Raw genomic sequence first — 121896 nt, forward strand, 5'->3', positions numbered from 1 at the left:
GTTAGTGGGATTACTTTTGTATTTGTCTCTTGAGCCTTAAAAGCAACAATGCCTTAATGCTAATAGTAGTTTTAGATCCAGGATAACCTTGCTGAGTCCCATTAGAAAATATCCTTCTCTCACAGCCCAGGAGCTATCTGGGTTCTCGAATGAAAGACATGCACACATGCATGCGTGCACGCCAGTTAATTTTAATATGCCTTGACTTGCTCAAAGGCTGGGCAGGTCTAATCTTTCACCAGGCTAGCATACATTTCCCTTCAGTACTCTAAGTTCAACACCTTCTAAATCTATGTTTTATCTTTGCTGACCTATTATTTTCTAGGCACCCCCCTATCTTTGCTGCCAAAGATGCTTCTGGGCAGCCCTTCTAGGGGCCACACTCCTTCTCACCTACATTTTGGATGAGTTTCCTTCTGCAGCTCTAAATCTAATCTGTCTCCCTCTGAATCATGGCAATTCTTCCCTCCTTCCTTCCAGTTCCTAGCCCGCGCAAATCCAAAGGTCCTGCCTCAGTCTATCTGCCCAGCATTGGCCATTGGTTCTTTATTGATCTAGAAAACCAATTGAAGACAAGGACCTTCAGTGTTTGGACATGCAGATTCCCAATTTTGGGGGCCAAATTAACTCAAGGCATTAGAAAAGGACTGCTGATCCAACATAACCTAGAGCTGCAGCTGGACATTCTCAAGTGGGTCTTTGAGGACTATGGTTTGAGTGTCAAACTTATTTCCTTGTCTTTGGTTCCCAGAAGGGTGTGTTAAGACACAGAGCCACCCATCAGTCTTTGGTTGATATAGTCTATACATATATAGTGAGATATACTGCATTCCAGAATAACCCATTCTATTTCTGCTGGGTAATCTTCCTGAGATGATGCCACAGTAGGGCAGCTCCAGGTGATCTGGCATAGATTAGAACAAATGCCTTCCATGATGGTCTGTCAGATAAGATCTCATCTTCACCAAAAGGTAGGCCCATTGATTTGCATTACACAGGGGACCGCTGACTGACAAACTGGAAATTCTGTAAACCTTGGCAAAGTAAGAGCCACAGCTCAGATGTGGTGTCAGGAATAGCACTGGGAGCTGAGAAAGAAAAACCACATTCAGACAAAGTAGATGTCAGTTAAGATAAAGATGAATTCCTGATTCCTCCAGTGTAGTCAGTTTCAACAGAGCCCCCTTGTTATTATCAAGTAATCACATGATTAATCATCTATGCTCTCGCGGTCAACTGGTTCCCTCACCATAGTTTGATATAGCAAATTCTCAGTGTCAGTCTCTGCAGTGGCCAACAAGGGTATTTGTGAATGACAGTAATTAGTGGAGTCTCAAAGATAGGAATCCCACTGGCAAGCCCATCCATGCTGTGATAGCCACTTACAAGCCCATTGCTCAAGTACCACAGTGGCTGAGGGGAAGAGCTGGCTTCTTTCCACAGAATAATTTATCCTGCTGAACTGGTTCAGTGTTTTTCCCAAGATGTGGGAAGGTTGCTCTCATTTCCACATGACTCTCAAACTCCCTTCACTCTGGCCTTCTAATTGCTTTAATCCTAGTATACTTTCCAGACAAATCTTGACTTCTCTCTGACCAGTGTGCAGGTGTACCTCAGGCTGTTTCTCACTTTATATAAACAGAGTCTTTGTGAATGTGAAGAGTATTCTGTAGCAGGGTCTTTGGGGTAGCTCTGAGTAGTGCCAGGAAATGACCCAGGTACATATCAGTGTCATCCATCTGTGAAGCAGAGTAAGATTGTCTCTCTTGTCAGATGATTACAGGGAGATCAGTAAGAGCTAATAGGTGACAGCCAGGAACAAGGAATCCCTGAAACATAGTGAGTGAGTCTTGCACCATCACCCCAAGTGATGGTCAGTTCTTTGTTGTATATGGCATGACCTCCATTCTAAATCCCGGTGTCTGCTTTAAACCTATTGAACCTTGGCAGATGCTCTACAAAGTATTTCTATCTACAAGTCAACAAGAAGGAAATCATGTCTGGTATTTTGCCACTCCCACTCCAGTGGTAACTGCGTGACAGGCCCAAAAGCTTGGACACAGCTCTGAGGCAAAAAGTTCCACGGAAACTTAGTCTCCTGGAGCCTTGGCATCCTGTAGCACGAATCCTCCAAACTTGTCCTTCTTTTAGTCAGTGAATGGATCTGTGTGCTTTCCTTCAATATTGTTTTATTATAAGTGCCTCTAAGGAATGATTTTTGACATATAGCTAAGCTAGATTAGCCTCCACCAGTGTTCCAATATCCTAGGAAATCGTTGAGCCAACCTTGGGCTTTGATTCTTGTACGAATGCTACTCATTCAGATGAAAAGCCTTCAGTGTTGACAGAGAGACAGTGAAAGAAATCAGGCATTATAATTTACTGGAATAGAGCTAGAAATCTCAGGGCTAGTCTACTATACTTAGCCCTGAGTATAGTATACTTAGAACAACAGCCAAGTCAATCCCATGCACAGGAATTTACAATGGCCTAAGGGGAAGGTGGATTATACAATAGACCAGAATTGGAACTATGGCAAGGGCATGAAGCCCCTGGCTTCTAAGAATAAACTGACCTTCGGTGGGGCTGCTTTTGATCCCAGTTGTTAACACTGATTTTTATCCCAGTTGTAAATACTGCCTGGTTTCTGTTACCTTTTATGTATGCATTCCTCTGTTTTGTATAAAAGTCATTTTGCATCGGGTAACCTCAGTGTACTTTGGATGACCTTAATGTATCACTTAACTTCCTTGTCTCCTTCTGTAATATAAGTCTGACACTCGCTTTGAGAAATTACATTCAGATCAATACTCCCCTGTGTTCGCATCTGTCACTCTGCCAACTCCTTGCTCACCTGAATACTGGGACCCTGATTCTCCACGGGTTGAGGGACCCACTGAGTCCAGTCCTCGGCAGTATTGAAAACTTTGCCAATTACTTACAGCTAGTGAAGTCCTAGATCTTGGAGGAGAACCTACAACTGTCACTCTACTAAACCCATATAACCCCTTACAACAACCTAAATATTTATCTTCTGCCCACAGATAAATGTAGTGCTTGCCCCCCAGATTAAGGAAACTTCTCTTCACAACAGACAAAGATCATTACAGAAAACCACAACTAATAAAATGCAGAACTGTAGAGCCCAGTTCCATAGGATATATGTAGAAAACAATTCCTACACCTTAGGATCAGGGAACACTTCAGGACAGAAAGCAAAAAGATTGTCAGATCCAGAGGATTGGGAGTTTTCTGTGAGATTGTGTCTCCTAGGAATATCAGAATACTCCCGTAAGGTCTCACATACATGGCTGCCTCAACACAAGATGAACAAGGACAACAACAAGAGAGATTCTAACACGGATGGGAAAAACCCCACGAGGACTCAAACCCTACACAAAGAACTATAGTCAACTAATGAATGCAGAGAATAGGAGAAATAGTCTTTCCCCAGGGAAGAAAATACCAACCAGTCATCCAATACCAAATGGCCAGCTCTGAAAATCCACATTAGTAACATTATACAGACTGGGCAGGTTGTATTAATGTATTTAGAAACGTATATGTATGTGTATGTAACAACAGTTAATGAAAACAGAGGCCATGAGTTTGAAAAGAAAAAGGACAGATATATGGAAGGATTTGAAATAAGGAAAGGGAAGGGAGAAATGATTATATAATAACCTCCAAAAATAAAGGATGCTAAAGAAACACACTAAATTTTAAAGTGAGAAAGAGCAGAACTGATAGAAAGTCACAGTGTACTGAGAAAGACAAATATGTGGACAGATGCATGCTGTGTTTAGACTTAAAAGTTCAGAGAAATCGATTTCCCAATTAAAGCAAAACAAAAAAAATTGGGGGCAAATGATATCTGGACTATGAGTAGACCCCATTCGTCGCCCCCCCCCCCCAGAAATGAGTCTCTACCTTAGTGAAATCCCCACTGACAGAAAATGCAGAGAATTGTTCTTGTTGTGATATCAAAAACAGGGGCAGAGTTACTGGGTTATAAAGTCCTTTCATATTTCTGGAATCCTGAAAGGACTCTCAACCTTCTGAAACTCCATGTCCTGAACTGTAACCAAGAACTAAATTAATCTGCATGCTTTTCTCAATCTTAAATCTTAAGAGTTGAGAAAATGGAATGTGCCAATGTTTTATAAGTGAAAGAAACAAATAAATATAGTAAATGTTATATAAATAAGTGGTATTTGGAAATCCCTCTCAGCTTGCAATTAGAAACAGAATTTAGATTTTAACCAAAGATGATCTTTTCAATCTCTCCAAACATTTACAATTTACTCTTTGGCTCTCTGCTTATATTCCATTATAGATCAAGCCAAATGCATTCTGGCCTGATATAAATAAAAGGGAAACTGAATACCTTAAGCAGGTAAGTAAACCCATAAAACTGGACAGGCTAGCAAAGACATCACTACAGGACAATACAGGACTCCAAGGACATGTAAATAAAGCGGAGGGTGTCTTCATGTATGAAAATGACCATAAAACTAAAGCCACACTTGCTGGCTTTAAGGTCAATGTGGTGGTTTTGAATATGTGTGGCCCACAGAAAGTAGCACTATTAGGAGGTGTGGCCTTGTTGTAATAGGTGTGAATTTATTGGAGGAAGTGTGTCATTGTAGTGGGGTAGGCTTTGAAGTCCTATGCTCAAGCTCCACCCAGTGTGAAAGGGACCCTCCTCCTGACTTTCTGCAGAAAAGTATCTCTCCTTTTTGCTGCCTTCAGATCAAGGATCAAGAGATAGAACTCTCAGCTCCTCTGGCACTAATTGTGCCAGCATGATGCCATGCTTCTTGCTATCATGATGATTAACGGAGTTAACCTCTGAAACTGTAAGCCATCCTCACTTAAATATTGTCCTTTATAGTTGCCTTGATTATGGTGTCTCATCACAGGAATAAAACCTAACTAACTAAGACAGTCTCCCAGGACCCAAGCAGGCAGGGCAGCAGGCACCATGAGGGGAAGGGGTCTGGCACAGTCCTTCTGCCAGTTACCCAGGCACATAGTCTCTTATCACCACTTCCCACCACATATCCCTTGTGATGAGGGGCTGTGGGTCCTGATGGACAAACAGGAAAAGATCTGCCAAATGGTGCAGAAATCCCAGGGAAGCTTTGTGAGAATAACACCAAGTCTTTGGGTTTAGTTGTATGTGGCTCTGCTTTTAAATGGAGTTTACTGTCTTGGTTATGGGCTTCCATGTGGGTTCTGGGAATTGAATCCAGGACCTCTGCAAGAGAGGCCAATGTTCTTAACCACTGATCCATCTCCCTAGCTCCAGTGGCCTGTTGCTTTCCTGCTGTAGAAATGTTGGAAGCTCTGGCTCCATCCCTCTTCAGATCTGTATCCTTGACTATGAAACTTAATCTTTCCAAACTATTCCCCTTAGAAGACCTGCATCATTTGCTGCTTTTTTATGTTTATATGTGTTCTCATCTCACCTGTACTGTGTTTCTCACCTTCATACTGTGTCCCATAGTGTCCTCCAAGGTGAGCACAGTGGTAGGCTATGTGTAGGAAGCTACACTCAACAAAGTCTCACATGACTGTCCAAGCATGAGCTGGACAAGGGCAAGGCCAATAGGTATGCCAGAGTGGCTGGGGAAAGCCCACAAGGCCTCACTCAACCTTACCCAAAGAACTACAGGGAACTAAGGAATACTGAGAGCAAGTCCTCCCCAGGGAAGGGAACATCAACCAGTTATCCAATACCAAATGGTCAGCCCTGAAACATACATACAAGCAACATTACATGGATTGAGCAAGTTATATTTAAGAATATATATGTAAATACATATATGCATGCAATAACAATTAATGGGGAAAAAAAAGAGGCCATGATCTTAAAAGAAAGCAAGTGGGATGTAAAGGAAGCTACGAGGGAGGAACAGGAAGGGAGAAGTATTGTAATTATATTCTAATCTCAAAAAATTTAAATGTCACTCTTTTCTCAATTTTTGCAAAAATATTACTAATTCATTGAAGGCCTACTCTGGGCAAGACGGTTCTAGTTACTGTGACTCAGTAAAGGAAGGGCAGGTAAGGAGTAGGCCTTTCCTTGAAGAAGGTTCAAGCCAGTGTGAGGCCAGACAAGGTAGACAAGCGGCGTACTCACCTGCCTCAGGTCTTTTCTCTCTGTGTGACTGTAGAGAACCATTTTGGGAATAGAAACTTTGGGACTGATGGGCGCAGAAGCGCTTTCTGGGCTGACAATCCTGCCTCCTAGTGGTCAGGTCACATGCGCCTTTTCTTAGAAAAAGTACTGGATATCAAGAAGCTATGTGGCCTCACTAATAAATGGATATTTGCCCAGAAACTCAGAATACTCAAGATTTGCAAAACACATGAAATTCAAGAAGAAGGAAGACCAAAGTGTGGATACTTCGATCCTTCTTAGAAGGGGGACAAAATACCCATGGAAGGAGTTACAGAGACCGTTTCAACCAGAGGCTGAAGGCATGACCAGCCAGAGACTGCCCCACCTGGGGATCCATCCCATAAACCACCACCAAACCCAGACACTATTGCAAATGCCAACAAGATTTCGCTGACAGGAGCCTGATACAGCGTTCTCCTGTGAGGCTCTGCCAATGCTTGGCAAATACAGAAATGGATGCTCACAGTCATCCAATGGACGGAGCACAGGGTCCCCAATGAAGGAGCTAGAGAAAGTACCCAAGGAGCTGAAGGGGTTTGCAGCCCCATAGGAGGAACAACAGTGTGAACTAACCAGTACCACCAGAGCTACCTGGGACGAAACCACCATTCAAAAAAACAAAAACAAAAACCCACATGGTGGGACTCTAGCTGCATATACAGCAGAGGATGGCCTAGTTGGCCATCAGTGGGAGGAGAGGCCCTTGGTTTTACAAAGATTCTATGCCATTATAGGGGAATGCCAGGGCCAGGAAGTGGGAGTGGGGAGGTTGGGGAGGTGTGAGGGAGGTGGGGATAGGGGATTTTCTGAGAGGGAACTAGGAAAGCAGATAGCACTTGAAATGTAAATAAAGAAAATATCTAATAAAAAAAGATGAACTGTATTTCAACACAAATTCATTTAATAAAAGATTCCATACTGAGAGAAAAAAGAAAGAAAGAAAGAAAGAAAGAAAGAAAGAAAGAAAGAAAGAAAGAAAGAAAGAAAGGAAGGAAGGAAGGAAGGAAGGAAGGAAGGAAGGAAGGAAGGAAGGAAGGAAGGAAGGAAAAAGAGCTATGTGGCTCTTTCCCAGACGACTCAATAACAGGAAGCAGTCAGGGGAAGATGAAGAGGGGTGCTATTCTGCCCCCTCCTGGTTCCTTGAACCCCTTTAAAGGATTATGCCCTCACATGCGCACCCTTCTTCCTCCCTCTTGTTTCTCAAGCCAGATCCTGCCAATAGTCCAGGCCTTATGAATGGACTGGAGCAAGCAGAGATCCGAGTCAGCCAATGAGCACAGAGGATGCAGAGAGCTAAGAAGGTGGTGGGAGCGGAAGTGGAGACAGATTTCCATTGGCTAGACAGAGGGTTAGCCTTTGCTGGTTAACACCCACAGCATGCAGGCTGGGCAGAGCAGAGCTTTGGTCCCGTTTCATGGGAAACATTAATTTCTGGCCCTATCTATAGTTCTGCCCCTCACCATTCAGTTACTGTGACATTTCCTGCTGATAAACGAGAATGATGGACGCCACCATCCCTGGTTTTTCCCCCTTCCCAGCCAGGTGAAAGAGTATAGATTGAACAGTCTCATAATAAATGCTAATGGTGATCCCTGCAGGATCTTCCCAGAGGTGTTCACAAAGGTGTTGGTCCTTGGGAAACCGTGGAAGGCATGAGCAAACATCTGAGGTCAGGGTGGTGCTGCCACCTTCTCCGTGAATTTTAAAGAAAGCTCTCCAGGTAATCTTATGTACACACTGGGTGTACAGTGCATATCCAGTGTAATAGCTTTATTTCTACTGCTCCTTGTGTTTGTAGACTGTGAATGAGTTGGTAGTATAGACAGTGTCCCATCACCACCAGCAGCAGGGAACAGACAACCTAACTCCACCCCAGACATCAACCCAGGCACACGATGTTTTCTGTTAAAACAATCCTTGCCTTCATTGTAATATTCAGTAGGCTCCTCGCCCCTCTCTCCTCTAAGCTGTCCCAGTTACACTATGAAGTCAGCCTATGATTGATGAAGCAGGATATGTACAAAGACAAATAAAAGGCAGATTGTCTTCCAGGCTTGCAACAGGAGGGGCAGGGAGCTCTAACTTCCATTGACACATCTCCAGCTGCACCAAGTGAATGGCTCTGCTGTAACTATGGAGGGAGGGACAGTTCAACAACAGTAGCTAGCTAAAGAGAAAGCCCAGCATGTCTGCCAGCTGCCACATAGCTGCAATCTGCCTGTTCCTACTTGAGCAGACAGATGATTCTACTCTCAGAACTTGAAGCCATAAGATATTTGAATCATATACATAACTCCCTTTGTTCTGACCACATACATTCTCACCAAGTAACTGGCAAATTGCTGTTAGACTTCCACATGCATTTATCAATGGCCCATATTGTGATTAAAAGGCTATAAGTGCCTTATAAAAACATATCTGCTCAGCCTAAACGATGTAAGAGAGTGGAAAGGGATGGGAAGGATTTTGGGGTTTGCCTGACTCAAAACCACTTCATGCTTATGTTACATCTCTGGGGGAAGCTACCAGCACTTCAGGTGGAAGTGTACCATCACCTCACACGTATTTCTAGAGGAGGATGGCACCCATATTAGATGATTCTGGGGATCTCTTGCATCTGTTTACAGAAGCTTAGCCAAACCACTCACCGAGAATCACCTTGGGAAATTTGTCTAAATTCTGGGATAAAAGAAGTCTTACAGTGGAGTTGCTGTCTTCAGACGGCACCAGCCTGTGCTACCAGTTCCCTGTCAGAGAGCGGAGACCAGGGGGCAAGAATGGAGCAAGGATTTGTGGGAGGAGACCTGGAACTCCCCAACTGCCTCGATTAGACTATAAGAAAGCCCTAAGTATCCTCTCTCTCCCCCTCACACAGACTTACAGGCATGTACCACCTTGTCCAGGTTTTTTACATGTGTGCCAGAGGTCTGGACTCAGACCTAAAACCCAGCCATCGTTCACCTGAGCCATCCCTAGTTCCCTGGGATCACTTCGTTGATCCACTGATTCCAAGTCATCTGTCTGCACCTCTCAGGCCATGTCTTCTGCCACCTTCTTCAGGGGTTTGGTGAACCTGTTGCTGACCACAGGAAGTCTATCTCATTGTTGTGCTTTGAAATAAAACTAGCACAGGATAGATGAAAAAAAAATTACCATTAGTCGTCTAAGTTGTCAACATGAGCTTCGACCTCCAGGTTAACTCGCTTTTAACCATGGAATTCATTGATCACAGGTAAGATCCATGCCATGAAAGATAGTCAAGCTCTCCGGGTTTGCCTTGAACACCCATAGCAAATAGCTGGGATTCTGCAAATGCACTGTACAGAAGCATTCTGCAGATCTCCAAGGCTCACTTGAACAACAAGACGCCCCCAAGACCATCAAGTACAACTGAGCATAGCAAGTGATTTCACAGCCCCCTGACTTTCTTACAAAACAGATAAATATGACGTGTCTCTTGGTCTTTACCGGTTTTTCAAAGCATGAACTGATAACAAAATGGTTAAGGCTTCACGTGACCTTATTAAAGCTTGCAGAGTTCAAACGATATTACAGAGACATAGTAACAAAACAGTATGATACTGTACCAAGCCAGACATATAGGCAAATAGAATAGGACCCAGAAATAAGTCCATCCAGCCACAGCCACCTGATCTTCGACGGGGATCTTAGATACACACAATGTGCAGAGAACCTTTTCAGATGGTGCTTGGAAACCTGGATTTTCCCATGTGAGAGAAAGAAACTCGGTATCTCTCAGCAAAATTCAATCCTCAATGAATCATAGCCCTCAATGTAAGCCAGAAGACTATCAAACTTCTGGGGAAAATCACAGCAGAGTCCTTGAAGACATAAGCTAAGGTAAGGACTGTTTGAGAGAGGCTCCAATAAGCTCAGAAAGTACTCTAAGAGTTGGAATACAGGCTTGTGTGACATTTAAGAGCTTACGAATCACAGAGGAAGCAATCACCAGGGTGAAGAGATAGCTTTTAGAATGGGGGAAAACCTACCAGCTCTACATCGGACAGGATTAATGCCTATTAGAGCTGCAAAAGAAGGCACAAAATAACAAAACATTCAATCAGTAAATAGGCTGGTGAACTGCACAGACAATTCTCCAAAGAAGAGATACAGATTTAAAATACATACCTGAGGACATGTTTATCCTCCCCAGTCATGAATGGAATATGGATTTCAACTGCATTTACATTGACATTCTTCTTTGGCCTAGTCAAAATGGCTGCCATCAAGAAAATAACAACAGCTTAGAAGTACACATGCACCCTTGATCCTAGAGGCAGAGGCAGAGGCAGAGGCAGAGGCAGAGGCAGAGGCAGAGGCAGAGGCAGAGGCAGAGGCAGAGGCAGAGGCAGAGGCAGAGGCAGAGGCAGAGGCAGAGGCAGAGGCAGAGGCAGAGGCAGAGGCAGAGGCAGAGGCAGAGGCAGAGGCAGAGGCAGAGGCAGAGGCAGAGGCAGAGGCAGAGGCAGAGGCAGGCGGTGGTGGCGCACGCCTTTAATCCCAGCACTTGGGAGGCAGAGGCAGGTGGATTTCTTAGTTCGAGGCCAGCCTGGTCTACAAAGTGAGTTCCAGGACAGCCAGAGCTTCACAGAGAAACCCTGTCTCGAAAAAATAAAAAACAAAAACAAAAACAAACAAACAAAAAAAAAGTTGGTGAAAATATAGAGAAAGAACATTTATATATAGAGAAAGAACATTTATATCCTAGTATGAAAATGTATGAATGTGTGGCCATTGTAGAATTTAGTGTGTAGGTTCCTCAAAAACAAAAACAAAAACAAAACAAAACAAAACTATTGGGCTGGTCTGTCCCAGCCCTCAGTATATACCCAAAGGACCCTAAGCTCTTATACCATAGAGATACTTGCATATTCATGCTTATTGGTGCATTGATCACAAAAACAAAGAGGTAGAAGCTACCTAGGAGTCCATTTTGTCAGTGGATGAATAAAGAAAACTTGGTACTTATATTCAATGGCAATTTATTGAACTGTAAAGAAGAATGAAGACTTGACATTTGCAAGAAAGTGTTTGGAACTGGAGATCATTACACTAAGCAAACTAAGTCAGATGCAGAGATCAAAGCCATGTTTTCTCTTAACTGTGTACTTTAAATGTAATTTTATATACTTGCATGTGCCAGGAAAGTAGACATGGAACCATGAGAGAAGAGGAAGAGATCTAAGGAGGTCGATGATAAATTATGAAAATGGAATTGCTTAACCAGGTCTGTGTATATTTTAACATGGAAGAATCTGAACTTAAGTGTACTGGACAGTATGGCGTGACGGCTTAGTGGGCAAAGTACTTCACCACCAAGCATGAGGACTGCAGTGATTTGAGTAGGTTTGATCTCTATAGATTTATGTGCTTGGCCTATGGGGAGTGGCACTATTAGGAGGTATGGTCTTTTTAGGGGAAGTGCATCACTGTGTGGGTGGTCTTTGAAGTCTCTGTGGTCAAGCTCTGCCTAGTGTGGAATCAAGAGGCTCCTTCCAGCTACCTTCAGATCAAGATGTAAAACTCTTAGCTTCTTCTCCAGCACCGTATCTGTCTACACTTCTGGCATGATTCCCACCATGACGATAATGGACTAAATCTCTGAAACTAAGCCAGCCCCAACTAAATGCTTGCCTTCATTGGAGTTGCCCCGGTCATGTTGTCCCTTCACGACAATTAAATCCTAACTAGGACAAAGACCCAAGTTTGCATCCTCAGTATGCATAAAATCAGGGTACAGTGGGACACTTCTGCGGTTTTTTTTTTTTTTTTTGACCCTTCATTAGTGATTTCTGTAAAGGCTGGACTAGTCTACATTCTCACAAACAGGGGACAGCTTCTCTTTCCATGCACCCTAATCAGCATTTGTCGTTTTTCCCTTGCTGATAGACATTCTAGGGTGAAATGTAGTTTCCGTGAGGTTTTGATTTTCATCTCCTTGTAGCTAAGGATGCTGAGTGTGCCTTTATGTGCTCATTGGCTGTTAGTACTCCATCTTTCAAAAGTTGTCTGCTCATTTTGTTAGTTCATTTATTGTTTGGGGTGTTTGAGATTCAGATTATTAATTTTTTTAAACATGTGTATATCTATTCACATGCTAGGATGTACATGTGAGGTAAGAGGACAACTCGTGGGAGTCATTCTCTCCTTCTTCTGTGTGAGCCCCAGGGATTAAACTCAGGTTCTCAGGTTTGACAGCCGTGCCCTTCCCCACTGAGCCATCACACTCCCTGTGGGGAGCCGCCCTCACATTCGCCGTTGCAAGATGGCGCTGACATCCTGTGTTCTAAGTGGTAAACAAATAATCTGCGCATGTGCCAAGGGTAGTTCTCCACTCCATGTGCTCTGCCTTCCCCGTGACGACAACTCGGCCGATGGGCTGCAGCCAATCAGGGAGTGACACGTCCTAGGCGGAGGATAATTCTCCTTAAAAGGGACGGGGTTTCGCCATTCTCTCTCTTGCTCCTGAAGATGTAAGCAATAAAGCTTTTGCCGCAGAAGATTCCGGTTTGTTGCGTTCTTCCTGGCCGGTCACACGAACGTGTGTAAGAACTCCCCATTGGGTTTTTATATAGTTTAGATATTAATCTTCTGCCAGATGTATCACTAGCAAACCTTCTTCCTGTTCTCTAGGTTCCTTGATGATTTCTTAACTGCATAGAAGCTCTCTAACACTATGCAATCTCACTAATCAATTCCTGGTCTTAATCCCAAGCTTTTGGAGTCTTCTCAGTAAGTCCTTGTCTACTTCTAAATCTTGAAGCGTTTTTGCCCAAGTTCTCTTCCAAATACTCTCGAATTCCAAGTCTTATATTAAGATTTTGGACCAACTTTGAATTTATTTTTATAAGAGAAGAGCTTTAACTGTAGTTTTAATTTTTCTTTAGATGTAGATATGAAGTTTTCCCAACACCATTTGCTGAAGAGGCTATGTTTGTATTTAGCATCTTTGTCAAATCGTGCTGTATCTGGGTCCTTTATTGTAGGTCATGCTCTGCATCTGCTTCCATGTTCATACCATGCTGCTTTTATCATTACGGCTCTACAGTGTGACTTGAAATGAGGGATTGTGAAACCTCCAACATTATCCCCCCCCACCACCTGCCCGCCCCATCTTCCTTTGACTATCTGGGTTTTTTTATGCTTCTATATGAATTTTAGAATTTTTTCTATCTCTTCAAAGAATAACACTGGAGTTTTTATGGGTACTACATTGAATCTATAGATTTTTTTAAATATAGCTATTGTGTGATGTTAATTCTTTCAGCCCATAGAAGAATTTTCTAACATACTCTTCAATTACTTTCTTTGGTGTTTCAAATTTTTCATGTTAGAGGTCTTTCAGTTTCTTGCTTAGTTATTCCCAGGCATTAAGAATGATTTATTTTAATATTTTAAATGATGTGCATATGCGTATGTTCCTGTTGGGAGTGTCCACGAGTACTGGTGCTCTAGGTGGCTAGAGGAATCGGACCTCAAAGAAGCTGGAATTACAGGCAATTGTGAACCATCAGATGTGGGTTGTGGGACTCAAACTTGGGTCCTCTGCAAGAGAAGTGCACACTCTTAGCCACTGAGCCATCTCATCTCTCTAATACACCTAGGGAGTTTTTTGTTTGTTTGTTTGTTTGTTTTAAAGATATTGTGAATGTGATTGTTTTCTGATATCTTCGCTATACATCGCAATAATTTGATATAACTGGTTGTCCATTCTAAGAGTCATTTTTAAAGTATAGGATCATGTTTTCTCTAACCAACTAGGGATATTTCACTTCCTCTTCCCCATGTGTGTTTTAGTTCTTTCTTCTGCACTATGGCTCTAGCTAAGAATTTGAATTCCATATTGAAAACTAACAGAGAGTTCCCACCCGTTTCATTCCAGATTTTAGAAGGAATGCTTTCCATCTTCCCTGTTTTATATAGTATTAGGTACAGTCTGTCATATGCAGTCCAAAAAAAAGTCCCTTCCATTTCTGGTTTTCTTGGGTCTGTTATTATAATGGGATCTTGGACTTTGTCAAAACTCCCTTTTTTCCTGCATTTATTATGATGATCATGTGATTTCTGTCCTTGAGTATTTAGGTGACACATTACATTTATGGATTTACCTATATGGAACTACCCTTGCATCTCTGGAATGAAGCCACTTAGTCATGGTGAATATTACCTTCTATGTGCTAATTAATTTTCCAAGAATTTTATGAAAAAATTGCATCAGAGAGGTTGGCATTGTGTGTGTGTATGTGTGTGTGTGTGTGTGTGTGTGTGTGTCCTTACCTGGTTTGGGTATCAAGCTTTGAGAAATTAATTTGTTAGAATTCCTTCTGCTTTTATTTATGTGCTTCTGCTGAGCATTGGCATTAATTCTTTAAAGTCCGGTAGAATTCGCCAGTGAACCTTGTGGTCTGCGCTCTTTATCATTTGGTGGGTTTTGGTGACTATTTAAATCCCATTGCTTATGGATCTATTTAAATTGCTTATATCTTCTTGGTTTAATATTGGTAACAGTAGATGGTATTTGATTAGAAATTATTTCATCTCATATAGTTTCCAATTTATTTGAATGTGTTTACAAAGACTACATTAATAGTCCTTTGAATTTTATTGGTATTTGTTGTAATCCCTATTGTCTCTAATTTTATTAATTTGTATATTCTTTTGTTTGCTGCTGTTGTTTTAGAAACAGTGTCTCGCTTTGTAGCTCATGCTGTCCTAGAACTCACTATTTAAACTAGACTGGCCTCAAACTCACAGAGTTTCCCTCTCAAACTCACCTGCCTTTGCCTCCCAAGTGCTAGAATTAAAGGCATGTACCAGTATGCCTGTCATGTCTAGCTAATTTGGATCTTCTTTCTCTTTGTTTTTGTTAGTTTAGGTAAGAGTTGGTCAATCTTGCTTATCTTTCAAAAACCAATGCTTTGTTTTACTTTTTTATATTAAATTTATTCATGTGTGTGTGTGTGTGTGTGTGTGTGTGTGTGAAAGAGAGAGAGAGGGAGGAGGGAGAGGGAGGGAGGGAGGGAGGGAGGGAGAAGGGAGAAGGGAGAAGGGAGAAGGGAGAAGGGAGAAGGGAGAAGGGAGAAGGGAGAAGGGAGAAGGGAGAAGGGAGAAGGGAGAAGGGAGAAGGGAGAAGGGAGAAGGGAGAAGCGAGGGAAAGGGGAGGAAAAGAAAGATAAGAATACCAAGTCACATGTGTGGAGGTTAAAGGACAGGTTTGTGGAGTCAGTTCTCCCCTTCCATGTGGGTGGTAGGTATCAGACTCTGTCCAGTCACCAGTTCTCCCCTTCCATGGGGGTGGTGGCTATCAGACTTCATCCAGGCATCAGGCTTGACAGCAGATGCCTTTATCCACCAAACCATCTCTCCAACCTTCATTGATTCTGTAATTTTCATTTCTGCCTCATTAATCTCAACCCCAGATTTTATTATTTCTCTTCTTCTAATGATCTGTGGTCTGATTTGCTTTTGTTTTTCAAGACCATGAGGTGCATTGTTAAGATATTTAGTATTTTTGGCTATTTTTAGTGTAGGCATTTACAGTTATGATCACAACCTTAAAGTCTCTTTGATGATATTTCTCAGTTTCTGGTACCTTGCGTTTTTACCTTCGCCCCATTCCAGGATAGTTTTTAGTGACTCACTCAATAGTGTGTTGCTCAATCACCATGAGATTATACACATTTTTCTGAGGTTTCTTTTACTGTTTATTTCTGTTTTATTCCATAAGGATGAGACAGAATACGTGAAAGGATTTCAGTTTTCTTGAAGTCTTTAGATTTGCTAAAATGTGGTCTGTTACTAGAAAATGTTCCATAGTCTGAAAAAAAAATGTATATTCTGAGTGTTGCTATACTGGAATAGTCAGTCTGTGAATGATTGTTAAGGAAGTCCATCTGACTTACAGTGTCTTTAATTGTGATGTTTATTTGTTGTTCTTTTGAGCATAGACTCTGGATGACCTATTTTCTGAGGAATGGCCAGACTGATTTCCAGAGTGGTTGTACAAACTTGCAATCCCACCAAAAATGGAGGAGTGTTCCTCTTTCTCCACATCCTCGCCAGCATCTGCTGTCACCTGAATTTTTGATCTTAGCCATTCTGACTGATGTGAGGTGGAATCTCAGGGTTGTTTTGATTTGCATTTCCCTGATGATTGAGGATGTTGAACATTTTTTCAGGTGCTTCTCTGCCATTCAGTATTCCTCAGGTGAGAATTCTTTGTTCAGTTCTGAGCCCCATTTTTTAATGGGGTTATTTGATTTTCTGAAGTCCACCTTCTTGAATTCTTTATAAATGTTGGATATTAGTCCCCTATCTGATTTAGGATAGGTAAAGATCCTTTCCCAACCTGTTGGTGGTCTTTTTGTCTTACTGACGGTGTCTTTTGCCTTGCAGAAACTTTGGAGTTTCATTAGGTCCCATTTGTCAATTCTCGATCTTAAAGCACAAGCCATTGCTGTTCTGTTCAGGAATTTTTCCCCTGTGCCCATATCTTCAAGGCTTTTCCCCACTTTCTCCTCTATAAGTTTCAGTGTCTCTGGTTTTATGTGAAGTTCCTTGATCCACTTAGATTTGACCTTAGTACAAGGAGATAAGTATGGATCAATTCGCATTCTTCTACACGATAACAACCAGTTGTGCCAGCACCAATTGTTGAAAATGCTGTCTTTCTTCCACTGGATGGTTTTAGCTCCCTTGTCGAAGATCAAGTGACCATAGGTGTGTGGGTTCATTTCTGGGTCTTCAATTCTATTCCATTGGTCTACTTGTCTGTCTCTATACCAGTACCATGCAGTTTTTATCACAATTGCTCTGTAGTAAAGCTTTAGGTCAGGCATGGTGATTCCACCAGAGGTTCTTTTATCCTTGAGAAGACTTTTTGCTATCCTAGGTTTTTTGTTATTCCAGATGAATTTGCAAATTGCTCCTTCTAATTCGTTGAAGAATTGAGTTGGAATTTTGATGGGGATTGCATTGAATCTGTAGTTTGCTTTTGGCAAGATAGCCATTTTTACAATGTTGATCCTGCCAATCCATGAGCATGGGAGATCTTTCCATCTTCTGAGATCTTCTTTAATTTCTTTCTTCAGAGATTTGAAGTTTTTATCATACAGATCTTTCACTTCCTTAGTTAGAGTCACGCCAAGATATTTTATATTATTTGTGACTATTGAGAAGGGTGTTGTTTCCCTAATTTCTTTCTCAGCCTGTTTATTCTTTGTATAGAGAAAGGCCATTGACTTGTTTGAGTTTATTTTATATCCAGCTACTTCACCGAAGCTGTTTATCAGGTTTAGGAGTTCTCTGGTAGAATTTTTAGGGTCACTTATATATACTATCATATCATCTGCAAAAAGTGATATTTTGACTTCCTCTTTTCCAATTTGTATCCCCTTGATCTCCTTTTGTTGTCGAATTGCTCTGGCTAATACTTCAAGTACTATGTTGAAAAGGTAGGGAGAAAGTGGGCAGCCTTGTCTAGTCCCTGATTTTAGTGGGATTGCTTCCAGCTTCTCTCCATTTACTTTGATGTTGGCTACTGGTTTGCTGTAGATTGCTTTTATCATGTTTAGGTATGGGCCTTGAATTCCTGATCTTTCCAAAACTTTTATCATGAATGGGTGTTGGATCTTGTCAAATGCTTTTTCTGCATCTAACGAGATGATCATGTGGTTTTTGTCTTTGAGTTTGTTTATATAATGGATTACATTGACGGATTTTCGTATATTAAACCATCCCTGCATCCCTGGAATAAAACCTACTTGGTCAGGATGGATGATTGCTTTAATGTGTTCTTGGATTCGGTTAGCGAGAATTTTATTGAGGATTTTTGCATCGATATTCATAAGAGAAATTGGTCTGAAGTTCTCTATCTTTGTTGGGTCTTTCTGTGGTTTAGGTATCAGAGTAATAGTGGCTTCATAAAATGAGTTGGGTAGAGTACCTTCTACTTCTATTTTGTGAAATAGTTTGTGCAGAACTGGAATTAGATCTTCTTTGAAGGTCTGATAGAACTCTGCACTAAACCCGTCTGGTCCTGGGCTTTTTTTGGCTGGGAGACTATTAATAACTGCTTCTATTTCTTTAGGGGATATGGGACTGTTTAGATGGTCAACTTGATCCTGATTCAACTTTGGTACCTGGTATCTGTCCAGAAATTTGTCCATTTCGTCCAGGTTGTCCAGTTTTGTTGAGTATAGCCTTTTGTAGAAGGATCTGATGGTGTTTTGGATTTCTTCAGGATCTGTTGTTATGTCTCCCTTTTCATTTCTGATTTTGTTAATTAGGATTTTGTCCCTGTGCCCTTTAGTAAGTCTAGCTAAGGGTTTATTTATCTTGTTGATTTTCTCAAAGAACCAACTCCTCGTTTGGTTAATTCTTTGAATAGTTCTTCTTGTTTCCACTTGGTTGATTTCACCCCTGAGTTTGATTATTTCCTGCCATCTACTCCTCTTGGGTAAATTTGCTTCCTTTTTTTCTAGAGCTTTTAGATATGTTGTCAAGCTGCTAGTATGTGCTCTCTCCCATTTCTTCTTGGAGGCACTCAGAGCTATGAGTTTCCCTCTTAGAAATGCTTTCATTGTGTCCCATAGGTTTGGGTACGTTGTGGCTTCATTTTCATTAAACTCTAAAAAGTCTTTAATTTCTTTCTTTATTCCTTCCTTGACCAAGGTATCATTGAGAAGAGTGTTGTTCAGTTTCCACGTGAATGTTGGCTTTCCATTATTTATGTTGTTATTGAAGATCAGTCTTAGGCCATGGTGGTCTAATAGGATACATGGGACAATTTCAATATTTTTGTATCTGTTGAGGCCTGTTTTGTGACCAATTATATGGTCAATTTTGGAGAAGGTCCCGTGAGGTGCTGAGAAGAAGGTATATCCTTTTGTTTTAGGATAAAATGTTCTGTAGGTATCTGTCAGGTCCATTTGTTTCATAACTTCTGTTAGTTTCACTGTGTCCCTGTTTAGTTTCTGTTTCCACGATCTGTCCATTGATGAAAGTGGTGTGTTGAAGTCTCCCACTATTATTGTGTGAGGTGCAACGTGTGCTTTGAGCTTTACTAAAGTGTCTTTAATGAATGTGGCTGCCCTTGCATTTGGAGCATAGATATTCAGAATTGTGAGTTCCTCTTGGAGGATTTTACCTTTGATGAGTATGAAGTGTCCCTCCTTGTCTTTTTTGATAACTTTGGGTTGGAAGTCGATTTTATCTGATATTAAAATGGCTACTCCAGCTTGTTTCTTCAGACCATTTGCTTGGAAAATTGTTTTCCAGCCTTTCACTCTGAGGTAGCGTCTGTCTTTTTCCCTGAGATGGGTTTCCTGTAAGCAGCAGAATGTTGGGTCCTGTTTGTGTAGCCAGTCTGTTAGTCTATGTCTTTTTATTGGGGAGTTAAGACCATTGATATTAAGAGATATTAAGGAAAAGTAATTGTTGCTTCCTGTTATTTTTGTTGTTAAAGTTGGCATTCTGTTCTTGTGGCTGTCTTCTTTTAGTTTTGTTGAGGGATTATCTTCTTGTTTTTTCTAGGGCGTGGTTCCCGTCCTTGTATTGGTTTTTTTCTGTTATTATCCTTTGAAGGGCTGGATTCGTGGAGAGATAATGGGTGAATTTAGTTTTGTCGTGGAATATTTTGGTTTCTCCATCTATGGTAATTGAGAGTTTGGCCGGGTATAGTAGCCTGGGCTGGAATTTGTGTTCTCTTAGTGTCTGTATAACATCTGTCCAGGCTCTTCTGGCTTTCATAGTCTCTGGTGAAAAATCTGGTGTAATTCTGATAGGCTTGCCTTTATATGTTACTTGACCTTTTCCCCTTACTGCTTTTAGTATTCTATCTTTATTAAGTGCATTTGATGTTCTGATTATTATGTGTCGGGAGGAATTTCTTTTCTGGTCCAGTCTATTTGGAGTTCTATAGGCTTCTTGTATGTTCATGGGCATCTCTTTCTTTAGATTTGGGAAGTTTTCTTCAATAATTTTGTTGAAGATGTTTGCTGGTCCTTTGAGTTGAAAATCTTCATTCTCATCCACTCCTATTATGCGTAGGTTTGGTCTTCTCATTGTGTCCTGGATTTCCTGGATGTTTTGAGTTAGGATCTTTTTGCATTTTCCATTTTCTTTGATTGTTGTGCCGATGTTCTCTATGGAATCTTCACAACTGTTGCTTTCTAAAAATGGAAATCATATTAACTTTGAGAAATTAAACATCTCTGAAAGAAAATAGGATACTGTCTCTGAAAGACAAAATGGCCATATTCCTCCAGCTTTATTTACCTTAAATAATAATTTCCCCTTAAGTAATGTTTACAATGATGGATTTTGTTATGTATGTATTACTAAAGTAAGTACATACCTCCAAAAAGTGAACCTGATCAAACCACATGTTTGATTTGGGTTTTCCTTCATTTGGGGAGTTAAGATGGCCACATAGTTTTAAATGTACAAAATACAAACAGCAGTCTCCTCCCTAGATAATCCATTTTCTTCTCTAGAAGCAAACAATAATACCAGAATTTTGGAATTCTTCCAGAGATATTTTATGCATTCCCAGGCAAATATAATCTTCAAAAAATGTTTTTGACACAAGTTGTATTGTATCTCACACACAGTTCTGCGATTTGCTTTTTCAACTTAATGAAACTTGGGGAGAATGTTCCATATCAGTCCATCAGGGTTCCAGCATCTGTGGCTGCAGTTTCACCAATGTGTGGTTTTCTACAGTTCATCGGCAGGTTACCCGCTGTGGTGAAGTATACATGGTTTAAATCACATGCTATGCAGAACAGTGGACAGTCTCTTGTACATGCCTTTTTTTCCCCACAGATATCATAAGATAGAGATATGTGGGATTGTCTAGCTATGGTCTTAAATAGTTTTCAGCACATGTGAACAAGACCTCCCTGATCAAACACTGAGTGGACTATTTGAACTGTGGTCCTGACAAAAACCTTGCATTTGAAGAGTCAACCAGAAAAGAAATGATATTAATCTCCCTGAGAGACCACCATTTTGCCAAGAAAATGTACAGTGTGTGTGAGCATGTGTGTTCTCATGTGTGCACATGTGTGTACAGAGAAGCACATACTGATCATAAGTAAGCTTTCCTGAAGTCATTACATACATTTTCTCCACAGCGAGGTTCTACATTTATCTCTATTATTCATTTTGTACTATTGCAACTCAGAAATCTATTGGATAGGCAAGAGTAAAAGTGTTATCATCTGCACATTATATGAAAGCCAGAGCAGAGAATGGGAGGGAGATTTGCACAGAACCAGATAAAGACATTTGCCTATTGACAAGAAGGCTGTGTGAATTGATTCATGGACTCCACTGTATATTATTTTCAGCTTAGGGGGCATAGTAATATGTCAGAGTTAACCATAACACACAACAGAACTCTGATTTCACAGCTGGAGTCAATCAGCCCCCGTTAGCCATTCTTACTGTCTTTTTCAAGTCATGGATTTAAGAACTCTACTACAAGACATATGGACTGGAAAAAAAAATATTGACAATTGAGGTCAAGGCTCCTGTTCCTGTTCCAGTAGCATAGAAAGGGTGGAGGTGGGGGACAACTTGACCTTAAATGAAGCCACCCCTGCTGGGCTTATTCCCATCCGGTGCATTACACATTTCACATACACTATGACAAAAACTAGTGTGTGAGCAGTGTCATCCTTAGGGTTGCTGGCAGGGCTTTGTTTAAACAACGCTCTATGACAAATCTCAGGAAGACTAATAAAAACAAATAGCCTTAATCAAGGGAGGTGGCTATTATAAAAAAAAAAAAAAGATGGGGCTTCATTTTCAAACCCGGAGTTCTAGGAGCCTAGCAACCATCCAACATGAAGATAAAGTATCCTTTCACCTGCAAGTCCTAAAATTTGAAGCTATTTTCTCTGCATTTCTGAAATATCAACCTCCTTTGAGCTCAGAAACATGAATGTCTACAAAAGAAGGGCCACCAGCTGGAGTTCTGAGGGTGCATAATCCTTATGTGAGCTTCCAGGTTGAGATGTGTCTGTCGGGTACACCAGGAAGACAACTTGAGTGGATCCATATTTTACATGACACCGTATGAAGCTGGTCAGTCAATGGTCTGTAGAGAAACAGAATCCACAAGTAGCCACCTTTGGGCTGTCAAACAGCTCCCAGAAGACCTGACCCTGCTGGCTGTGCAATTACAGACACCTGTAAAGCTGTCTTGCCCAAAGAGCAGTGAACACCAGCCAGCTAACATCTGCTTGGAGGGAGGAAAGACGGGGCTTTATCCTTTCAAAGAAGAGAGCAGGCACCTTTTCTGTGTTCCCCTGTCACACTCAACCACACTGCTCACGGGTCTGCCTGTCACCCTGGGATGAATTCCAAGGCTTTGTTCCAAAGCTTTCTATCTGCACGGCTCCCAAAGATCTGTTGCCCTTACCTGTGTGCTCCCAGAGGACGCTGGTTTCTATAACAACGGACCCTACCCCTGCCTACCCATTATGGTGTTTAAGACCATCTGTCAATCTAGGATGACCGAGTCCAGCCCAGTTCAGCACCTCCAGACCCGAGACACTTGTTCCGATCCAGGCAACAGTGTTGTTGATCAGCAGTTACTTTCCAAGGGTGGAGAAAGGGAAATGGAGACTAGGGGTAAACAATAAATAAAAGCAGAGCTTCCATAAGCCCTTCTAATCTGATGGTTTGTGTTTCCTTCACCATGCTCTCTCTAGGAACACTCAAGCTGCAGCAAGGAGAACAGGAAGTCAGCTGCCCATGCATTGCCTTTCTATGATGTCACTTCAATCGTCTTTGGCAAGAGAATTTGAATTTAAGAGTTTAGTTTTAATCAAAGACAGCTGGAGATTTAGTTCAGTCAGTCGCGTGCTTGCTAGCATGTGTCATGCCCTGGGTTCCATCTCTAACATGGCATAAACCAGACGTAGTGATTTCCAGTGCCACATAAGCCAGACATAATTGCATATGCCTGTAATTATAACAGTCAGGAGGTGAATGCAAGAGGATCAAGGTTAGTTTCAGCTATAAAGAGTTCAAAGCTAGCTTTGGGTATAGATGACCCTGTCTTTAAAAACAAAAAAGAACCAGTAAGAATAAGTAAAATCGGAGACAAATATGACGCACTTCCGGAGAAAACATTTTTGTCTTTCATGGGTAGATTTTTCTGAAAGACCAAATGAGAAGAAAATTGATACAGAGCTCAGCTGAGGGCTTGGTTCAGTAAGAAACCTTCACCCAGAAGGACTAATATTGCAGAGTAGAATTAGGAAAATGGAAAGACATGATTTTTTTTTTTTTTTTGGATTGGAACTGTATTCACATTTGTAGCCATCCTTGTAACTGGAAGAGCCACATGGCTAAAAACTGTGGTCTAGGGGCACTTAATAGGGCTGTGTATCCTGATGCAGAAGCAGGCACGAGATACTGTAGGTTACAAGAACTGCTCTCTATACCTGTGGTGCCCATTAAAAGTATTAGTCCTCCAGGGTTGGGTCCTTCTGGACCAGGCGTAGTCGCTAAGAGCTGGTGATTTTGCAAACCATTTTAGTAGCATTTACTGCTGGGAGACATCCTCTTGAGAACATCAGAAACTGGCATGATAAATCTTTTACTCACTATGTTTATATCCTGACAGAAAACTTCTGTTGCGAACAGGAAAGATTTTTTCCCCCAAACAAATGCGATTGATGGGAACACATTTTTTGCATGTTGTGTCGTAGGTGCCAAAGTATTATGATTATTAATAACAACAGCTTTCATTTTGATAACCTTCACAAGTCCCATTGTGCTTGAATCTCAAGGTGACCACACAAGGTAGGCAGGGCTGACCTTGACTGGCCTTCCCTATCAGGAGCATGTAGGGATTAAATGGCTTGCCAGTGTCACAGGGTAAGTCGTTGGCACAAATTGCAACACAAATACCCTGACAAAGAAGTTAGCAAAACTTTCTAGTCTACCGTTCTGCTACACCTCAGAAATAATTCCATGGATCTAAAAACAAACACAACAACAACAACAACAACAACAACAAAATGAAACACATATCCATGAACACCCCCTAGGAAACTTCAGTTACTGATGGCAGACTGGTTTGTAATACAAGGAACTGTAAATGCAGATTTAGAGGGTAAAGCAATCAGTGTAAACAAGTACTAGTTTGTCACACGCTCAGTCATTTGAAAGGGATCCAATGGCAGGGGCTTTCTTCCAACCAGGCAGATGCTAGAATGTGCCTGTGTCTACACAAATGCATATTGTGTTCTGCACCCTCGGGCCTACAGAGAGACCACAGATTCCTGAAGCCTAAAGATGGGACAAATCTGTAATAATTTACAGCAACTCATGGTACAGGGGAGGCAGTTTCAGTGCCTTGCTCAAAGTTATACTTGTAATAGTTGACAGGCATAAGACAAAACCCCAGACCCTCAGATACCAGACTCAGCTCAGAGTGTGGTGCCTCTGAGTCCCTGGGGGACTCCAAGTTACTAACACACCAACACATTCCGTTCAGTTGAATTTAATCACATGACCACAGAAGGCTTAGAGCAACAGAGGCTGGAATCAAAGGTCTTCACCTTGCTTTGGGCTGTTTTGACAAGGAATGGACTCTCTGGAAATCAGCTTCAACACTGCATGTCCCTGAGCCTCATCAACAAAGTGTGGAGCCAGAGTTGGCTGGGGCTTGGTGTGGTGTGAAGCCCATGACAGGGCTTGGCTCTGTGTTGCCTGTGCTGTCTACACAGCTTAGTTCATCAACCAGAGTACGGTGAGGATCCCAGAAAACCAGGCCAAAACAATTCAAACGCGTGTAGCAACAGGGCTATGGAAACTACTCAGGGGCTCTCTCAGGGGCCTTTCCAAATTGTCCATCGGGAGGTTTGTTTTCAAACCACAGTCCAAGACCAAACCACTTAACCAAACCGGTTATGTCAGCAGCTTTGCCCAAGGTGTCCCTGAACAGCTGTCAGCAGGACTCTAAAAGGAACACAGGGGCTTGAGACTTGCAAGCTCTGGGGTGGCCTGAAAGCAAGGTCAATAAGAAAATTCCCCTTACATCTCTGTTCCAAGAACTTAGTCAGACAACGTGTCCTGGAGGACTCACCATAACCTATGTGGTAAATGCTGTGATATACTGAGTTCTTCCCAGAAGTTGCCCTTCTTCATGGTAACTGCAGCCCCTTCGCTAGAAACAGCTCACATTTAAAAAAAAAAATCCCTCACAGGTGAGCCCTCCATTTCTGGATTCCAATTAAGAATGGTCATCACAACATCCACGTTCTACTTTACCATATAACAAAACATCCACAGGTCCCAGGGCTTAGAACGCGCTGGTAAAGGTAGGCTATTAACGAGCATACTATAAAATCATGCAGCGAATTCTCAAGGCTTACTTCCTGACTCAACGTGTGCATTATCTTCCCTGGAATGTGAAGTCATCTTTGGATTCTGTTTTTGTCATGTGCTTGCCATGGCTGTGTCAGGAAACCCGGCCTCAGTGAGGAGACCTGTGATTTGATTGGTAACTTTATTGGGAAACACCAGAACACCAGTGATAGGTACAATCTATCTGCCACTTCTAAAACCTGTTCTTGTGTTTGCTCTCTACACGCCAAATCCAGTGTCTGACCTCACCCCAGAGGGGAGGGTTTACTCTCTTTGACCAAATACTATTCTCAGAACACTGTGGTGGGGTGGAGTGGGGTGGGGACAGGCGAGGGGTGCTCAAGCTTGTGGGCAGATTCCTGTGTTGCCTCCATAAACCTGCTTCTGGCAGTGGAAAGCTGGCACCCCAACCCTTCTGATGGGAAATCTCAATAGCTGATTTTTCACTCCATGACTAGAGATAGGAGGGAATTTCACATTCTGTTAATCCTGAGAGGTGCCCTGAAACTTCATTTTTTTTCCTTACCCCAATCCTCTCAGCATGGTTTTCTGTTACAGAACTGTCTACTTTCTGGCACTACCATGAATAGCTGAAGGAAATCAACCTAATGGGAACCAAGGGTTTATTTTGTCTCCAGGTTGGAGGTCTCAATCCATGGTCAATTGGCCCTACTGCTCTGGGCCTCTGGGCCTCTGGGCCTCTGGGCCTCTGGGCCTCTGGGCCTCTGGGCCTCTGGGCCTCTGGGCCTCTGGCCAGGAAGCATTCCCTGATGGAGGAACCTAACCATTCACTCTATGGTAGGGAAGCAACAGAGAGGAAAAGGAAGAGACTGGAATCCTCAACTCATCTTTTTCAGGGTGTACCCCCAATGGCCAAACACACATTTTACTGGGCCTGACTGCTTAGAGTTTATGTCACAATCCCAGAAATGAGCTGGGGACTAAGAATGCAGTGCACAAGGTGCTCAGGAACATTTGAGACCTAAATTATATGTGGCAGGATATAGACTTAGTTCTATGATGACCTCTACTCTGGCTAGACTGCTGACTCCCTTTTGATCTATCTATCTATCTCAATACAGGGTCACCCAAGAGAACATGACCTCTGCAAAAGGAGCCTGCTACTTGCAGTCCTTGAAAGGCTCTGTCATCACAGCCTCCCTGGCAGTGCCAAGCAGGCAAGGACAGGCACCAACACTGAGAGACATTTTGGCACTCAAAGGGAACTCATGTCTGCCATCTGCAGACATGACAGCCAAGGATATGACCCCGGGGAAGCCCTTCGAATGGGTCTTTCCTTGTTGTGTTTATATTTAGCACAAACAAAAACAAAACCTACAGCTGCTTTTATCAGTGGCAGGTATTGCATAGCAACCCAAAATAATAAGGGGCTATCACTACCTCCCCTCCCCCCCTCCCAGTTAGGATGTGTTCTCCTCAAGTTTGGAGGTTTCTAGACAGTTGTCTGTGCTTGGCTCACGTGACATGCACAAATTGTATGGTATTGAAAAGATTCAGAGGGGGAAAAGACTGAATTTTAGTCCTAGTTTAGAAAGTTTTTTTTTTCTATTCAGATTTTTGAATATGAAGTATTTGGGCCAGTGAGATGCCTCAGTAGGTAAGGGCATTTGCTGCCAAGTTCTTGACAACCTAAGTTCTATTCCTGCAACTCACACACTGGAAAGAGACTCAACTTCTTCAGGATGTGTCCTCTGATTTCCACATGTGTACCTTGGCATGGGCTTATGTGAGCATCCACAAACAATCTAAATAAATAATGTAGAAAAGAAATATTTCAAACGTGTCCAAAGGTAGAGAAAATAAACCAGACAAACACTTGACCAGGCTGAGTAACTAATTTTTCTCTGCACATTAACAGCTAAAGCCAAGGCCCCTTCCTCTGAGTCCCTACTTCCTTCCACAGAGATCTCTGGTCTGATCTGTGTCTGTTATTCTTGCCCACGATCATGAACTCTCACTGAATATTTATAAATTCCAACAATTTCAGTTGTTCTATGTGTATTTAAATGAGCATAAATAGGATGCACACACATGTGTATGTGTGTGTGTGTATGTATGTATGTATGTATGTATGTATGTATGTATGTATATATGTATGTATGTATAATCTTGCAATTTGCTTTTCTTTTCCAACAGTAAAATTTAGAGATTTGCTTATAATATATGAATACAAGGCAGCCATAAGTACACTCTTTTTAATTTCAGTCTAAGGTGTCACCATTTGCTAGTCGGCCATTGGAGGGTCAGCTTCTGCTTACTCTGCGTTTGCTTGCAAATGCTGTGCATCTGTCCTTGTCTTCCTGGACATACATTTACTCAGGTGGAATTTTGAGTTGATAGGCACGTCAGTCGCCCCATCATCCCATGCTCCCAGCTGTGCCCATGTACACTCTCGCTAGAATAAGTTTCTGTTTTCCTGACCTCAGCCCTTGTAAGTTTTCAAGTTCTGATCTTCCAGGTGCAAATGGCATCTAATCCTTTTATCGTGCATCTCCCTCATGACTCGTGTGCATGGAATGTTTGTTTGTTTGTTTGTTTGTTTGTTTGTTTGCTGGCCAGTTCTGGTGTGGGAGTCGGGTGTGTGCATGTGTGAAAGAGCCATTCTAACCCCCTGCTCTCTTCCCATATATCTGTTACTATATTTACTCTAAAATTATTTTAGTTGTTAATATCTTCTCTCAATCTGCATCTTGCCTTTCACCATGGTTTGTTATATATTATAGATAGCACTTTAATATAGTCAAATTAATATATTTACTCAAGGCTCACGTGTAGGATTTCAATCCAGCAAAATGGCTACTCTGATCACATTCCTAGACCTTCTAGGTCCGTGAGATCTGGCTGGAATGCAAACACATCCTTAGTACACAGCTTTAAATCCCTCTCGCCAGATTTCTTTACTACCTGCCTCTAATATCAAATTGAGAGGCAAACAAAGTGATGCATTAGAGAAAGATTTGACAGAATGAGTCAAAGATAAAATTTGCCCAACTCTCAGAAGAAAAGCTATTTAAGAGCATCTTGTGCACAGGGGGGAGGGGAAGAGGGGGGAGCAAGGGGAAGGGAGCAGAGGGGGAGAGAGAAAGAGAATCCGGTCAGTTTGTCAGTCAGCTGGGAGTCAGTGGAGCTGAGTTTGTTCTTGAGTTCATGCCGTTCAGCAGTTCAGCAGAGACAGTTGAAGCCAGAATAAGAAGGAGCCAGAGATTAGAAAAAATGTCCAGAGTCAGTTTGAAGCCAAGCAGAGCAATGCAGTGAGAAGCTGAGAGAAGTCAGATTGAATCAGGCAGCTTTAAGAGAAGTTTTGAGTCAAAACAGCTGAGTTGAATGAGCCAGCCAGAGTTCAGAAAGAACTCGAAAGGGTGAGCTTATTCGGCAGTAAGCCTATGGGACAATTACACCAGGTGACTAAAAGATACTTCGGCACCCACGAGTATTTGCCTTTTCTTTAGTCATCCGTTCCTAACTGCATCCAAGATGTTCTACCACCTTTTTTTTGCAAACATTTAAAATGTATTCTCTTTACCCTTAAATCTCTGTCCATGTGGAATCCGCTTTCACCAATATGGTGAGATGGGCATCTTGCTTTACCTTTTCTTAAATAGAAAGTTAATTATTAAGGCTACTGCAACCTTTCCCACTATCAAAAATTCCACTGCCACATACAAGTTGGCCCTTTTCTTGACCCCTTCACTACTCCATGGTTTCATCTGTTTATCCCTACATCTATATAAGAATCCTAACAATGTTAGCTGAAAGGCAGGTCTACTTGAAGTGACTCTTCCCCTCTTAACCTTAAATTTTCTTTAGCCTCCCTTGCTACTGATACTCACAGTGATTTTGTGTCAGCCAGTGGGTTCCTGTAAAAAACAGTTGTGCCAGTTATCTATATGTATGTGTATATATGCCAATCTCTCTCTCTTTTTAAAGATTTATTTATTTATTTATTTATTTATTTATTTATGTACACTATAGCTGTCTTCAGACACACCAGAATCGGATTCCATTACAGATGTTTGTGAGTCACCATGTGGTTGCTGGGAATTGAAGCGCAGTCAGTGATCTAAATTGATGAGCCAGCTCTACCAGCCCCCTGCCAATCTCTTTGATGCTTTAGCCATATCTCACAATGTTTTTTTTTGCATATGTGTGTATGTAGTATACGTGTGGTTTGCACATGTGAGAGTAAGTTTGTGTGCCCATGTGTGATGGTGATGTTGATGCAGGAAGTCTTGCTGACAACTCTCCGTTTTATATATTGAGGCAGAGTCTCTCATTGAACCTGGAGCCTCTTGCTTCAGGAAGTCAGCTGGCTTGTTCCAAGGATACTGTCTCTATCTGCCAAGCCATGGGATCGCAGGTGGGCAGTCACACCAGCTGGCTTTTACCTGGCTTCTGAGGATCTGGACTCTCATCCTCACAGAAGTGTGGCGGATGTTTTACTGTCTGAGCCATCTTCATAGTCCCATCCTGCAGATTGGCCTACTGTTTCCCCTCCTTATCTAGGTGCAGGCATTTTAAAATTTCAATTGATTCCTACTCTGACTCATTACTTATTACAACTATTTTAAATTTTCCAAACATGGTGTTCTCTCTCTCTCTCTCTCTCTCTCTCTCTCTCTCTCTCTCTCTCTCTCTCTCCCTCTCTCTCTCTCTCTCTCTCTCTGTCTCTCTCCCTCCCTCCTTCCCTCCCTCCCTCCGCCTCTCCCTGCCCCCAGAGTGTGTGTTTGCATTTCGTAATGCATTTCTATTTTAGTAGCATATTGAAAGGCAATGCAGTCTATATAATTGATTCATTTGTTATTTTTAATACTTGCTCCATGGTGAATGTATAGTCATTCAAGAAAGAATTTTAGTATGGACCCTTTGTTAGGTATGGGAAATGCTGTGTTCAAGCTATTAACTGTGCTTTTAAATCTTTTATATGCTTACTGAGACTTGTGTATGCTCGAGCTATTTGCTGCTGAGCATTGTGTTAAGATACTTCACTGTGGTTGTGGATATTTATTTTTTAAGTTATGGCCATTCATAGTTTTGAGACTACGTAATTATTTAAATACTAATTTTTATTATTTGAAAGGTTCATTCATTTATACAATATATACCCATTCACCACTACCCTCCTCCAACTTCTCCCCGCCAGTGTTTCCTACCCCATCTTCCTTGCAACTTCACATCCTATTGCTATTAATAACCAGAGTCCAGTTAGTGCTGACCATATACATATGGGTATATGGCCCTCCACTGGGGCATGAGCAATTTGTGAGCAGTTACATTACCAAGGACAGTAACCTTCTCTCCTGGGGCAGTCACCAACTCTAATAAATAGGGGTGGAACATCCGGGGCCCTCTGTCATCCATGCTGACATACTGACTGGTTTGATCTTATACATGCCTGTACAAGTACATCTGCTATGACCTGATGCATGTGACAGCCATGTCACGTCCAGAGGCCAGCATTTCACAGCTTTCCTTCCTGTATGTTGGGCTCTTATGTTCTTTCTCTCTGCTCCTTCTTTCTAGTTCCTGACTCGTGGTCGGTGGGAGTCAGGTGTCGATGACCTATCACACCCAGTGTTGAGTAGAACTTGTTGACCAGTTGTGAATCTCTGCATTAGTCCCTTGCTGAAAAGGAAAGCTTGTATAGTCCAAATTTAAAGCAGTTCAAGTCTCGGGGTACAATTTGACAGCATGTCTGTTTAGCAAAGCAACCATAGCACCTTTAGCATCTATGGCCTACTCAGACATGGGCTTTTGACTGGGTTTACAATATCAGGTCCGATGGGAGATTATATTATTAAATGTTTAGAATGAGGTGCACACCATAGATTTCAGAACTCAGGAAGCTGAAGCAAGAGGATCACTGTGAGTTCAAGGCCAGCTTAGATTACATAACAAGACCTCTGTTCCCATCCCAATATCTATTGCTCCAGAATTTTTCGATCTTCCTGTGGGATGGTTTCTAGTCCTCATATGTGATCAATTCTCCTTTGATTTTTTTCCTTTTTTCTTGTTTGATCTGAATCAAACCCAGGACCTTAATACCACAGCGTATCCCCAAGTTCATTGCCCCTAAAATAAGGTTTTATAACTCATCCTGAGAACTGGATGCTGCTAGCTCTGCCACAGGGTCCTTTTTATGTTTCTACCCATGCACTTCACTGTCCATGGATCCAAGGAACATTATTTTACAACACAAACTTTTAGTGACCTCCTGGGTTTGCTAAAACTGGAGAATGAAGTTTGTTTCTTACTATTCTTTTTTTGGGGGGTGGGGGTGGGGAATGCTTTCTAGGACATGCTGGTATCTTGCTGCCATCCTCACTGGCCTTTTGACCCCATGAAGCCCCACACTGTACCTAAGCCCACAATTCTAGGCATTCCTTGTATGACATGTTTTGGCTGTCTCATGTTATAGTTATACTTCATTTTAATCAGCTCAAAATTTTTGTTTTGTGATCTGCTGGACTTGTTTAAGGTTCTCCCAAATATATACTAACCCTTCCTCCTCCTCCTCTTCTGTCCTCCTTACACTTCTTGTGTATTGGAGATAAACTCAGGACTGCACACATGCCAGGTGAGCACTCCCTACTGACTTCTACCCTCGGCCCCTCGTTTACCTTAAGGGTCTCGTGCCTATACTGACAAGCTTTTAGAACCAGCATTGAATTGTAAATTATGGTATTTTATTGGATATTTACTTTCCTGGTGATGTCCTAGTTTGTTTTCTGTCTTATATTGTAATTTATATGAAAATTGAGTCCTAGGCCATCAGTTCTTTTCCCCTAAGCACTTAAAACTCAGACCAATACCTTGTGGTAGCTAAGTCAGCTGGCAATTAAATTTATAGTGTTACAAATTTTGTTTTTTTCATATTGTTGCAACCAAACCTATTTAGAGTACAAATTTCTAGAATAAGTACACATTACATCTAAACACGTACCTGTATTATCATACTAATATGTACATGATATAACATATGTAAAATAAGAACATTAGAACCACATATATAAAACAGTCTAAAGCTCTTTTTTTTCAATGATTTTTTTAAATGCATATTTCCAGGTGTAGTGGCACATATCTTTTACCTCAGTTCATGGGAGGCAGAGACAAACAGATATCTGTGAGTTTGATGCCAGCCTGGTCTACAGAGTGAGTTCCAGGACAGTCAGGGTCACATAGTAAGACCCTGTTTCAAGAAAACATAAACAAATGAACAAACAAAAAAATCAAAAGCATATTAGCTTTTGAAAACATGGCAAGTTTAGCTAATAGTATTTTAAGGAGCAAAATGCAGGAAGAAAGTTACACTAGCTTGAAAATATTTGATTCAATTATATATTCAAACGAAGCAGTAAGACGCTGTCTCTTTGGCTCATTTCAATACTTAGATTCAGCAGCTATCACAGCTAACAATAAAAATTCATTACCACACAGGAATATGTGGCTGCAAATGAGACAAACTTTAGCTGCACTGAAGAAAGTGTGATGGCCATTGTCCGGTCCATACTTACCTAGATTACTGTGCTGGATAGCTTGACACAAGCTAAAGTTGTCTGAGAGGAGGAAGCCTCTGATGAGAAAATGCTCCATAAGATCTGGCTGTAAGCAATCTAGAAGGCATTTTCTTAATTAATGATTGATGGGGGGTGCCATCCCTGGGTTGGTGTACCTGAGTTCTATAAGAAAGCAGGCTGAGGAATCCATGGGGAGCAAGCCAGTAATAAACAGCATTCCTCCATGGCCTCTGCATCAGCTCCAGCCTCCAGGTTCTTCCCAATTTGAGTGCGTGCTCTGACTTCCCTCAATGGACTGTGGTTCAGGATATATAAGCCACATAAACCCTTTCTTCCCCACATTGTTTTTTGTCATGGTATTTCTTGATGACAGCAATAGAAACCCTACTAAAATAATCCACAAAAGTTTTCGCTTAAATTTAACTTACTTAGGCTCCCATTTTCTCCAGATGTCAAACCAATTGTTTACACAAACTATTACTTGTTGCAATTTTGTATTTTCTAAAAGACCACATTCAGCTCACCATACCCTTCACTTGGGAGAGTTGTAGACAGATGAGAAAACTGTTACATTGTGCTATTTGTGTGTATGTTAAACATGCAGATAAGAGTGTCCCCCACCACCACCACCAGACACTTTCATCAGGAACACCTTTACATTGTTTTGGTGACAAATAAATTGTAACATTATAAGAAAGGTTTGACATGCCTAACACCTGGAACCATTTGTATTCATTCTCTGTGCTTCTGGCGACAAGATTCTCCCACTTTTTTTGTTCCTGTTTCCTTCATTTTAAAACGGAGAGCAGCTGGCAGGAGAGCCCAAGATGTCTACCAGGTGCTCCGGCTGATCGTGTTACGTGACTTAGTGCCCGTCCATGTGGTGGAATACCGTGCATCCACAAAGAAACTGGGACGCTTTGTGCTGCTCTGGATGAACCAATGAGTTATTTAAGGAAAACAGCAAAGCCCAAAAGGGCATGTAAGATACAACCCCTTTGTGTAAGCTTCTTTAAGATAGGGGGACAAAGAGAGCCAGATGGGAACAGAATTTTGGGTATAGAATGTTAGCTTCTAAAGCAATGACTTTAGTAATGGGAAGGACCAGGAAGTGAAAGCTCATGTTTACTCTCTCTTTCTATTGTACTTCTGGGAAGTGCTTGATTTGTTCAAACACCTACAACATGTATATGTATATACATACATTATTTTATAGGAGCATATATGTATAGTCAATCCTCTGTACCTATGGGTTTCAAATCAACTAAATCTGGATTGAAAATATTCAGAGAAAAATATACTTTATGAGACATATATAAACTCTTTTTTCTTGATATCATTCTCTAAACTGTACAGTAAAACAACTTTCTACCTGGTACTTACACTCTAATAGCATTATGGTTAATCAAGATGGTAAAGTCTATTAGAGGACGAGCACATATTAGGTGCAATGTATTTGTTACTTTTTATCACTGTGATAAAGAACCAATGCCAAAAATAACTTACAGAAGAGTTTCTTTGGCTTCATGGTCCCAGAAGAATAAGAGTCCGTCAGGTGTGGAAACATGGCAGCAATGGGCAGGAAGCTGAAAGCCCAGACCCTTAACACAAGCACCAAGCAGAGAGAGAAAACTGAAAGTGGGGTGAGTCTATAAACTCCCAAGACCCATTCTCAGTGTTCTTCCTCCAGCGAGGCCACACCCCATGAACCTCCTGAAAGAGCACCACCTACCAAGGGTCCACATATCTAAGCCTAAGGGGACATTTCTCATTCAACCCACTGCAGGCAGTTATTACCCCATTTTATATAAGAGACTTGACAACTGTGAATCTTGGTATTTGCATGGGTGCTGGAGTCAATAGCCCATTGACACTAAGTGATGACCATATCTATCTATTCATGCATATTGTATACTTAGGTGTATTTGTCTTAGAGGACACATGTGTATATCATATATTATGGATATAGTTCAGACCCAGAGGAGAGTTTTCTCAGAGAAGACTTGTGACACTTTCTGCTGCAGTTTCTGTACAATTTTCTGGTTATTCAGCTTTTGCTCTATTCTACTTACTTATTATGGATTTATTTTTGAAGTGGGATCACAGAACAGCCCAGGCCTCCCAGTGCTGGAATTACAAGCATGCACCGCCACCGCCACCATAAAATCAACAACAAAAACAAACAGAAGACGACGTTCCAGTGCAGGAAACTGTGAACGCTACGTTAGTGTCCTAGAGCTAATATAGCAGAGCAGTTAACATAACGTGACACAACATAAAGCAGCTAATATAACAAAGTCAGAGTGGCTCAAACAGAAACTTATTGCCTTACACTTCTGGAGACTAGATATCCCAAATTAGGTGCCAGGGGTCCTTTTGGGGGCTAAGAGGAAGCCTTTCTCCTAGGCTCTTAGATGGCTCCATGCTATCTTCCTTCTGTTCACTTACATCTGCCTCTATAAACACATCCCTCTATTTTATATGGATGCCGAACATATAGAACTAAGGCCCACCCTATGTAGTGAATTTAATATGATTATATCTCCTAACAAGGATACATTCTGCAGCACTGAGATTTCAGCATATCATTGTTGGAAGATAAAGCAGAATTTAAAAAACCCCTTTATCATGACACTAATTTATAGACATGGAAGGAATAAAAAACTTGTCTTTCTAGAACCATTGCGCTGGGGCTCACTCTTGAAGGCTAAGTCAGACATCTTCCTCTGGTGGGGAGAAAAGGGATTAGTTTCACAGCCTACCCAGAAAGAAATGAACATAAGTAGGGGCAGAGGAGTTGTCGTGGCCTTGTGAAGAGATTGCATCCAATTCAACATCAAGAACAACATCCATACAACCAGAGTTGGCCAGAAATGGAACTGTCTTATCTACAAGCCCACCTCCAGCTCCAGGAAGCCGAGACAGAAAGCAGAGAAAGGTTTCTTAGTGGACAGGCAGGTATATTAGGCTAAGTCTTCAGACTGTTGTGTGACGTCAAGCTGAGTAGGGACATGGAGGGAACTCTTTATGTGGGACACCACGCATAAAGACACTAATGCCACCTTCAATGCAGACAAAAAATATCCCTAAATTTTGAAAATCAAGTTCTTTTGTAAATCCTTAGCCAATGGCAGTGTGGCTGAAAAGAGGACTTGGGAGGAAAGACACTTTGTCCAAGGGAGAGGGATGCCCAGACAGAACTCTGCAGTCATATTTTCTCAGAGCCATGACGTCTAGGCTTGAGACATGGGGTCAAAGTATGAGAGTTTTGGCTCAAGATGAATAAAGCTGGCTCCAGCAGCTGCCATCCGCTCAAAATGTGTATGTTCAAAGAATGTGACCACTTGAGACTCTTTCTGGTTCCAGCTGTTCTGAGATGTTAACGAAGGTCTAATTGCTAGGAGCACGTGGGGTAGACCTGGCGTTCATCTTCCTGACACATGGAAAATGTGGTTTGGAGGCCAAGCTGTCAGACCCAAATCACCTCCAGACCCTGCCTGTTGCTAGTGTATTTCATCGCCAGGAGGGGCACATTTCATCAGCAAGCAGGGCTGGCCCAGCTTGGCCAGGGCACTCCCTGTGGCTATTTGTATCCTAACACCAATGCTGACATGGGAGGTTAAATTCGCATCAAAGAAACAGGGCGCCAAGCTTCTCCCAAGGCCTGTCTCCCAGTTAAACATGAAGAAAGTCCATCAAATTATCATACCTGAAGATGAAGGAACAATTTGTTCACACACAGCTTGTATTTATAAACCACCCCGGAGTCCTTACCAGATAATTTAATATAGAGGATAGCATCTCACAACTGGGAGACTTTGTTAACAACCAAGCTGCCCTTTCACACAGAACTGAGCACAGTCAGAGAGGCTGTGGCTATTATACACAAAGGCAGGCATGAAGAGGCTCAGTATCCCTTGGAGGTAGCGCTCACTCACTTGCTCACCCTACCCCAATCCTATCTGCCAATCATATTGGCTGTCTCTCTTCCAAACTGACATGTATCATACCACCTAACTGTTTAATGGTACTATAATACAAATTTCCCAATGCCAGTCATCATTTGTTCCATGTTAAAAGTCCCAGCCTCTCTAAATGTATATTTTTAATATATCTTTAATTGCATCTCCTTTCCTAAATGTATTTACTTTCAGTTCATTTTCCTGCCACAGGCAGAGGGCCCTTCACTAAGGCTTGGGGTTTGATTAGGTCTCCTATGCAAGCCTTAGAGTTTAGTGCCTTACTGGGCTATGGGACTGCCCACACGCACACATTCATTGGTAAACTTAAAGATACTCTCAGTGATGAAAAACTGGGTGGCATGCTGTTTAAGAGCCTAAATTCTGCAGTCAAAGACTGATGAGTTTAAAAAAAAAATCAAAACTGTTTCCATCATTTACGCTTCATATGACCTTGGGAAATGTTCTAAATGGTCTGTCCCATGGATTGCTTAGGCTAACCCAAGAAAAGTAAGTTACTCTTCACAGGGAGGTTGTGAAATGCTTTGAGGACCAGCCACAGCTATTGTCGCCAGCCTGAGAGCTCAATGAAGTGGGTTCTTGGATGAGTCCTCTTGAGTCTTCAGCACAGCCTCTGCTCTTGCTGGAGGCTCAGAAAGGAAGGTCTAGCCAAAGAGAGGCTCCATACCTGTCTAGACTCCTGGCCCGCTGTAGCCTGAAGCAGCCCCTAGAGAGGCTATTGATTCATAGCAAGTTTGGCAAAAATGGGATGCTGAAAGGAGAGACCTTCCCTCGGTGATGTGAGCACCAGGACTCTGTGCCTGAGTCTGTGTAGTAGCCAGGAGGGACAGACAGCTCGGGAAGCTAGAGCTAAAGACTGAGCTTTGAGCCTCAGGCTGGTGGCACTGCTGAGAGAGACAGCTGGTGCGGTTCTCGCTCAAGCTGCTCACCTGCTGTCGGTCCAGTGCAGTGGGAAGAGCTCAGGGAAGCCCCCTTCAGCTCTCCGCACTCACTGGAAAGGCCATTGTGCTCCCTGGAGAGGGGGTGAACTGTGGTGAGCCCCAGGTTCCCCACTCTGGGTCGGAGGGACACTCATTCCCCAGCTGTGGCTCCTTCCGGGATGGGTCCTCATCAGAATCACCTGATGGTCATGGTCTGTTCCAGGACAATCTAATCAGGGTGAGCAACTAGGACAGTCTGACGCCAGAACCCAGGGAAACAGCTCAGGTTCCCGCGGAGAAGGCTGCCAGGTTATGTGTCTCCCTCCTACCAGAGCCTGCCTCCTCTTTCTTCCTCACCTAGCCAAGGATCTCAAGAGGGAGAGAGATTCCCTCCTCCCTTACCCCACCCTCAGTGAGTTGCCCAAGAGACACCTTCCCCAGAGGACAGGCGTCTCATCTGGCCTGAATGGTCCCTACTTTCCCTTTCCCAGGGGGTCGTCTGGGGTCACTTGACCTGACTTTGGCAACATCTGCAGGGAACTGGACACAGGATGGCCCAGCACTGTCTCTTCTGCTTTGGTGGCAGTTTGAGTCAAGTAACCCACACACAGCAAAGAGGAGACTTGCTCCCATGAAAATGTGTGTGTGTGTGTGTGTAGGGGGGCAACCCCACTTTACTTACTCTCTGAGGTTTGGCATCCATTTGTGCTTTTATCCTGCTGTGATTGTATAATAAAGCTTACCTTATCCCGTCCTGTCTAAATGCATACATATTCACTTAGAGAGTTTTCAAGATCCAGTGTGAAGCAATAAAAGGTTCTATAAGTCTAGAATATGACTTACTTTTCATCTATGTGTGCTTAATGTAACTTGTAGGAAAACACAATACAGTTAACCCAAATCAGTAATGAATCTTTTTTATCATGTGTGTGAGTTTTATTTATTCTCCATGACAAGATTTTTCTATAAATCCTACTTTGACTTTACAAAGCCTCAAGTTAAATAAACCATTCAACAAATAAATCAACAGAACTGGAAACAACTGAGAGTTGTGGCCAATATTCTGTTGCCCAGAATGGAGAACTTTCAATAAACACAAACATTAATAAACATATACATACACTGATCCACCCTTCTAGTAAAGTAACTATCTGTGACATGAGCCACATGGTCGGACTTTAGCTGCAGGGTAAGGACTAGAAACCTTGGGAGATGATTAGTCAGTGGGAGGGGCTGACCTGTGCTCCAGACTGACAAAGGGATGTAGCATGTCAGACTTGCCAGGTACACTGGAGGACTGTGGGAGAGAGAACTTAGCATGGCTGGGAGGGCTGGGGAAGCCGCAGAGGTGATCCCTAAACTGCAATTGGAAGGGGCATCTGAGGGAGGGGCAGCCTAGGAAGGAACTTCAGAAGCAACAGGACACATTTGCAGGGTTACTAACAGGTGACTTGTGGGCAGGACAGGAGCCCTAGTCTAAGGCAGAGCTGGGGTTGAAGAGAAGGCAGCAGGCTGACCCTGGGCTCTCTGGGTGATGCTGTGGAATTTGGAATCTTTGTTGATTTTTTTCCACTTGCTTTATTTCTTCTGATCAAACAGAACCTGGTGGCTCTGAGCCCCGGCTACCACTCACAGGCATCTAGCCCCAAGCATCCCCAGGAGACGCTAAGGGTCCCTAGATGATTATTATCACATGCATATTACTAAGCTGACTGACTCTTCCAGTGTGTCCAAGGATTCTATTATATCACTAATGGTTCCAGAACCAGGACAATCTGTCATCCTAACCAAGCTAGGGTGGCCCTCCTGATGTGCCCAGGGAAATAGGGCTCGCCTGCTCATGAGTTGGATTCTTCCTAAAGGTTCCTCCATAAACCACAAATAACCAGCTCCCTACCTCAGCAAAATACCCACTACAGCTCTCGATGACCAAGGTCTGCGGAGTGGCAACTACCTTTCCCCCCTACCAATGAGCAGCAGGACAGTCACCCCTCCCTGCCATGCCACCTTCTGAGGTGCCCACAGCCCCACAGAGATGAGCCAAGCCTCGGTGTAAGAAAGGTTTGTGAGCGAGTGCTTCTAATTCCAGGGAGCAGTCACCTCGAGGGCAGGCCTGCCAGAGCCTTCTGGTGCTCCTGGCCTCGGGGCTGGCTCCAGGTAAGAGAGTCCAGCACACACCCACAGCCAGGACATTTGGGCCAACTGTCAAATGGCTTTCAAAGTCTCAGGCCTGCTTGCTTCCCAGAGAGGCAAACACCACTGCTGCCATTCAAGATTTAGTCCTTCACTTCCTTGGTGGTAGGTTTTATTTAGAAGGGCTTAACAGTGGAAGTGTTTGAGGACTTCGGAAAGACTGTTTAAAGGAAGAGACCGTTGGGACACGTCATCCCATCACACACAAGCACACATCTGCATGCCCCTCCCCTTCTATTTCCCCTTGAATTCGGGCTACAGTATGGATTTGATGGTTGGCACCCCAGCAACTGTCCCGTGACCTTGAGAAGAAACTATTCATTAAGACTATTTAGCCTAAAAGACAGATGAAAGCCTGAGTCTTTGGGGGACCAACAAGTTACCTTAATAGTCTGTGACTGGCCATTTCTAGCCTTTCTTTTAGAAGGAGAGGTAAATCTTGTGTGCATAAGATACTGTTACTGAGGTCTCACCTAATCCTGTGTAATTGGCCCTTCTTAAAATGACTGACAGGGAATTTATGTCTTAGGGACTAGTCCCAAACCCTACCACAAGGGGGTAGCCTTGTCCCATAGGCCTCCATATAACACCAGCACCAGCGATCAGTGTGGATGAGTTATATCTCAGACCACAGTTGGCTGCTATGGCCCAGGCTGGCTGATCTAGGCTGAAGTCTATCTCATCGGTTAACCCAGATCTCTAGCTACTGTATGTGATTTCCCAAGGAAAGAAAACATGTGGGGAGGCAGTCCTGATGCAGCCAACCCTTTCTAAACAGAGCAAAGAAGCTCTGTTCTAAATCACCTTCAAGTTAGTGGTACGTGCTGACTTCTCGGTTCTGTTTTTGCTCCTTTCAAGGTCTTTCAGGAGGGTTCTGTTTTTGTTTCTTTCTGTGGATTCCTGTTAAGACACCTGTGCGGCAGCTCTGATGGCAATTCTTCCCTGAAATGGCTGTCCAAAGCTCTGCTCCCTGCCTGTTGCATGTCATCCATCGACTCTTGTTCCAGCTACATCTCAAAACTCAAAACTCCCCAGGTAGAAAGTTCCAGTGACTACAGGCCTGAAGCTGGAGGAATGGTGGTTCATCCGGGTCTCAGGCTGAGAGCATATTGCCGTCATCAGGAAAGAACAATGCTATGAGACTCACTGTGAGCTGACGCACTAAGGCGTTTGTACTCTGCTGACAGTGTCAGGGCCCATGGCTGTGGATATGACTCCTCTTGGCCTGCCTCCAGTTCACAGGCTAGCGCTATACAGCTGAGGCTCGAGGATAGATAGAAAGCTAGCCCCCACATCTTCTCACCTGGCTTTCCTTCCTAGATGGCTGCATCTGGTATGAACAAATCTGGTACCTGGAGATAGCCTAGCCAAAGTTGAAGGATCATCCATCCCTCTGAGACATATAGGAAGTTCCCACCTATGAGAGAATCCCAACGAAGGAGAAAAGATCAAAAGCATTAGAAGACAAGAAGCAGCTTCTTGCCCCAGAGGGACCCCTTGGGAGTTGAACCTAGAACATATAAAATGTAGGATACCCTGTGACAATGACATGTTTTCTATCTGGGCAATAATCATACATTATTGATACTTTTCTGAAATTCAAATGTAATGGCATTTACTGGCTTTATTTTGCCGACCTTTGTTGGAGATAGAGAATCTGCTCATTGTGGAGTGGGTGGGGACCTAACAACATATTCTGGAGCACATCAAAGGGGCTGACTAAAGCTGAAACAGCCATAGGCCTCCCGGTCTTGCATGCAGGTTTCCCAGAACAGTTAATGTCTCCTTGTTGCTTTATCGTTTCAGGTGCGTCTTGCTCTGGTGTGATGGAGCCCATCACCGATGCTGAGCAGCTGGCAGGCCAATGGCCTCCAGGAAGGATGTGCCTAGTCAAGCCCAGCGCCTCCTCGGAGGATAAACACTCTGCTGTTACAGGGGCCAGTGGTAAGGTAAGGCCATCTCAATGGCAACTTCCCCTCTGTCTTTCAAACTATGGAGAAATGAAGGGTTTTTGGACCACCCCTCAGGCTCACCTCCTCTGGACCACCCTCAGGCTCATCTCCTCAAGACCACCCTCAGACTCCACCTCCTCTGGGCCACCCTCAGACTCACCTCCCCTGGACCACCCTCAGGCTCACCTCCTCTGGACCATCCTCAGGTTCACCTCCTCTTGACTGATTCCCCCATTTCTGCCAGGAATCTGGTAACACAAAAGCTCTTCTTAGTCACAATGTATAATCAGAGCCCACAGGACACAGAGGCAAAAATGTGCTCTTCTCTCCTGGATCCTGTGAGGACAAAGCAATACTCCCCAACCTGCCTTTTTGGTTTGCACACCAGATTTAGCAGGCATAAACACAGGAAAAGAACAGTGAGTGAATTGGGGGAGGGGAGCTGCAGGAAGAACCCTTCCTTCATGCTAATTCCCGTTTGACATCACCTCACCATCTGTTCACACTGGTGGTCTCACCAACTTCAGCTTTCCATTGTCACCCATGGTAGTCTTTTGATGGAGAAGGTCCTGCCTGTGGCTTCCCCACTTGGCTCTCCTGCCCTCCCATCTAAGAGCTGCCAAACCCTTTCATCTTAGTTTCCTACTAGTCACTTTTCAGGTCTCAGACCAGCCCATGTATGCTCTTTGGTTGGTGGCTCCGTCTCTGAGAGCTCCCAGTTGATATTGTTGGTCTTCCTATGGGGTTGCCGCCCCCTTCAGCCCCTTCAGTCCTTCCCTTAACTCTTCCATCGGGGTCCCTGACTCAGCATCTGCATCTGTCTCAGTCAGCTGCTGGTAGAGCCTCTCTGAGGACAGCCATGCTAGGTTCCTGTCTGCAAGCACAGCATAACATCAGTAATAGTGTGAGGGATTGGTGCCTGTCCATGGGATGGGTCTCAAAATGGGTCAGAAACTGGTCAGGCATCCCTTCAGTTTCTTTCAATCTTTGTCCTGCATTTCTTTTAGATGGGGCCAACTTTGGGTCAGAAGTTTTGTAGGTGGGTTAGTTGGTGTTCCTATCCCTCCACTGGGTGTCTGTCCTGTCTGGTTATTGGAGGTGGTCTTTTCAGGTTCCGTATCCCTACTGTTGGACATTTTGGCTAAGATCGTCCACTTGAGTCCTGAGAGGCTTTCCCATCCCATGTCTCTGGGACTTCCTAGAGATTCCTCTCACCCATTCCCCCAACAGCTGCATATTTCTATTCATTCTCCTGGTCCCCTAGGCCTCTCTCCCCATACTGGATCCTGACCCCCCATATTCCCCTTCCCCTCTCCCTCTCCCACCCTCTTCTTTCTGCCTCCATTACTATTTTATTCCCATTCTAAATGGGATTCAAGCATCCTCACTTGGGCCTACCTTCTCGTTTAACTTCTTTGAGTCTGTGGGATATATCTGAGTATTCTGAGCTTTTTGGCTAACATCTACTTATCAGTGAGTACATACTATGCATGTCCTTTTGGGTCTGAGTTGCCTCACTCGGGATGATATTTTCTAGTTCCATCCATTTGCCTGTGAATAGTATTGCAGTGTGTAAATATACCATATTTTCTGTATCCATTCTTTGGTTGAGGGACATCTGGGTTGCTTCCAGGTTCTTGATATTACGAATAAAGCTGCTATGAACATAGTGGAGCACATGTCTTTGTGGTGGGGATATTTTCAAAATACAGGTTCATTTTTCTTACCTCTGCCCTTCTCAGCCAAATTCTAACTCCATGGATCTGGAACAGTGGTTCTCAACCTTCCTAAGTCTATGACCCTTCAATACAGTTCCTCATGTTGTGGTAATCCTCAACCATAAAATTGTTTACATTGCTACTTCATAAATGTAATTTTGCTACTGTTATGAATCCTACTATAAATATCTGATAGTGAGAATGTCTGATATTTAGCCCGGAAAGGGCTCTCTAGACCCACAGGTTGAGAATCACTGGTTTGGAAGGAAACTTCAGGAATTTGCACTGAAACAAGCTCACAGGTAATACCGATGTTACTCTGAAATCCTCATGACTGACTTAGGGTCATATTACTCTCACGAAACCCCATGACCAAAGCAACGTTGAGAGGAAAGTGTTTATTTGGTCTATACTTTCATATCACTGTTCGTCATCAAAGGAATTCAGGACAGGAACTCAAACAGGGAAGGAACCTGGAGGCAGAGGTCATGGAAAGGTGCTGCTTACCAGCTTGCTCCTCATGGCTTGCCCCGCCTTCTTTCATATAGAACCTAGGACCACCAGCCCAAGGGCAGCACTACCCACAATGGTCTGGGGCCCCACCTCCATCAATCACTAATTAAGAAAATGCCTACAGGCTGCCTACAACCTGATCTCATGGTAGCATCTTCTTAATTGAGGTTCCCAAGTTGACATAAAGTATCTGTTCCCCAAACTAAATTAACCTCCCCTGGATCAGTGGCCCCAGAACTCCCTACTCGTCTATCGAGACACTTGACTGGAGTCTAGTAAGATGGCTCAGGCAGTAAAGGTGCTTGCCACCAAGTATGGCAATCTGAGTTTGACCTCTGGGGCCCACGTGGTAAGAGAGAACGATTCCTCTCACTTGTCCCTTAACCCCTACATGTGCATCTCTCCACCTCCCAAAATAAATGAATGAATAAATATAAAGTAATGTTAAAAAGGAGGGCTGGAGATATGGCTTAGAGGTTAAGGACAGGGCACTGTTGCTCTTGCAGAGTACCAGAGTTTGATTCCATGCACCCACATGGTGCTTTGTGATCATCTCTAACTAGAGTACCAGGGAGTCTAAAGTCCTCTTCTGACCTTTGAGGGCACCAAACATGCACATAATACTCAGATATGCATGCATAAAAATACTCTTACACATAAAGTCAATGAATCTTTGCTAAAAAAAAAATCAATGGTTGTTAATATTCTCTTAGTGTCAAACGTCCTGGATAAGCTAAAAATCCAATAAAGCAGATGTGTCCATATTATTGATGGTTGAATCCATATCAACTAGCACCAGGCTTATCATCCAATGTATTCAATAAATCAATACATTTCTAAGGAGGAAGAGGAAGATAGGAGAGTGGTTTCAAGCTGAGTATCTTCCACAGATGAACAAATATAAATTTGAGGCAGTTTTTTAAAGAGGAATTAAGAATGTACAGACTACAGCTCTGAGTCAAAGTGCCTAGACAACACCTCAGGCATTTTAGATGTCATCTTTTGCATCGTCCCTGATATCATTGTGCGGCAACAAAATAATCCATGAGACAGTATTTCCAGCAAAGAAACTTTGCAGATAACCAATCCATCACAATGGCAGCTACCCCTGAGTAACAAGTCAAAAGAATTCACCCACTTCCCACTGTGAGAGTGGCTTGCAGGGGAGATATGGGTATGAATAACATGGACCGAGGCAAGGCAGAGCTGTTAGAAAGGTCTAGAAGCCCAGGGGCACCACTCCTGGTTCTGTGATCCTGCTTCTAGCCCCGAACTCCAGGAGAGGATGAAGTGGCACCACTCGGGAGCAATCAGTAGGCAGCCAGGGTTAGCATCACAGATTGCCTGCACTTGAGTTCTGTGTGACTTGTGATCCATATTTAACCTCTACTGCTTTGATTTCTCTGCCTTAAAAAAAAAAACTGGTTCAAAAATCATTATACGAAGTTGACCTATATTAAATCACTATTTTATAGGTTAAAATAGTTGTTTCAAACAAATTCAGACTAATACCTACTCCGTACACTTGTTTAGAGGATTAAATGAGTCGATTATAAGTCAATAGGTCTAAAATGACTGTTGCACGTTAGGTGCCACAGAGGCCCTTACTGCATATTTGAGTTTGCTGAGGTCCCCCAAAAAGTTGATAAACATTACAGGCATTCAGCTCTTTCCACACCTATTATAACCACATCGTTAGAGTCCAACTTTACAATTACTAATGTTTTCAAATGACTCACAGCACCTCCTGTATGAGTTGATGACCATGAAGTTCAGAAGCAAGCTGAATAGAGACTAGAGAGGAGAGAGAGGTTAGGATCACGAACCTGGAGTGATAGCAGCCCAGGACAGCAACACTCTATTAAGTTAGTCTATTAATTTAGACATGTTAGTCTCATGTCTCCATAATGTTCTGGAAAACCATTTATGTAGGACAGAATGGTTATTCAAAATTTCATGCAGTTAGACACAACAAGTTTCCTTTGCCAGCCTAGATTTTTGCTAGCTTTCCCAACACTACACAGTATCTTTACCTTTCTCCTTCACATTTTCAATGTGTTTGCCCATTGGAATCACATGTTAAAACTGTGTGAGCCTTTAATCTGGTTGAATGTCTTTCTCTTCTTTCTGAGAAACCAGGTTCTGGGAATGCTTTTGTCCCACTTGCCCAACGCCTTCAGGGTCCTATCGGGTTTCCTCTGGGCCTGTGGAACAGCTTCTTCCAATAGTTAGAGATAAACAACCAAATTGTCTCCGCTTCCTGTCTTGTTCTCCTAGTCTCTCCTTATCTCGAAATAACCCCCTGTATTAACTCTTCCATGTCTGAAATATCATAACATGGGATTTCTGTGTTTCTTACCATCCTAACATGTGTATTGGGCATACAAATTTGAAATGGATTGGGTCCCTTCAAATGCAAATTAGGAGTTTCCTGTGAATTGTATACAGCAAACTGTGTGCTTTCCTTCTGCTTTACTCACTGGACGTTTGTTGAAAATCTAGTTCACACACACACACACACACACAAAATCTACCTTCATACCATTGTCAAAATAATTTAAATGATAGGTGTTTGGTTTGGTTTGGTTTGGTTTGGTTTGGTTTGGTTTTTTATGTCCGGGAGGAGCTCAAAGTAAGGTTGGAGCTGGGTCTGCAACCTTACTTTGAGACTATGCTGCAATGTGCAATGTCATGGGGGACACTCCATCCAACGGAGTCAGGTGACACTGTGGACACCTCTTTAAGCGGTCCAGGAACACAGCCATTGGTGTGGTGGGGTGTGTGTGTGGAAAATGTCCTCAAGCCAGAACCGGAAGAAAGTGCCAAGGCAAGAGCATGGGCAGATTTAGGGTGGTTTCAATGAGAATGGCCCCAAAGGCTCGTGTATATGAATGCTTTGTCCTCGCTGGTAAAAATATTTTGGGGAAGTGGGTATTAGGAGGTTTGGCCTTGTATGAGGTCACTGGGGGGTGGGTTTTAAGGTGTGTGTCTGTGTGAGTATCTTCTCTCTGTGTGTCTCTGTTTCTCTCCTCTCTCCCTCCAACCCCCGCCTCATGCATGTGGATCAGGATGTAAGCTCTCAGCTATGCTCCAGTGCCATGCTTGCCTGTTGGCCATCAGTCTATGAAACTTTGGGCAAGCCCCCAGTGATATGCTTTATGTGTTCTTGGTAAAGTGTTACAGCAATAGAACAGCAACTAAGGCAGAGTTGAAAGGTTACAAATGAAGCTGGGATGGGGGCAAGACGTCCAGCCACACTGAGGAACAGTGAGGTCCGTGGAAAACCTTGATTAGAGTGGCTCGGCCAGTTCATAGTTGGAAAGACGCTGCTTACTGCAAAGAGAAAAAAACCACAGATTTCTCTAGAACCTACCAAATAATTGGCTGGCTAATAACAGGGGTTAAAGTGCTAGTGTTTTTAAATTCACTAGATATTTTTGAAGGACCTAGTGGTGAGATTGTGTCTGGAGACGTAAAGATAAATTAGTTTCCTACCTACAAAGAATCTGGGTTAGTTATGATAAATATGAAAGGTAGGCAGAGACTAAGTAGGGGGAAAAAAATGGAAGATTCCGTAGAGCTGCCTTTCTCAACCTGTGGGTCGAGACCCCTCTGGCAAACTTCTATCTCCAAAAAATATTTACATTATAATTAATATCAGCTGCAAAGTTACAATTATGAAGTAGTAACAGACTAATTTTATGGTTAGGGGATCACCACAACATGAGAAACTGTATTAAAGGGTCACAGCATCAGGAAGGCTGAGAACCACTGCCCTAGAGAAAGGAATACTGCCTTGGATGCTGTGTTAGCTGCTTTTCCCTGTTGCTGTGATAAAATACCCCAATAAAAGCAACTTACGGAAGGAAGGGGTTCTTTGGCTCACAGTTGGAGGGTACAGTATGGAAGCTGGTCACACTGTGTCCACAGTTAGAGGGAGGCAGGGTAAGCTAGTGTTCTGTCCAGTCAGATGCTATTCACAGTTATGGTTCATCTTCATATGTCAGTTAACCCAATCTAGATCCTCACAGATGTGCTCAGAAGCTAACTCAGTCTATTTAATCGCTCATAGGTGTTGCCAGATGCTTACCTAAGTGACTCTAGACCTGTCAAGTTGATGGTCAATATTAACCATTAGCAGCAGAGCGTGTAGAGCAAGCTAGACTGAGACAGGAGGAATTGAAGAACGCCTCATCTGCATCAGCCTGGGACAATGTTCTTAGGCAGTCTTAGAGCATGGTAGAGTCTGAGACACACAGACCAGAGGTACACAGTCAGGTTGGAAATGAGTCAGAAGTCTCCCATTATAAATACCTTGTGAACTCCATGGACAGAAACATTTCCTCTGATTAAGAGGGGCTGACTGAAGGTTTTCAGAAGAGGGTGCCAGCTGATGAAATGAAAGCTATGCTTTAGAAATGCATTGTGAAGAATCATTCTGGAATGGAGAGAGCTGCAGTGTGGACACAAGCTACAAGATTGAGGCTGTATTTCGGGTGAACGCTGGGGAGGATGTGAGCTAGGAGAAGCGGAGCACACACAGCAACCCTGATTCCACTCCACCCAAACAGATGTTCTCATGTCAATGGTGCCCCAAAGACACCACAAACGTGCTTCTGCTCATCTCTCTCAGGCTTGTTAAAGTCTACTAAACTGTTTTAAAATGTGTGCCCTGGTAGAGTAGACTGTTACTATTCCAAACAAGGGTAGGAAGGCATCCCAAAGAACAGACTGCACAACTAGGAAAGTGTTGAGATGGGGGTCTGAGAACATGGGACAAAGTCCAATAAACATGCCATGGGTTCCTCTCAAAGAAGAAAAGCAGGCTGCTACCAGGGAGAAGTGGAAACATGGGTGTGGCACTCTGGGAGCAGAGGGTTAAAGGTTGCAAAGGCAAACACTCTAGGAGCCAGGTAAGTACTTAGTGAGGGAAGCAGGCTGGGCTGTGGAAATACGGGGCTTATTAAGGGCACAGTCCTGTAAGTCTCTGCCATGTGAAAACAATGTTGCTAGATTATTCGAGGAATGCAAGTGCAGGCATGCACCTGCATGTGCATGGGAGTGTGCATGTGTACATTCGTGCGTGTGTATGTGTGTGTGCGCGTGCGTGCGCATCGTAAGGGAAACTAGAAATCTCGATATTTCTGTAAAATCAGTCATTAATTTTTTTGTTGTTGTTCCGTTTTGTTATTTCTAAATATCATGCTGGCCAAATAAGATACGTGTGGCCACTTTTGGCCTTTAGGGAGCACATTTATGACCTCTGGTCCAAGTCATGGAAAGTGTGCTCCTTACTACCATTAGAACACAAGTCACAGGACCTACCGCTCCACACACAAAGACAAAGTTTGGAAACATCTCAGATTATTAACTAGTGAGTTTGGCCTTTTGAGGGGTGGGGGGCGGGCGGTTTCGAGACAGGGTTTCTCCGTGTAGCCCTGGCTGTCCTGGAACTCACTCTGTAGACCAGGCTGGCCTCGAACTCAAAAATCCACCTGCCTCTGCCATGTGCCACCACTGCCCGGCTTGGCCTTTTTTTGGGGGGGAGGGGACTTGACAAAAGCTACTCTAGAAGGAAGGAGACAGACCTTCTCTAACATTGTTTCTCATTTATAATGTAAAAAGTTTAGGTTGGAGAATGGCATGTTGGAAAAGAATGTGATTTAATGTCTCCTTCAGGAATCAGCACTGGAAGTTATGTTTAATTATGTCATAATTATCGAAGGTAGCATATAACGAGTTCTCACAAATCGATAATATGGTACTGTAGTGAAACAATCTGAAAAGAATGCACAGAGTTTGTGATTTAAAAGTATGGGAGATCATTTTCACCTATAAGAATGCTTGATCTATTTTATATGAGAAATTCAAGTTATTTTTAGTTGTAATATTAGCAAATAATTTAAAAGAAAATTGGATAATGAGCTATGAGGTATTGGGAAATTTATTACCATCACAGATTGATGACAGGCTATTTTGAATAGCACAACTACTAAAATTATAATAACCAATTAAAATAGTGATTTGAAATAAACTAAGCACCATCACTATGGAAACTTGTTGGTGGCACCCCAATCAATAGAATGCACTGAGGCTATTAGAAAGAAAGACACATAAGTCTGACATATATCAAGTGGGAAGAGTTAAGAGGTATAAACTGCACACTAGGAAGACACTCTACTAACTGAGACACTTCCACCATATAATGAGGCAGTCTATGTCCCAACTAGATATCATATGCAACCAAGAAAAACCTCCAGGAATCAGCACAGAATAAGTTACATATTGTTGCGTCATTGGCCAAAAAGGTCCCATAACCACCACCCCCACCATCACATACTATTTTCAAAGCTGTTGGTTACCCTCCACAACATGACAGTTGGTTTCTGGTTTTGAAGACAACACTTACCTATGTCATCAACACCGAGAAGCAGAGCTGGCGCATAACTGGAAGCTTCACCCAGAATTCAGAGTGCAGGAAGATATTCTAGAAGAGAAGAGAAATAATCAATATCACTAGCTACAAACTCTGTGACCTACAACCACAATACATGTCAGTGTAAGAGTGGCACAATTGTCATCATTGTAACCAACCACTTTTTTTTTTAAATGGATTTAAAACCCAGTCCATGTGACAGATCCCTTACAGGACACCACTAAAGTGGCCAAGAACCAAGAACTAGATATAGCCCATGGATCCCAAGGGAAAAGCTATACTAACAAATATACTAATAAAATGCTGTTTTACCCATAGATCAGTATCATGCAACCTTCATCAGAGAAGATTCATCTTTTGCAGCAGGCAGTAACTAACACAGAGACTCACAACTGGATAATGTGCAGAATGAGAAACTTCGGAGCACTCGTCCCTGAATGGGAGGTCTTTATTAAACCTCTCCCCTCACGGATGAGACATCCACACATAAAAGGAGGGAGAATGCTTGTAAGAGCGAGAGGTGGTAGAGCACCCCAAGGAAACAGGATGTCCTAGACGTAACAGAAATGAAGCACATATAAACTCAGGGACTGTGACAGCACACATGAGACCTGCACAGATTCAAACTAGACAAAAATCTCAACACTGAGAGGGGGGAATTGCACACAAATCCACACCCCTAGCAAGAAACTATTTGAAACTGCTATCTTTCAGGAAAGGAATATCAGTCTTCTCCAATGGAGAATCACTGGGTATTCAACTATGGGGTTAACCAACAATATGAACTAACCAGTACCCCTGGAGCTCGTGTCTCTAGCTGCATATGTATCAGAAGATGGCCTAGTCGGCCATCATTGGAAAGAGAGGCCCCTTGGTCTTGCAAACTTTATGTGCCTCAGTACAGGGGAACACCAGAGCCAAGAAGTGGGAATGGGTGGGTAGGGGAATGGAGGGGGCCAGGGTATGGGGGACTTTTGGGATAGCATTGGAAATGTAAACGAGGAAAATACCTAATTAAAAAAAAACCGACTTATAGGGGTTTTCTGTTTTGAGGGGGGTATTTGTTTGGTTTTGGTTTTTGTTTGATTTTTGTTTGGTTTTACTGGTTTTTGTTTGTTTTTTAGCTTTGTTTTTGTTGAGAGAGAGAGAGAGAGAGAGGGAGAGAGAGAGAGAGAGAGACTTTCATAGATAGGGAGATGGGAGGATCTGGATATGACAGGTCTTGGAGAAGATTAAAGATTAAAATGTTGATTAAAATGTAAGATTAAAATGTTGAATGTAAAAACTATTTTAATAAAAAGTTTAAAAGTATAAACTGTATAATGCAGGACTGCATAAATATGTACTTATGTGTGCACAGAGTGTCTTTAGAACACTTAGAAATGCCTCTGGGGGAGGCTGGCTAGTGGAAAGAAAGGAGATGTCTAGCTTTTGTCACATAACCTTTTGCGCATGTTGAATTATATTGAGACGGATAGTGCCCATGCATGAAATATGTAATACATGGATAACACAGCATATACCGTGTGATCTATCCATCAAAAGAGAAAATCCTATTAACTTAAAAAACATCAACTTATTATTAGTAAACTATAAAATAATTAACTTCTTAATTCCAAACACTGGCTTCATATTTCTAGTAACTCTACCACCACTTTGGCTACTAAACTTACTGTGGTTATTTTTCTTTTGTTAACTGAGATTCAAATTCAAGCCATTATAGCATTTCTATTCAACATCCTGGCAAAAGTCCATCTACAGCCACAGAGGTTTAAAAAAAAAACCACGTTAGACCCAGGAGTCTAACCAGGAGTCTAATCCAATCTGTGTAAAATCTGAGAGCATTCCTCTTCTGCTCACTCTGGCTTTCAGGGAGTTGGGATGATTCTTGAGGTTTGTCCTGGGTAGTACTTCCAACCAAAATAAAATAGACATTAAAAAAAACAACAAATGTGGAAAGTTCTGTTCCCATTGTGTATAAGCCAGATTGTCCCTCTCAGACAGGGAAGCATAAAGGACTTAGGAAAGTTCACGAGTTTCAGAGTGTAGTGCCAATATAATTAATAAGGCATGGGAATAAGGCTGTCTGCCTTACATCATTCCCAAGACGGCACAAGTTTAGGACCACAAGTCCCTGACAACTCTTCCCAATAGGCAGAGTACTAGGATGCTAAGTGTGGTACCACTGTGGAGTCATCTTGATGGGTACAGAGTTTATCAGCCAGTTCCGTGTTTCTCAAAGTCTCCTCCTAGGAGCACCAAATTCTGAAAAGCATCAATATTATTACAAGGGGGGAAGACAAATTGACAAATACAATTCGGAAATCTATTATGCAGAGTTCCTTCTGCACACGACTATCTTTTAATATGCTAATGTGTATTGTGTGTCTTCTAGAGAGAAGCATGATATACAGCATTTCTCCAGATTGTTTGACTAAAATTGGCTTTTTGGTAAGAGCAGCTGGATGGAGTAATATCTCTGCAGCATGAATTAGGGAGGCAAGCATTTTAATGGAAAGCCAAATGCTAGCACATACGTGAAAAGTCAAATAGTAAAATAAAACTGTCATAAAGCTGGCTAGGGGTCGCTGCCCAAGTGGTTGGCGTGGTCTGATGCATGGCTTGACTTCTGGAATGGTGACCCAGTGGTCTAGGAAAAGCTAAAGCTAAGCCTAGAAATAGGCTTTATCCATGCGGGAGAAGGTATGACTGAGAAATGGTGGAGCCAGGTAGAGGATGGGGACCTCCCAGCCAGGACAAAGGGCTCATCAGGCGAGCAAGAGAAGTATTAAATGTATTTAGGCCCAGAGGAGGGCTGACACTTTGGGAGCAGAGGTCATCTAAGCCATGTCCACTCAGGAAACCTTTCACTTTAGAAATTTGTACACAACCCTGGGTGTATAAAATTGGTATATAAGCCTTTACTGGTAATAACTCATAAAGAAACTCATTTTGAAAACAATTCCTTGGTAAATACATACTTTACCACCTGTTAAGGATGAAAGTAAGCCTGTACAGTCATAAGATAGACATGTTTAGTTATACATAGTGTATCACAATTTGGCAGACCTGACAAGCCACCATGAGGATCTGTGGGGTCCTTGGTCTCCTGCATGGCTGCTTGTCTGACCTCTGACCTTCACTCTGACTCGGGTCAGATGGCAGGGTCCTGTCTCCTCCTCTAGTATCTTCCTAGGCAGCTTCTAGGCAGCTGTCAAGATTTACAGCTTTCCTGCTCAGGGGCCTTCTTTTATACTCTAATAAAACTGTCCTTGGAGGAAATAAAAAAAGAAAAGAAGAAAGAAAAAAAATTGTGGCTGAATGTTACTATAGAGTGTAATATGGCTTCAATGTTTTTTCAGAGTTCATTGACTTTTTTATTGTATACTCATCAATGCTGATAAGGTCACTTTGAATAAATACATAGTGCAAAGTGGAAGGTGTATGCTTCCGTAAGGCAAATTTTATTTTAAAAAGTGTTTTATTAACAACTCGAATCAGCAACCTGAAGAGAAATTCTAGAAACCAAACATTCTAACACAATGCAATTAGAGGACACTTTAGTCTGATCCCTACAAATGGAGGAGTGCTGGCAGGAAAATGTTAAAATCGTTGATTTCTGTCTTTCAACTGTGATGTTTCTGTACAATCAGAGAACTCTGAATGGACAGGAAGCCCCTACAACTCATAACATAGCAGAGTCTTGGATCTGAGCTGATGTGTTGTGGGCAGCTTGGTAGGGGTTACATACATGTCACGATGCTGTGCACAGTGGAAAGTACACAGGCTGTGTAGTTCAGCAAAGACTGTGGTATAGTCACATGACACAACAGAGGTGAGTGACACCGGAAACACCTTGGATTCATCACACATTTGAGTCTGAATCACTTTTTGGCATTTGTATATTAAGAACCATTTGATAATGTTAAGGAAAAGAAAATAAGAATTCTCCTAACTCCCACCTTCTTTTCTAGTGCACCTCTGTACTTTTATCTTTAACAGTCCCTACCAGGACACCAACCTGCTCCACGAGGTCCTCAAAGAATATTTCCTTGGTGATCATTGGAAAAGAGGGATTGGGTGGTTATGGGAGTGAGGTAGAGAATGAAGGGGTTCACCTGGGAACTAGCTGTGTGATAAAGGTTCAGAGTAGGGACTAAGAGAGGCTGTTGAATGAAGAGCTGATGGGAACTGACACCAGCAGGTAAGAACTTGAGAAAGGAGTGGATGATGTGGGTGGGGTTCATCGTATCCATGATAATGGGGGGTGGCGACCTTTTTATTGGAGAGGATAGTTTGGCAATTTCAACTTCTCTTTGAATTTTTCTCATTACCATTCTTGCTTCTGAAAAAGCATGCATGTCTTTGCAACTTTCTGTAGGATGACTGGTCAGCTCACGTCTTAAAAAGCCGAAATTCACCAGAGCTCAGTTGTTATAGGAGAGTAGGAGAAGGGTACTGTATTAGTTAGTGTTCTGTTGCTGTGACCAAAATACCTAGCAGAAACATGGAAGGACAGATGAACAGATGGAAGGAAGGAAGGAAGGAAGGAAGGAAGGAAGGAAGGGAGGGAGGGAGGGAGGGAGGGAGGATAAAAGGAAGGGGTTTAATTTTATTTGAGTTCATGATTTCAGAGTTCAGTCCATGATTCGCCCCCTGAGATCTTGGTCAGACTACATGGCAGGAAGAGCATGGGGCAGCAGGGGCTTTTCTCACGTTTTAGCACACATGAAGCAGAGACAGGGGAAACACAGCAATGGATCAGTGACAGGTACAGTCCTGGGGGTACATAGCCAGGACTACTTCCTCTAAGAGATTCCACTCCCCTCCCTTCACCATCTCCTAATAATGCCAACATATTATACATACAAATATGAACACGAGGGGTCCATCTGCTCATGGGGTCAGAGACCTCAGGTTCTAAGTGTCTCTGGAAATACAATCATGGATACTTGTAAAATGCACTCTTCTTCCCACTCCCCCAAGCATTCCTTAATCAAATCAAACTAACATTAAAAATTAGCCATCAAAGATACCACGACACCTTTGCCCCAGTTCATCTCATTGACTGACTTCTATGAAGCCAGCCAGCTTCCAAGACATGGCTCCAGACTTCACCTGGAGGAATCAGAAACTTGCCCTGCCAAGAGGAATTGAAGCGCCATGCCTACACTTACTTACAAGTATGACAAGTATGGGCAAAATGAAGAGCTCTTAGGAGCACCGCATTCTGTGTGCAGAGCAATTGGCCTACAACTAATCAAATTAAAGGTTCCCAGAAATCTCCTAAGCTAGACCTAAAAAGTATTCTCATTCGTAGGCCGTAGGCCAGGGGAATGGTCTCAAGAACTCTCAAGGCAAACACTGAGTAGACGAATTTTTTTGTAAAGAATGGAAAATTGGAAACAGCTTAAAACCCAAGAGGAGAAGGTCAGCTATATTTGTGTATATTTACAAAGTAGATCGATAAATGTATGGCAAACAGCAACATGGCGAGATTTCAAAAAACATAGTGTTGAACATAGAAAACAAGTTTTGAGAGGAAATGACCCTTTATACAAAGGTTTCCAATGTGCAAAGCATGGTAAAAACAAAGAGTGAAGCCAGTACATGATCCACAACCAGAAAGGACAAGGCAATGACTACAATCGGGAGGAGGTAGAGGGGAGATTGAATTAGAGGGGGTAATGAATGTTAAAACTGGATCTGTGATGACTTACTTCTTTAAAGAAATCTAAAAGAATATTAGCAAATGTTAAGGTCTGACAAAAGTTACTAGCATGTACACAAATGCACATTATACCCACCTTTGCCAGAATACCTGAAATATTGTGTGTGTGTGTGTGTGTGTGTGTGTGTGTGTGTGTGTGTGTGTGTGTGAGTGTGCGTGCGTGCGTGCGTGCATGAGTGAGTGTGTCCATGGATATGGAGTGTCTTCTCCATATTGCTCTACACCTTCTGTTTTGAGACAGAGTCTCTCTCTGAACTTTCAGCTTGCTGATTTGCCTAGATCATCTGTCCAGCACCCCAGAGATCTTCCTGTTTCCACCTTCCCAAGGCTGGAAGAGCCCCAGACTTGAACCTCCTGACTGACTTCTTAGATGGGTGTTAAGATCCAGAGTCATGTCTTCTACACTATGCAGCAGGCCCTTTACTGACTGGGCCAGGTCCCCAGCCCCATTTAAAATCATTTTAATAGCTCTAATGAAGTATCATTTAAGCACATATGTTAAAATAAGTAAGTCAGTTTTATACCCTTGAAATAATCACATCAATAATAGACATAGAGAACACTATACATTTTCCTCATTCTCCCATGTATCGTCTTCCTCGTTATATATTCACTCCCTATGAATTAGTTTGCATTTTATAAAACATATTTAAATAACGCCAGTCAGTTTGAGCTTTTTGATTTTTTTTTACATTTTGCATAACTATATTGACATCATCATTGTTGTATCAATAGTCCATTCCTTTTTTAATGCTAAATAATATTCTATCATGTAGATGTAGTATTACGATTGTTAATCTTATCAACTACATAGGATTTAAAGTCTTCATGAAAACATCCCATGGGCTGTGTTTGTCAGTGCATTTCCAGGAAAAGTTAAAAGAATAGGGGGAAGGTCCCTGTGGTGGTCTGAATAGGATTGGCCCCCATAGACTCATGTGTTTGAATGCTTGGCCCACAGGGAGGTGTGGTCTTGTTAGAATAGGTGGGCCTTGTTGGAGGAAATGTATCTGTGTGGGGGTGGGCTTTGAGGGCTCCAAGTGCTCAAGTTCTGCCCAATGTGGAAGAGACATTTTCTCCGGGGTGCAGCCGGATTAAGATGCAGACAGAACTTTCAGGTCCTTCTCCAGCAACATGTCTGTCTGGATGCTGTCATGCCATCCCCACTTAGACGTTTTCTTTTATAAGAATTATGGTGGTCATGGTGTCTCTTCACAGCCATAAAACCTTAAGACAGTCCCTAGGGCTGGGGGTCCCAGACTGAATAAAAAAGAGGAAGAAAACAGTATGAGGATTCATCTCTTTCTGCTTCCTGATTGTGAGAGCTGAGGTCAGCTATCACTATGCCTCTCTTGCCATGATGAACTGTGTGTCCCCAAACCATGAGCCAAATTAAACACTGCTTCCCCTACGTTGTTAACAGTTTGGTTAGTCACAACAATGAGAAAGTAACCAATAGTTCCATAATTTATTTATTTATTGTTGATGAATTAAGTTTTAACAATTCATCACAGATCTAAGATATGGGTTCTTTATCGGGCATATGGCTTGCAGACATTTTCCCCCGTTCTGTGTCTTCTCCTTCTGTTAGCTTGACATCACTGAAAGACAAGTCTTAAATCGAAGAGTCCAGTCTGTTGGTTAATATTATTCTGAAAATTTTAGTCCAAAGTGTGACAAAAACATTTTCTCTCTCTTCTTTTTTTCTCTGTAAGGTCATTGGATCTTGGTAGGGCTAATTTATGTTCTTTTTCCCTTCATTTTTACTCAACTCAGCAGCAGGAAGGGGCCAAGGGCTAGATACCCTGAAGGGTCCTCCCTTACTGACCTACTGCCTCCTACTGGGTCGCCTAACAAGGTTTTCATCATGCTTCCAGATACTACCAGCTAGAGACAGGCTTTAGCACGTGAACCTGTGGAACATGATTTATATTAAAATAAATATAGGCTTTTAGGTAGCCCAGGCTGGCTCTCACCTTGCCTTAAAGTAGCAGAGGCTGACTGAGTGTCTGACCCTCTTGCCTCAACTTCCTGAGTGCTAGGACAACAAGTGTGCCCCACCACACTAGGTTGCATATACTGGGAGGACTGAATTCAGGGCTGGGTGCATGACAGGCATATATCCTTACAAGCTGAACCACATCCCTAGCCCCAGAACTGACCTCTTAATAATATCAAGCCCTCTGATCTTTGAGCCAATCTGTTACTTAGCCCTCTCTAATTCTTTTCAATAGTGCTTTGGAGTTTTTGAAATACATGTGAAATTTATTTCTACGTCAAAATTATTCTACGTCATATCTTAGACACTGTTGAAAATGGTTTTGTTGGGGGGGGGGTTCAGTCTTTAATTGCTTGTGTAACCTTTATAAACTCGCTTCTAGTACCATGTCTGTGAATATTATATCTTTACTTGGTATCTGACTGCCATTTGTTATTATTTTAATATAAATCATGTTCCACGGGTTCATGTGCTAAAGCCTGTCTCTAGCTGGTAGTATCTGGAAGCATGATGAAAACCTTGTTAGGCGACCCAGTAGGAGTCAGTAGGTCAGTAAGGGAGGACCCTTTAGTCCCTTCCTGCTGCTGTGTTCCTGTCTGTCATGGTCTGAGTTGCAGGCTCCAAGCCTCCTCAGCCGTGAACAGGAATGTTTGAAACCATGGGCAAACCCCACCTTTCCCGAACCTCATGCTCCTTCTGGTAGGTATTTGATCATTGGCTTATCCAGTCTGCATTTCTTCCCAGTGATACCGGCTAAGACCCCCAGTATAGTATTGTATGGGAGCGAGCACTGCGTGAACCTCTTTGGCTTACCCCTGATCTTAAGGAAAAAGCGCTTCGTTTTCCCTTGCTATGTATATGAAAGTTCTCTTCTATCTGTGTTGCTGGTGGCTTCTGGAAACCAGGCTCTGTTCCCCATTATTGCTCTCTGCTGTTGGAACACTGTTGCTCTCAGGACTTGCAGGTACACAAATACACCCACACACAAAAAACCATGAGATCCCCTTGAGATCCAATGTGATGTCAGAGGCTGCACTGTGTTTGCGCCTTCTAATGCTATTCGAGCTCTGACACTCAGGTCTCTCTCTCACCAGAACACTTTCTTCAAGCCTCTTGAACTCAGACTTCCCACTTCAGCTGCCCCCTTCGGCTGCCTCCTGGGAAGCACAGAGGTCAGTCTCCCTGGTCTTTCACATCATGTCCTAGGGCACCATGGCTCCTTTCTGCCGTCCCCTTTGCTCTGACCCTGTAAAGCCTTTAGGGTAGACTTCTTCAGGATGGGAAGGAAAAGGAAGTTTAGAGAAGATGATGAAAAATACTTTTTCAAGCTGGGTCAGTGTACTGGCTAGTTTTGTGTCAACTTGACACAGCTGGAGTTATCACAGAGAAAGGAGCTTCAGTTGAGGAAATGCCTCCATGAGATACAACTGTAAGGCATTTTCTCAATTAGTGATCAAGGGGGGAGGCCCCTTGTGGGTGGTGCCATCTCTGGGCTGGGAGTCTTGGTTCTATAAGAGAGCAGGCTGAGCAAGCCAGGGGAGGCAAGCCATAAAGAACATCCCTCCATGGCCTCTGCATCAGCTCCTGCTTCCTGACCTGCTTGAGTTCCAGTCCTGACTTCCTTGGTGATGAACAGCAGTATGGAAGTGTAAGCCAAATAAACCTTTTCCTCCCCAACTGCTTCTTGGTCATGATGTTTGTGCAGGAATAGAAAACCTGACTAAGACAAATTGGTACCAGCAGAGTGGGGTATTCCTATGACAACCTGACCATGTTTTGGGGAGGACTGTGGAAGGACTTTGGAACTTTGGGCTTGAAGATCCATTCGTTGTTAAGAGCTCTGTCAGATGTTGTGTAGGAGCTTGGAAGATGATGTTGAGAACAGTACAGAAGATGGAGGTCTGGTTTGTGAAATTTCAGAGGGAAAATTAAAGACTCTTTTCAGGGCCATTGCTGTTTTTATTGTGAAGATTTTGTAGTTCTGGTTAGCTGGGGCTGAAGAATCAGCTGTGGTTAACAAGATACCAGAACTACTAAAGCAAAAACTTAGCATTACTGGGACTATTGATGCTGGTTAGTTGGAGCTAAGAAATTAGCAGTGATTAAGAAGAGACCAGCATCATTGAGGTGACATCTTCTGGAAAGTATTTTCTGAAAGCACAAAGAGGCTGTGTTCCAGAGATAGCCAAGGTTGTACTCCTGCTGCAGCAGGACTTGGTAATGTGTAAGGGTCACCCAGGTGGTACTGGTTTTGAAGGCATGAAGTGGTCGCACAGAGAAGCTGAGGCTTGGCACTGTGAGAGGCCATGGAAGGCCATTGGTGAAGGTGCAGCCTCAGTTGCAATTGAAGGCCCAGGACTGAAGGGGTCATGCAGTGTTTTTGGAGATGCCAGTACCATGAGATGACCACCAAGAGCAGCAGCAGCAGTGGAGTACAGGCATCTGGAGCCCAGAGGACGACGAGTGTGCTACAAAGGGCATGGCTGGAGAAGTGACCCAAGCCCTTGGAGGAGCCCAGAAGATCGTGAGTTGGATCCCAGACATTGGACGGTTAGAGATTGATTTTTGCTTTGTGATTGTGCCCTGATATTTTCCCTCTTGAAGGAAGAAACTGTTTTAGTGGAGCCCACAGTTAAGAGACTTTTAATTGTAAAAGGACTTTGGATTTTAAAAGAGATGGATATTTTAAAGAGACTGAAATTTTAAGAATATGTAAAGACTGTGGGACTTTTAAAGTTATTTAGATCTTGGCGATGAATAAGAATGTAAGGGTTGAGGCTTACTAGTGATGTGTTTGTGTGTCAAGTTGACAAGGGGTCAATTGTACTGGCTAGTTTTGTGTCAACTTGACACAGCTGGAGTTATCACAGAGAAAGGAGCTTCAGTTGAGGAAATGCCTCCATGAGATACAACTGTAAGGCATTTTCTCAATTAGTGATCAAGGGGGAAAGGCCCCTTGTGGGTGGTGCCATCTCTGGGCTGGTAGTCTTGGGTTCTATAAGAGAGCAGGCTGAGCAAGCCAGGGGAAGCAAGCCAATAAAGAACATCTCTCCATGGCCTCTGTATCAGCTCCTGCTTCCTGACCTGCTTGAGTTTCAGTCCTGACTTCTTTGGTGATGAACAGCAGCATGGAAGTGTAAGCCGAATAAACCCTTTCCTCCCCAACTTGCTTCTTGGTCATGATGTTTGTGCAGGAATAGAAACCCTGACTAAGACAGCATGTTAGTGTTCTTCTTTTCCTGCTTTTCCAGTAGAACTGAGTGCAGTTCTCAGCACCTACTTATACATACAGACACAGACACACACACACACACACACACACACACACACACACACACAAATAAAAATAGCACATTTAGAAAATCCCAGCTCTGGTGTGAGGTAAAAATAACAAAGTGGTTGACCTTAAAAATGTTCCATGAATGGAACCGAGAGACATCTTGAGGGTAATGCTTCAGCAATGCTTGAGAATCGGAGGAATCTGTTTAACCTTAGGATGATGAAATAGGACTCAAACTGATCTAAAGAATGGAAAACCTCAATGTATTATTTCTTAAGTATCATGATTAAAAATTCATATTTGACTTAGGAAGCACAAAGTTGGGAGGGGTCACCAGATATGAGAAGGAGGCCATTAAAAGCAGGACTAAGAGTGTGGAGGAAGGTCAGAGCTGCAGGCGGTGGTTTGACCGCTGGCCTGGGCTAACAGTTAAAGCCTTGCAAATAGATGAGATACTCAAGGGAGAAGGGAGACAAAGAGCAGCCCTGGGCGTCTATCTCTGCCTGCAACATCTGCAGTTGGTGTGAGAGAAGGGAAAAGGAGACTGGGACAAAGACTCCATGGCCAGCCCGGTGGTGAACCAGCTTGTTTCAAGCATCAAGAAGCTCAGAGAGCATTGTGAGAATAATAACATCCATGCTTTAGACACAAAAGCAAAATGAAACCAAGACGCCATTTGATACAGGACCTAGAGTCTCCTCATACCCTGTCTGCCAAGTATAATTTCAGTAAAATAGTGAATATTAAATTCCACTTCAGACCCTCTAAAAGGGAGTCAGGTGAGGTTGTCTGATGTGTAGATCATACTAAGAATTTAGCTTCCAGAAGTGGAGGATTGAGCAGCGGTTTCAGGGTGGTTGTGGTGAGGGGCACACAGCATAAGCAGAAGAGCTTTCTATGAGGGAGAGCATAGCTATGGGTTTAATAATCATCGCTTTCTGTGTTCTCAACTATTACTACTGTAAAACATTTGTTATATTCAGAAGCCTTATTTTTAGAGAGCTAATTCACCCACTTAGTGTAAAAATAAAGAAATTTGCATTTAAAATGTAAATGATATAAGCAATAGATGTTGTCAAGGCCTTTGTACAAATGGGGAACCGGGCTCTTTTCAGTCGGGCTCTTCGCTCCTTTTGACTCACCAACTGCTGACATCAGGTGAGCTGGGGACTTGGGTTGGGGAAGCTGGACAGACAGGCTCCGTTGGCGGATGATGTAGGGCAAGAGGAAGGAGGTCTCTCAGGACAAGTTTTGGGATGCCTTTGCCTGCTTGCTCTAGTTTTGCACTGTCTGCTTTTCACAGGGCACTGGTGTTCCCTCCACACAGCACATGCTGTATGCCCAAGATGACTTCAGTGATAGATATACCATGAAAGCAAGCTAAAGAAAAATCTAGAAACTGTGTGTCAGCGGCAACGCCCCATCCCAGGCCGCTACCAATTTGAAGCTGATTTAGAGACACAATCCAATGAGAAACTGGAAACAAAAGTTAGTGCAGACAAACTCTTCCTTCCATCCCTTTGCTGGGAGAAGAGAGTTGAGACTGTTGAAAGCTGAAGTGGGCAGGGCTAGATGCGGAAGAGTGTTAGAACTGTTCACTGTTAAACATCACCAGTTGCTGGGCAGTGCATTGGAATCACCATGAGGCCCTAGAAAATCCAGATCCCAAGCCCTGTCCTCTGGTGACAAAACCAGACAGTGTGTCCCAGGTAACTTCTCTGTCCGTGCCAATGTGAAAACTGTTGTTTAAAGGCTCCAGGGATGGGAAGACGGTGGATGCCTTGAGAGGTTCTCTAGAGATCAGACAGCTGAGAGGCCAATACCTGATGCATCGGTGCGGAATTTTCAAGGCTTTGGAGGAGAAACAGAAGGGACGAAGAAAGCTAGAAGCTACAGAACCTAAGTATGAGGCTGGTTACAAGAATGAAGCACAAATCATATCATTATAGTCACACTGGCAGCATCTGTGTGCTCAGTCTATTTTACACTGAAAGACTAGACCCAGAACAATAACAAATTATACTAAAGCCAAGGCCAGAAAATGTCCTGGATTCCTAAGTGAAGACTGGGCTGTTAGGGTTGGGGAAGAAAGAGAGGACCAGGCCTTTGTGCTTTACTTGGAAGCTGGGTTAAGAACTATGCACATTCTATAAACCCTTCTCATAGGGTCTTCCTTCCTTTTTATGCTAAGAAATCCCTCTATGGAATTGTTAGCACACCATACTATTGCAAAAATATACAAGGCAACCAAATTATAAGGAGAGAAGGTTAGTTTGGGGCATGGCTTTAGAGATTTTAATGGATGCTCAATAGACTTTGGGCCCTCTGGTAAGGCAAGACGCCATGGTGGGAGCACGGGCCAGAAGAATTTGCTTCCCTCGTTGTGGCTGAGGAGCAAAGAGAAAGAATGACAAGGCCGGTACCCTAGATCCCCTCTAAGGGTACAATCCCACTGACCGAACATCCTCCCAACAGGCCCTCCTCTTAAAGATTCCACAGTCTCCCAAATAAAGTCAAGGGCTGAAAACAAAGACTTCAGTGTGCGACCATTAGAGGGTGTTCCAGATACAAACTACAGCAAGAGACGTAGCTTTGACTGGAAATTCTTCACCTCTTTCATGACTCTGGATCTCACCTGCCAGACGTCTACACGGATAAAGATGTGTGGGATCCCCTATAGGGGCCATCCCTCCTGTCCTTTCCCGGCTGTGTCATCTTCCTCTTGACTTCACCACAAGAAGCCCTAGATGATCCCCCGCCCCACACACATCTCCAGCCTGACCAGCTCTTATCTACTCGCCCCTCTACCCCACAATATGTCCTCCTTCCTCACTCCAGTTCCACTTTTGCATCCACTCCAGCCAGCGTTTACCTTTCTCTCCTCTACCAAACAGACCACGTGGAAGATGGTCCACTCTATGGTAGACCTCACATGTTAGCTTAGTGAGTGTCAAGGTAAGATTCACGAGTGTGAACGTTGGTAAGAGTTCATCTAAAAATCACAGCTCCCATTGCCAGGTCCCCAGCTACCCTCTCTCCATGTTCACAGCCTTTATTCCCCACATCTTAGAGGGAACTTCCAGATTGACTGCCTCTAAGTAAAAGCAAGATACAGCTTTCATGAATGTGTTAGTCAGGTTGTCATTGCTGTGACGAAATACTCGAGCTAATGGATGTATGGGGAAGGAAGGTTTGATGTGGTTGTCAGCTCTAACACAAGTTGTGTGGTCACCAGAAGGGAGGGAGTATGTTTGACCGACATCATATAGCACCCCGTTTAAAAAAAAAAAAAACCACAACGTAGAAGAAACTGCTCAACAGAATGAGTCGGAAACTTCATCATTTCTTTCTAAACACTAAGAGTATGGAGTGGGGGTGAAATTCAATCCTACATGCTGTGCTCCGGCACATGCTCATTTTGAGCCACCAAACCCCACAAGCCCAGCCTGGAGATGGAAACTGGACTCCAAGCCATAGCGAGTCTCCCTGCTTTCTTTGGGAGTGAGCCAGAAAGAGATAAAGGAAGTGTTGTCCCGGGGCAGCAGTAAACAGGCAAGGGACCAGAGGGCTTTTAATAAAACAGACCTTTATTGGGGCTAAAAATGACCCTAGGCTGACCCCACCCTAAATCCTGACAACGTCCAACTACAGGAATTTAAAGGAACAGAAGGCAGGCATTGCATCCCTGCGCACTGAGCAGGAAGCAGCCAGAACCTACAAGCAAGGAATGCATACACACATCTCCAGCACTGCAGCCCAAACAGTTTTCAGCCCAGACGCTGATGCACTTCTGCCTCAAATTTCTATCCTGTGACTCACAGGGAAGGCCCGAAGACAATAAAATATCCCAAAGACCTAAAATAGGTCCTCCTCCCCTCTGCCACCAGGGTGAGCTTCCCCAGGCATTTCTTCCTTTATTAGCCAGGCATGAATGGTAACATTGCCTGGGCTGAAGAACACATCTTTGTCACTGGTAAATATTAAAAAAAAAAAAAAATGAAAAAAGAAAGAAAGAAAAAGAGCCACATTCATAGAAAAGCACACCAGCCGTTCATTGATTAGCATCCAGTGCCACAGCCCTTCGCTGGAATTACAAACACTTTCAATGACACCGGATGGAAAGGCATTGTAGGAAAAAATATTTCTTAGACAGGATTGTCATTAAAGTGTGCCAAAAATAGAACTGTTTTTATTTAAGCATCCTCACTCCTCCAGCTTCTCCCTTCCCAGCAGCCCTGGCAGACAGCAAGGCTGTGCACAGGGAAATCACCAGAAATAGAGAAACTGGCTCCATTCATTTAAATTTGAGACACGTCAAAAGCAGACCTGTGAATAAGGTCTAGATGATGTGTCCTTCCTCTGCCAGCACAAGTGACAACGAGGCAGGGGGACACAACTGGACTGAAAATTCACTATTTAATAATCTCTAGGAGAAATGTAATTTTTTTCAATTTTAATTGGCCCCACTACCAGTCTGGTAGATCAGTTTCTCAATCTCTTATACCTCATGAGGAAGGAGAATTGGTCTCTTTGTGTCCAGCTTGGAGCTCCCATTTCATGGGGAAAGGACTGACTTGCGGAATTTGAAAATTCACCATCTTGAAGGCCAGGCTCCTTAGGTTTTGAAGTACAGAGGAGTATCTAGTTGGATGGTTGGTTGAGTTTTGGTTTTTGTTTTTTGGGGTTTTTTTGGGGGGGGTGGGAAGGGGAGGGTTGAGCTTTTTATCTGAAAATTTAAACAGTAAAGATTGTTATGACCCAACCTATGAAGCAACACATTCATATATGTTATTAAAAATTGAAATTTTGGGGAGCTGCCTCAGCCAATAAAGTGCTTACCACACATGCATGAGGACATGAATCCACATCTCCACCCCTCACATAAAAGCCAGGCCAGCTACATGTGCTTGCGTTTCCAGCATGGGAGAAGAGGAGGCAGGAGGAGCCCCAGGGCTTGCTGCACAGCCAGACTAGCACAAATTGTAGCTTCATATTCAGCAAAAGACCTTGTCTCAAAAAATGTAGGACAGAGCGTTTGGGGAAGAAATTCAACAATGACCTCTTGCCTACACATACATGCATACGTGCACACATATGGACCCGAATTGTATGTTTGACAGTCACAAAAACAGTGTTATCTAAATACACAGTTCCACTAGCCAGCGACATTAGTGGAGTATGTTCTGTGTGTAAAGACAAGTCATGGTTACTGCACTTTTAGTCTGTGTGCTTGCCACCCCAAGTCCTTAGCATTCTCTCTTTGGACTCTAACTCGCTATTGGATACCATATGATACCATCATTGTCCCATCTGTGTGTTTCACACGTCTGTCTTTCTTTCTCTCTTCACTCTCTTTCTTTCTTTCTTTCTTTCTTTCTTTCTTTCTTTCTTCCTTCCTTCCTTCCTTCCTTCCTTCCTTTCTTTCTTTCTTTCTTTCTTTCTTTTTGTTTGTTTTTTTGTTTTTGTTTTTGTTTTTGTTTTTGTTTTTGTTTTTGTTTTTGTTTTTCGAGACAGGGTTTCTCTGTGTAGTCCTGGCTATCCTGGAACTCACTCTGTAGACCAGGCTGGCTTCGAACTCAGAAATCCGCCTGCCTCTGCCTCCTCCCTCTCTTTCTGAACCTGTACTGTCCTCTGGTTTTTCTAACCCCCTCATCTCCCTCTGCACTGAACCAATACGGCTCTGTTGTCCTCAATCCGCCTCCAAGCCCATGCTTCAAGGCTAAGTAGAAATGTCACATTCTCCATAAAGTGTGTGCTGTTCCCTGCAGTAGACTTTGCTGAGACAGAAAAAGCAAGGACTCTGGCAACAGCCGGGCCTGAGTTCAAATCCTAGGTCTTTCCGTGTAAGACATGAGAACCCAGTTAAAGATAACTATCTTAATAATTCTCTTGATACCTTTGAAGCTTCATCAAGTGATTTTTTTAAGTAAAAATGATTCTGATTGCCAGTAAAGGCTTGTTGTGAATATCAAAAGAAACTATTGTTCAAGTACATATGTGATTTCTGGCAAAGCCACAGTAGTAGTTTTGTGTGCTTTTCTGCTTTTATAGTCTGCCTTTACAGCATGGCAATTTCTTTATTTGTCTTTTAATGAAGTATTTCAGTCTTTGTCTTCAGGGTCCACTCAGTCACAGAGCAGGGGTCCCCTTTGCTACATCATTGTATACCCCAGCTACCTTCCCTTTTGGTTCTCAGCAGAGGTTGAAATTAACTACTGTTAGTTCACCATAGGGAGAAGCAGGTTGAAAATCCTTATAACTTATACAATTTTAGATTTCTTTTCTTTTCTTTTTCTTTTTTTAGATTTCCTTTCCTATGCCTAGATTTCTTTGCCCACATTATTTGGATTTTAACCCCCCTAAATTATGATAAATCAATAATACTAATAATTTGTTGCTTATGTGTTTGTGCATATACCTATATATGACTTTCTCTTACAGTTGCATAGTACTTCCTATGTACCCAAAACAAGGCTCCTTACCTTCATATATTCCTTAGGCATAACATATCTGGGAAGGAGGTACCTTTCTAGTCTTCCTTTTAAAGATGAGAAAATTAAGGCTTGATTGAAACCTTGCAGCAAGCATGTGATAATCTTGAATTGCAACTCAGAAAATCTATTTCTAGAGACCAAGATACTTAACCACCACTCAGCACAGCCTCTAACTTTCTATCTCTGGATAAACCATAAAGCACACAGAGTTAGTTCAGTCAAGTACCATTTCACAGACAACATGGCCTAATCCAAGCGATGTTCTGATTGGCCAGCTTGGGAGCCTATGTGTATAGCTTGTACGTCACTGAAAATGACCTGTGGCTGTTTTGCAGCCCATCAGGTAGGTCTCCTAGGAGGCCCTCTGACCTCTCTGCTACATCCAGGCATAATCTGCCAAGAGAAGCATTTGTAAGGCGCAGAATCTGTATCATCGTGGGGATACCCTAAGATCTCCTCAGAAGAGAAAGAGAAAACCTGTCACGTGCTTGGCTCAGCCAGTGATACAAAAAAATAAAAAAATAAAAAAAATAAAAAATAGGGCTCTGGAAAGAACTTGGTGTTTGAAACTGAAGCTGAGGAAGGAAGCCTAGGTCCACAGCGGCAGCCTAACAGCTGAGGCGATTACAACCATCCTGGGGCTGTACTGAGTTCCTTTGCTCCACAGCCTCTAGGCAGAGCCTCTGCTAGCTAGCATAAGTGTCCCAGGGTCTGGGACCACAGGACACTACTGTTGGCTCAGGCAGTGCTCCCCAAACTCAAGTGCAAGCCAGTCATTTGGGACCTTGCTTAAAATACAACTTGTGACTCAGCAGACCTGAGTCGTCAGAGTCCATATTTCTAACAGGCTCCTGGAGGACCCATAGAGCTGCAAAGCCTACGGAATATCAGCCTTGGGAAGATGTTTGCATGACGTATTCTACTTCTTCCCAGAGGACCTTTTAAAGCTCGTCCTGGGTGAGAGTGTGTTGTAAATCTTTTCTCTAAGATCTATTTATTTTTATGTATGCATAGCCATGTGTGTCTGTGAGTGTATGGACACATTATTGCAGATTCCCACAGAGACCAAAAGAGAGTATTGGATCCCATAGAGCTAGAGTTACAGGTGCTTGTGAGCCAACAAGGGCTGCTCTGAGCAATCTCCAGTCCCTCTGCCATCAATCTGTAAGGCTCTGTAAGGTACAGAATCCCTCAGAACTTGCCTTCTTTTGGTTAAGACTCAGTTCCAGTTTTTAGTTACCAAAAAATAAAATAAAATAAAATAAAATAAAATAAAATAAAATAAAATAAAATAAAATAAAATAAAATCAAGACTAACAGTGATAGCTCCCCTTGCTTTATAAAGAAATCTAGAGAGACTAGGATTTGCATGGCTCCTTGAGGCTACAGGGACCAAGATTCTGTCTATGGAGATGTTCACATCACTTTCCAAGACTAATGGGACCAGTTCCAACCATCGCAGACACATAACATGATCAGGAAGAAGAGCAGAGGTCATACACACGGTCCTTTCCAAAGACACATACAAGAGGCTGTACACATGGTTTTGCCCTTCCACATCTTTGCCAGAAACCTCACCACACAGCAGTGGGTCAAGGAAGAGAGAGTGATGTGGTCCTCCTTCAGAGCCACCATAGTCACAGATAAACATCAAGTATACCACAGAAAAGACAGAGGGTGGATATACGGAGTGCTGAGCTCTTTCCAACACAACGTCTTAGACATTCAGAAAATGATGGGTCTGATCTCTTAAACAACTGGTTGTAGGGCATGCCAAGATATACATCCAAGTATCCAGAGTTCCTTTCAGGCTCTTGCCCAGTCACTACACAATTCTTCCTCAGATGTTATCCTTCTTAAGCCCAGTGGCAGAGTGGAGACCCCAAGGAGACTTCATCTTGTCCACTAGGAGTTGAAGTCCCTGTTAGGAACACCTGGTTATGTCTGAACTGTCAAGCTCCCAGTAGACACTGGGAAGTGCATTAGTACCTCTCCATCAGAGGCAAAGATACTGGAGAATGAGACCTGGGGTGGTTGCTGCACCATCTGACACCTCTGCACTAACAGGCAGAGGGCAACATCACAGTTATAGCATTTAGCAATTTTGTAGCAAAACCAGAGTTCACGAAAGCATCTCTGTGAATGGCTTGAAGAACAATGCTCAGGACTTCCTCTTCATTTCACTGTCTTTAAACGTTGAGCTGCCACCGGAGGCAGTGAGCCGCCTTCTCACCCTGCATCACTGAGCAACTGGGCACTAAATAAGCGAAGAAATTGAATGGGAGGTAGGAAGAGGTAGACGTGGTCACTGAGTGTCTCTTGTGTGCCTGTATTCTAGCCAAGGTGTTTACATACTGATTTAATGCTGATTATGATTGATGATGCAGACCAGTAGGGATCGAAGTGGGAACCACACCAGGTAAATATGTCTCTCAAACCCACCTGACTGGCTCAGGATGGCCATCAGGAGCCTTTCACGAAGACTTCCTTTCATTTCATCTGCAATCCACCCTTGCTCCCCCAGACACATTCTTTCACACCCTGACTGTGTTCATCATTTCTGAGTAATTAGTAAATTATAACTGCTGCATCTCAAGTTTGTGACATTCATTTGCTGTTTCCCAGTAATTCATTCCATTTGGAATTTGCTTTCAAAAAGAAACCAAAGTCTGTCCTAATGCAGCACACACGCCCTGGCCTCATTTATCACGTTCTGTGGCTGGTCCTGACGCCTGACAGGCAATTCAGGCTTTCTGAATGCGATTCAGGCATTGATTTTAATCTATGAAGCTCGAGCGTCTGGACTCTGGCTGCCATGGAAATGAAATAGCTTCTTCACACGCTGCTGCTAACTGTTCTGCAACGTGGGCTTCTGAGAACAGCTTCTGAACTTTTCCTGATGCAAAAATCTCAGATATGAATAGCTTCTTAGCTTTAACTACCACTGTTAATATAGAAGAGGAACCCCAAGTAAAGGCAAATACACTTAGTAAGCTTATATTCATGACCTGATGCACTGGATTTATTAATAATGTCTACTTAGAAAGAAATTTTAAAATGTACATCACAAGGTGACCACTACCATGCATTTTGTTTTCCAACAGGAACTCTGGAAGCCCAAGCGGGATGCTGGATACCAGGACGCCAATGGGGAGAGAGGTATTTAGATGTTGGCATGTAATCTGATTTTCTGTCACCAAGACAGGAAGTTGATGGCAAGGAAATGATTCTAGAATGCACACATTATGGAAGGAGGTGGGGAGGCGGGAAGTATTGGCATGATACTTAAGCTAGAAGTATAGTGGCCAGAAGTGACCCATTGAGCTATGAGTTAGATGTAAAGGAAATATATGTGTAATGAAGTGAAAGGCCAGTCTGAGGCTTCACACTGAATGGTTCCCAGGAGGATAAATATATGGAAACAGAAGACAGTTGCTGCAGGGGTCAAGAGGGGAAGGGGAGGGGAGGTGGCTCACCACAGCGCAGAGGGTGAGGGGAGTTAGGGAGGAAAAGTATTCTATAGGATGATATAGGTACCTATATGTTGCTGTATCTTCTTCAAAACACACAAAGCTACATGAAGCACAGGTGATCTTGAGTCAGTAGAGGAGAGACCGACAGTTGGGGAGGCAGCGCAATAGACAACACTGGGGGCTATTTGGGAAAGAAATCTTTGTGCTTTCTTCATAACTTTTTTGTGAACCTAACACTGTTCTCAAGGAGAAAAAAAACCTTTAAAAAAAAAAAAAAAGGGACTGGGGGGAAAAGAGTGGTGGCAGGCTGTGTGCCCAGGAAATATGACACCATCTTTGTTCCAGTGGGCCACGGGGGCTGGGAAAGGTGGGGGAGGAGATCAGACTGCAAAGGGGATTTAAATGCTCTCCACCACAGCTCTGCTTTCATTCTCTGCAGCCAGCCCAAGGTTCTGGCTGCCTGCCCTGACTGCTCACGTGGCCTCCATTCCAGAATGCAAGTCCTTGCTTCAGCTTTTTAAATTCCGATGACAAAGGAGTTGACGTGTTGACATATATCCCTAAGAGGATATATACATACATATATATATATATATATATATATATTCTCCCAAATAAGAATGTGTCCAAGAATAAGGAACTTCAGTAAAAGTAGAAACAGAAAAACAGAAAAAGACGAACCAAATCCCATTCTTAAGTAGCAATGGCAGCTGGGTCTGCTATGTCACTTTATTTTCCCATAGAAGAAGGCTAGAAGGCTGCTAGTTCATGCCTCATTAGAGATAAGGAGAGAGTCGGAAGGAACCAGAAGAAACCAGAAGGAACATGCACTTAATTGGATCCTTGAAATGTAACTTCCTATAAAATGTCCGATACCAATAACTTACAAGGTAAATGCTAATCTCAACCTAGGGACAGGAAAAGGTAAACTCTAAAACAGTTTTCCAGGACCCTCTCTCTGTCCTTTTCCAATCACTCAGTCCTCTTTAGCACCTGAAAACTCTATCCATAGGGAAAACTACAAACTTAGCACCACTTAGACTCTCCTTAGGGGTTACATTCAACAAAGCCAAGTCAGGCTGGGATATGTAGCTGCTACATTAGCTCAGGTATATGCACTCTCACTTTTTCAATACTCAAGGTACAATCCTACTGGTCAATCTCAAAACGATGCCATCATGGAGTTGATGCCCTCCCCCCAGGGCAGTAGCAGCATGGAACCTAAATACAGACTGCCCTTTTCAGTCTCCTAACATGAACTTGCAGGTAGCCAGTGATGCATTATCCAGATGTGTGTGCATCCTCACGGGAAAGAGGAGACAGTCACTTTATGATTGGCCAGCTCCAAGGGAGTCCCTTGTCAATCCAATTAAACTGTTCCACAGAGAGAGTGGAAATATTACACAGTAAGTGGAGCATGAGAAGAAGAGCTGACTACCCTAAGTACCAACACCATGACTCTTCACTCTTAGGGAGCCTTGGTACCTGTTGTTCTTGCCCCGGGTCCTCAAACTTAGTTCATTTACTGTTGTAAGGTTTAGTATAGCATCTATCCTACTCAACAGTGCTTTACTGGACTGTGTGATAGTTTGAATGCAAATGGCTTCCATAGGCTAGTAGGTAGTGACACTATTTGAAAGGATTAGGACATGTGGCCTTGTTGGAGGAAGTGTGTCACTAGGAGCGGGCTTTAAGGTTTCAGAAGCCGAAGCCAGGACCAGTGTCTCTCCCTCTCTCTTCCTGCTGCCTGCCGACCTGGATGGTACAGTCTCAGCTACTTCTCTAGCAGCATCTCTAGCTGTACACTACCATGCTTCCTGCCATGATGACAATGGACTGAATCTCTGAACTGTAAGCCTCACAAAATGTATTTTCCCATGCAAGAGTTGCTGTGGTCATGATGTCTCTTCACAGTAATAGAAATCCTAATTATTGACACGCTGGGTTCATCAAGACACTGCTTCCTTAAACTGTAACCTAAAGGGTGAATGCAAATGTCTACAGTTGGACTATGACTACATTAGAAAATCAAACTCAGACACACCACCTGGGTGGACTCACCAGACTGTCTCTAAGAAACTGAGTATTTGAACAATACAAAAACAACCTTTGCACGGTACATAGAAAGATTATCCCTATAAGATCAGTGCCTCTCTGCAAGGGCAGTGGTTTCTAAACCAGCCGGCTTCCAGGGCATATCACTCATAGCTGTGATGGGTCTGAGCAAGACATTTTCCCTATTCAAGTTCTATACCTGTCCTCCGTCCTGTCACAGTGAGTCTGCAAAGTTACCATCTTTTCAGTACATCCCCACCTTTAGAGTCCTTCTAGCAGGAAGCAGTGAGTGATACACTCACCTTGAGTTCACTATGGGAGCTCAGTTACTTTTTTTGCCTGAAGCACACATTTGTAAAGTATAGCCTGGAAGAATGCCATGTAAAAGCTACTCGATTCCCTAGAGAGTGAACCTAGCCTACCTCTTGGTCCAGGACTCAACACAATTTCAATTTCTCCCTGTGAAGCTACAAAAGATGACCTGTTCCTTCTTCTGGGTGTGTGGAACCACAGCTGTTAATCCAGGACTGTGATGGAAGTCAGGAGTTTATGGGTAGGAAACAATGGTTCTCACCCAGAAAATAGCTTAAGTCCCGTGTGTGTGTGTGTGTGTGTGTGTGTGTGTGTGTGTGTGTGTGTGTCTGTTAGAGGGCAGGGAATCATGAAAGGTCTACAGAATTACTTCAATACATTTTTCTCATTGTGGGGGGGGGGGCGGGGGTTACATTCTGCAGTAACTGTTAGACTCTTTGTCCAACTAGACTCGATGACACCGACAGTGAGAGAATTCTTAATGAGAAAACTGAGATAGCAACCATAATAGGTCACTCAAACAGCAGAGTGCAGAACTAAGTCCTGGGGTCTCTCATTCCCCAGATATCCAAGGTGGGACCTACCCACCGCCTACGCTCCACTCTGTGCCAGTCTCCTTCCGACCAAAGCTGGAGACTGGCAAGTGTCAACATGCCTGCCCCCAGCCCACACCTCCTTACCCATGCCACTAGCAATCTAGCCTACATTTGTGCACATTCCTACAGAGACAATTTCCATAGCAACAGCAAAACCATATCAAAAAAGGCACCTGAGCTATGCTTTCAAGGTAAATCACCCTCTTGAAGAAGTCGTCTATTCTATGGAATTACAGGCTAGTGCCACTTAGAATTCATTACCTCGCTAACACTATTAATGCATGTGCATATTCCTAGTCCTGGGTCACTGGTTTACATTTTAATTATTTATAAATATTTTACTTTTCTCTTTTTAAGCTGTCCTTTCCGGACAGCTATGGTTCGGCGGCATTTTAATGATCTATGAAGGAAGAAGCAAGAAGCAATCACAGCAGGAGATTCTGAGTGCCTACTATTTGAGTACCCTGCACTCCTACCTAGCAGAATTCATTTTCAGAGAAATGCAAGCAGAGGAAGGGCTGCCTTGAGCCCAGGCTGAGTCTTATGCAAAAACAGCCAGCTTTACAGACAGCATCCCAACGGTGGTGCATTCTTCACCCAGGAATCTTGAACAGGGGGCAATCGGGAGAGAGAGATCTGTGTGAGAGAAAAATGAACATGAGAAGGGTGGGTGGTAAAAAAGATTCATGAAGAGCAGCAAATTCGGGGCTCTCGCTGGGGGTTCTGCTTCCAAACTGTTCACCTTCCCAAAACAGGGCAAGGAGGTGGGGAAGGATGCTGCTGAGTGGATTTCTTCATCTGATGAGTGATGCTCTGTCAATACAGGGTGTTTAGCCATCTGGGCTTGCTTCCTTGAGACCCTACCTGCCAGCCCCAATGAAATCTCTTCTTTTTTTGAATTAAAAAAAAAATTTGTATGCAGTACTAGATTTCTGACAATATCATGTGTGGAGTTTGCCGCTCTTTTAATTTTTCATTTTGTTTCTTTTGGGGTTGGTTTCACTTTCATTCATTTTTCCTCATTCATTAATCCTCCCCCCCCCCCCACCCAGGAGTATGGGCCACCCGTCTCCCTGGAGATTATCACTGTGCTGAGATGCTAATAGACGCAGCCCTTGTTCTCCTAATCATCTAATAGAAAATTAAATAGAAATCATTCATTTACTAAGCAATTACAGTTACAAACTATGATGAGGACAATGGGATACAAGCACATAAGACTTCAGATGCTGAGCTGTGTCCTTTACAACATCCAGTGGATTCATAGATCTGTCCATTTGGAAAATAGACAAATTAGCACATAGACCATTTAAATTAGCCCATGGTTTGGCTTAATCAGCTCTTTCCATCCAGAGTCCTGCGATGGCGTTCCAAAGAAGCAGAAGGATTATTGGACTCAATGGACAATAAAGGAATAGTTCAGCAACACTGAGAACCAGTGGTAAATCTGCTTGAGAAATTTAAAAAAACAAAAACAAAAAACTATTTACAGCAGTGAGGTGTCAGAAGCCACACAGAGGGAGCGTGATGGACGAAGAGCAAAGCCAAGAGCTCAGTCAACAGAACAGACCCAAGGATGCTCTTTCCAACATTGCGCATCCCTCAAGAAGGGGTGACTGTGGAGGACCGGGATGGATTTCAAACTCATCTGTCATCAGTACCATCTCAGGCTGATTTTCAATAACTTCATGGTTAAAAGCAGACACAGGTGTTTGGCATGCTCCACAAAACCAAGTGGCATCTTTGTTGTATTAGAGTTTTCCAGATGGCTAGGCTGGATCCTGCCAACCGTAGCAGATGGGAAGGGTTCCCTTACCTGGACTGAATCTGCACATCCGACAGTTGCTCTCTGTCAGGCTTGGCTCCTGAATGAGATAACGTAAGAGGTGGCTGAGGTCAATGCACAGTCTCCAGACTCTGAGGCAGACCTCAGTTATCATACATAACTGGTCAAGGGCTTAATCTTTCCGGCTCCCTTGCCTTAGTGAAATGGGTCAAATAACACATACACTCAGTCTCTTGCTTTCCTTCATGTTAGCCTAAAGCTAAGGCAGAGTCCCTTGATTTGCTTTTACCTAAGCAGTCACAGTACCTTCCTCTGAATAAGACCAGCCCCTAAAAAGAAAGCTCAGACATTTTACCTTTCTGGTGACAGAAATGGAAAGAGAGGGTTCCTAGGGGCTGTCTGACACCCCAATTGCCCTGCTCTCTGTTGCCCTTGCATGGCATGTGGGCATTTAGCTACCATGGCACTCTCTCCCTAAGTTTAGAGCTCAGAGGAGTGTTCAAATGCTTTGTGCTTGAGGCCCAACAAGGGCTGCAAAGAACTAAAGAGAATCTCCTCCAGTAATTTCCCCTTCTCTTAAGTATGATTCTAAACTTCCTTTCAGAGCCTGACTCTCAATGGGATTTTGCTTTATATCAGTTGGAGTTCTTCCATCTTCGGCTTTAATTAATCTGAGAAGTGTTTAGGATGTCCCTCTCTGTGCCTGGAGTGGATTGATCCTGAGTCAGGAGAACCATGTCCTCCTCCACACAGCTTGCCAAAAGCCTTTGTAAAATGGAAGTCAGGCATCTGTTTATGAGGCAACTCCTCCGCTGTCAGAAAATGAGAAATAAAGGCACACACGTGAAAAATATAGAAAGTAGTCAAATCTGACATGATGCAAGAGCCTGCATCAGACTGGCAGTTCTCTGTCCACGAGTCCTGACTTGGCATCACTCTCTGAAACTCAATTTCCTTGAGCTGGCCTAGGTACTATCAGAAGATGCTAGAAAACTTGGGTCCTGTAGACTCTACCTACGGGCTATTCAAAGTCTCCCTTCTTGTCTCTCTCCATCATCACAACCATCTACACCATTGTCACCATTTTCTTCCTTAGAAATGAAAGCACCTGATCACCCAGCATGCTTCCATTCTTTCACGCCAGGATTCACCATCATAGCCATAGGGGATCTTCCCAAAATGGACTCAGACTTTGTCATATGCCCCTATCTAAAACTCCTAAAGAACCTCAACTGCCCTTGGCATAAAATATTAGCTACCTAGCAGACCTTCCATGGTCCCTTTTAGCCCTGTTTCTTCTCTGACCTTGTCTTCCTCCCTGTTCTGTGGCCCCACCATATTCATCCTGCTTTCTTTGTCTAAACCACACCCAAATTAAGTATGTATGCACTTTCGTCTAAAAAAGTTCTCTTTCCCAATGTGCTCATGCCTTCTGGACTTTTGATGGCATGAATGCCTACTTCTTCCTCCCTCAAACTAAGACCAGGGGACCAATAAGACCAGCAGTGGAAATCAAGATGGGATTCCAGTCCAACACCGAGAGTAAATGGATGATAACACCCAGGTTTCTAATTTGGGAGACTAATGAAGGCAGGAGCATGAGAGTAGGTTTGGGGTGCCTTAAAGGTACATCCAGTGGATGGTTTATTAAGTGCTTGCCTCCCTCTGGGTACTTTTCTTTCTAGGATGTATCTCTCAGGGAGAAAAGGGTAGGCATAGTCACAACTAAGCTAAGTGCTTGGTTCATTGTCTGATTAGCTGGAGCCCAGCTGATCCAAATGTAAATGGTTTTTGTGGCATGGTTGCCAGTAGGTTTTTTGTTTGTTTGATTGATTTTTGTTTTTGTTTTTGTTTTGTGTGCCACAATCCTCTGTTCTTTGCCAGAATGTAGGATCTTCTGGAATTAAAGTTGTAAGACAACCCAAGAAGCAAATTTAGTTTCTCTGAATACCCTTTAATCCTTACAGTCCAACAATGTTTATATTTTACTTTCATACACTATATTTAGGTCATATTTACCCCTCCCTCACCTTGCCCCAGATCCCCCCCTCCACTCAACATTGTGTCCCCTCTTTTTACCTTTTAACCCAGCTGCTGATATGATACTCTTGGGTGTGTGCCCTTCACTGAACTGTATTTATCTCACTATGAAAGTAATGCTTTCAAGAGCTAGGTATCAGTGTTGTTTAGAGCCTAGGCTTGGAAGTAAAACAGATAAGAGGTTGGGTTGTTGCTTTGTCAATCATTAACTGTGCAGCCTAGACAGGTGTGTTATCTTTTCCTAGCTTCTGCAGTTGCTGAGAAGATGATAAATATCTGGCGAACTGTGGCATCCTGAAGGTGAACCATTGCTTCTTGCTGTTCATTCGAGCCTTCCTCTTGGAGACTGGAGTCCTGTCTATGAAGTGATTTTCTGCAGGGTCAGTCCTCTACATCAGACACAAGCCCACCTATAGATAGACCTTTTACCACCAGATGGAGAACACATATCCTAGAAGTGTTAACCCATTAGGCATTGAGAACAAATGTTTGTTGCTGAATTGTAATCAAATCAAATTACTTATTTATGACACTATCATTAAAACAAGCTCTTAATATATACTTTTATAAGATAATTCACAGAGTTATTTATTCTAAGAACAATGAAAAGACAAGGGCCAGAGTGAAATACTAACATCAGGATGTGGCTTACCACCCACACATCAACCCTGGTATAAGATGACTAGGAACCACATATGGGGTAAAAGTTCTAATTGGAGTACATATGTTGTTCCTTAATATACAAATATGTTAACTATGCTTTAATTATAGATAGTCAGGTAAACACTTAGTTACCTCATTATTTGCTATATTTCATTTATTTACTATTTATTTATTTAAAAATTGCATGTTTGTTTTAAAAGTGCATGTGGCGGCAGGGAGTGGGATGCACTGAAGGGCCAGCTCCACAGGTGGTTAAGAGCACTGGCTGTTCTTATAGAAGACTGTGGTTGGATCCCCAGCAGCTACGTGCTGGCTAATGGCCATCTGTAACTTCAATTCTAGGTAGTATGATAGCCTTCATCTGGCTTCCATGGGCACTCAGGTGTCTGGCAACTGATGCTGGTTATTGGCTGACACTGCATTTGATTCGGTCTACCAAGCCATGTACAAGTAACTGTATTGGCCCATATTCCAGGGTCAGTGCCCAAGACTTTGTCTTTCTGTGGAAAGAATTTTCGGATAGAAGTTGCTACAGTGTCTTCTTAATGCTGCAACTACAATGAAGTGAGATTAGTAAACCTTACTTCCTCTTTAACCACTCAAGTAACCCATGTGGGAAAACCCTAGAATGTGCCCTCTCAGGCGTATAAGAACATGTCTGGTCACATCAAACAGCTACAATGATTGGGTTACTTACCATCCACTCTCATTGTGAAAACTTATTAGCTAATTTAATGACTGTCATGGTCTGAATATGCTTGGCCCAGGGAGTGGCAAGCATTAGAAGGTATGGCCTTTTTCGAGTAGGTGTGTCACTGTGGACATGGGCTTTAAGACTGTCATAATCAGGGTTTCTATTCCTGTACAAAACATCATGACCAAGAAGCAAATTGAATAGGAAAGGGTTTATTCAGCTTACACTTCCACATTGCTGTTCATCACCAAAGGAAGTCAGGACTGGAACTCAAGCAGGTCAGGAAGCAGGAGCTGATGCAGAGGCCATGGAGGGATGTTACTAACTGGCTTGCTTCCCCTGGCTTGCTCAGCTTGCTTTATTATAGAATACAAGACTACCAGCCCAGGGATGGCACCACCCACAAGGGGCTCTCCCACTCTTAATCACTAATTGAGAAAATTCCTTAGAGCTGGATCTCATGGAGGCATTGCCTTAAGGGAGGCTCCTTTCTCTGTGATAACTCCAACTTGTGTCAAGTTGACACACAAAACCAGCTAGTACAAAGACCCTCATCCTAGCTGCCTGGAAGTTAGTATTCTGCTAGCAGCCTTCAGATAAAGATATAGAACTCTCAGCTCCTCCTGCACCATGCCTGCCTGGGTGCTGCCATGTTCCTACATTGATGATAATGGACTAAACCTCTGAACCTGTAAGCCAGCCCCAATGAAATGTTGCCCTTGTAAGAGTTGCCTTGGCCTTGCTGTCTGCTCACAGCAGTAAAACCTTAACTAAGACAATAACCATTAAACATAAAGGTGTATATCATAAATGCTATTTAAAACAAAACTTTCATCACATGTGATGTATTTTCTAAAGAGAACTTTATTATTTATTGTTGCATAGAAAAATCACTCCACTGGTTAGTAACCTAAAACAACAGACACTTTTCCTTGAAGCTTTTGAGGGTCAGGAACATGTAAGTAACTTAGCTTAGTGATGCTCTCTCTCAAGCCTACTCATAGCTCCAGAGAGACATCTGAAGGGCTGAGTGTGCTGAAAGGTCTTCATTGGATATTGCCCATCTACACTGCCAGTGGATGGAGGTCCCAGGTCTTCACACGTAGGCTTGCTTCCTCATAGCATATATCCAAAAGTGCTTACGAGATGACACTGGCTTTTTACTGACTGACGCTAATGAAAGCAACAGGAAGCCACCGGGGCATTAAGCCTTATTCTTTTTAAGTGATATCTTGTCCTGTGTGCTTTATCTGTAGTGTAGCTAAAAACAAAACAAAACAAAAAAACAAAAACAAAAAACAAAACAAAACAAAACAAAAAAAAACGGAGGGCTTAAACTTAGCCAAAGTTGACACTCTCCTGGTGCCCTGTCTCCATCTCTCTAGTGCTGAGATTACATGACACTACTGTTTTTATAAAGTGTTGCAGCTCCAATTAACAGTTCCCTGAATGCTAGGGGGAGTATTCCAACTGGCCTATTACCTCTGCTACATTCTATGTATTAGGAATGAATTACTAACTCTACCTTCCACTTAAGAGAAAGAGAAACATGCTGAACCTCTTTGAGGAGGCACATTAGAGACTTTAATTAAACATCGACTGCCTGAGAGAGTTAAAAGAAAGATTCCCCTCCACACACATACTATTTCAAAAAGCTCTGCCACCAAACACCTGTCCTCCTTTGGACAATTAATGTAAGAGAATAAGACATTTCCATATGAAATCAGTTTGTATTTTAGCATTTTGATGGGAATATATATGGGCTCTCCTCTTCCATCCTGTTCTTATCTTTCGGGGCTAGGTACCCTAATTCTTTCCAATAGAAGCACAGGAAATGTTCTGTGTTTTCGCTGCACACACAATCATGTGTGGGTGTTCTGCTGCCTGTTCTAAGTGCATCCCTGGCACTAAGCTGGATTTGGCCATTCAGCTATCTAGACAGCTATGTCCTTCATTACACCTCATTCCATTCTGTATCTTTCGGAACTTCAAACTTGAATGGTTGCTATGATAGATGAGATAGTGCCTAGGGCCAAGGTCGATCATGAGATGCAGACAAATTGCCATCTTCAAAATGCAACTTGGTGAAGTATAAAATGCAGTCCCAAGTAGCTACTCCTCATCGCTAGTGAAGCATTGCAGAAAAAAAAATGCAATTACTCATGTACGGGGAAGGGGAACACGTGCCACCCAGCTCAGATGTGCCACAGGAAGAGGCACGGCGGTTCTAAACATGGGAAATGCCAGTACTTGGGACAGGACAGCGAGACCACTGACAGGAAGGTGGGGGTTGCTGTCCTGTCTTCAAAGAGAAAGGGTTGAATTGTATCTGCCTCTGGATCTAATTCAAACTGACTACGGAGCAGTGAAGATAAATTGAACCTCAGAGAAAACTGAAAATTGCATTTTCCTGGCAAGTTCTTCAATAGGGTTAGTGTACTTCGATTTCTGGGGGGGAGGGGGGGTGGGTAATGGATCTCTCTCTGTCTTGGGTTTTTCACGGTTTTGTTTTTCCAAGGCTGTTTTTTTTTTTTCCAATCGGGTCTAACCAGACCCTGAGTTGCTGAGTACCACCAGTACCAATAGGTTAGACTGGAGCTGCCTGGGGCTTGCATGGGACTGGAAATGTCAACTTGTCTCCTTTTGGAAAGGCCAATGGAGCAGAAGGCAGCTAGCTCCCAGAGCCCTAGACCACAGGCAGCCCTCCCCCTGACCCCCCAAATCCTGTTCTTCTAACTCGAGAGACAAGATGCCTCTACGGTGAAATGACAGCTGGCTCACGAGCAGTTCCTAGTTTGAGAAGCTGGTCAGCATCGTGAAACACCAGGATGGTGTCAGACAGCTCGGCTCCCCAACCCAGGTCTTGGGATGATGGACCAGGGAAGTGTAGGCTGCTCTACTGTGTTTCAGAGGGCCTTGAAAAAACACAGAAGAGCAGTGTGGTCTCCACACGCCTGATGAGTTCAAGAGCAATGGGATGCTGAGAGGCCCATGGTGTCTGCGAAGAGCAACGAAGTGGGCTTTACAACAGTGCGCAGTAAGATCGGGCAGAATCAGAGCACTCTGGACTCCAGTGACCAGAGGCAGGACACATCTCAGGAGAGGCAGCCCTTGTTGGAGTACTACGTAGGCTGTCCACAAAGACACTATCAGGGGAGAAGAAGGGTAACAATAGAGAAAGTACAGTTACCTGTGTTTTTTAAATGACATTTCCTTTTAATTGCATGTGTCTGTATAATGTATGTATGTGAGGACAGGGTCAGGGTTAGGGTTAGCCCACAGAGGCTATGATGAGGTGTCAGCTCCTCTTGAGATGGAATTGACAGGTGGTTGTGTGTTGTGGATAGCCTTGTGCCAGGGCTTGCCGGTGTAGGGTGGACTGCTTTTTTTTTTTTTTAATATTTCACACTACAGTTGTGAGCCTTGTAATGAAGCACTAGGAAGTGAATTGTAGTCCTCTGTAAGAGCCATATGGGCCCTTAACAACAGGACCACCTCTCCAGCCACTAGAGTTATCTATATTTTAAGATAAAAAGGTGAGAAAGCACAGGCTTTTTTTTTCTAGAAATAATTAAAGTTTCATGGTAGAAAATGAACTAAATTGCATTATAAAAAAGCATATTATTTTTTACACACTCTGTGGCTGAAGAAAATTCAAAATGGCCTGTAAATGGGCCATTCTCTGAAGTCCCTAGGCATTGAATGCCTCAACCTTGGATTTCAGGGTGTGAGAGACAACTGGCTGAGACTACTCTGCCTCCCAAGGATTCAACAGATGGCATGTCAAACATTATGAAATCATAATACCTTGGTCTTCTAGACCAGGGGTTAGAAAATCCTTCTTTAAAAAGCCAGATAATAACTATTTTTAGGCCTTGCTGTCTGCACAGCTCCCGTGGCTGTTGTCAGCTCAAGAACAATCATGCACAGTACATCCACACGAGGCCAGGCCGTGTGCCAATAAAACTTTATTCATGGAAACTGAAGTCTGAATTTCTCCTAATTTTCTTGTCTCAGAAAGTATTAATCATTGTTTTGTTTTGTTTTGTTTTTGTTTTCCCAAGCATTTTCAAATATATAAATTCTCTTAAGCACAAAGGCAATACAACAGACAGCAGACAAGATTTGGTCATTGGCAGTAGTTGGCTGTTCTTATTTTACACTGGCCACAGATGTTTGCATGATAGGACGGATGAGTTTATCAGGTTCATGGCTATGGGTTAAAGGGCCAAGCACCTACAGGGTAATAGCTTTTCCCACAACTTGTAAGCAAGTGAGTTATATCTATAGTCAAGCTACAGCTGTTATGAAAGCCATCCAAGGGGCTCTGGCGCCCGAGGAGAAAGCCTGTGTCTGTTTCCCCAAGGCAGTACCACTGGGCCACAATTAGTCAGTACCTGGCACAGGATGGGTGATAAATCAGTGCTCACCTATTGAAAAATTCTTTTCAACACTTTAAGATATGTCCTGGGTCTGTGACTCCCTCTAAAACATTATGCAGTTCTCATTTAACACACGTTTGAAATGGGGATTTAGAAGTCAGAAGACTCACCATACGCCAGACATCAGTAAAATATCTTCATAAGCAAACGAATGACAATAAGTCTATTTCAGTCCACGGCAAACTATAAAAGCCACAGCTAAGTCCATTTAAACGAGGCCCTGTATGCACCCAGAGGCAAAGTGAAGTCACTGCACACATCCAGGCTGGGCTGGTAAGGAAACACCCTAAGTTTTCTCCTATGGCATTAACTGCATTCCATCCAGCCTATAGAAGTGGCTCAGGACATGAAAAAGCTACCTGGATAGAAAAAGGGTACGAAACGTAACAGGGACCTACCAGATTGGAAGAGCCAAAGTCAAACCTACTCCTGCACACTTCTAAATGGGCATCACCTCTGCCCATCAAGCACACCTACACAGAACACAATCACATAGCTCAGGGCTGTCTTCCTTTAGCATTTATACGAATAAGCTTTATAGCTTCTCACTTAAAAATTCTCCTTTCTTAAAAAAAAAAAAAAAAAAAAAAAACCCGGGTGAATCTGCAAAGAGAGGCGTGAGAATGTGAAGGGATTTAAGTGGTAACTAGTGTGTTGGTACCAAGATGAGGCAAAAGAAAAAGATCAAAGGTCCGTTCCTCTAAGCTGGGCGGCACCTTGGCACCGAGTCCTGGAACAGACGCTGGTTGATTTGAATAAAAAAGGAGCAGAAGTAACAAGAGATAAGAAATGATTGGCTAAGAGATATAAAACCACACTTGTGAAGGGGTCGGGGCGGGGGGGGGGGGGGGGATGATAAAGTTTTCCAAGCAGTTGCTAAAATCGCTGAGTTTTCAAAAGCCAACCTCAAGGAAAAGTAGCAAAGAGAAGCACCCTGTATCCTCCGCCATAAATTTCTGAATTAAGACACAATAGGGAATGAAGAGACACACTGCAGATTCTCGGCAGGATGAATCAATCTGGGGAAGCCCTTTGCGTTCCTGCCGGATGATGTCAGTCAGAACCCATCCCCAGGAAGAATAGGAAAGCTTCTGGAAGGGTCTCTGGAGCGCCAGGAATGTTGTTTGTGATGACTTAGAAAGGCTTCCGGGAAGAAGAGGAGTCAACTTGCTGCTTTAAAATAAAAGGAAACGAGGGAAGAAACCCCCTGGTTGTAAGCCATCAAAAGCCTTCAGATTTTCTCAGAAGTCCAGAGTGTGAATATGAGCAAAGCCATACTCTATTGATTCATTGCTTAAAATGTGTATTTACCTACGTGTTGGATATAAAAGTATAATTTAAAGGGTTTCTAAGAGCAGCAGGCAAGAACTAACAGCCGTCCTACCTTACTTTCTAGCTGATCTCCAGAGTCCTCACGCTTTTAAGACAGACACAGCTCACAAGGAAAAACACCAGCAGCCTGTGACCTGGGTCCTATCTCAGCTCTTCCACCTCTAACAATGAGAAAGACTACAGTCTTGTTAAATATATCGAAGCCCTAATATTACCAGATAAGTAAGGACTGAGTGTTTCTGGGGACTCTTGTTAGAGAACTTTCTACATAGGGTGAACATACCGTAGGAGCTCATCAGAAGTCAACTGGGATTTGCTCAACAGCTACCCGCATTGAGTACTTACGGTCTGTAAACCGTCTCTCTACACTGCAGCAGGTGACTCAGCAGCTCTGTAATGAAGGACAACTGTCATCCCCTTTAGACAGACACACACACCAAGCCTTAAAGGTGTCAGGATGCTTGCTTCAGTTATCTATTAGGAAGCTTGCTTTGGTCATCTATTAGGAAGCTTGCTTCGGTTGTCTATTAGGAAGCCTGGCCCAGAAGCTCTGCTCTCACCAAAGGAAATATGGGGAGGTCGGAGAAGCTAAAATTGCATTATCTTTTCTCTCTTTGCCTCTGTCAAGACACAGGGAACAGCAGGAGATGGTTTCCTCTCTCATTTGTACAAACAACTCCTGACCTCATTGTCACAACAGAAGTCAAAGACAATGGCCATAAATAGAACAGATGTCGGGATTCTGAGACACTCTGTGGTCTGGTAAAGGTTGAAAGGTGTCTTTTAATGTGTGCGGTTGTCACCTGACTCAGAAGTGTCCTGGGTTATGTTCCTACATTCTACGGAGGCTCCATGTGAATGCCATGTGAAGAGCTATTAGAATTTACAGCACGATGTGAGGACTCCCAAGCACCCTACAACACAACACCACAGTGACTCCAAAGGCCCTAGCAGATACCAAACACTGTGGATGTCATATCTCTCATATAAAATGGTATAGTTATATGTAATCTACATATATCTTCCAGCATATGCTGAGTCACTTTTATAATTTGATGAGATTATTTGATTAATCTCATTATAATATAACGGGATTATTTATAATACCTAACAAAATCCAGATGCCAGATGAATAACCGTTATGTTGTTGAGGTAAGAAAAAAAGGCTGTCCATGCCCAGGATACATAGAGCTTTTGCCAGAATTTCTATCACTAGCTGGTTGGGTCTGTGGATACAGAGTGCTTGAATACTGGGTGCTGACAGGTCAGTGACTCAGCTTCAGGCTCTTAGAGGCAAACCAGAAAGCAGTTTCTGGCTCTGGGGAGTATGATCAACAATGAAACTTCTGGAGAAATTGTAAATAAAAGCTGAAAAAGAGCAATATTTATTGACAGCTTATAATTTAAGCGAGCATGAATATTTTAAGTTAATAATATCTTAACTAGAGTTCCAGGTCCTTGGACCTTCAGCAATGATAATAACAGAAGTCTGTGGGCTATGTTTAATGTTCCCCAATTGCCCATTAGAATGTCACTAATCATATAGAGCATGGTCACAGCCTCTGGATACAGTAACAAATGCTGGAAGAAAAGTCTTTTGGGGGGTGGGGCGTAAATTTCATTTCTAGACTGGAGCGAGGTTTCAAAGATTTCTATCTGCGGACACCAGTAAATGTTTGTTCTGTGGATGTTGAAATAAATCCTCAAAGATGCCAAACTCATTCTGATAGGGAAGATGCTCCATTCTCAACAACAATTCAACAAGACTCACAGGTCTGGGGACAGAAGTTGTCCGCAGACATGAAAGGCAATTCTAGCTACTTACTTTGAATTACCAGTCACCAGAGGAGCCCAGGAGCCATTTTTTTCCTGCCAACTGGTTGAAGCTTGTGCCAGAGTGATCCTGTTGTTTCTTAATTGTCCTAAAAGCTGGCAGCCAGCAGTTTTCCTGCCAAGCCTGACCTCACTTTCATGTTCTTTATAATATGCAGATCATGAAGTGTGCCCCCATTCAGAGGAGGAAAAGGAGAAGCCACCTCCCTGTCCCTAAGGTGTTTGGAACTTAGCATGTGATTTGAGTATCACCTCTACTTCAATCAATGCACCAGCATTTGTATCAAAACTTTGGGTACCTTTTTTTTTTTTTCTTAAGTAAAATTGTACTTGAATACTTTCAACAAAGGAGTAATTATCATGGCAACCCTTTACAATCCTTATACGGTAAAAGAGAAGCAGTGTTCTTCCCATCAATGACAGAACTCTACTGGACATGAAAAACTATGGCCAGCATAAGCTGTAGACTATGGAATGAAATACAAGATATGCTCTCATTTAAAAAAAATAAGTCATGTGAAAACATACATGCACTCTCTTCCATGTGTACCTATATAAGGGAGAGAGAGGGAGCTGTAAACAAATTAGCAAGAGTTTACAGTATTTAATCGAGACTCACTGAAGCTCCCAACTAAATGACAATAAGGTAAAGGCAATATTTTTACGTGTTTTTGTGATCTGTGTGTGTGTGTGTCTGTTTTATTTGTTTGTTCTTGGTTTTTTTTTTGACACAGGGTTTCTTCATGTAGCCTTGGCTCTCTAGAACTAACTCTGTAGAATAGGCTGGCTTCAAACTCACAGTTCTGGGATTAAAGGCATATGTTACCACTGTCCAACTCGAAAAATAATTCTTAATATTTAAAATAGATTAATGTCTTAATGTCTTATACAACCTTATTTACTGTATGCTGTTGGATTCATATTTGTGGAGAGATTTTAAAGCACCATTAGAAAAGTCCTCATCGACTTTGAAAGACACAATTCCTTGATATTTGACTCTTCTGGAAAATTAACCTTCTGCAAATTGCCCTTGAAGCACTTTGCCTTTGCTTTGGATTGGAGTAGAGATGAGTTCAAATAGCCACAGGCTTGCACTGATAATGTTTTTGGCTTTATCAAGTTTTTGAGGTAGCTCTGAGGAGTGTAATAAAGGAGATGGGGAGGTGAAGAAAATCGTGACTAGAATATTTTGTAAGAAAAAAATATGTTCAATAAAAACTAAAGATTTCTAAAGAGGAAATGCAGTCTTTGTGATTTATTCATATTTTTGTACAAGCCTTTCATAAGTGTGAATAGTCCTCTTGTTTTTTTCTTTTTGTTAAGATTTATTTATTTTATTTATATGAATACACTGTAGCTGTCTTCAGACACACCAGGACATCCGATCCCCTTACAGATGGTTATGAGTCACCATGTGGTTGCTGGGAATTGAACTCAGAACCTCTGGAAAAGCAGTCAGTGCTGTTCACCACTGAGCCATCTCTCCAACTCCGTAAATAGCCCTCATAACAGGGTCCTCTCATCTTCTAGGAGGGGTATTGAGGGATTACACTATAGAAGAATAAAGCAAAAGTTGAACCTAAACAGACTTGTGTTCAAATTCTGCTATTTAAGAGCTGTCTGGTCTGTATAAAATCTACCTCTGGACCTACAAAATACAAAGTTCTTCTGCTGTAAGATGGAAGGATGGTGGGGCAAACAGTCGAAAACAAAGAACATTACCCAGTCACAGGTTAGTAGTGCTCAAAACTTCTGATGACAACTTTGAAAGTAAGAAGTTTAATCTACATTACTACTTAGAAGAAGCAAACAAGAAATGTAAAAAGTGGTAAGCAATGTCGGTGCTTCTTTTGGTGGCTTGGTCACCTCATTTTGCTTCCTATCTGATCAGTCATCCTAAGCACTGTGCCACAGCGACTTGAGATGCACATCCTACTGAGGAAGGACCAGTAGTGTCAACTCTAAAAGCAAACAACACACACAAATAGCAGGTTATTCGCTTTAGCTTCTTTGCAGCTAGATTATGTTTGCAATTGGGTGTCCATTTCAGCCATCTTCTTGAACATTCTACACCAAACAGAGATGGCATTACCTACTACATCTCTCTCATAACTCTATTTGAGTTTGAATTACAGAAGTTGTCCAAAAGATGGGGTAGAGTTCATGAGGTCTCAACTGTACTCAAAGAACTACAGGCAACTGAGTTATTCTAGAAGTAGGTACAGTGGTCCTCCCTAGGAAAGGGCACCCCAATTGGTTGTTCAGTGCCAAGCAGTCTGCTCTGAAAGAACACATACATATGAACAGAACATGGTATATTTAGAAAATCATAACTTTATGTGTATGAATTTGAGGGAGAATAGAAAAAGCTGCATGGGAGGGTTTAGAGCAAAGGACAAGAGGAATATTATAATTATATTATAATCTTTTTAAAAAGTACTACAAAGTTGACGAAAAAATCCAAAATTATCCACTAAGAGGCAAACTAAAGACTGAGAAGGTCCACTGTGGCAAAGCCAGGAGAAGTTGTCAGTGAGAACTATGCCCAAGTGTGATTGTAGGATGATAATATTTTAGGCTCTCCAGTGTAATCCTGGAGAGTCATCTTTCATTTACCTTGTATTTGTGAGCAAATTACCATGTCAGTGTCTATTGAGACTCACAGGCAGATTAAACATAGACACTTGCCTCTATGAAGGCATACTTGTGAATGAATGAATATATCTATATCTATCTCTATCTATTCTATCTCTATCTATTCTATCTCTATCTCTATCTATTCTATCTCTATCTCTATCTCTATCTCTATCTCTATCTCTATCTCTATCTCTATCTCTATCTATCTATATATTGCCTTTGATCAAAGATCCTCCATTGGCCGCCATGGAGTGTGTCCATGTTGAATTCTAAGCCTTGAGACAAAGCATCAGAAGCTATGGAAGAAGGCCAGCAGGCTGGCTGGAGACCCTCCGTGACAGCGACCCTCTGTGACATTCTGATCCTGGATGGCAATTTTGCTTCTGTTCTTTCGTGTGTTGTTTGTTTGTTTTTCGAGACAGGGTTTCTCTGAGTAGCCCTGGCTGTCCTGGAACTCACTCTGTAGACCAGGCTGGCCTCGAAGTCAGAAATCCACCTGCCTCTGCCTCCCAAGTGCTGGGATTAAAGGCGTGTGCCACCACTGCTGAGTTTGCTTCTATTCTTTCCCACTCTCTTCCTACACGTGACCACTAACAGCACCACACTCAGTCTCTGTTTTGTCTCTGATCCGCCCTTCAGGGAACCTCTGAGATGGCTGGGGGAAACAGAGATCCAGAATTCCCCAGGAAGCCATTGCACCGGTGCGGATGCTCCTTGCCAATACACCCCAAGTTTTCCCTTGAACCAGGTCTTCACAAACTCATCTTCCTTTTTTTTTTTTAAAGATTTATTTATTTATTTTATGTCTGTGAGTACACTGTAGCTGTACAGATGATTGTGAGCCTTTATGTGGTTGTTGGGAACTGAATTTTTAGGACCTCTGCTCACTCCGATCAACTCCCCTCTCTCAGGTACACTGTAGCTGTCTTCAGACGCGCCAGAATAGGGTGTCAGATCTCATTATGGGTGGTTGTGGCCACCATGTGGTTGCTGGAATTTGAACTCAGGACCTTTGGAAGAGCAGTCAATGCTCTTACCCACTGACCCATCTCACCAGCCCGTCATCTTCCATTCTTCCTCTTGCTTCATGTGACTCTCTTCTCCCACAAAGCCTGTGAATACCCAAGACTCCACCATTTCAAAACATTTACCCTCATACTAGGCTCCAACATAAGTCACAATTCAGTTAGTTGGAATGTGGACCAGATGGTTTGTGTTTTTATCTCTGTGGTCAACGCCACCTCTCACTCTTCGGTGACTGAGTGGGGAGACACCACACACAAAGCATTCAGCATCCCTGGGCATGCTCCTCCAAACGTTTGGAGATGTGTTTTCAAAGTCATTTAGGAAGGTAGCTTCATAATTTGCAGCATGGACAACCTCAGGCAAATTAGTTCTCCATGTTTTGCTTCCTTATTTGTAACATAAAAAAGAACAAGGCCTGTGTCTATTTTCCATCAGGGTGAATTAGTCAAATAAATGAAACACTGGGGACAGGAATCAGACTCACGGAAATGACAACTCAGAAACTGTAGTGTATAAAAACATAAATTGCTTACTATCGTTAATAAAGAAGGAGGAAAAAAGATTCAGAGAAGACAATTATAAACACCCACGAAAACTTAAAATAGTAAGATAAAATATGGGCATGCCGGCACATCCAGAAGGTGCTCTGTTTATAAAAGACAGAAGAGGAATTGCATAATCATTCCTAAGATCTTCTCAGAGCCACAGTCCTAAGATGCCCCCTTCTTTGTCTTTTCTATCAGCTTAACAAAATGATTCTTTGCACTAAAAAGGGGGGTGCAAGAAACTAGATCTGGGTTCTATAAATGTGCCAGCTTACCCCAGGGCATTTAACTGGCTTGCACAGTTTGAGTTATGGTGACCAGAAGAGACAGTATCATTAAACTTGTAGGTCTGCTCCTAAGGTTAACTATGATTGGTTTAGTCATGTAAATCATAGCTTCATGAGCAATATTTTATTTTATTGCCAGCACAACAGACTCTTACAAAGAAAAGTCAACACCTGTTGTGGGTTGTCCTGATGCGGGTTTGAATTCTGATGTCAATTCTGCTTTCTCAAGAGAGGTGGTCCCTGGACAAGCAGTCGATTGAGATCAGACTCAGATGATCTCATGTGAAGCTTCTTCCCATTTACTGGTGAATAAAACCTAGAGTCTGTGATTGGGCAGTGGAGGCGAAAAGTGGGACGGGAGTTCTTTGTGAGTGTGAGCAGGTGGAGAGAGAGAAAGAGAAGGGAAGGAGAGAGGACAGAAGAGGAGGAGGAGGAAGCCATGATGGAGCAGAACCACGTGGTCAGGAGAAACTGCAAGTAGCAAAGGGTCTCATAGCTGGGGAATAAGTTAGTATAGTGATAGTCCAATTTAGGCACATAGCTTATACATACAATAACTGGATTGTGGGGGTGTGTATGGGATTATTGGGGTTGGAAATTACTGCAACTAAAAAAGTCAGGTCAGGAACTTTGGGAAAGTCATGACGCACTTGCCTCTCCAGAAGGGCGAGGCTAATTAACATTTCTCAGACCACAGGCAGGAACCGACATTCCACAGGACACATTCCACAGGACGAACCATTGCCTCCTTGTCACCTCATTCCCTAAAGACCAATCAGTTTAAAGGGCCCACTGTTCCACCAATCATATTGTATGCCTAGTTGCTGATGCTCTAGTCTGCCTCTGGAAACCATATAAAAACTTGCCGAATGGGTACTGGGGGTCACTGCCTCTCCTTCGGGTCTGAGACAACCCCAGTGCACTGGAACAATAAATTCCTCTTGCTTTTTGCATCAATCCCAGCTCCACGTGGTTCACTCAGGGAGTCCCAGGTAAGCTAAGGCTCCCTGGAGTCTTACACAACAAACACCAATATTAGGTGACTTCCTAAAGTTAATTTTTCTCAAAAATATTTTCTCTGGGAAAATTGTACTATAGGAAAAAACTGATTTTAACATCGTTTTTATTTTTCTTAAAACTTGTTTTTACTTGGCATTCCTGACTACATTTTTAGTCTGGAAAAATAGAAAATATTTGGAGGAAACACAGAAAAATATTTGCAGGAAATTAGAATTAGCCACAATTGTACTATTAAAAATAAGTAGTGTTGATATTCCTACAACATTTTATCCTGTATAAATACTTCCATTTTTAAAGGTAAGGACATTATTTGCATAGTTTTTATGTTCATTTATTTATTATGTTTTGTTTTGTTTGATGCAGGTCTCGATAGCCCAGGCCAGCCTGGAACTTTCTATGTAGCCAAGGTTGGCCTCTAACTCAAGATCTTCTTGACTCAACATCAGATGTTCTGAGATGACAGACATGTGCTATATGCCTTGTTTCTTTGATTTCTTGGTATGTGAATTTTTACAATGTGAATACTTCTCTGGAGAGTGATAGTCCATTATACTCAGATTTCACCAACTGATTAATGTAGGCCATTTGAACTGTTGGCTTTTTTGGTCATTTTCTTCTGTGCTGTTTCCCTACTTTTTAGAAGTAATGCTAAATATTCTTATAAGTGTATTTATCATTACTAATTGTATTTTGTCAAGTCTTCTCTGTTTACTCAGTTAATTATGGTAATGTCACTGTCTTCACTATGAACTTGGAACTAAGAATAATCAAGGCTTTGTAGCTTGGAGATTTAAGTAGAGAAGAGATACAGACCAGACCAGATCTCTTCTCCTGGATATTGGTGTTCCTTGGGCCCAGATGGTATTGAAAAAGATGTCTTTGTGCTATAAAATCTACTAGGAAGTAGACTTCCAAGCACAGATGAGCCTGATGTAGGATCTGAAACTAAGTAAGAAGTTCTGAAGTACAGGCCTTTTCAAGACATGCTAAGATGTACTCAGAGGAACTAAATCCTAAAAGGAATATAGTGGAAAAAAACAGAATCTTTAAAATCCATGAATGCCAGGTCCCGTGGGGACAGAATGACATAGTTCCTGCCCCTGGGACAGGATCGGAGGAAGTGGGCCTCTAGGAATGTCGATGGCTGCCCCGGGCATAAGGGTTGTTTATATAGTAATGTACATATTTTACATTCCTCCTTTAAGGAATGTCCTCCTTGTTAACGTTAATGACTCCATGATAATAGGACACAGCAAAGCCCAGGAGGCAGAGGTGTGGCTATGTCTCCGCAAAAAGGTGAGCACAGGGGCTTTCAGACAGTCCTTAAGGCTGTGAATAAGAATTCTAAAAACATGACTCTGAAATATCTAATTTCTCAACTATGAAAAAAATGAGAATATAACATGAATTATGTGATGGACTTCACAAATCTAAAGGAACAAAGACAGCTGCATTAATGAGCCAGCTTGTCAGAAAGATGCAAAGACAGGCAGATACAAAGGCAGACAGATTTTTCGAAGGGTTCTGAGTTCAAGGTCAGCCTGGGTCCAAGCCCTGGTGTGGTAGAAATGGTAATTTCTGGATGGGGTCCCAGCTAGCTAGTTTATTGTCTGTGCTGAACAGAGGCAGGCAGATCTCTGAGGGTGTTTGTTTGTTTGTTTGTTTGTTTTGCAAAGTTATAAGAAAAATGTGTCTTGCTGTTTCTTAAGAATTAAAGGGTTGGGGGTCATGGGATGCTGATTTATAGGATAATCATAAGGAAACCTGAAGTGAATGACTGGATTGGTATGTAAAATAAAGGACTAGGCTTATGCTCTTAGGAGATGAGTTATCCAGAGAATTTTCTAGAATAGCAAAAGGACTGCTTGGAAAACTGTCTACAGCAGAACATAAAAAGAGAGAGCTGTATGGAGATCTCCAGAGAAAGCAGACCAGAAATACAGAAAGCAGACCAGAGAGAAAGCAGGCTGGAAAGCTGTCTCCAACAAAGCATAGGCCACCAGCTTGGATCTACAATTTGACTTCGAGTCATTTGTTTTCACGGCTCCCAGACACCCCTTCCTCAGAATCCCTCTCAAAGCTGAGGCTGGTCCTTGGCATATGAACAGAAAATCATCCCTCTAGGAACGAATCCCTTTTCTTCTAAATAAAATTCCCCCTTGTGAACCTCTCCATTTAGAATCAGCTTGTCTCTCTACAGGGAAGGCTTCAAGAGCCAGAGACTAGGAAACAAACGCCCTATGCTTCACATCTGGGGATGCATGCCAGCCAGGGCCTTTCCGTTGCCTCTGCCAATCTCACTGATAATCAGACGAGACAATGCAGGCAAGGCAGTCATACCTCATAGTGTCCACAGGAATGTGGCTTCCTGTGTTCTCCCTACCACCCTGGCCAGTCTCTGGGATTTCCTCCAGCATTTCCTAACCTTGACTGCAAATACCATGAGGCACAAAAATCCACAGACTCATCCATAAGGACTTACCACTGCTGAAGTCACAGATAAAGTCATCAGATTCTTTGGAACTCCCACTTCACAGAAGCCTCCCAAAGTTGACACACTAGGAGTCAGTAGAGTGTTGCTTCGCTAGATGCTGGTCCCCTAGAGGGTCCCTGCATCATCAGCTAGGAAGCCGTAACAAAGTTGAAGACCAAGGACACCATAACAGAATCATTTCCTTGATTCCCCCCCCCCCTCCTATTTTAACCCTATCACTTTGTGTAGAAGCCAGTGTTCCAACAGTGGCCTCCTGGGTCTCTTTCTTATGATCTAAGTTACAGATTTTTTAATAACCTCCTCCTCCTCTTCCTCCTCCTCCTCCTCCTCCTCTTCCGCCTTCTCCCTTTCCCTCTATGGTTTACTCTGTTTTCTGCAGGGCAATTTAGAAGTGACACAGCAGCTGCAAGCTGGAAGCTAAGTCAAGTCTCAAGAGCCCACCATCTGTATGTTTCCCAGAGTGCTGTACACATCTAGAAGTGCAAGATTTGTTTTTCTGTACTCAAAGACCAATCAATTATTTGTTTCCCATGAGGCTTTTCTATTACTACCCTCTAACCTGGCTTCTAGGTCTAGGGTTGGATGTCGCAGCCCGTCTCTGACAGCATCCTGTTCTCCCTCATTGCCACACACGTTCACAGAAAACCCAACTGCTCACTTACTTCTCTGTCTCCTATCAGACTGAGGACAGGAACTGTTTAATCTATTCACTCCTATGTTGCCAAGCCTGAGAAGACACTCAGCAGATGGCTGGTGAATGAAAATATAAATGACTGAATGGTGCCCAACTGCTTTTATTTCCTTAATCTGTTATAGAATTAATAAATGAATACAGAACCTAGGGAGATCTAAAACTCAAACCCACATCAAGGACAATCAGGCCAAGGTCTCTATTCTGGCTTCTACATTCTGCTCAATGACTTATCCTAATAATTAGTAGATTTGGATTCAAATCCTCAGCCAAGGCTCCCAAGTTTCTAAGAATGGGGAATTCTGTGAACGACATGGGATTCCAAAGGGCTCAGAAGAAAGTGCTGCATACAAAGTCACAATCCACCCTGACCCCTCACAAACCCAGCCGATTACATCTAGTAGAAAAAAATATCCTGACACGGTTGAGCCCCAGTCCTTCCAACTTCACAGCCAGGGAGACGACGGGGTGTACGCCTCTGAAGAGTTGAAGGGAGCTGTGAAGAAGGACTTCCCATTTCCCTCTAAACCAGGGTGTGCTTCTAGATTCTTTTAACTTTTAAAACTGTCAGTGTTCAGACCACACTCAGTCAATGGCCCCAGAAGTCCCAGAGTGAAAGTTCTCCTCAGGTTCTCCAGGTGCCACAGTGTGCAGCCAGGGCTAGTTTGGATTCTTCATTCCATCGAGGCCTCTCACACTGCGCCTTGCATGAGGCCATATCTTTTCCTTTAATTCACTAATATAAAATGATATCATACACAGCTATAATGGTTCAGTTTTGCCAACTTGACACAGGCTAGGGTCATCTGACAAGAAGCAACTGTAATTGAGGGATTACCTCTATCAGACTGCCTATATAGGCAAGGCTGTGTGGAGATGTTCTTTTTTTTTCTTTTCTTTTTCTTTTAACATTTTTTATTAGATATTTTCTTCATTTACATTTCAAATGCTATCCCGAAAGTCCCCTATACCCTCCCCTGCCCTGCTCCCCTACTCACCCACTCCTACTTCTTGGCTCTGGCATTCCTGTGTACTGGGGCATATAAAGTTTGCAAGACCAAGGGGCCTCTCTTCCCAATGATGGCCAACTAGGCCATCTTCTGCTACCTATGCAGCTAGAGACACGAGCTCTGGGGGTACTGGTTAGTTCATATTGTTGTTCCACCTATAGGGTTGCAAACCCCTTCAGCTCCTTGGGTACTTTCTCTAGCTTCTCCATTGGGGGCCCTGTGTTCCATCCAATAGATGACTATGAGCATCCACTTCTATATTTGCAAGGCACTGGCATAGCCTCACAAGAGACAGCTATATCAGGGTTCTTTCTGCAAAATCTTGCTGGCATGTGCAATAGTGTCTGCATTTGGTGGCTGATTATGGGATGGATTCCCAGGTGGGGCAGTCTCTGGATGGTCCATCATCTCATCTCAGCTCCAAACTTTGTCTCTGTAACTCCTTCCATGGGTATTTTGTTCCCTATTCTAAGGAGGAATGAAGTATCCATGCATTGGTCTTCATTCTTCTTGATTTTCTTGTGTTTTACAAATTGTATCTTGGATATTCTAAATTTCTGGATTAATATCCACTTATCAGTGAGTGCACATCAAGTGAATTCTTTTGTGATTGGGTTACCTCACTTAGTATGATATCCTCTAGATGTATCCATTTGCCTAAGAATTTCATGAATTCATTGTTTTTAATAGCTGAGTAGTACTCCATTGTGTAAATGTACCACATTTTCTGTATCCATTCCTCTGTTGAGGGACATCTGGGTTCTTTCCAGCTTCTGGCTATTATAAATAAGGCGGCTATGAACATAGTGGAGCATGTGTCCTTATTACAAGTTGGAACATCTTCTGGGTATATGCCCAGGAGAGGAATTGCTAGATCCTCTGGTAGTACTATGTCCAATTTTCAGAGGAACCGCCAGACTGATTTCCAGAGTGGTTGTACAAGCTTGCAATCCCACCAACAATGGAGGAGTGTTCCTCTTTCTCCACATCCTCGCCAGCATCTGCTGTCACCTGAATTTTTGATCTTAGCCATTCTGACTGGTGTGAGATGGAATCTCAGGGTTGTTTTAATTTGCATTTCCCTGATGACTAAAGATGTTGAACACTTTTTCAGGTGCTTCTCAGCCATTCGTTATTCCTTAGTTGAGAATTCTTCGTTTAGCCCTGTACCCCATTTTTTAGTAGGGTTATTTGGTTTTCTGGAGTCCATCTTCTTGAGTTCTTGAGATTTTCTTGATTAATGATTGATGTGGGAGAGCCCATTCCCCTGGAAGCAGTAGCCCTGTTCTTCATACTGGGTGCTATCCGTGGGCAATCTGTAGGGTTCTGACCTAGGCGAAGCTGCCAATGAGTTGCCGCTCTCCAAGGGCGACCGGAAGCCAGAGCAAGGTAGGCTGCAGGGTCTCTTCTGCTTGGCTACTCTTCCGCTGCCCAGGTGGAAGAGGTGGGCCAGCAGGACGCAGCGGGTGGCTAGGAGCCAAGGTCGGGACTACCGATTGGGAAGTGACTTAAGTAGACTCAAGCAGTTCTGGTCAGATAGTCCTGGGTGGTATGTGAAAGCAAGAAGAACAAGCCATGGAGAACAAACCAGGAAGCAGCTTTCTTCCATGGTTTCTGCCTTTGCCCCTTCCTGAGTTCCCACATTGATTTCATCCACTGTAACGAGAACATGTAAGCCAAGTGAATCCTTCCCTTCCCATGTCGTTTTTTTGGTCATGGTGTTTAGCATAGCAACAGAGAAGACTAAGTTGCCCTTTAATGTGGATTGGCCTCAACCCTGGACGGAGACCAATTTACTAAGACCTCATTATTTGCTTCACAGAACCAGGTTACCAGAAGGACAAGAAAAACAATTCTTACACTCACTTGCGTAAGCCATCATCTTATTATCTAATGAGAATCTATGGGCTCCGACCTTCATAAGAATATTGGCAACGAGGCTAACTAGGAACCGAAGCTATCCCATAGGTGAACTCCATAGAACTCAATGCAAGTGTTACAATTTATATGTCTTAGATGAAAATTATTAATGGGCCTTAAATCACTCTGCCTCAACTTCTATCCATCAAGTACCTTGCTCCTTCCTCAACTTCTGAAAAAATGCTGGACTGCGTATGTTACTCCAGTGAGAAAAGCAATGTTTATAAAATTTGACCCTCACTTCTGTGGGGTTTGTGGGTTGGGGATGTGACTCCTTTAAAGTCCCCATTGGGATAGTGAAGAAATGTTCATTTATATACAGAGGTGCTCATTTACATAAAGAAACACTCATTTGCTTAAAGAGAAGATGCGCATAATGAGATGGCCCCATACCTCAAGAACACACATATAGACATGACTAAGCACACATTGCATAATGCTTATTCTTAACAAAAGATACTCACAATAAAAAAATGAAACTGGAAATAGTGCATAGGTCAGCGAAGGAAGGTTTGACCTAGAAAGAAAACAGAATGCATGTGCTGGATAGCCAAGTCAAATTAGGGTATATTTCATGCAGCGCTGAGGATTGACATCAAAGCAACAACAACCTTAGGGCTACACAGAGAAACCCTGTCTCAAAAAAACAAACAAAAAACAAAAAACAACAACAAAAAAAAAACACAAATAAAACCAAACCAAAACAAAAAAACCAACAACCTTAGGATGAAAGCCAAAAGAAGTCAAGATGTCCTGAAGGGCCAGTAGCTTTGTCTTCCTTCCTACCTTAAAACAGTAAACACAAGATCTTCTAAGTGACACACATTGCCCTGAGACAGCCTCACGTCTTTAAGTCACCCTGACAACGGAGAACCACAAGGGAAGCGGAAGGGGTGTGCCCAACCTCTCTAACTGATAACCTTGCACTCCAAAGAATGCAGGTGTCTGTCTGGTTTACAGTAGCATTTATTTCAAAGTTATTAAAATTATATGAGGTGGAATAGGTGAATGCACAGCTACTGTATATCAGTTTACCTAAAAGATTTACTGTTCCATGGGCTAGAATATTGGCTTTTCCCCAGAGGAACAATTTCATGCCTCTGAACTAGTAATAAGGTCCCCAACTAGAAAGAAGTGCTCAGTGTGTTCTGAAACACTCATTTGTGTTGCTTGCGGTGTTTTGTTTTGTTTTGTTTTGTTTTGTTTTTTGATCAGTTTGACCCAAGCTTGAGTCATCTGGGCAAGGAGAACCTCAACTGAAGAAACACCTCCTCCATCAGAGTGGCCTGTGGACAGCATTTTGATTAATGACTGACGTGGGAGAGACCAGCCCACTGCGGGCAATGCCACTCCTGGGCAGAGGTTCTAAGTTGTATAACTAAGCAAGCCACGCCCATGAAGAGCAATGCAGTAAGCAGCATTCCTCTGACTTCTGCTTCCGTTCCTGCCTCCAGATGCCTGCCTGGGGCTCCTCCCCTGACCTCATCCAGTCACCGACTATTGCCTGAAGTGTTAGTTGAAAGAAACCCTTCCCTCCCTTGCTGTTTTTGGTCAGCATTTTAGCACTGCAATAGGAAGAAAACTAAGACTACATCATTGGCTGATTGTTGTTATTCTGTGAAAATCACAAAGCATACTGAACCCCCCCCCCCCCGCCCCTCCACCACTAAGGTCTTACAACACACACACAGAGGCCCTTGGCTCCCAGGGCATTATGGAATTTTAAAATGAGATTAAATCAAACAACAGAAAATGATACAATTAAACAACTTGGTAAGCATGGGATGTATAAGTTCTCTGCTGGTGTAATACCACATGCTATACGTGCTTTACAGTATACTTTAATTTTTTTATTTATTTATGAGGGCCGGGCATGTTTCAGGGCATGCATCTGGAGGTCAGAAAACAAACTTTCTAGATTTGGCTCTCTTCTTACAGCATGTGGTTTGCAGGGATCGAACTCAGGTCCTCGGGCTTGGCTGCAGATGCCTTTGCCCACTGAGTCATCTTACCGGCTCATAAACGTATTTTAGTAAGTAAGCATTCTAAAATAATAACACAATGTATATAATAAATATAGACCAGCAGTGTAGTCATTATTATGAAGTAGTGTGCACTGTACATGACTGTATACTAGACTGACTTCTCTATGACTGGCCACCAGCATTACCTGGACCTCAGCAGAAATGCAATGACAGTTATCAGAGCCCCATTGTAGTTTTGAGATCCTTAGGTCCATGAGGTCAGGTAGTAATTAATCTGCCTTGATTATTTCAGGGCAGCATCTCTACAAGTTAGTGCAGAACTCCCCAAAGCGCAGATGGTCAATACGTATTAATGGAATGTTCACTAAATGAATGGATATAGTTGAAATATTTTCACTTTGACTTTATGTATGTAAGCCTACCTCTCCTTCTGTTTTGCTGTGTCACAAGCTGTACCACAGTGTGGTCTTACTCACTGTGTGAGCAATGCAAAAGGAACCGTAAGCCCTGTTCACAATTCATTAATTCCAACACTTCTTGTTCACTCTCCCTTAAGATCTGACAGACCATCTGGTGGTGAATTGAGAGATCTTGACAGAATGTAAAAGGTCACAGAAGCCCTGAAATTGGCAAAATAGATTTCATTATTTAGAATAATAGAGGTGCACAATGCTCTGGCTGCTCCTAGAACCCGTGTGTCTACCAATGTTCTGACCGTTCCTTGTGTGCCCACTGCTGCACCTCACTGCCAGGTGTTTGTGATATTGGTTGCTGGGATAGAGTCAGAAAATCTCCCCAGCAACCACAGTCGGGGCCAATCCGGAGTTACTGCACCTTCATTAGACTCTTTCCTTGTTTCCCTCCCATACCCATTTCTTGAGAAATAAATCATTTTAGAATAGACATTGTTTAGATCTGGAAATCCCCTACTCCCTCCTCCTTCCCCCCTGAGGACCTATAAAAACTGGGAACCCTTTCCCCTCGGGGTCGACTCCTCTACCCCTGCATGGGATACGAGTCGTCCCCAGAGCTCTGGCTTTCTCCAAATAAAGCCTTGTGTGGTTTACATCAAGTTTGATCTCTCATGAGTTCTTGGGGGTCTACTATTATCCCAAGACTTGAGTGAAGGTCTCCCTTCGGAGGTCTTTCAGAATCTTTAAATCACAGTGGCTGCAAATATGCTAAGACCCAACATGAATCTGGTCCAACATCCAGCCAGTCTCTGGCTGTTACAGAAACATCTCCATCCATTTCAGATATATGCCTGCTACAGGAACACGATGCTCAGCTGTCTGTATCTATAAGACGCTGAATCTTTCAGGATGCCTTCAAACAACAGAAAACACACATTTTGTTCTTACCTGAAGGGCACAAGAGCTGTGACTAGCTATGCAGTCAGGAATCTGGGGAATGAGAAGATTCTCTGGGAATTATTGGAACACAAAGGAGCTGATTGGCCTTAAGGAAGATGGCTTGCTAAACAATTACACTTGATTGTAATGAAGACTGTGGAGGATTTTTAAATATATGATAGTCAAGGGGAGGCAGATGAGCAATGGGATGAAACGGAAGAACCATGCCTCGACAGAGGTTACCGATGAGGAAACAGGAGGAATCATGGTCACATTACCAAAACCTTAGCTCCCCTGGGAAAGGGTTATCATGCTATGTGTGTCTATTAGATTTGGCCTTCAGTGCACTGGCATATCAGACTTAGAAATACACTTAACCTGAATCTTCCCCCCAGAAGCTATGCCCCTCGCGTGGCCAGAGGCAGGTGTTGGAACAGAAAACTGAGACTACCAGGAAGCAGAAGCCACCAGCAGCAGCGCCCCCCCCCCCCCCCCCCCCCCCGGGACACATCTGCCCTCTAGTTCCAGGCAAATCTCAACCTTGCTCTAGGCTGTTTCTGCCAGAGTTTATGCAGTGTAAATTGGCCTTGAATCTAAAATCCCTCTTCAACCTCTGGACTTTAGGATTACAAATCCTCGATACCACCCCAACTTATTTCTTTCCAAATTTTAAAGTGGAGACCAAAAAATAGGAACATGTTGATTTGTACAAACATGTTAGTTTTCCAAAGGACCCTTTGAAGATGACAGAAAAGACACTTAGAATCCAAGTCACACTGGGTGGATAAAAAGTAGGCCAGAGGTTCCATGTTTAACTAAGGCCATTTGATATTCAGCATCTCAAGGAATCAGAAATAAATGTAGCATAATATTAATCTCAAATATGATTAATAAATTATAAAATTAGTCATAATAACTGTACTGGTACAATTAAAAAATGTAAACAAGCCATGTGGTGGTGGTGCACGCCTTTAATCCCAGCACTCAGGAGGCAGAGGCAGGGCGAATCTCTGAGTTCAAGGCCAGTTTGGTCTACAGAGCAAGTTCCAGGACAGCCAGGGCTACACAGAGAAACCCTGTTTCAAAACAAACAATAAACAAACAAAAGTGAACAAACAAAATATACACACTCCATAGCAGGAGAGAGAGCAAGAAATATAAATAAAGGCAGGCTATTTAAAGGTCTAGAGAAACACAGGGGAAGGCAGTTTTAAAATTGTCACATGGTTGTTCTTTGAGCTGGTGAGATGGCTCAGCGGGAGAAGAGCTTGTTGCACATATCCAAGGACCTGAATTTGATCCCAGAACCCAGAGAAGAGGTAATAATAGAGAACCAACTCCACAAAATTGCATATTCAACAATAATAAATGAAATAAAGTGTTTTTTTTAACTTTAAGTGGTTGCCAGAAATGCAATTAAGTAAGAAAGATTGTGACAAAGGAAGCTTTTCCTATGCCTTTATTGTTGTTATAATTATATCTTTATAATTTGAATTTTGGTCATGTATATTTTAATTAATTTTCTCATTCAGCAAATCTTGTGATTAAGTACCAACTATATTCAGGGAAGAAGCTAGGCACTGGAGATATAGCGCTAAATAAAAATTTAAAATTCAATATTCAAAAATCTAAAAGGAACAGAAAACAAACAAAATACAGGTCTGTTTGTCGACACTGAATGCAATCGCAAAAACTGAAGTAGTTCTTCTATGCCAATGAACAGTCTGAGCACAGACATGAGTTGTGGCTTCTTAAAGGCAGAGTTCCAACCTGGGTAAAGTCAGTCCAAAGGGCCAAAGGTGGAAACGCCCAGTGAGTTTAGAACTATGAGAAGCTAGGCGGATGAAATGTAATGATATTCACAGAAAGAGTGGCTGTGGTAGGATGTATGACAAAAGTTCTTCCGTGTAGTCTGAATAAAGGGAAGGATATAGTCGAAGGAATAACATCTGACAGTCACAGGAAATCCCCACTTTTTGAGAACAGACTCTTCTGAGGTGCTCAGGGGAGGGAGCAGTCAGGGGAGGGAGCAGTCAGGGGAGGGAGCAGTTAGGGGAGGGAGCAGTCAGGGGAGGGAGCACAGAGCCCAATGAGGATAGAGACCCAGTTGATGAGACTTGCTGGATTAGAAATGAAATGGCTAAAATAACTTGTTAAACAAAAGGGTCTGAGTCAGAGTAGTTTTCTGTTGGTGTTTTAAAATATTCTGACAGAACAACTCATAGGAGAAAAGTATTTCTAGCTGTGGATCCAGGTGATTGTCCACCCTAGTGGGGAAGTCACAGTGGCAGGAGCTTGGAGGAACTGATCTCATCACTCTCATAACTAAGGACAGAGGGCAACGCACAAATGCTTACTTGTCTTGGCTCAGTCCAGGATCCCCTATCTCCACTAATGTAATCTAGAACAGTGGCTTTCAACATATGGATCATGACCCCTTTGGGAGTTGCATATCAAATATTCTGCATATCAGCTATTTACATTATGATTTGTAGCAGCAGCAAAATTACAGTTATGAAGCAGCAACGAAATAATTTTTATGCTTGGGGTGTGTGGTGGTTTGAATACGTTTGGCCCAAAGAGTGGCACTATTAGGAGGTATGTCCTTGTTGGAGTAGGTGTGGCCTTCCTTGGAGGAAGTGAGTCATTGTGGGGCTGGGCTTTGAGACCCTCCTCCTAGCTGCCCTAGAGATTGATTCAGCATTCTCCTGTTTGCCTTCAGAACAAGATGTAGAATTCTCAGCTCCTCCAGTGCCAGGTTTACCTGGATGCTAACATGTTCCCGCCATGATGATGACAGACTCAACATCAGAACCTGTAAGCCAGCCCCAATTAAATGTTGTCCTTTATAAGAGCTTGGTCTTGGTGTCTCTTCACAGCAATGGAAACCCTTAACTTAGGCAGGTGTTCACCACTATATGAGAAACTGCATTAAAGGGTCGAAACATTAGGAAGGTTGAGAATCACTGTTCTAGATAATTCCCAACAGATACCCACAGTCCAACCAGATCTAGACAGTCTACCTTGAGTGACTCTAGATTGTGTCAAGTTGACAATTAAAGCTCACCATCACAATGTTTTCTTGTATTAACTTGTAAATATCTGTGTTAAATATGTCCCTGTTGTATCAGGCACTCTTTCTCCAGTTGTCCTGGAGGTTCTTTGAGTACAGTTGCTCTCTCATGAAGGTCCTCTCACCCAGATCAGTAAAGGAAGAGACTTTGACAATTTGGATCGTATTTCAGACAATCCTTGATTTTCAGCCATAAGTATTTCTGTCCCCATTGTTCATGTTCCTGTATTCTTAGCTCTCTAATCTGGTTGATCATTCAAATCCCACTGAAAAGCTCTTCACAAAAGCATACAGCAGCTCAAAGCCCTGGATAAATTCTTAATGCCTTGGTTGGGGTGGGGCCTGGTCATGATGTGCCAAGAGCAGTAGAATAGGAACAGGCAAGTGGGTGCATTGTCTCCTAGAGTTTGAGAAGCAGTAACATAATCAGCAAGTCTCTTTTTCTTATCATCATGTGCTGACAGTTATAAACAATGTCCACAATCGAGCACTATCTCACTCAAAGTCCTTTCTTGGTCTAAGTTCCTTATGTTCAAATAACTAATGCCTTTCAACACACATTACTGTTATTTATTAGACATTCTAGTCAATATAGAACCTAATGTGGAGAACTCTGTTATTGTCAGTCCTGGACATTTTGATATTCAGACTCATAATATCAGAGTTTCTGGTAGTAGCTGACTGTAAAGTTTGCTTTGGATATAATGTGTGTACTCGACACCCATGGTAGCAGATTTCTCCATGCATAAACAGTAGATTATGAAAAATATAAGTAACACTATCACTTATGTCTTAGGTTACTATTGCTGTGATGAAACACCATGACCAAAGCAACTTAGGGAGGAAAGAATTTATGTGGCTTACACTTCCATATCACAGTTTATCGTCAAAAATGTTAAGACAGGAACTCAAGCAGGGCAGAAACCTGGAGGCAGGAGCTGATGCTTAAGAGGTCATAGGAGGAGGGTACTGCTCCTTGGCTTGCTCCCCATGGCTTGATCATCCTGCTGTCTTATAGAACCTAGGACCATCAGTCCAGGGATGGCATTACCCACAATGGGCTGGGAGCTCTTCCATTAAGAAAATGCCCTACAGCTTGCATACAGCCCAATCTTGTGAAGGCATTTTCTTAATTGAGGTTCCCTCCTCATGGATGATTGTAGTCTATGTCAAGTTGACAAAAACCATCCAGCACAGGTTATTATTAGCTGTTGCACAACGAGGTAACTTTAATCACAGAGAAGAGTGTGTACCCCTGTGCTTGATGTTTCCCAGGACACTTTGACTTTCATAACCATTTCTATAGCTTATTAGCAGATTTGTCTATGGGTCTGGATGTTTTCACTTTTCTTTTTAAGTTCCCCAACCATTTCTCAATTGCTGGGATCATAATCTGTATCTGTCACTTGCTCTAACTCAGTTTGCCTGTTCTTCATCTTCCTTCTCTCCACTTGCTCTTCTTCATAGGAGTATTCATTGCCCCAAGATTGCTCAAGGGCCCCAGATGCTTCTAGGAAGTGATGTGTCATTCAGTCTCAAGGAGTGTTTCTAGGAATGGTGTAGAACATTCACTGGTTTCCACAGTGCAAATACACCCAGCGTACTAAACTCAAACCATCATAACTTCTACCTATTTGAAAGAAATGCTTGGCCATTTAACAATGAGCGTTCCCAATCTAGCATAAGTCAGACACAGGACATCCCAGTTCCCAGGAATTCCTAGGGTTTTCTGCTGGACTTATAGTGGGTTCTTACGGAGGAATTTGCCTATTTTTCTAAAAGAGAACTTTTTAATTTGCTGAACTATTTACTCAATTTGTGAATTGATATTTAAACCTTAAACTATGCCTACATACATACTCCTTACAAAAGTTAAGATCAACCTTTGCGATCCATCATTCATCAACTGTATATGGCATGTCCTGGCCCTCTATGCAGAAGTATTATTTGAATGAGAAGTTGACTTTTTAGCAAGCTGTATCTAAACACGTGTTTATGAATATTCCTTCCCCCATTACACACGTTGGTGGGATGCACATGGGAGAATTTATTCTAAATCCCTATTTCCAGACAACCTGTTTCCCCACATAACTCAACTCAGATTTTCTGCATTCTTTTCTCACAAAGGAAAAAAAAATTACAAGGATGAAGCATGCTCCTATCCTGACATGTCACCTACTGCTTAGAAGCATGCACTGTGGCCAAATAGTTCTTGCCACCTACAGGCTGGAATGTTGTCTATTCTCTCTGAGCACTAATACGTGTTAACTTGGCATATTACTATGAGGTTTAAATGAGATAATACCAACAAAATCATATTACCTTTGCCTAAATTATAGTCCATCTCAGCCTATGCTATCATTATTGTAATTTCCCTGATAAGTATTAATGCTACCACTTCCCTAGGCTGTTTGGTTACTATGGAAATGAGATGCTGAGATGCTGAGGTTTACTAAGATTCATTCTCCACTGGGATGAAAACAATCGAAGAATCTTTTCACATTGCTCCGTCCTTGTGTTTATAATCACTTGCAGAATGCTGTTTAGAAGCAACCCCAATCTATAATTTCCTCTGCGTTACTTTGTATAAACAGTCTCAATACTTAATGCTCACTTACTGTGTTTTGTTTTCTTAACAATTTTGTGAAAACATAGGAACCAGGTCTTATTTGTCAGTAAGCTCTTTGTCAGCTCTTAGCAGAATGCCTGAAATGAAAGGAGAGTTCGGCAAATATTTGATTGAATACACTGCTTATGGATACTGACACCATGGTTCTGGTTGCTTGCTGTGATTCTGTAAATCTGTAGTATTTTCTTTTTTAGGATTTACTGGAACAAAGGGCTACAAACAAAATCAAGCACCACCTACCAGGACCAACTGAAATACACACTGTTCATATTAATGTTATTCACACACACGCACACGCGCACACACACACACAAGCAGTAGAAATAATCACTGGTAACAATTCTGAGGCAACATTCTCTGATTAAAACACACAATCTTATTGTCAAAATAATAAAAATGCCTTAAGAAACCTCAGACTTGTTGAATTGCTCCGAGTCTTTGTTCAGCTCAGTAGCCTTCAAACAGTTCCTTGAGAGAAGATTCCAGGCTGTGTGCACGATTGCGTGTTCAGCACCATCCTGTCTTCAGCTCTGTCTTCTAGTATTCTTAGAGTGGGACCAAGAAGCAGAGGGACTAATGCAGTCCTGGCATCTTTGCAACAGCTGTCTGATTCCAACTGGAGATGAGGGAGAGACAGGGCTTGTCAAAAAAGATTTCAGAGAGCAAAAAACAGGCTAAATCACAGATGGAGTTGGGTGTCTGACTTGAATATGGTAGATACACTCTAAGGAGCGGGGAAACTAAAGTGAAGAAAGCAGAGTCAAAGGAAAGAAGTAGGCATGATTCTATAGAGGAAGAGAACCTGGTTTATAATGCATATAAACTGTACAGAGCGATTTAATTTCATAAAAAGTTGGGTGATCCAACAGTGGCCATTGTGATGGTTTGAGTATGTTTGGACCAGGGTATGTCAGTATTAAGAGGTGTGGCTTTGTTGAAGTAGGTGTGGCTTTGTTGAAGGAAGGGTGTTACTATGGTGGTGGACTTTGAGACCCTCCTCCTAGCTACATGGGAGCCAGTCTTCTCCTAGTGACCTAGATGAAGATGTAGAACTCTCAGCTCCTCCTATACCATGCCTTCCTGGACACTGACATTGCTCCTGTCTTGATGATAATGGACTGAATCTCCGAACCTGTAAGCCAGCCCCAATTAAATGTTGTCCTTATAAGAGTTGCTTTGGTCAAAATGCCTCTTCGTAGCAACGAAAACCCTAAGACAGCCATCTACACACTGGAAGAGCAGGAAGTGGTGTTGTTCATCCCACGAAAATGAATGCTTCAGCAGTTCTAATCCAGTACTGAAAGCCCAGAAGCTCTCTGGACACTGGTATTGAGTTCATGTTGGAAATCTGACAAGGCTAGAATATGTGGATAATGGAGAAGATAGCAGTAGCAATAAAGACATGAGGGCAGGCAGAAATAAGGTATACATGCTGTGTCTTCCTTACATGTCACTGTATCTGGGAAACTTGTTAGAAAATGCTCACTTTCAGAGTGGTCTTGCTCTGTCAGCTAATCATCTCTGGAAATACCCTCACACACTACCCAAGAAGTGTATCTTCTAGTTGATTCTAAATCCTAACAAACTGATAATTCATATCACCCACCATCTCTCATCAAGCCATTCACTCATTAAGTCAATCAGTGTGTGATTAATGTAACAAGCTGGTGTAATACTTTGTGAGGGACAGGGAGAAATGATCAAGATCCCTGCAAACTAAATTAGGACAAAGGACTGGAGAACCATATGCCGGAGAGAGAGAACAGTGAAGGTGTATCGCTTACCTTGCCAGACAAAACCAAATTGCTTTGATGGGCCTTATGGATAGGTATAGAGAACAAAGCATTTGTGAGATCAATAGCTGAAAATCAGGAACAAGGAGATGTGTTAATTCATCCAAACAAGGAAACCACATCTTGTACAGCAGCTGCAACTGAAGTAGCCGCTTGCTTAAACTTAAAACAGTCAGCTTCCTTCTCCAAGATCGTCTGTCTTCTGCACAAGCCAAAGTGAGTCAAATGGAGATGTGGTAGGAACCTTCACCCCTAGATCTTTAAAACTTGCAATGCCTCAAGAAATATAGTATTGTTCACTATTTTCCTGGAAAGCAAGTCAGTGACTTCCATGGCCTTTCCAACCATAACAGTCTTCTCTCCTTGGATTAATATGAGTATTCTGTTAACTTCTAAGTGTATCTATCCCCATTACACACTGAAGGAATAACCACAGATGAGTTTACTTTGAGCCAGGCAAGCTAAAACTCCATTGACAATTGGTCTCTGCAACCCCTACATGGACTGGCAGGCCACAGTGCTGTTTGCAATCTCCTGAAATCCATCATTCTCAATTTGCTTTTAAGGCATTTGCATATCAGAAGCTAGGAGAATTAACATCACAGACATTCAAGGACCTTCTACCTTGCCAAAATTTCTGCGAGTTCAGTAGTATGGTGCAGGCATCTAGACCCACTTACCACCAAGAAAGATGCACAACGCTTAGTGGATTTTGAGGATAACAGAACTCATTCTTGAACAGATCTACATCTGAAGGCTCTGTCCTCTTCACTTAACAGTAGCTGGGACAAGAAGCCATTCAGTGGATGAAGTCTGGGTGTGTATATGACAAATACTCCCAGCTAGCAAACTGCCTGCAGTGATGAACACTTAACTGAGCAGGGAATTAAACTACACATTGCACTCCAGAAGGTATGTTATGGGGATTCAAACCCAGTTTTCATGAATTAGGGAAATGCAAGGTAGGCTGATGGCTCTTGCTTTTGAAGGGAACCTCAAAACCAGGCTATAGACTAAAAGAGAAAAGGAGAGTTTTGCATGCCGTCATTGGTTTTAATACAGGTTTTCTTCCTCCATGTATCCAACTGTGTTCCCATGTTTGAATTCCATTAGATATTCCCAAGTCCATAAAACACCCTGTGATAGTTTGTATATTCTTGGACCAGGGAGTGGCACCACTTGGAGGTATGGCCTTATTAGACTAGGTATGACCTGGTTGGAGTAGGTGTGTCACTGTGGGTGTGGGCTTAAGACCCTCACCCTAATTGCCTGGAAGTCAGTCTTCCACTAGCAGCCTTTGGATGAAGGCATAGAACTCTCAGCTCTGCCTATGCCATGCCTGCATAGATGCTTCCATGCTCCCACCTTGATGATAATAGACTGAACCTCTGAACCTGTAAGCCAGCCCCAATTAAATGTTGCCCTTATAAGACTTGCTTTGGTCATGGTGTCTGTTCACAGCAGTAAAACCCTAACTAAGACACACACCCTTTCTATGACTAGGCTTTGTGAAGATAATTTATTCCTTGAAACTAGAGTCTTAGTCAGGTTTTGCTCAGAGAACTACTATGATGTTATACACGAAAGGCCTTCCTAAAGGATTTTCACCTTACATAAAAGGCCATTACTTCTGTGTCTAATTTCTAACTTGATCCCTGGTAGATTAGCCAGGGTAGCAGGAAGGAGAGAATCAGTGGTAAGAATCAGACAGAACGGGACCCACCCAGGTACCCACAAGGACAAACAAGAACACAAGACAAATTACTTCCAATCTGGGCAGCAGGAAGGACTTCTAGGAGAAGACAGTACTCTGGACCATGAAGCTATACATGCTACCATCCCAGACCTCAGAGAAACTACAGGAAAAAATCCCTTGAGAAAGTGAGAGGCTGGGAGCCAGCATGCTGCCCCACCAGGCAAGCGGAGGTAACAGGTCAGGGTCATCTGTGCAGGTTGTCACTGAGCTTGGCATTGACACTACAGCTACTGTACTTCTGTCTTCCAAATGTCAGCCAAATTTCTCCTGTGGCCATACTTAATCCATACTCAGACTGATAAGTCATGTTGGTTCTCTAAATGTGTACATTTATGGTGTACAGTAAAATGCCATCACAGAGTGCCAGATGACCCAGAGTGGCGAACTCCTTGCAAAAGTATTGTCAAGGGCAAACAAAAGTCGACACTTTTCATGTCTAATAGTGATGAACACACAGGTGACCATCAATGATGAGATGACAGTGCTATAGATGAAATGGTAACCTGATAAAATATCCACATATGATTGAAAGAGAGAGACAGAGACAGAGACAAACAGACCTGCCTGCCTGTCTCCATTTTTGAGCCACGACCTAGCTAACTAGCTGTAGGCTGGCCTGCAATACTTCTTGATCCTCCTGCTTCACCCTCCCTAGTTGATTATAAAGATGTACCACCACTCCCAGTGTATTAGGCAGAGTTCTCTAGAGGAACAGAAATGATAAAATGAGTGTACATATATACAGAATTCACTAGATTGGCTTACAACAGTAGGTAGTTCGGTAATGGCCTCCTGCATATCGGAGAGACTAAGAACTTGCCCTCGCCAACTCACCTAGAGTCACATCTCTGATTTCAAATCCCCTCAAGCTGACAATTAAGGTAACCATCACATGTGACTTACGTCATCTCCCCCACTCCCATACTAGAATTTCCTCAAGGACCCTCACCAAACTCTCTGGAAGAGTCCCAGTAGGTGGCAAATCTTAGTGTACCAGACAGAAAGAAGCTGAGTCCTGGGGCTCCAAGGCTTGTCATGAAATAGCTGTAACCAAACAATTAATTAGCAAAATGGTCACACTAATGATCTGCTGTTTTAACCAATAGTAATCAGTTGGAGCCTCACTAATAATTGATATGGATTTTCCATTAGCTTAGCAGGATGGAGACTGAAATATATTTAACATTTAAAAAAAAAAAAAACCTAAGAGCCGGGTGTGGTGGCTCACGCTTTTAATCCCAGCAGAGGAGGCAGAGGCAGGCGGATTTCTGAGTTCGAGGCCAGCCTGGTCTACAGAGTGAGTTCCAGGACAGCCAGGGCTACACAGAAAAACCCTGTCTCGAAAAAAAAAAACAAAACAAAACAACAACAACAAAAAAAAACACCTAAAATGCAGTATTTCTGGATCTCTAAAATTTGTATGTATAGATTCAATTTAAAACACAGTTGTTATTATTATTATTATTATTATTATTATTATTTTATTCTTTACTACTAGCCAAGTTATACCAGACCGTATGTATGCCGGGGTAGCACAACCATCCTGGCTTCAGAATGGTAACGTTCTGAGAAGATACTTTCCTCTCTTTCCAGTTCCAGGACTGTGGAAACAAGGGTACTGAAGAAACCGAAGTCTCCCTCAGGCACTGCATACCAGAAGAAAGGCTGTAGCCTAGTGCCAGCCAAAGAGGGAACATGCCCACTGGTGCGAGGTTCCACACAGTTCTGACAGTCTCTGTCATCTGTCAGGCTACCCTGCAGAGAAGACCGAAGCCTAGACATGACCAGAGCCACACCTTGACCAGATTACTGCTTAGCTCTGCACACCTTGCCTTCGGTCTAGACTTCACACCCATGTCAGGATCCCGAGGACAGTCCCGCAGGGTCACACCGCATCTCTTTGTTTCTCTTCCTCATGTGGCCTCCTTGAATCACTCTTACCTTTTCCTTTAACTATATTACCCCTCCCCCTCCAAACCGTCCTGTGTGCCCAACACACTCATCCCCTCTCAAATTCACGGCCTATTTTCCTTTAGTTACTATTGTTACATATACATATGCAAATAAATGTATAAATGCAGCCTTCTGACTCTCTTTCATGTTGTGCCTATGTATATTTTTAGGGCTGAATTCTTGGTATTGAATAACTATTTACGGGCTCCTCTCTGAAGAAGACTAATTCTCCATCTCTCAGCAGTCAGTAATTGCCTGTGGCTCTTAAACTGGGCATCTGCATATAGAAGAATAAAACTAGACACCCTACCTATTGTCCGGCACAAAGTCCAACTCCAAACCTCACTGTGAAATGGGAAATGCTAAAACTGCTAGAAGAAAACACCGGCAGCGCCCTGCAAGACAGAGCTGTGGGGAGGGCTTTCTAAACAGGACTCCATTTGCCCAGATATTAAGTCCTACAATTGCCAGGTGAGGCCTCATTTAAAAAGTATATTACTTTTCTTTTTTAAAGCAGCCTCTTAGGGGTGGGTGGCCAAACCTAGCTTATGAGGGGTCAGCAGGACCAAGGCGCCAACCTAATAACCCTGATAATAGTAACTCCGTGTTAGTGAAGGGCTACCTCAGACTAAGCTGCAGAGCAAAGATATTTGTGTCTTGGTGAGGCTAACTAGGAAAAACAGGGCAGGAGGCATGCTCTTCCTAAAGACAAGGTCTCCAGGGTTAGGTAGTCTCCCAAGTTCTTGCGCATCTGTTGTTTACTTTTCTCTCAGCACAATTAGCTGGGCTGCAGAGTATCAAACTGGGGTATCCTGGGGACTTCCATGTCCTCTATCTCAAACTCCTCTTGGAGCAGTGACTAACCAGATTTCTGGCACCACCTCAGAGGTGACTGGGAGTAGTCAAGCCTTCCTTACAACCACACAGGAGCTCTGGCCCACAGGACTTCCAAGATCTTACCACATCCAGTCAACCCAGTCCTTAAAGAAAACAAATCTGCTCACATCCAGATGGAGGCAGAGATGTGGCAGGAACCGATGCTCCCGATCTTCAGTCAGTCCCTTAGACTGTTCAACCAAGAAAGGGCCTAGAGAGACAGAGCTTCGTCCAGTAGTTCTACTGGAGTCAGTTGCTTTCTACGTTCCCTTTCCACGGTCCCTGTCAAAGAGCCATAAATTACCAGAACCCGTTTTACTTTGAGGCTTTAAAGCTCATAAGCTCTTCAGTTGACATAAGCAGGAACGGGGCCCCGTGAGAATGTGGAGGGGTGAAGGGGGCTGTCAGGCAGGCTTCCAGAGGACTCACAGGAGAGCCTACAGCCAGCCAGCCTCTGGTGTCTCTCTGGCATTCTATCCCCTTCCCTCTCCCTTCTCCTTCTTCTCTCTCCCCACCATCCTCTTTCTCTTCCCCCCCCCACTCTTGCTCTCACATGCACACACAGCATCCTCAGGTATGGCCACGTGGACTCAGGATAACAGACCAGCTCGGGGCATGAGGATCCTCTATTCACCTTCCCAGGCTACATGCTGAGTCATTTTAAAAAAAAAAAATCAACTTTCATTCATCTGTTTACTCATTCAACACACATTTATGCACTGCTAGCTTGGGAAAAATACAACCCCAAATCAGAGCTTAAGTGGATACACCCCCCTAGACCTTAGACACCGAGTTTTTCTAGAGATCGATTGATTACAGGTTCATCCTTCCCTCCATGCCTGAACAACTCAGCCAGAGCCTACTAATTTTTATTTGGCAAGCGGGAGGTGGTTTGTGCCTAAATCCTCTGATTTCAGATGAGGCCCAAGAGAGAATAAATAAGCATATGAATATTTAGCACAAACGACTGCCATGTGGAGCTTGAAGCACTACTGTCACAAGGCAGGGTCCACTTTAATCTCAGCCACCGGGGCAGCGCTTGTTGTCTTATCACACAGGGATGATTTCCCTGTTGGCAATGGCAGCCTGCCAGCTAGCAAAATCCTCCAGCTCACGGTATCAGCTGGCATTCTCCAGTAGCACCAGGCACTGATATTTCTATTTTTGCAGGAGGTGCCAGGCTGGGAAACAAAACTTCAGTATCACAAGCTCATTCCTATTTACCTCAGATGGGAATGGCAGCTTGGTTCCAAAGCCTACGGAATTTGCAACTCATAAATCCGATATGTCAGGGAAGCCTGGAAGCTTTGCTGATTGGAGTCAGCTGATGAACTTATCATTCCCTTTAATTCCCACAGAGGGTGGCAGGGAACATGGCTATAAATCTGTCTGTGATACGTAAAAGAACAGCCTAGCTGGGGTGTCATCTCCATCTAAGCTCTGTGGGAAAGTGAATCCTTCCGGAGAAAGCTCTGAGACCGTTAGCTACTTCTCCCAAAGTCTGCTACCAAGAGCAACTCCGGAGACAACTCAGCCACGTCCACTCCATGATGACTCCCTCTTGGAAATATGCATGGAGTAACGGGGTCATGCTTGTCATCCCACAGCCAAGAAAATGGATAAAATGTATGAAATATCAGTTTTTAAGACATTGAACATCAGGAAATGAAAGATCCTAGAGGTTATGAAAAAGATGGGCCTAGTCAATGCCTAAAGTGCCCAATCAAGGCTCCACAAGGCTGCAGCTCCAGACAAGAAGCAGGAGGTAGATGTGGTCCTCTCGATGAGCTGAGGGATGGGATCGACAGCGTGAAAAAAAGCAACTAGAGTTTGTAAGGTATAATACTAAAGAAGAAATAAAACAGTCCTCCTGAGCATTCGGTTGACGCTGGTCAGTGCTGGCCTGACAAGGAACTGCATGAGGCTGGCCAAAGAACCACAAAAAGGATCTGCAATAACAGCACCCAGCCATCACCAGCCAGAACAGATTCACTAAGCAGAAGAGAGAGAGACGTCATCGGTGGGCAATGGTAATAGCCCACCAAAATATTGTTCCAGTCTTGCTTAGCAAGTCTTACAAGCAAGATTCAAAAGCAATTCCAAATAACACAATTGCATACCAGGAAAAAAAAATAGTTTTGCAACGTCTATGATCTTCTCTAAAATTGTCAACCATACAAAGGAGGGAAACGCAACCCATAATAAGGAGAAAAATAATTAAAGCTAACTCAGATCTTACACAATCATTAAAATCAGCAGTCACTAAGACAGCTACTATTGTAACGAAATTCTTTCTATTAAAACTTAAATAGACTCATAGACAAGTAAGAAAAGCACTCCAACATCTCGAGTAGTTTCCAAACTACTTCGGAAGAAAAGATGAGCTCATGTGAAAACAGCAATGAGGACTGAGGACAATGAGACAGAAGGCTGTAGACGTTAGCAGAGCTGAAGGGGGACCCAGCCTTCGAGAGGCTGAAGCAGGAGGATTCCATGAATTCAAGGCCAGACGTGATACATGCTAAGACCTGTTTCAGAAAGAGAGAGGGAGGGAGGAAGGAAGGTAAAAAGAAAGGGAAAGGGGAGGGGAGAGGAGAGGTAAAAAGGAAGGGAAAGAGGGAAGGTAGGGAGGGGAGAGGAAGAGGGAAAAAAATGGAGGCTGAAAAAAAGGAAAGAACACCCGTGAGCTGTGGGCACTTCAAATAACTTAGCAAAAGTGTAACTGGAGTCCATAAAACAAAAATATTTGAAGAAATAATAGCCGAAATTTGGTAAAAACCATAAAAGAAATCTAAGGTTAACAGGTGTGTGGGTGTAGGTATGGGTGTGTTGCTTGAAATAAATGAGAGAGAGAACCAAGAATCAACATCGAAGAAGGAGAACAGACTTCTGATCCATAACACACAAGAGAGGAAACAGAGGAGAAAATCCTCAAATTACTGAAAACAGTTCAGATCAGCATGCTTCACTCAGAGAAAATACCTTTCAAAATCAAGGGTAAAACGTAAAGACTTCCTCAGGAACAAAAAAGATATTTTGTTATAAAAACATTAGGGAAAACATACAAGATAGAAATTTGAGTAAACACAAAAGAATGAAGAGCTTAGAAATGTCAAGTATGTGGGTAACTATGTAGGACTTTTTGTTATCTAAATTTTCTATGTAATTATTTAAACAAAAACATTACAGTAACAGATTTATAACAGACACACTTTTTATTTGTTTGTTTAAGATACATATTCATGAGCTACTCAGAAAAAAAAAAAAACAAAAAAAAAAAAAACGACAGCTCCCCTGGGATCAGAGATCAAACCTTTATATAACTAACATTCTTAGCAACTCCCCTCTATAAAACATTCAGAGGAACACACTGTTCTTCAAAAGATTGGTTTCAGATTTACCTTTCTTTTCTCTTCCCTTTCTTTCCCCAAACCCTGAGCTAGATCTGCCTGCAATTATAAATGGAGGTCAACCAGGTCCTAAGGTCTGGGAGAAAAGAAACAGAAGCATGTTGTTGCAAGGTGTCGATAGCGAGCATGAAATGGTTCAGAATGTGGTAATCAAAGGAAAGTCCTACAAACCCTAATTCAATTACTGCCAGCAACTAGACTTATAGCTAATAAGCAACAAAGAAGCTAATATAAGATCATAAAATTCAGTTGCCTCTCAAACTATAACCAAGAAACTATTTTATATAATTTCCTAAGACACTGAAAACAATTTGCAGAGATCTCAGGCAGTAATTTACAGGGCACAGGAAGGAGTGGAGGGAATGCAGTCTGTGAACTGACTGAAGTACAAAGTAGATACTAGAATGGGCTATAAAGAATTAAGGGGTTGTAAAAAGCAAGAGAAGATGAGATTGAAGGTCAAAAATAAGAGTCAGCAGGAGAGAGATCTGAAGGGTGTAAGGGGGGTGTGGCGATGAGCACTGTGAAATGTTGTGCTTTATACATGGACCTTGCATTGTCCATACAAGACCGGCACAAGACGGAGCCCATCAGTCCAACACATATAGGGCAGGGGATCATGGAAGAGTATCAGATTAGGACCCCCAAGACCAAATTCTCAGCACAAAGGAGATTTATTTGCCCCAGGGGGACAGAGGGCAGGGAATAAGAGACCAAGACATGAGACAGAGAATGAGGGAGAAGGGGAAGAGAACAAGAGGGAGGGAGGAGGGGCATTTGTCCTAGAGGACAAAGGACTACTGCCTCTAGATAGAGAGGAGACAGACATGACACAAGGGAAAATGACAGTTTATAAAGGTACAAGGGGAAACCCTGAGTAAAGATGATGTGCCTGTTAATTAGGTGAGACAAAGGGGGCTTTGATTGCTGCACTCCAATACTTTGATAGCTGGACCTTGATCGATCGTCAGCCTCACGAGGAGGAAGGGACTAGACCTTGGTGGCTAGTTTTAGGAATTTAATCAAAAGGTTTTTAGCGAGGTAGATGGAATGGGAGAGAAGGGTAAGGCCTGCCAGAGCCGTGCTCACCATGCCTAAGCAGGCGAGTCCCTTCAATCTTGAGTTTCTATCCTTAAGAAGCTTTGGAAGTCAATGTCCTCTGAATGTGGTTGTATGTTTTCTTCAGGGATGTAACTACTGGTACATTGCCCATAATCAAGTAAATGACCCCAAATCCATACACATGTGTTGTGTGACAGACTTTTGCTGGGGGGCTGAAGCTCACACTTATCTGCTCACCTGAGCTAGGAAGTCCACAAAAGACCAAAGTATGACTACCACGGAAGTCCAGCTTGGCGAACAATGAGTTTCATTGGGATTAATTACAGGGATATGGGTAAGGGGTTACTTACAGGAGCAGAAATGACTCAACGACAGCTGCATCACCAAGGCCCAGCTAGGAGCTCAGAGCACAACACATGGCCATGGCGTGCAGGCAACTACAGTCTGGAGAATGTTCTTTCCAAGTGGATGAATTGATCTACATATCTTCTGGGCAACTCAGCTGGTCTGAGTCTTCTTTGAAGTTTGGCTTCTTTAAGAATATTTCTCAGGAGTCTTTAGTGTTTACTCACAGAGTAGAGGGGCCTAGTGAATCTCGTCAGTTTCAGGGACTTCCTGAAGCTATTTTGAGTTGTTTACTTTCTGTCCTCAGGAACTTCCCTGGAGAATGGAATGTTTCAATCTAGGACGAAACTACTACACAGCAGTCAACCAGAAAAGAGTGGGGCAGACTCATTACCTAGCAATGGTCAGGACTGGGAAAAATAAGAAAGACACAGGACACAATACAGCCTCTAAGCACATGTCCTCAAGTGATCCACTTTTTCCATGTAGGTCCTTCTCCTAATGTTTTGAGAGCTTCCCAAAATAGCCTGGGAAAAAGCCTATGGGCCTGTGGAAGAGATTTCATACCCAGACCACAGTCTTTCATATATGTTGCTTATTAAGAACATGTTGGGGCTGAGAGTGTAACTTAGTGGCAGATCTCCCCTCTAGTGTGCATGAGGCCCTGGCAATCCACAGAAAGGAAAAGGAACATTTGTGTGGAGGTACCGAAAATAGTGAGCAAGTGGAAGGGTTGTTTGTTGTTGGATAGGAAATTCTCAGGTCATAAAATTGTCAATTTTTACAGAGTGGATTTATAATTTTGAAATACCTTCCAATAAAATTACCAAATGGAGACTGGAGAAATGGCTCAGTGGTTTAAGAGCATGTATTTCTCTTCCAGAGGACCTGGATTGAATCCTACAACCCACATGGCAACTCACAACCATCTAATTCCAAGGGATCTGATGCCCTCCTCTGTCCTCTGTGGGTACAAGGCTCTCACAGGGCACACAGACAAACATGCACATAATAGCTGCACACATAAAATTAAATTTTTAAATTACCAATAGAAACTACTTGAAGTTAAAACAAGCTAAGTCATATGTTTTTATGTGAAAAAAACAAAAACCTCGACTTGCTAAAAACACTCTAAAATTTAAAATGGATGGGTAAACATTAACGCACATTATAAAACCACACTAATTTAAGCAATGTGGTAATAAGTCAATTAAACAAATGTATTTCTAATTGAAATACAGTACACACTCAAATACATTTAGACAGTCATAAATTGACATTTTAATTCATTGGGGAAAATATTATTTATTTAATACATGCTGTTCAAACAAAGGAATGACCTGAGTCTGAGAGAGAAAGTTGAATCAAGTAACTCAGACCCTACAAAATTAGTTGAAGATAAATCAAAGCTATGAATGACAAAATGAATTCATAAAAGCATTGGAAAACTAGACCTTCCTTTGTAACTACGTTGTAAAGCTCAACACATGAAATACTAGGTTAAAAATTAACTCTAAGATGTGGTGGGTTCTTTTGCATGCATATCAAAGAATGCAAGAATAAACCATCATGCAAATAAGTGGAAGAAAAAAATAATACTTAGACAAAGGCATAGTCCTAGCTTGATATCAGTAAGCACAAATTTACAGAGGCTGGCAAGAGAAAAAAATGGGAAAGTTTTATTTTTCAGACATCTATCTTTAAATCTAGTAAAACAGATGGTTTTCTTTCATTTTCCAGTATATCTCTCCAGCACCTTAATATCACAGTTGCTTCCTCTTCTTGAGACTTCCCTGATCTTCCCAGGTGATACTTCTCCCACATCCCCCATGTTTATTCTTTTAGTCCTCTTCAGACGCCCAGCACTTCATTTAAGTCTTTTAGTTATCTCCAGACACCAGGCACTTTATTTAAGTTTTATGACCACTGGTCTCCCTTTAAGGACAAGCCGAGAGTTGATCAGTAAATAGAAGTCATCTCTCTGGCTCTCCAAGGAGACCATCCATGCAGTTTGGACCAGGTTTATTTTAAAACCTATCCAGGTTCTTTCTCTTACCTGGTCTGCTCTCTATTGGCTGTATCACAAGTGCCTGGCACACGTCCCAGTACAACTCTTTGGTACATTTTGATAACGGATCTCCTCAGTCTTTCATGTTGAATCCATACACACAGGTCATCCCTCACTAAGGGAGGTTTAGAGCTAGCTGCCTTCACCATGAGTAGCAGGCCTCCTCTACCCTCCCCTGAATAGCCCAGGAACACAATGCAAATGTTCCAATGAAGTGGCTCACTGTTCTCGGATATTTGCTGAAAACTGTGTTAACATGTCATTCTTGTGGTTTGTTCTAGACTGAGGCGTTGCTAACCCCTTGGAGTTTACAAGACCCCCATTAAGACTTCCATACTTGTAAGAATTTGTGCTGAACCAAAGTCAGCTAGGTTTATATTTGACATTTCCTAT

General features: G+C 42.7%; 4 long non-coding RNA genes across 4 annotated transcripts; 2 read left to right on the forward strand and 2 right to left on the reverse strand.

Annotated features, from left to right (window-relative positions):
* Positions 1-42034: 42034 nt before the first annotated feature.
* Gm32081 lies at positions 42035-79150 on the forward strand. The gene is made up of 3 exons (XR_386675.1): positions 42035-42171; positions 71450-71504; positions 78853-79150. It is a non-coding gene; the product is annotated as a predicted gene, 32081 (long non-coding RNA).
* Gm32027 lies at positions 74311-121667 on the reverse strand. The gene is made up of 3 exons (XR_386674.3): positions 121492-121667; positions 76598-76646; positions 74311-75417 (listed from the first exon to the last, which is right to left on the reverse strand). It is a non-coding gene; the product is annotated as a predicted gene, 32027 (long non-coding RNA).
* On the forward strand, positions 93453-100797 carry Gm46664. The gene is made up of 2 exons (XR_001782714.1): positions 93453-93584; positions 100417-100797. It is a non-coding gene; the product is annotated as a predicted gene, 46664 (long non-coding RNA).
* Positions 98500-109190, reverse strand: LOC115489009. Its single transcript, XR_003952857.1, has 3 exons — positions 108651-109190; positions 99666-99718; positions 98500-98937 (listed from the first exon to the last, which is right to left on the reverse strand). It is a non-coding gene; the product is annotated as an uncharacterized LOC115489009 (long non-coding RNA).
* Positions 121668-121896: the final 229 nt, after the last annotated feature.

The sequence above is a fragment of the Mus musculus genome, chromosome 19 (genome assembly GCF_000001635.26).
Source record: "Mus musculus strain C57BL/6J chromosome 19, GRCm38.p6 C57BL/6J".
Taxonomy (NCBI): Eukaryota; Metazoa; Chordata; class Mammalia; order Rodentia; family Muridae; genus Mus; species Mus musculus.